Genomic DNA, 122,744 nt, shown 5'->3' with positions numbered 1-122,744 from the left:
GAAACTGACGAATCCTAAAATCGGCAGGTCAGATGACAGGCTCAAGTCCCAAGAAACATAGGTCAGATGATGATGAGCCGGATGTAGGGTCCAAAGCAAGGAAGAGCCTTGCCAGAGCATCTGTGTATATACTGGATGCAGGTCACACCTCCAAGGAAGCTTCCCCTATATCAGAGTAAGGGTTTGACTTGAGTAAGAGAGTGACTTGAGTAAGGGTGTGATTAAAGATATACCCCAAACTAATCCTGCCTCATTAACATATAAAGATTAGGATTTACAACACATAAAATGGAGGATAACTACATCAGGTCACAAAATGGAGAACAACCACACAATACTGGGAATCATGGCCTAGCCAAGTTGACACACACAGTGACTACAGCCTTCGGTATGGATTACAAAAATCCTCACAAGTGGACCAAATAAACAGCATCATGGTAAATGGAGAAAATGTTGAAGTTGTCAAGAATTTCATTTTACTTGGATCCACAATCAACACCCAAGGAAGCAGCAGTCAAGAAATCAAATGATGTATTGCATCGGGCAAATCTGCTGCAAAAGACCTCTTTAAAGTGTTAAAAAAGCAAAGATGTCCCCTTGAGGACTAAGGTGGACCTGACCTAAGTCATGGTATTTTCAATCACCTCATATGCATGCAGAAGCTGGACAATGACTAAAGAAGATTGAGGGAGAATTGATGCCTGTGAAGTATGTATTGGGGAAGAATATTGAATATACCATGGACTGCGAAAACAAATTTGTCTTGAAAGAAGTATATCCAGAATGCTCCTTAGAAGGGGGTAATGCAGACGTCGTCTTACTACTTTGGGCACGTTATCAGGAGGGACCAGTTCCTGGAGAAGGAAGCACATCCTACTTGGTAGAGGGTCAGCCAAAAAGGGGAAGACCTTCAAAGGAGATGGATTGACATAGCGGCCGCAACAATGGGCTTAAACATAGGAACGATAGTGATGGCGCAGGACCGGGCCATACGTCGTTCTGTTGTACACGGGTCGCTAGGAGTCAGAGCCGACTGCTGGACACCTAACAACGCATGCGCGGCTCGGGCTGGGCGCAGAACGCTGGGCCCCTGGGCGTAATTCAGCGTTCTTCCTTTCTTTACTCTAGTGGACGCGTAGCTGAGCCCGTGCGCAGGCGCGCTGTGGAAGGAAGCGGCCTCCCCCGCCGAATCTTGCATCTGCGTAGTTGGTGTTATTGTGACTCTACGGCCGTGGCCCCGGATGTTGTGGCTGCCGGCAGGGGATGGCTGAGCCTGAGGGGGTGGCCGCGGCCCCTGGCCCATCTTCCGGGCCGACTTTTAGGGGCCGCCGTGCTGTGTCAGGCTCCTGGGAGCGGGAGCGGGAGCAGCTGGTTGAGGCGGCGCAGCGGGCCCTGGTGGAGGTGTTGGGGCCTTACGAGCCTCTGCTGAACCGGGTGCAGGCAGCCTTGGTGTGGGAGCGGCCAGCTAGGAGCGCCCTGTGGTGCCTGGGGCTGAACGCGGCTTTCTGGTGAGAGAACTGGACGCTCGGAAACCCTCCGAGTCACGAATTCATCAGGTTTTTCTAGGGCTCTCTCTCTCGCTTTTTTTTTTTAGCTGCGCTGGCTTTTTTCTGTATCTGCCTGATTTTGCATCACCTCCTTCCACCGTAACCCGCCCCCGGGCTTCGGCACCCCAATTCTCCCCTGGACCTACCAGCTGCCTCCTCTCTTTCGCACATCTGGCAGGAGGTTCTGGTACCATCTTGAGCCGCTGGCAGTGCACGAGGGCGCCTCTTCAGTGAGGGAAAGCTGTGCCCCTGTAACACCCTGGGCTCCCTTCTCATCTCTGCTCAAGTGGGTTTGAAGAGTGTCTCCAGAGGGGTTGGTAAAGACGTGAGGAATGAGGTCTTGGAAAAATACCCGTTGGTGGGATAATAAAGCAAACTCGGGCGATCTGAATTAGCATGTTAGGTATTATCTCGCCCAGTCAAGAAAGTCTGTGAAGTCTGAGTGTCAGTCAGAGCCTCCAAAGCTGTAACTTGAAAGGAAAGTATAAGCTTTTTACAGAATAGTTGTGAAATAGTGATTGTGAGCTTTCACCCGTTTCAAAGCCATTTAAGATTGCAGTTCCTCCCTGTTCCGAGGAATTAGACATCCTTAGCTACGGTTTATAGGCAAGGAAATTAAGGATGGCTAATTGTGCGTTTTCCTGAGCTGGACAAGTGGCACTATAAATATGCTTGGACAATGTGTATGTGTGAAATGGAACTGCTGTTCCTCTCACTTGCTTGTGATCACCTGGAAGTGGACTTAGGTCTTCATTGGATCTGCCAAGCATAGTTCGAATTTGTTCATAACTGAGGAAGTATTATTGATCAAACTCAAAGGGAACTGATTGTAGGAGAGCCTCTACCTCGCTATCTTGGATAATCCTGAGACGCAATGAAGTATGTGTTTTTAGGTTTTGGTTTTTGGCTAAAATTGGCTTTTCTCTTAAAAGTCTTGCTTTTAAAACCAAAACAGTTGTTACCCTTTGCCTGAAAAGATTTTCAGTGATCTGGAGCAGAAGAAATAATTCTAAGTTCATTGACAGAAAGACAAAATGTTCCACTATGAAGTTAATCCTCTCCCAATTTGAAGGCGTCCCAGGTTAAGGGTGTCACAGAAATCTCTGGTGTTTGCCATTTTCAGGGTTTTTAGCAAATTTGACGATAAACTTTGCCTACTGCATTCTTCCCTTATTTTCTGGTAGTGCTTCTTCCTTGACTCCCAGGTGTCTCGTTCCCTCCCGTTGCTCTCTGTCAAAAACCTTTCACTGTAGCACCTCATTCAGGAGCATTTTCCAAAATGACCTTCTCGTCCTTTCCTGCCACGTCCCATCACAACCCCTAACCCCAGCCCATCTAGTCAAAACTTAGTTTCCCACAGTGAATTTGGTACTCCTAGGAAGAAAACAAGTTGGTCCTCATTAAACAAGTTGCATGAAAGTGTGGCTAGTTAATGTATAAAGACTTTATCAGGGTTTAAATGAATTTAAAACCAAGGATTTGTTAATACAAATAAATTGGTAGCATGAGTGTTGTTGCTTCACAAATGCCTGTTGCCTGAGAGAGGTTTCTGAAGCAGAATGTGGAGTTGAGGTCTGTAAGGAGCTGCTCTGACTGGGAAGCATCTTTAAAAGTTACAGCTACCTTTAATTTGCTGGCACCTGACAGTGTTTACTTAAGTTTACTACTATACTATGTTTAGAATCTCACTCAGGACCCCTTTTTGTACTCTGGGTCTTTTAAAACATTGTTGTGATTGGTCTTTATCTCTGGTATTTCCTGGTAGCTTGCCTGCTGTGTATCCAGAACACCCTCTTGTTACGTTCTGATCACACTCTAAGTAGGTGGAGAGAGAGAGAGCAAAATGAGGGTGTAACTCTTGAGACTGAGAAGAACAGTTGGGTATGCCATAGGAAGGAAACCATTTATGGAGAGAACTCATAACTGAGGAGGGTACAGAATGGCTGAGAGAGTGGTAAGGCTGCAGAGATTAGGGTAGTCTGGCATTGGAGTTCACAGAATTGTTTGTTTTGGGAAAAGAAATTCCTTGGAAGGTAGTTTGAGGTTTAAAATGAAAGTTAGAGTTCACATTCCAGTAGTGTCATATTGAATGAATACGTATGTTGACATTTCACTTAGGAATGCTGAAGAGTTAAATGCTCAGACTTAAATGCTTGGGAAGGAGAGGAGGATCAAGTCAGAAATCAAATCTGAAATATTTTGTTTTTCTTTCATTTTTTGTTTTGAATAATGTACAACATTAACTGGGGTATTTTATACATTTTGAGGTTAGAAGACTATATAAAACCAAAAAATCAAACCCGTTGCTGTCGCGTCGGTTTTGATTCATAGCAACCCTATAGGACAGAGTAGAACTGCCCCATAGGGTTTCCAAGGAGCAGCTGGTGGATTTGAACTGCCGACCTTTTGATTCGGAGCTGAGCTTTCAACCACTGCACCACCAGGGCTCCAGAGCACTAGATAGGAGTACCAAAAAAAATCTTCAGAATTCAGGTAACTTTCAATGTTCTATACTTGTGAATGTGCCTTCTTAACATCTTAAAAAAAGGAAATGATAAAAAATGGAGATAGATGTAGATACCTTGCCACTATAATATTTCAAGGCTTTCACTTTTTTTTCAGATTCCAGAGAAGGCATGATGACCAAAGCAGAGATCTTCCAGCTTAGATTGCTTCTGATTACTGAACTGTTACTATGTCAAGGATAACAACAGAGATGTCAGGTCTTCCCTTCCAATAGCTTGTATTTTCATTAGCCTCAACCTCATCTGTAAATGAGTGATTTGGGAGAATATCTGAGTCAACAAGAGTGTATTCTGACAGGATTAGAAAATAACTGGTTCCATTAACTTTTTGGTTTGTCTCATAATGTGGGAGACAAGGGGAGGGTGAAGGAACCCTGGAAATGGGTGTGAGCTCCAAGCCCACCCCATTCTATCAAGTGTATACCCTGCTGAGATCCTTTCCAGTTTTTAACATTCTATGATTCTAGGTGACCTCTGAATTGGGAATATTGATTCAGAGCAATCCACAAGCTGATTTCTCTGTTGGGCCTGCTTTTATAGTCAGTAGTCTGAGTCAGGAAACCCTGGTGGTGTAGTGATTAAGTGCTACAGCTGCTAACCAAAAGGTCAGCAGTTTGAATCCATCAGCCCCTGGTTGGAAACCCTATGGGGCAGTTCTGCTCTGTCCTATAGGGTCGCTAAGAGTTGTCGACTCAGCGACAGTGGGTTTGGTTTCTTTGGTTAGTCTGAGTTAGAAGCTCTGGTGGCACAGTGGTTAAGAGCTACTGCTGCTATCCAAAAGGTCAGCAGTTTGAATCCATCAGCTGCTGCTTGGAACCCCTATGGGGCAGTTCTGCTCTGTCCTGTAGGGTTGCTATGTGTCAGAATCGACTCAATGGCAATGGGTTTAGTCTGAGTTAACCATGTTAAAATTCTAGAGGCTATTATCAGATCTGTGTTTTCACTAATGAAAAAAAAAAAGGTGTTTATCTCCCTCACCAAAAAATAAATAAAAACTGGAAAAGTGATTAAGCATACACAGCAGTTCTGATTCAAAGGTTAGAATTTAAGTAAAAAAAAAAAAAAAAAGCAATAGGTAATGAGGAGGGCCCATGTAAGTAGAGGCATTTGTTCTTTTTTTTTTTTTTTAAAAAACTCTACATATCAAATTTCAGATTAAATCTATTGAGAAAATATTTCTGATAATAGTCTTTGGAGGTTTCTTTTTGTTGCTTTTGGTAGCCAGGAAAACTCCCAAGTATGAATTTGCCTCTTTCGCCTTCAGTTTTTAGCAGTCCTAATTGTAAGATTGGGTGCTTTCTTAATTTCTCACGGTAGGTCATTAGCAACTAGCTGGTTTTGTTTCTGGTTTTGTACAAGCAACAACTATGGCAACGTGATGCAGGTTGGGTTAATTTTATCCTTCTAATTTACCAGTGGCTGGCTCATTAACAAGAAGCTCCGATGGCACAGTGGTTAAAGTGCTTGGCTGCTAACCAAAAGATTGGCGGTTCGAACTCACCAGCCGCTCACTGGGGGGAAGCTGTGGCAGTCTACTTTCATAAAGATTACAGCCTTGGAAACCCAATGGGGTGGTTCTCCTCTGCCCTGTAGGATCACCATAAGTCAGAATTGACTCGATGGCAGTGGGTTTTTAGGTTTGGCTCATTTACCAGACAGTTCTGTACAATAACGGGCTTTCTGTCCCTATAGGATAGAATTCTTGTTCTGAAGCGTCACAGAGACAAACTTACTCTGTAATAACAAAGGAATCAGACATAGTATCTTCTTTGATTAAAAATAGACATGTGGTCATTACTTTGTTCATGATTATGGCAAACTCTAATTTACATGTACAAATAGGATTGATGATACAGTTATCTTTAAAATGGTTATAGTTGGTCCTGAAATTTTTTATGATCTTTCTGGATACTAGATTGATATTGCAAGGGAAATCTTATTTACACTGATAAGTTAATTGCATTTTAGCCCCTGACAAAGGGGACGGACAGTTTACAAAATGAAAATATACAAAATAATCAATCAGTGGATATATAAAATTTCACTCTCACTAGTAATAAACAAAAATCAAATGTAAATGGCAGTGAGTTACAAATTTCTGCTTATTAAATTTTAAAAACAATAATATGTAGTTCTGGGAGAGATGGGAAAATTGAATTTTTCTCTACTGCCGATAGGATCATAAATTGGGCAGCCTTTCTGGAGAGCAGTTTGGCAACATACATTAAGATACTTAAATAGTTAATACCTACCCAGGGGTTGAAGGGAATGTGGAGTGATTACTAATAAGTATGGATCTCTTTTTGAAGTGGTGAAAATGTTTTAAAATTAAGTAGTGGTGATGGTTGCACAAGTCTGTAAATATACTGAAGATGACTGATTTAGATATTTTTAAAGGGTTAGTTTTATGCTATGTGCATTATATCTGAACAAAGCTTAAAAAATAAAGTCAATAACTCTTTGGCCCTGTAATTCCATTTACAGCAGGTAATCATAGGAAAGGACAGAGATGTATGCTCAGTGATGTGTATTTAAGCTTTGCTTTATTAAATTTTTTTTTTTTTAGTACATGAAGAATTGCAAACATTTTAAAAGTCCAATTAGGGAAAGGTTTAAAATATTAATTGTATATATGTATGGTGCAATCATTTTAAAATTTTTTGATGTTTTTCTGGTCTATGTATTAAGTGAAGAAGGAGGTTTCTAAACCATATACTTCCATGGTGCCTATTACAGTATGTGAATTAAAAAAAAAAATACCCCGTTCATTTTTTGGTTTATGTGTATGGATGATGGGTCATTTTTAAAACTTATTATAGAAGTTTAAAACGTGCACATAAGTAGACAGAGAAATATGTGCCATCATGTATCTGGCTTTAAAAAATTCCAACTCATGCCGAATTTTGTTTCTTCTAAACCCCAACTCTTTTTCCACCTCCTCCTTTATTATTTTATGGCAAATTCTGGATGTACAATCATTTAATCTGTAAATATTTCAATATATTATTTCTGAAAAATGCTTTGTAAAAATACATCACTGCCATTTTCACATGTAAAAAATTAATGATCCCAGTCAGTGTTCAAATTTCCAATTTTCTCAAATACTATGTTTTTAGTTTATTTGGGTCAGGATCCAACTGAAGTCCGCATTTTGCAACTGATGGCTCTGCTTTTTAAACATCTGTTTTGCTCTGCAGGTTCCCTTTCCATCTTTTCCCCCCTCGCAATTTATTTGTTGAAGAAACCAGTTTGTCCTGTGAAGTTTCCCACAGACTGGATTTTGCTGATTGCATCCCGTGGTTTAACATGTTCCCCTATACTCTGTTTCCTGTAAATTGGTAGTTGGGTCTAGAGGCTTGGTCAGAGTCAGGTTAAAAAGAATTTTTTTTTTTTGCAAGACTATTTCATAAATTAAAAAAAGAAAAAGAACCGTTGTTGTGGAGTCAATTCTTATTCATGGTGACCCCATTTGTTTCAGAGTAAAATCGCACGTATGGTTTTCAGTGGCTCTGACCTTTTGGAAGTAGATTGCCAGGCTTTTCTTTCAAGGTGCCTCTGGGTGGATTTGAACTGCCAACCTTGCATCTGAGTGCTGAACCCTTTGCACCACTTAGGAACTTCATTTCATAGATAGTTGTATACTGATGTCATTTCAATTTTCATCTTTAATTGCTATTCACATTTTCTAAACTTTCTCTAATAAACATGCTTACCTTTAGAAATCAGAAGGAAAAAAAAAAGATTATTAAGAGAAAAAAGTAGATCCTGAGCTTACTATGGGTAGGAGGAGTACTGGGCTCTGACAGTGCCCAAATTTAATAATTCACGTGTACATAAGCAGAGTTGACTGTGCTTGTAAAGTTGTTTTTGCTCAGTTGGAAAATTCTCTTGCTGATTATGGTTGCTGAAAAAGGTTTTGCACGTTGTCTTATCAGACTTCTACATTGTTACATCTGCTTGTGTGTTTCTTGGCTTGGATGAGTAGATATTGCAGGAGTAAACTAATCTAGAGGAATCCTCCCTTATTTTTCTTCTATTCTTTACTTATACTAATCTCTAAAGTACTTTATCTTCAGTTATGTCTTATCCTTGCACATAGTTGCAGCAGAGTTTTGTTTTGTTTTTTTACAGGTGGGCTTCCAGATTACTTCCATAAAATGACAAGTATGGTGTGACTTTCGTGTATCCAGAACACACCAATTGAAATCCCTTTTTTATTTAGGAATTTAGTATTGAGAGCTGGAAGGAAAAGAGGAGGACACATTTATCTGTCTTCTTTTATATTTGATAAATTCCTGAGGGAACATTAGTATTAATTGCTTAGTTACCTTGGAGGTGTCAACTCTAGTGCTTTGAGGTGATCTTGCCATTAATTAAGTTTTTATCTATTTGGAAGAAGCTGTTTTCCTAAGAAATGCTATTTTGTACCATATACAGAAAAACTTCTTCCTTTGACGCTCCTGTAACAGCTTGTTCAAGAAAAGGATACTAAACAGTACTCACTTATATCTGAGCCTAAAATTGATTTATGTGCCAGGATAATCTTGCTCTAGAAAATGCTCAGTTTTAGCCTTCGTGACTTAGAAAATACATCCTTCTTAAAACTTTACTGGCTCAGCTTCATCTGTAAGATGAAATCCCAATACTGAGTCTCCTAAAAAGCCCTTCCTGAACTGACTCCTGCTGCTCTCCCCATCTGCACTCCCTGCTTCTGTTCTTTATGTTTCAGTTCTATCGAACTGCAGGTAGTTCCTTAAATATATCAAGGTAACTTCCTTTTCTTCCTGTCTGAATGTCCTCTCCTTCTTCTCCTCACCCTTTTGTCCTGTGTTCTTACCATTATCTTTCAAATCCCAGTTCAGGTGTCCTTTTCTTTGTTATTACCACCTTCTCATATTGTAAATACACACACACATAAATAAATACATTTGAGAGTAAGGTTCTTGTCTTATGCTTTTCTGAAACTGGGCCACCTACCACAAGGCCTCTGCATATAATAGCTGTTCAGTAAATATTTGTTGAATTGAGCTGAGGCATAGTTTTTGAGCACTGAGAGTTTTAGTCCAGGTCTTGGAGGAACAGTATTTTTATTGCCGCTATTTTTGGAAGACCACCCTTTCTGCGGAGATCCTAATACGCTTTCCCTCCCTCAGGTTTATATTTGTGCTAGTAATCATGCTTTGGGAAGGGGAGATTGCAGACCGTCTGGATCACCTCCCTAGAGAGCCCTTTCAGGTACTCTGGAGAAAACCGCAGTTGCACCTCTTGCTGCGGCTGGGACATGGATGGAAGCAGCAGCTCCAGGGAGCAAGATACTCCAGAGCCGTTATCCTCGGCCTTGTTAAATTTGCTTGTTTGTATGGACGAAGAACTGGCTTTAGAGAGAAGATTAATGGCCTGGGGGAGCTCCAGAGGTTTACTTCTGTTATGCTGCTTTCATTCTTTAATCTCATATATAATTACAGTTTCCTTAAGTGGTGGCGTGGAAAAATTGGAATATGGATGTCACTGGTGACTGCATTTCTGAGTTCTTGTTTCCCCCCATCCCTCATCCTTTGTCTTGTTTACAAAATGTTATTTTAAAAATTTGTACAATTAACATGAATTCAGAGTCCCTCTGCTAAACCCTGTGCGTGTGTATGTATTCATATATACACACAGATACTAAATATTCTTTTAATGTAGTAGGGATTATACTTAGTGTTGTTGTTCAGTGATTACATCAAATCATCAGATTAAGTGTTGAGTTGAGAAGCGGTCATTCCAGAGTTATCATTTATAATCAACCCTCCATCATCCTTACCCTCTTTTGAGCAGTTCTAAAAGGATCTCTAGTTGAGCTGAACGCGCTCTAATGTAGCTGTGTCAGTTTGTTGCCATACACTAAGGTCTAATTTTGTAGAAGGATGTTTGCTTTCATCATAACAACTTATCAAGGATGAGTTTCTCCAAAATCATAGAATCACAGGCTTTAAAGTTGGAAGAGTTTAAGAGGTTACTTAGTTTAGTCCTCTGCCTTTACAAAAGCAGATTCTTCTCTCTGCCCCACAGGTAAAATAGCTGAGGTCTGGAAAGGTTAAGGCATTTCCCCAAGGTGATATAACTAGTGTCAGAACCAAAAAACTAGAACTCCAGTCTGTCTTACACAGGGCCTGTAGTACATGTATGGTCTTTTTTGAAATTAGCTTAATTACATAATAATTTTTCTTCTCTTTCCGTTCTCTGTAGGTTCTTTGCACTGACATCTCTTCGTCTTGTGTTTTTGCTTGCATTCAGCTTGATGATTATTGTGTGTATAGATCAATGGAAGAACAAAATCTGGCCTGAAATAACAGGTGAGCTTGGTAGCATTTAGAATGATCTGAAATGGCCTTGTTTGTAATTTTTACTTTGAGTTTTGGGGGCTTTCGAGGGGATGTGTGGAGGTGGGGAACATCTTTTGATGTCTCAATTATTTGCTTTTGTAGACACTTGAAGGCCTTGCAGTTTCTTAGAGCTGGATTCCACACTTCCCATTATTACTCAGCTCAAGAAATCTGCATGTACCAGCTCCATTATTCTTACCTCTGAATTGACCTAGGCATAAGGACCTCAAACTTGTTTGATTTTTATAACTCTCTTCGTTGAATTATATATACTTTTATAAAGTATTACATCTACTGAGACAGTACCAGTTTACCTCTTAAGAATTTTTAAAAATTGCCTGTGTGCAAAGCATTAAGCTAAATGTTATGACTTATATAAAGTACTCTAAGATATGGTTCTTTTTCTCAAAGATAATACATTGTTTCTGGGTGATAATACCTAAACATATGAAAAGTCGAATGACAGTCACAGAACAATACCAGAGATGTCACAGTGCAGTATGTGATCAGTATATTTGTCATGTATCTGGGGCTCTACCACAAGCATTGCAGGTGGAGAGAAAAGTGTGAGTTTTCCTAGAGGGGCCTGTAGCTTGATTAGGCTAAGGAACCAGAAGCTGCAGAGCCTCGTCTGTGAGCAGAGAACTGATCATTTTGACTCAAGTGAAGAGTTCATTAAAGGGAGTGCTAGGAAATAAAACTGAAAATATGTTGGAATTAGATTTTTATAAGGCTTTAAAGTTAGGGTAAGAAGTACAGACTTTATATTATAGGTAATGGGTGGTCACTGAAGATTTTTTAAAAATTAGAGCCAGATGCTGAGATGATAATTTAAGGATTAACATCGCATCATTTTGTGGGACCACATGGAGGAGCAAAAAGGGGAAGGAGGAAGTCCTGTCAGGAGACTATGGCAGTGTATATGTGAGAAATAGAGAAATTTCCTGAAAATAAATGATAGCTGGTTTGAAAAGCTGTGAGAAAGGAAGATATAACAAGACTGATGAATAGTTGGATGTGGGGTTAGAAGAATAACGAATAAAAGCTGACTTTCAGATTTCCAAGCTAGGATAGTGGGAGAATGGCATTACAATTAGCAAGTATAGGCAAAGTCAGACAGGGGAGTTGATTCGGGTAGAGATGAAAGAGGAAAATTGATGTAGGTTTTATACATGTTAATTTTGAAGTGTTGGTAGGATATTGAAACCAGAGTTTACAGCTTTTAAATGGATTCCTATCCTTTTTTGCACAGGGATTTCAAGGAATCATATAGTCTGCCAGCCTGTCTTGTGGCTGGTAAATGTCAAAAGACTTCACATCATTCAGGGTAGATAACGGGTCTCTTTAAAAGAGCAGGCAGATTCCTGGGGTTCAAGTAGTTACCTTGGTAGCCCGGTACACATTGACATGTATGAGCAGCCCAGATGTACTCAAGAGGTGGGATGAACCATTTTCCTTCTTGTACACTTTGGCTTTCAGCTGAAATGATTAGAAGGAGGAGAGTGGTCCATTCAGATACCTCCCTAGAGAAATGAGCAGGCATAAGCCATCATTCCCTTGTCTACAGCTCCCTAACTCTTGCAGTATAATGCGGTGTCTCCTCTGTATTGGCTACTACTGTTTTCTTTTCCCCAAACCTATTAAAACTTGAGTCGTCAGACCAACAGCCTAACATTTTCATGTTTAGTTTTCCCTACCAACTAATGCTGGTGTTTGTTTTAATATTGTAGTGCCAAGACCCGACGCGTTAGACAATGAGAGGTATGGAACACTAATTAAATCCCTTTTTGTTGCTTAAATGGTTCTTTTGTTGTAATATGTTGGTTACGTTGTTAACCCCATGTTCTGGACACACAGTGTAAGCTGTGAACTTTAGGCCTCGCCTATTCCACATAATCATTTCAACAAATCCTAAAGTTCAGGCATCTGTATGTTGAGATGGCTGTTGTCCTTTGATCTTTACGAGAGAAGTTTCTGAAGAAGAAGCCTCATAACTTGACATGCCAGGGCAGTGTGAAAACTTAGAGGCAACTAACTTCATTTGTTTCCTGGCTTTAATACCAGGTCATTTAGTGTTTTCTGTGACCTCCGGCTATTTAAAGTTCCTGGTCAGAAAACACATTGGTTCCTGGCATTAGCAAGCCAAAGACTCCTCTGTGTCTTACAGCTCCCGCATTCATTTCTCAGCTCATTCACCCTGTATATTTAATTCAAGAAATTTTTCTCTGCTCTGGTTGATTTTGGTTTTGTTTTATTTATTTTCTCTCTGAGGGGCACACCCACCGCTGCCTCCTCCCCCTCAGCAGCAGTGGTGTCCGACTGTGCTTTACTTTTATCCCTGGATTGTAATCACAGTGAATTACAATGGTCCCAGTACAGGGAAGAAGATGTTTCTAAGCACAAAGGGCCTCAGTGCTGGTGGCAGGTTTACACATGTGGATTAGGGTGCTTGCTCATTGGGTGGAGTTGTCAGAACAAGTTTGCCCTTCTAGTCCCTAAATTCAAGTTTCAACCTGGTGAGCCAAGAAGAAAGTCATGCTTCACCTCCAAAGGACCTGGAACGCCCCAGTCCCCTATTTAAACCCAGAAGCATTAGCTGCCTACGCAGCAAGATGGGGGGCCCTCAGCACCCTCCTTTCACAGCTCCCCCTTCTCTCTCCCGTAGCTGGGGCTTTGTGCACCCTCGGTTGCTCAGCGTGCCCGAGCTCTGCCACCATGTAGCTGAAGTCTGGGTTAGTGGGACCATTTTCATAAGGAATCTTTTGCTTTTCAAAAAGCAAAACCCAGGCAAGGTAAGACTCTTCCCTTTTTCACTTTCATCTCTAGCCTCTCAGTTTAGTTCATGCTAGACTGAAACAGCTCCTTTATTACATATCCTCATTCTAGAAAGAAAAGGCTGCAGTCTTTATAGAGACAAAAGGAAGTGGTAGGAGGGGGCTTCTGACCAGCCACTAGGACTAAGGCAAGGGCTTGATGACTCATTGTTTGGTGTGCTTGCCACTCGATGTGGCCATCTTCCTGCCCCAAGATGGAAAAAAAAGCCTGCTTGTGTGCATTGTGTCATATTGAACATGTGGTAGGTTGCTGGTTTATTTTTATTTTTACTTTGCCTTTAACAAAAACCAGCACCTGCTTTTGGAGAGAATTTTTGGCTAAGTCCTATTCAAACCAATTTCTCGGCATGAAAGGTGAAGCCTTATGTGGTTAGCCACATAAAAGGAGTTTGAATAGAAATGGACCTTCTTCTTTCCCCTGAAACAGAATCAACATTGGATGTGAAGTGGCTACATCTGTCATTCTGACATGTCCACACTTGACTTGTAAATCATAAAGAATCATTTCCATCAGATCTCCACCTATCCCCCATCCCCACCCCAGATCTGTCTCATGTGGCAGAAACTTAATACTATTTCCTGACTCCCCCAGTTCTGCTTGCTGAGCTGTGGGATTCTGACCTCACTGGCCATCTTGGGCCGCTACATCCCTGGGCTCCTGTTGTCCTACTTAATGCGTAAGTACGGCGTATACTCCGCCTAAGACCTGTACCCTCCCCATGGCCTTTCCAGCCACAGCTAGCTCTGGGGCTAGGGAGAGGGCTTTGAGATTTTGGTTCTCCAGGAAATGACCTTTTTATAATATTTGTATGACCTGTTTAATGGCATGAAATATCTTTCTTCTTACCTGGCCCAGGCTTCACATGTACAAAGTCCTTTTCTTACCAAGTTGGTAATGAGGGTCCACTAGCATATGCTGTACTGGCAACTAAAAAGGACTGACAGTCCCTATCTGAGGAGGGAATTTTTAGAGTCAGCGTATTATATAACAACAGAACGTAACTCTTAGGGGATCCTCTGCTAGGTTCTGTTTTCCTCTGGAGCACTCTCTTCCCCCCCGAAGCACATTTTTATAAGTTTAGTTACTTCCTGTTGGCATATGCACTGCTAAGCTGGGGCTGGAAGAACTGAGTAGCAGCGATGTATCAGGACCTCACATGATTCCTTGTGTAGTTTCTGAGGCATTTTTACCATTTGGCTTCATTAATGGGTCAGTGACACCCATTTGCAGCTGACTATACTGCCTGGGTTTGTTCTCGGCCTGTCAGCAGCTTATCCTGCCTGCCTCTGCATCGCAGAGCCCCGTACTAGGGCCTCTGGGTGGCTGCAGAAGTCCCTGCCCTCACAAACCCCCCAGCATAGCAGGGAAGACTGGGGAAGCAGAATTAAGCAGAGAGCTTACAACCAAGTGTCCAAGTCCTAAGGAGACACAACAAAGGGACAGTTAGGATTGCTTCATGCAACCCCTTCTCCATTTTGCCACTATTTCCACCTCCTCTCAGTTGTCACTGTCATGATGTGGCCTCTTGCTGTGTATCACCGACTATGGGATCGAGTGTATGTGCGGCTAAAGCCAGCTCTGCAGCGGCTGGACTTCAGTGTCCGTGGCTACATGATGTCCAGGCAGAGAGAAAGACAATGTAAGTGCCATGGGAAGGCTGACTTCCACTTGGGTAAGTTGGGGAAGAGAAGGAGAAGGTGTATGTCTAACATAGTGGGTAGGTCCTCGAAAGTAGAAGTGGGGTGGGAGTGGGGGGGTTGTAGGTGAAAGTGATACTCTATTCCAGGGAAACCTATGTAGGTGTACCAATTTTTCCTGTTTGGAATTCTACTCTTTGACTTGAAGCAAATATGAGAAAAGTTGTCCAAGTCAAATAAAAGGCAGATAGTAAAGACTCCCTAGTGCCAGCTGCTATGTCTGAAGCACTTTCCATGCGCCCAGCACTGAACTGGCTGCTCTACATAGTCTTATTTAACGTTTACAGAAGCGTGAGAAGTGGGTGGTGTTATCTGCTTTTTACAGTTGAGGAAATTGAGGCTTACATAGTAAATGGCAGAGTTTCTAAGCCTGGCCTCTTCTCACTACTGAAAACTGCTTTCCGAAGGTGATTAGAAACTGCTAGCTCAGAGAGCAGAATTGTCCTTGGCTGAGAGCAATCCAGCACATGAAGGGCAGTGGTGCGAACTTTTTCCTCTCTTCTGTGGTCTTATCAGGTTGGGTGTTTCATTAAGCCCTGGCCTTCAGAGAGATCTGCATGTGGTCACCAAGACCCAGCTTCCCCTGGGTCAGCCAGCTGAATAGTATCAGCCCTCCAAAGCCTGATTTAACCAAGGTGGGGCATCTCCCTGTGCCCTCCCTGTGATAGTGTGTACTTACACATTGACATTGGGGCTGCCTTTAGCAGATCCTGAGAGTTGTTGGCAAGCCTGGTAGTTGATCATTTGACCAGAACAAAATGTGTGGGGGTTGGTGGAGGGAGGGATGTTAGAAGAGAGATCTTTCTCTCCTATGTTATCACCCCATTTTGGCACTTAGGCTCAGCAATCCCAGCCACCCTCAGGCATTGTTGTTATGTAGGCTTAGGCCATATTGAGAGTGGTTCTTCCTTTTATGTCCTAGTTTTTTGATGTTCACAGGGAGCCCCCCCCCCCACCCCCGAAAGGTGTCACTGTCTTCTGCTCTTTCCACATAGTGCGCCGCAGAGCTCTACACCCGGAACATGCCATGGACAACCACAGTGACAGCGAGGAGGAACTTGCTGCCTTCTGTCCTCAGGTATCTTGGGTCGGGGAGCTGCTTTACCGGCCAGCTTTCTTTAGCTCCCTGTGAACCATCTGGCACTTACATTTTGGTAGAACCAGGTTTCAAGCTCATGATAGGCTCTCCAAGCCTCTAGACAGACACCCTTTGGCTCTAAGAGCAGTAACAGGGAGAGAAGCTAGTGTTAAATTGGAACTTTGTACCTAGATCTTAATCTGAGCGCGGTGACCATCAGATTCTTTCCCATGCCTCCTTTTAACCCCAACATAATGGTAGAACCTTTGGAGCTGGTATGATCATCTTGTAAAAAACCCAGGTCAACCTTAGGTCTGGACAGTGTGTGGATCCTCCTGGCCACCTGAGGAAAGTATTCTCTGGACCATTTATTTGCTTGAAAAAGTGGCTAGTTGATTCCCAAGACTGCTTTCCTTCCTGTGCTCCAGGAAGGATGAATAAGGGTGTTTCCTTAGGGGAGCAGCTTAAAAGGGGTCAAGATTTTTTTTTTTTCTTATTGTGCTTTAGATAAAGGTTTTCACAACAAATTAGTTTCTCATTCAACAATTAATACATATATTGTTTTGTGATATTGGTTACCAACCCCATGACATTTCAACACTCCTCAACTGTGGGTTCCCCATTACCAGCTCTCCTGTCCTCTCCTGCCTTCTCTTCCTTGCCCCTGGGCTAGTGTGCCCATTTAGTCTCATCGTTTTACAGGCCTGTCTAATCTTTGGCTGAAGGGTGAACTTCAGGAGTGACTTCAATACTGAGTTAAAAGGGTGTTCGGGGACCATACTCTTGGGGTTTCTCCAATCTCTGTCAGACCAGTAAGTCTGGTCTTGTGAGTTAGAATTTTGTTCTACACTTTTTTCCAGCTCTGTCCGAGCCCCTGTATTGTGATCCCTGTCAGAGAAGTCGGTGGCAGTAGCTGGGCACCATCTAGTTGGGCTGGACTCAGTCTGGTGGAGGTTGTGGTAGTTGTGGTCCATAAGGCCTTTGGACCAGTCTTCCAAAGGGGTCAAGGTTTTGACTGAAGTCCCCATGCCCACCTGGTTACACTGATGGTCTGGGGGCAGCCTTTAGGACCAGCTGTATTAGTAAAGCTGTACCTGGGGACTGCACCTGGTTCCGAATGACATCATCTCCTCAGGCTTGTCGGTCTTCTCTTTTCCTAAGCTGGATGATTCTACTGTTGCCAGGGAATTGGCCATCACAGACTCTGAGCACTCGGATGCAGAGGTCTCCTGTACAGACAACGGCACATTCAATCTTTCCAGGGGCCAGACACCTCTAACAGAAGGCTCTGAAGGTGAGGGACCTTGGACCTGAGTTGATAATGGATCTGGCTGTTGCCTCTCTGCGTCCCCAGGCTGGTGAACGGGATACTGGTGCCCCTGCTTGTCCTGTTTTCTGAGCTGTGGATCAGGTGGCGGAGTAGCCTTAGTGGAGCGACTACAGCCAGGGTGGCACTGCTGTTTTCCTTGAAGCCCTCAGTCCTTAATAGCCTGGTGTTCTCACCTCACAGGTAGCATAGTGGAGGAAGGGAGGGGAGTTCTCTGGCCAGTAAAGATCACAGCCATCTGTAAATGGAGGGGAAAAGCTGACCAGTCCTACAGGGTTTGCTTCACCCAGAGAAATCTGTAGTGGGGAAAACATGGTTATGTGGGGCTGAGTCTTTGTTCGGCTGGGGCACAGCTGCCCTGTCTCAGACATTTCTATATTCTCCCAGACCTAGATGGTCACAGTGATCCAGAGGAATCCTTTGCCAGAGACCTTCCAGACTTCCCTTCCATTAACGTGGATCATCCTGGCCTTGATGACGAAGACGACACCAGCATTGGGATGCCCAGCTTGATGTACCGTTCCCCACCAGGGGCCGAGGAGCCCCAGGCCCCTCCTGCCAGTCACGATGAGGCTGCACTGCCGGGGCTTCTGCTCGGGGCCCTGCCTGCAGGATCCAACCTCACCAGCAACCTTGCCAGCCTGGTGTCCCAGGGCATGATCCAGCTGGCCCTGTCAGGGGCCTCCCAGCCAGGCCCCTCAGGCCCTGCTCCCCGAAGAGCAACAAGAGGCTTCCTCCGGGCCCCCAGTTCAGACCTGGACACAGATGCTGAGGGGGATGACTTTGAACTTCTTGACCAGTCGGAGCTGAATCAGCTGGACCCTGCCAGTTCCAGGAGCCACTGAGGCAGAAACTCCTTTTGGGGGGGCACTGTGGTTTAGGTGTTTTTCCTCACCCCGTCCCATTTTAGGTGAAGGGGCAAGGGAAGAACCCAGGTCCCGTCCCCTGAATTATATTTGTACGCTGAGTGGCCTGGCTGATGCTCAGAGGCCTGCTTAGAGAGGATACTCCCCTGCTACCAGCTGGACACTGTGTGAGCTCGGTCACTGACCTGAGAGTGTGGTCCCCAAGGGAGGCCTTTCTCCAACAGGGTAGTACTTCTGGGGAACAAAGTAGTCAGGGGTATTGGTTCCCCTTTGAGGGGTGCTACTGTTTCCTTCCAGGTATGGGTGCTTGGGGGCCCTCACTGAGAGAAGAGCCCATTCCTTCCTTCCTTCCGTTCATCACCTTCCTAGAGCCTCCAAAGTCAGGCAGCAGCTGGAAGAGTTACATTGTCATTCTCTTCTGTGAAATCATGATTTGGTTTGGGTTTTTTCCTAAGCAAGCTTGTCCTTTGGTTCTGCACAGGAGGCCTGCCACTCCCCCGCCTCTTCAGCCCATCCTCATTTCTGGAGGCCTGACCTCCAGTCCTCCAGAATAATGCTTGTGAAACTTAAATGTGAACACGATGGGGGGACGGGCCTCTTCTGCATCCCCTTGGGCCGTGGGGGTCAGTAGGCCAGGAGGGTCAAGGAGTGCTTCTTCACCTTCTGGTCTCATGGAAGCCCCTGGAGCTGCCTGCTTGTCTTTGGTGCTGTTAACCCCTGGCTCCATCTGACCATCAGCCTGAGCAATGAGCAAAGCAATACCATACCCATTTCTCTGTTCCTGCTCCTTCCCCTGCTCCTCCTGTGGAGAAGTAATAACTCCGTGGAGGACGACAGAGTAGCACTTTACAAATGGCCCAGTGGCATTCATACCAGGAGCCACCAGTTCTCTTGCACCAGCTGTTCTTACTCTACTGCTTTTATTTTCAGCTGCTTCCTGTCTTGGCAGGGCCTCCTTTAAGGATGAGCCCAGTTGGCAAAAATGTGTCTATAATCAGCAGAGACCCCTCCAAGGGGCGTCTGTCCTGCTGCTCCTAGTAAAATCATGTGAGACAAAACCCAGAAAAGCTAATTCTAAGTCTGTGCCAGCCCACAGCCTTCTGGCTCCCAATCAGAGCTCAAGCCAAACTCTTCTTTCCTCTTTCCTGCTGCATTAACCCTTTGCCAATCCTCAGGGACCATTCCCCCAGCACCCCCATACCTGGGTGAGGGATGTTGGACAGAGCCCATTTTCATGTGCTGCAAGTGGGGGTGTGCAAACATGTTTGCTCTTGGTTGCTGGAAGGGTACAGAGGCCAGAAAATGAAAATAGTTAACAGAACGGAGAAGTAGGTGCCTGTTACGCAGTTGCTTGCCTTTGTGTGAAGGGTAGGGGTAACGGCACCCCCTGGTTTAGGGTTCTTAAACATACTTGGGGCACCTCTCAGAGCCCAGATGTCTTACAGGTGGGCTCTGATGTGGAAAAAATGGGAGGTGTGAGAAAGGAATGGGATTTTGTGTGCATGAGTGTGTGTAGCTTCGGGCCTTGGGAATTGTGAAGAGGAGGGGAGGAAAGCAAGGAGAACAAAATCTGTGGGAGCTGTTTCTCATACCTGGGGGATCCTGCTCTGAATCTCCTTAGTCCTCCACTGTGAATTGGGGACAGGTGGGCAGGCGGGCGGGCGAGTGCTGGGGAATAAATCTTGTATGAGAACCAGGCTTTAAGAGACTTAGTATTGAATGGTGTCCTACCCTTGAGAAGTCTTGTATTAATCTGAGATCTGGTTAATTTGAAGAGGTGACAGCCTCAGAAGAGAGAAGCACGTGCCCGTCCCTGTTTTTCCTGTGAGACTTAACAGTCACCATAGTATGAGGCCACTTCGCTTCCCCCGGAGAGCGCAGCATGAGAGGAACCTAGGCTGCAGTTCCCTCATTTCTAATTCTTAATAATACTGTCTCCTAAACGTGAGAAGTACATTTTAGGCGCTAGTGAGATTTTAGGTAGCATAAGGCTTTAAAAAGCACCGCGCTCCTCCTCCACTGGATTAAGCTGCAGGGACAGCTGCTCTTCGGCCTTCAGCTGACCTCAGAAACTAGAAATACTTATTTCAGGCTCTGTCCCACTGGCCACTGTGGGCAGGAGTGGAAAGCACCTGGCAGGTGCTGTCGTGAGCTTGACCAGACCCACAGGAAGCTTCTCTACAGTCTTTGCGGCTTAGGAATAGCCCCCTCCAAGCGAACCGAACCTTGGTGTTCGAACCACAGCGTGTGTTGAGCACCCCCTGTGGGTGAAGCTCCGTAACGGGCACGGACTGTGTAACGCTCTTCCTCTGGCGCTGACGCTATTAAAGTTTTCACAACCACCCCCTTATTGTTTCTGTTTTACAAATAATGAAACTGACGAAAACGGCACTGGACACGTCGCTGTGAGTAATCAGCCCTGTGACCTTAAGCAAGCTGCTTGTCCACTGCGGGAGTAGATCCCTTAAGTTTCCGTTCAAACACTGGGCCTAGCTCAAGGACACGAGTACGCGACTCAACCGGGGCTCGAAACTTCAGGCCGCTCTTCACCGCAGCCTTCCTGCCGGCGGGGAAGAAGGCAGAAGGTCGAAGCCGTGCAGCCCACCCGGCCCGCAGCCGCCCGGAGGCTGGAGGTCGGGCCCCAACCCCCGAGCTCCGGGCTGAGAGGAACGTGCGTCTCTGCAGCTTCCGGGAAAGGGCTTCCCCTCCAGCCAATCACCGCTCGCGTCCCCCGCCCCGGAAGAAGCCGTTGCCCCGAGCGACTACCACGTCCGGCTTCTAGGGTTTGGCGGCGGGAGAGGCCATGAGCAAGGGCAGGACTGAAGCTGCGGCGGGAGGTAACGGGGGTGCCAGCACGGAGAAAACTTGGGAGGGGAGCGGTGAGGAGGTTCTATCGAATGACTCCCTGTCCCGCCTCCTCCCTCTCCATAGCCCCCGTGCTCCTCCTGAAATACCTGCAAGAGCAGAACCGTCCCTACAGCGCCCAGGACGTGTTCGGGAACCTGCAGCGGGAACACGGACTTGGCAAGGCGGTGAGGGACCCCCGCCCCCGGGACCCCTCGAATCAGGCTGGAGCCCTGCCCTTTGGAGCTGCCACGAGCTTGCCGGCTTGTCGGGCGCTTCCGATCATTTGGTGAAATCCCCCCCACTCGGGCCCAAAGGCACTTCTCTGATTGTCCCGCCCCCTCCCCTCTGCCAGACTGTGGTGAAGGCGCTGGAACAGTTGGCCCAACAAGGCAAGATCAAAGAGAAGACGTATGGCAAGCAGAAGATATATTTTGCAGATCAGGTGAGGAAAACCTGCGCAGGTTATCACCCATGTGAGAACCCGACATTGGTTGAATCGACTCTTAGTATTACCTCTTCTTGGGAGCACAGAGGCATCCTCGATGCCTCTTCTGTCCCGAGTCTTCCTATTGAAAGCCACAATTTAGGTTTCACCACTTTGGGGAGAAGGTTCCTTAACTCCTTCAGCCCTGCGAGTGATTTTTTGGAGAGTACCAGATATTGCAAATCTTGCCTTCCCAGACGTGGGTTCCCATCTTTGCACCTCACATCAGCCCCACTTGTCTCTGGCAGGACCAGTTTGACATGGTGAGTGATGCTGACCTCCAAGGCCTGGATGCCAAGATCGTTGCCCTCACTGCTAAGGTGCAGAGCCTGCAGCAGAGCTGCCGCCACATGGAGGCTGGTAGGACTGGAGCCCTGGAAAGTACCCCTAACAGCAGGTCGTCCTGAGCTCAGGAGTTACTGAGTGTATGCTTTGTTGACTGCAGTTAATCTTGTTGCTGCTCAGATCCCTTTGCTGGGCTGCCTTAGGCAATACATTGAAATCAAATAGGCAAGACATGCATTTGGGTTCTGTACCAGGCCTGTCAGTGTCCTGTTCCCACATTTCCCTTTACTCCTGCACTTTCGCTGGCTATTGCTACATCTGCTCAACCACACACCCCACTACCACTTGTAGATGGAAGGGGAAAGGAAAAGAGAATAAACAGGTAATTCCGTAAGCCCTATGTAACCTTATTTTCCCGAGCATCTCCAGAACGTAGATTCCAGAGTAAGGCAGAGGCCTGGTCTCCCACCTCAGGGAGCGCTCACTGGGAAGGCCAGAGCCCCTCCCATGGGGGTAGCTGTAACCCCAGGGAGGTGTGGTTTCAGAGCTGAAAGAGTTAACTAGTGCCATGACCACATCGGAGATGCAGAAAGAAATCCAAGAGTTAAAGAAGGAATGTGCTGGCTACACAGAGAGACTGAAGAACATTAAGGCGGCCACCAACCATGTAACTCCAGAAGAGAAAGAGCAGGTGAGCTGGCCAGAGCAGTAGGGGTGGAAGGCTGGAGGGCTGCTTGTGCAGATCCCACGTGAAGACGAGGGTTGACCCCCAGCTGGGGCTTAGAGGAACCTATGCCTTCTGTCTAGGTTTACAGAGAGAGGCAGAAGTACTGTAAGGAGTGGAGGAAGCGGAAGCGGATGGTAAGTGTGCTGGAGTGCCAAGGCAGGCGGGAAGAGCTTTTGGAAAACAGCAGTTACTGGGGAAATTGCTGCTTACTACCATGCATCTGCCAGGCAGTTCCCAGTACTGGCCATCTGAAAGGGCTTGTTTTCTTTTCTTGTCAGGCAACAGAGCTGTGTGATGCAATCCTTGAAGGATACCCCAAGAGCAAGAAGCAGTTCTTCGTAAGTGGGACTCTCCCCCTCCCCTGCTCTCTTTGGTTTTCGCCCAGAGAGGTCACATTCGCTTGTCTCCCTGCCCACAGGAGGAAGTTGGGATAGAGACAGATGAGGATCACAACGTCAAGCTCCCAGACCCCTGAGAGGCCCTCTGGCAGGACTAGGGGATGGGAACAGAGGTCCTGGACTGGCTGCCTTGTTGAGGTTGGCTTTTTTGTTGCAGTTCCTGCTGCTTTCTGCCTCTGAGCAGAGCAGCGGGAGAGGGGCATAAACCAAAGTACCGAGTGGAGGGACAGAGGGCTGTATTCCTGAGTGATGATCACATTCATTTCATTGAACACTTGCAATTCTCTCGAGCTTAGATCTGGAGCAATGCTGAAGGAAAGCATTTGGCAATATTTATTGTTATATAGTTTGATATAAAAATATTTAATTTCCTCTGGATAGTCAAATCTCCCAGACATCAGAGCTGAAGAGGCAGGGTGGGTACTTAGGGATGGGGGTCTGGAGAGGCTACTATACACCAGCATTTGAGGAGCTTATGCCTCACCCAGGACTTTCCTGGGCTTGTGCACCCCAGGAGGCCTTTAGAGTTTATTCTGAATGCCATCACTCCACCCCCAAGTCCTGGGAGAAATGCAGGCAGTGCTGAGAGAAAGTGGAGACCCAGACAAACTTCATGAGCAGCTGGGAATGGTCTTGAGGCCCAGCTAATCTTCCAAAATTGTAACTTTAGCAAAATTGCATTGTGGTTTAGCAAAAATTAAAAATGTAAATACGTTGTGTTGTGTCACACTTGCGTTTGCTATAAAGTGCTACCGCCTGTGGGAACAGGGAGAGGCTGCTTCCCGCTACGGCCCAGAACAGGGGAAGAAGGGAGAGAAGATGGGGTATGAGGTGAGGGCAGGACCCTGGTAGCCCTGCGCTGGGGTGGCTGGAAAAGCCCTGGTGACCTTGGACTGGTCAAGCAGCCCTAGCCTCGGTATGAGGCTGCCTTTTGCCCTTCATGGCTATGGAAGTTTTTTCTCTTCCTCTTTTTCTCCCATCCAACTACTTTTGCTAAAATGGCCCAGCTTGGGCTAAATGCTACCCAAGAGACCCAAAACAGAGGTAAACAGTAGTCCAAATAGATGTAGCTCATAAGCAGAAATCTGAGACTTGGAGAAAGGGTTGAGAGGCCAGGGGCTCTTTGGGGTACCTAGAGCAGACCCCCATCCTAAGGACTTCTGTGAGGTGGGGGGGTCAAAGGGAGGGGGAGACTAGGTAGATTTGAGTTTTACAGTCAATATAATAAATTAATCAGAAGCTTTCACAACACAAAAACCCCAGCCCACTGAGGGTGAGGTGGGGGTGAAAGAACCAAACACCAAGTAGAAACCAGCTGACTGGTGTGAGGCGTCGCAGTCCAATCTCGTAGGCTTACCAGCTCCATGGCCAAGTAGGAGACTCAGGGGCCTCTTGTTGGCTGTTCTGAAGGCTTCCAAGAGCCAGTCAGTAAAGCTGGTTTTTCAGCTGGTGCAGGACGCCAATCACGATCTCTCGTAAGGTCTGGGCGGGACAGCAGAGGAAGAGACAGACCCTCAGGCAGAGGGCAAAGAGCGGTCTTGGGTAGTACCCATCTCAACCAGGTGTTCTCTTGAGAGTGCATTAAAAGGAGCTCTGAGAAGTTTACTGTGAAATGCCCCCAGAACAGGATGGAGAAAATGACAGGGACAGATATGTGATAAAGCAAATACAGTAAAATGTTAATAGTAGGATTTAGATGGTGGGTATATGAGCATTCATTGTAAAATTCCCTCAATGTTGCAGTATGTTTAAAATGTTTCACAATAAAAATGTTGGGAAACGATCAAAGAAAGCAAGAAGATCAACTGCAAGTTCAAGCCTCAGAAAAAAGCAACCAGACCTGAAAAGCAGAAGACCTAGAATACTGTTGATACAACTTCCCATTACAAATAATGGCAACAACAATAATTAATAATAATAAGCCTCTGGATACATTGTTTTAGTGGACCTGGGAATCCACATTTCCAAAAAACTAAAGTAATTCTGCTGCAGGTGCTCGGGCTTACACACTGAAGAGCTGACGGATGGCTAACGAGGCAGCAATAATGGGGGCTATACAAAGGCCAAGTGAGAGCTGGGCCTTGCACTGCACTAAGTGCATGCTGAAATCATACCTGCCAAATAAAACCAAAACAGGAAGATCTGGGCTAGGCAACAAAAAAAGAGAAGACAAAGAGTGCTGAAAGATCCAGAAACACCCTCAGGAAATCTAAAAGCTGCTACCATGCTTTTCTGAACAAATGATGGCTTGGGCCACTCTACCTAAAGGTAGGGAGACAACCCCAGGACCTCCACCTCTGTGACCATCACTGCCCCATACCTGAGGCTTACAGTGCTCCTCAATCCAACTGAAGACACAGGCTGACAGCTCCTGAAAGCTGGCCACAGAGATGGAGGCATTGAAGGACTGGAACAGGGAGTCCATGATGCCTTGAAATACGTTGAACTTGACCTGGTCAGAGACCTGGTCCTCCCCCTCATGGGGGTTGTCCTGATGCGCCTTCACAATCTGCTCATAGTTCCTGAAAGTGAGCAGGCCAGGGATGAGGTGCTGCAGCAGCTCAACCAGTGCAGCAAGAATGGTGGGTTACCCCATGTACCTCCCCAGGAGCCCCGGAAGGCTTTCGGGTGTATTCAACACCAGCTAGATACTGGGTTAGAAACGGTGACCCTCTCTCCTCAACCTTCATATATCCAACAGGCATTTTGTGAGTGTCTGCTACGTGTATGGGACAGCTGGGGACAGGGACCTGCCTCTAAGTGACAGGGCTACCTCAGGGAGCCAGAGTATTATCTATATTGTAGTTCTTGATGTGGCCTTTGGACAAAGGGAGGGTGTGAAGTGAAGTCTCACTCAAAGTCCCCTCAGAAGCTCTGGTTCCTCTGGTTCAACGCCCCCTTACACTTTCATGATCTTCAAGGCCGTGACATCCTTGCGTAGCGTGGACACCTCCTCCTCCTGCTTTTTCTTCTCTTTGTGCAGAAACTGGATGTAGTCAATGGCTGGGAGTGGGAAGAGGGGGTGGGCACAGAAGTCTCAGCCCGGGGGACAACACTGGTTTTGTTTCCTCTTCCCCCCAGCCATTCCATTCCATCCACCACACCAGGGCCGAGCTGAGTAGGTAGAAGGCACCAGCTTCTCTACGCTCCCTGATACTCCCACCCCCTCCAGTGCTCTCCAGCGCCATACTCTTTTGTAGAACGATGGCTTTGCTGAGCTTTTGGGAGCCAATGGAGAAGTCCTGTTGCTGGCAGGTGGGGACAATGGTCTGAAGGTCGTCATAGCCCCTCTGTGGAGAGAACAGGAAACAGAGATTCCTTAATCCTCAGAGGTTAAGGCAAACTGGCACAAAGCTAAGCTTCCCTAACACCAAGTTCCATGCTCACAAGCTCAAAGGGGTGGGAAAGGGGAGGCTGGGAGGAGGAAGGTGTTCAAGTTCAGGGACTGGATCAGCTGACCCCAAGTCGGCCTGGGACTGTCTGATAGGGCCCGGGCAGAACAAATCTGCAATCTGTACGGCCCTCCTGCCCCGGGCTGCATGCACTGCAGGCCTCCCCACTCACCTTAATGGCATCTCTCCTCTTTTGCTCAGCCTGAGTGTGTGCTCGCCGCCGCCGGTCCTTGTAGGACTCCTTGTAGGACTCCTGGTGGTAATCACTGTCCTCGTCATCTATGCTCAGAGTTGGGGGCAAGGAGAGGTCATCCTGGGGCCCGGCAGGACCCAGCTACCCCACATTTACCCAGTTGGGAAGGAGAGGAACCTGGTGCCCAGAGATGGCAGATGTGCAGAAGAACCTAATATCCTAGATAAGGTGAAAGATGGTGAAACTCTATGTCTGGCAGTAGGGCTCCAGTACCCGCACATGGATGGTAGGGGCTTCCCTGTCTAGGAAAGATACTAAAATGATGGCATATTTTAGTTCCCCCAAGTAGGGGGATGGTGCTGCCTACCTGTGTTGGGGACTGAAGAGGCACTGGTAGAACCGATGCTATTAGCTCTGGATACTACACTCCCCTTGCGGGTGCCTTCTACAAAAAGCCCTGGAAAAGAGAGGTCCCAATCACTAAGGGGTTAGGGTGGGGAACACTTCCAAACCCTCAGATATCCTTGGGCACAATAGCTTCTTGATCCTTAAATGCTGACCTCTACCCTTCAACCCCAGGCCACTCACTTCCCACCATACCACCCTGCAATGTTGCTGTTCCTAACGTGTACTCTGCTCCATAGGCCTGCAGTGACACCCTGGCTCTTAACAGGGCATCTGGACAAGATGAGAGTGAGAAAATGACCCCAAAACAAATCAAACCCACTGCCATTGAGTCGATTCCAACCCAGAGCGACCCTATAGAATTTCCTAGGCTGTAAACTTCTAGGAAGCAGACTGCCAGATCTTTCTTCCGTGCAGCCACTGGTGGTTTTGAACCACTGACCCTTCCATTAGCAGTCTATTGCTTCAACCACTAAGCCACCAGGGCTCCTTAGAGAGTGACCAGCTGTCACTATTTCCATCACTTCCCTGCCCCAGAGCAAAGGGAACTGGGTGTCACTCTTCGTTGCTTCCTGCCCCTGTCCTTCTGCTCCTCCCTCGCTGTTTCAAGCCAGCACTGTGGACTGTGCTCAGGTGTGGCTGGCAAGGTCTATAGGGCTGAAAGGAGAGTGTCACTTTGAGCTGAGACGGGTGGGGGATGGAGGTGGGGAGGCACTCACCTGGATCCAGGCTGTTGTCGCTGTAGGCATACTCCACCTGAGACACCAAGCAAGGAAGAAGCCCATCAGACCCCTGCCCCTGGGGGAAGGCGGTCCAATTCACTGTGTGAGCGCGCACACACACACACACCTGGGGCGTAGGGTCAGCGGAGTGATCCCCGCCAAGAGCCGACATGAGATAAGCCGTGGGAGCCGCCCCTCTCCTCACCCCATCCCCAGACTCCCCCTTCTCTCACACTGGCGCACACACACCTCATTTGTTTCCCCACCTTAGCAAGCGCGGGGCGCGAGCTGTCTTCTCTGTAGCCCCGGGTCCCGGAGCAGGGGGGAGACTTGGGGAAGAGGAGGGAATCCCCTCGTCTTCCGAACCCCCTACGTGCACGAGCCCGACCCGCCCTCCCCTCGCCGGCGTTCGCGCCCACGGGGCTTGCCTTGACCCAGGGGTCTTCGGGAGAGGCTACCGGCTCCGTCATCTTGAACCCACCGAACCGGAAACCAGCCAGTGGGCGGACCCCCTGCCGCGAGGAAGAGGGCGGTGCCCCTCACGTGAGCCAAACCCACCAATCCGCAGTCAAGAGGCAGAGGGCGGGGGCCAAGTACCGCGCACGCGCAACCCCAGGGTTTTAAAATACAGCCAGCCCAGTGCGCCAAGCCCGGAGCTTGGACTAAAAGCTAGTTTGGGGGCGTCTTCCTCGTCCGTCCGCTCTCTCCCTTGGGTTAGGAGCACTGGAATGGCGGCGACATAAAACACACCCTGTGAAATGGGGTCCTCTCCAAAGAGTCGGAATAGTGTCGCACAGTTGTGCGCACACGCGCTACGCGGCCCAGCCGGCTCCTAGGGAGCGTTTCTCCTGCTGTCCCACAGGCACCTGACAGCCCGGACTCCGGGACCGCAGGCCTGGCCGATCTAGAACTGGCAGAGCTTCCCCGCGGCAGACCCCACCAGGCTGCAAGCTCTGTGAGGGCAGAGATCCCGTCTGGCTTGTTTAGGGATGATCTCCCAACACCCAGGCCAGTCTGGCAGTATACTTGTTCCTTGCAAAGACCCTGTGAGCCAATTTATCCTACTTTACAGGTAAGGAAACTAAGGTCCCTAGATAAGTCTGTGACTTATCCAAAAGCACACGGCTAGTCAGTGGTAGGCCAGGGCTGACCTCAGTTTGGCTAGCTCCAAAGCCCATGCTCTTAACCACTGCACTCTCCGGCTTCCAGCTCATGCCTGAGCCCCACACTTGCAACTCAAGGGTTCCAGAGATACCCACAGGCATCGGAGCAGGAAGCAGACACAACACATTCACCTGGAAACATTCATCTTTAATTCTGTTAAAAGTTCCAGTGATTGCCCTGGCCCATCAGCTGTGGGTATCACAAGACACACCTGGGCCAGAGTGGGGATGGAACGGCATAGGGGCCTGCTCTTCCATAAGCCACATCCTCAGTGCTGGCCACATACGAGCAGGCTGGGTAGGCCCAGCCCTGCCCAGCTCAGCTTCCAGCCCCCTAGGTCCGAGCCAGGGCAAGCATTGAGGCCCTCACTCCTCTCACCACTGGGTCTCTTGTCAGCTCCAGGGGCCAATCTGACCCCACAGAGAACTCATGGTCACTCATGGGCCTGATGGCATCTTGGGAATGCGCTTTTGCAAGAGGTTCCAGGCTTTCTCCACCTTTGAACAGGTCAGAATGTTGGAAGGAGGTAAAGAGGACACGGTCAGGCAGGCACCCACTTGGAGACTCCCTCCCTACAACATAGCCATTCCCTGGGCACCAACCAGGCGCTGGGTAACCTGTGGCTCCCACAGTGTGCTCAGCACCACGTGGCTCTGGTCCACAAGCTGCTGCCCACTCATCTGGCTCTGCAGCCGGCTTTGTGCCGCAGCTTCACTCAGGCCATCGCGCTCCACGATGCGCCGGACAGCCTGGGCACAGACAAGGCATTGGTCAGGAAGGATGCCAAGCTCAGCAGCCAGCTCAGTGCAGGATGCAGTCTGCAGTTAGGGTGGGGTGGGGGTGGGGTCCAGATACCTCAGTCTCAGGGATGATAACGGTCCACACCTCATGGACCATGTTCTGCCAGCCGGCTTCAAGCAGCATGGCGGCATCAATCACGCACACATGCTTTCCTGCAGGAAGACCCCAGTCGCTGCCAGCAGCACCCTGGCACCTGCTACCAGTCAAAGAGCCCAGGAGACATAGTCCCACAGAAACATGGATGTCTAGTGTGGGCTGGGGAAGCCCCCAGAATCTGCCTAACTGTCCCCCTTGGCTGCTCTCATCATCCTTGCTACTCACCCTCAGTCACGGCCAGGTCCATCTCCTCTTGGGCCATCTTTGCGATAATTGGCCACATAATGTCTGTGAGTATCTTCAGCTGCTTCTGGGGTGAGAGACAGAGAGCAGGCAGAGGTTACCTTCCCTCAGAAATGAAGCCAGCTGGAGGGAGGTGGTTGCTGGGAGCAGATAAGTAGAAATCAGTATTCTGGGCCAGACCAGAGAGAACCACTGGATCCCAATCCCTGGGTCTAGCAGCAGCTGAGGAGCTCCTAGACAGGTATTTGTTTACCTTGTTCCCAAACACCCGGCTGCCTAGGATCTTCCTGTTGATGATGCCATCTTTATGGAGAATATCTGGACGACAAAGATAGAGACCTGAGTAAGGAGGCCAGGCCATCTTCTCATTCCAGGCCACCTCCAGCCTTCCTCAGTTATTACCTGGTCCGAAGGCTTCCACCACCGGCTGGTAGGCAGGGCCACCCGGGGCATAGGCCCGATGGCCCAGGTGATCACTGTCGATGATATATGCCCCCAGGCCCTTCAGCCGATGAGCTACTGAGCTCTTCCCGGAGCCACTAATGCCTGTCAACCCAATCACATAGAGATTTGGGGGAAGCTCTGGCCTCTCCTAGGGGTAGACAAGAGAGAAGGAACTCACAGTTACCAGGGCCCTCTGGCTCATGCTTAGGGGAAACCCTCAGTCTCCATCCTCCAGCATGTCCAGCCCACTTAAGTAGGGTGAAGGGGCCTACATATGGTGGCCGCAGCAGGTTTCCAAGCATTTGGTGGCGGAAGCTGGAGGAGCTGACTTTATCCTCTTCATTTTCCATGTGTTTTGGGTCCTTCAACAGCTGGATCTGGTACAAGGCAAGCTCCTCTAGGTCCTGAGGTAAAGGGGAAGAGGTGCAGAGAGGGAAGGAGGGGTGAGATGAAGAAGGGCAAACCCTGACACCCAACCTGCCCCTTATCCTCCCCCATACACTACGCCCCGGGCTCCTCCTCCAATTCATAAGGCATTCTGGGGCCAGTTCTCCCCTGCCTCTTCCCATCACCCAGAGCCTTCTCTTCCGTTTTCTGAGGCCACAGTATTTCCAACAGCCTCCCATAATGGCTGTCCCCATCCCCATCCACTCCCTCTGCCAGTCTCCCTCAGGGGTTACATTCTCAAGGCGGAAGCGGTTGACGGCCATCCCCCCACGGTAGGTCTCCTCGCTGACCACCAGGAACTCCAGGGAGGGGTCAGAGCCAGCGGGCCCATAGGGGTCCAGCAGGGGGATGAGATCAAAAGTCAAGGAGGGCTTGATGTCCACCAGGAACTCACTCAGATGTTCCACACGTACTTCATAGGGTTGGAGCAGCTCAGGGAGCAACTTGCCTGGAGAAGAAGCCGGAAAAACAGTGAGATCTTTTCACTGGGGAAAAGAGTGTGGGACAAATTGGGAAAGAGTACCCCTTGGCACTGTATCTCTACAGGGAGTGGTGGGAAGAAAGAGCTAAGCTGGGAAGTGGTCTGTGGGCAAGCGGCTGCAAGGGACGAGGCAGGCAAGCACAACAGTTGCTGGAAGGACCAGCCTGTACCCACAGAATAAGCCACCAGAAAACTACTCCAGAGAAACAGCAGTGCAAGTGGGCACCAGAGTCAGATGGAGAATTACGAGATCCAACACCATCCCTAAGGCCCTCTTATTGCCTCTAGCACTACTACCTACAACATCTATTTATCCCAAGGTGCCAAACTTTAAGGTTCCTTTCCTGAAGCCCTTATCAAAATGTAGATTCCCTGGCTCCACACTGGGGGAATCATGATAAAGTGGTGATTGGCCCACAAATTAAGAAAGCTGCATTTATTCATTTAACAAAATTTCCTTAGCACCAACTGAGTGCCAGGCACTTCACATTTGGAAGAGGTGTGAATTAATGGATGGTCCCACCCTTCCTCAATCTTGGCATAAGAAGAAGGGGCAAAAAGATCTGGGGTCCTCCACTGCCTTAATCCAGGGTCTCTCTCACTCACTCTTCAACAAGTCTTTGTCTGCTACTCCTACCACAAGTCGCTCCTGGGCCAGGATGCATGAGACGCTGAGGAGCACCTTGTGGGCATTGTGCAAGCGGTCAAACGTGCCACCCACGGCTCCACGGTGGTAGCCACGCACCGGCTGCTTTGGAGACCTGGCCACAGGGGAGGCTGGCTTGATGGTAGAGGATGAGGGGGCATCCTGGGGCTCCACGGATAGCTCCGTAGACCCATACTCGGGGTACAGCAGCACCGAAGCCAGTTGCGGACAACAGCTGTAAAGGCTGGTGGCATAGCGCTCTAGCTGTTGCTTGACTGGGTTGTACTGGCCGCCATCCAGCGTCTGGAAGTCAGTCAGTACCACTTCTGGCGGGCGGGCCAGGTTCTGGACTGAGCTGAACTGGGGAGGCAGAAAGGCACTCTTGGCTCGGATATTGGACAGCAGGACTCGGACGTCCAGGTGCCTGTGGACATCGGCGCCTGCGTAGAGGTGCGTGATGAGATCGAGGACCTCAAACGTGGCCTGCACAGGGCTGGACTCAGGCTGAACAGGGCCTTCCAGGCTCAGGCCAGGCTGCAGATGGACATAGAGCGTGTGATTCACCAGCTGGGCTGCCGAGGTTAGGATGGGCACCAGGCGAGGGGTCAGGGAGCTCAGAGGCGTCGTCAGCACTAGAAGTCCCGATCGGAACACAGCCATGCTGCCCCAGCCTGCGAGAGTTAGGGAGACGAGACGAGGGTGACTGAGGGGAATGAGGCTGAGGCCGAGGCCTGCACGGACCTTGGACTACGAGGAGGGGACCTGAGTCAGGCACAGGGACTCGGTGCTGACTTCAGGAACCTAGGCGAGGGGGAGAGGGCTTGGCAGACCGCGCCTCGGGGCTACTCTCTGAGTCAGTTTCCTCATCTCTCAGACAGAGCGGTGAATTCGCTGAACTGAATCGAAATGCTGAGAGTGGAAAACCGGGGATGAGCCCCTGAGTCATAGGGCTGGGGATCCAGGAATCCTGTGCCCTCTTGCTAAGCTGCACCCGGGTCTTCAAGGGATCGGGTGAGGGAGGTAAAGGGGGTTGCTCAGATTCGGCCCCTACTCACTGAAGGCTCCGGACCCTGGCTCCGCCTGTAGGGCTGCGGAACCTACCCTAACAGCTACCCGGGACCGCTGGCTTGGGAAACGCGACTCCGAGCTACGGAAGCCGAGAAAGCTCAAGCCTCTCAACCTTGGTACGGAGCGAGATTCTCGCGTGCTTTCACGTGAGGTGGGGTGCGTCCGCCGACGGGGCGGGGCTGAGCCCCCCGGAGTAGCCAAAAAAAAAAAAACCCAAACCTACTGTCTTCGAGTCGTAGGGAATAGGTCAATCTTTGGTTTCGAGGTCCAAGCCACTCGGAGGGCAAGGCGAGTTTGAAGACCCATTGACGGATGGCCTTCGGGTCACCCAGGAGGCAACTGCAAAGCCAAAACTAACAGCCGGCTTAATAAATTCCGAGGACGAAGGTGGATGTCTTAGGGTTGCGCCTGACCCGGGGCTTGGCGTCACCGAAGCCCGCCCGGTGCCCTCCCAGTCCGAGGATCCTCGTGTGGAAGGCCACAGAACAGTTGTGCAAGCCCCCATTTCACAGATGGATAAACAGGCCTTGTATTTTCAAGGAACATAAAGGGGTGGTAATGACAGAGGCCAGGTCTCCCGACTCCCGTGGCCTGCTCTGCGCACCACCCAGATACAGTAATGTGCCCGTTTGCGGGAGAGTTAAGGGGGAGAGGTCTGCATGTGAGCTCAGTAGAGCTTCCAGAGGACAGTCTCAGTGGGCATGAGAAAGGACCTGAAAGGCCAAAACCGTGTCAAGTGGTGACGGATTTACCTTAAGGCTACCAAATGCTGGAACGGCTAGTGGTAGTCCTCTCGGAGGGGAGGGCTAGCCAGGTTGCCATCAAGAAACATTTCAGGTAAATTGCCCAGAAATATCAGAAGAAAGGGAAACCAACCTCCAAGACTCTAATAAAATGCTGTGTTTATTATCCTGAACTAAATAAATACTCACTTTTATACTTAATTTTCTGTTTGTTTTTTGTATTATTTTTCCTAAAGAGGCCCTGAAAGGTGTATAAACCTCTGGCCCCACAAAACCTGGCTCTGCCCTTGGAGTCAAGGATCAAAGAGATGTAGAGCCACAAAGGACTTAATGGGGCAGGCTTCTTGCAGGAGAGTTCTTAAGCTGGGTTTTAAACAGAGGACCGAATTTGAAGAAGCAAGCAGCAAGGGCAGTCAGGGAGTGACATCTCATATGCCCACACACAGTCACATTTATTCGTAAATGTGTATTTAGTGCCCCCTATGTAGGCACAAAACTGAGAGACCACTGAACAAACCGATGTCCTTGCCCTCCTGTAGTTTACATTCCTGTGTGTCGAGGGGTAGGGGATTAGGTTACAGTCAATAAATAAACCATATCAGTGGAGATAAGTGCTATGAAAAGGAATAAAGCAGGGTAAGGCGACTATCCTGGAGAGGAGGGAATTCTATTTTAGATACAACGGTCCAGGAAAATAGCAAAGACCCTGAGGAAGAGTTAGAATCAGAGACCTGGGGAAAAGTGAACCAGACAGAGGGAACAGCAAGTGCCAAGGCTCTGAGGCAGGAAGCCAGTGGGTTAGATCAGATGACCAATATGGGAAGTAGTGGGAAATGAGGTTGGAGAGGAAGCAGAGGTCAGGTCAAAGGTCTTGGAGACCATGAGAAGACCTTAGATTTAACTGAGATGGAAAGCTACAAGAAATGCTTTGAGCAGAGGCATGAAATGATCAGACTTTCATTCTTAAAAAAATCATTCTGGCCATCTGTGGATATTTTACTCTTGGTGGGCAAGGATGGAATCAGGGAAACCAGTTAGGAGGCTACTGCAATAATCCAAAGAGAGATGATAGTGTATGTTTTCTGAATATGCTTTGAAGTTTGAAGTAGAGTCGGCAGTATTTGCTGACGGATTAAATGAGGGGTGTGTGTGTGAGAGAGAGAGAGAGAGGAGTCAAGGAGGACAGCAAGCTTTTTGGACTCATGAATTGCTGTTTGGACACATTAAGTTTATTAGACATCAAGTGGAAATGATGAGTAGGCAGTTGAAGACACGAGCCTTGAGTTTGTGGGTAAAAATGGGGTTGGAGATATGTAGTTTTTTTTTTTCAGATGGGAGCTCGTTAGCATATACATGGCACGGCATGAGGTTATTAAGGGAAGAGAGAGGGTTCACTTCACCTTGACGATCCCCTGCCCCCCCTCCAGGGGTGACCTTGTAGGCTTGAACATACACACACACACACACACACACACACACACACACACACTGACACTGAGGTGCAAAGGAGCAGCCTAGGGAAGAGAAGCTAGGCTCTGAGAACAGGTCCCATGTCTCAGAGGCTCATATTGCCTTGGCTCCCTTCCCTTAATGTGGCCTTCCTGAGTGCAGCAGGGGCAGCAGATCCATCTGGGCCAGCAGGGTGAGGAGGCAGGCAAGGGCAGGGTGGCTGTGAGGCCCCTACCTGCCCTTTCCCTAAGAGCTGAGGTGGCAGACGGTGCAACAGACCCAGAGAAGACCCTTATGTGGAGGCAGAGGGAGGTCAGAATGCAGTGCCTCCTTTCTTCAATGTCCAACACACAGCTCCAAGAACCCCAGTCTGTTCCTCTCTAGGCCCGATTCCCAAGCTTTGTGCAGCCATTCCCCCCTCACCCTTTCCTTCCTTTCAGACCACAACCCCCCAAAGCCTGTTCCTTATCTCAGTACCATCCCCTAGTAGGGAGCCTTGCCCCTATCCTTTGCTTGCAACCTCATAACTTAGCCTCTGTTTTCCACCCCTTCTTTGGTATCAGACCTCCCAGGAAGGCAGAAGGAGGCTGTCTCCACAACCTTGCAACCCAATTCAGTGACTTCTGTCACCCTGGCCCCCTCCACTGGGCCCAGAAAGGTGGACAGACCATTGATCAGATTAGCCAGGTCTGCAGCCACAGCCCAACTCTGAAGTGGGAGGCAGCTTGGGGCTAGTGGGGGTCTCTCCTGCTGAGTTTTGTCTGGAGGTAGGGTGGGGGAAGAGGAAGTGGGGCCGTCTCTCTTGGATTCATTTAGCCCTGTTCTTCACACATCTGGCTTTGGAATGGGAATATAATAACACTAGAATACCAGTAGTGCTACTACTACTACTATCTCTGTACAGGCACTTTCAGGCATCTCGATTAATCCTTACCACATGGTGGTGCAATGGCTAAAGCATTTGGCTGCTAACCAAAATCTCAGTGGTTGGAATCCACCAGTTCTGAGGGAGAAAAGACCTGGCGATCTGCTCCCATAAAGCTTACAGCCTAGGAAACCCTATGGGGCAGTTCCACTTTGTCCTAAAGGGTCCTATGAATCAACTTGAGGCACACAACAACAACACATCAAACCCACCCAGAGGACACCTTGGAAGACAGGTCTGGGAATCTGCTGCTGAAGGATCAGTCTTAAAAACCCTGTGGGGTGCAGTTCTACTCTGACACATACGGTGTTTCCATGAGTCAGAATAGACTTGACGGCAATTAACAACAACCCATATGATAGGTATTATTATACCCATTTCACAGTAAGAAAACAGGCTCAGAGAACATAGGAATCTCGACTCAGGTCCATGGCTAATGGGACACAAGGATACAACCTGACTCCTCCCATCTGGGTTCGTCTTATTCTTAATGCTGCAGATGCCCTTTGGGTATCCAGGTGTCAGCTTGTGTCCCATCTATGTCGTGGACTTGTGGCGTAAACCTAGGATAGCTCCTTCGGCTCTCTGGCCCCCGGTTTGCGTGTAGGTAGCGTAAGACTAACTTGACCTGTCCTGATCACCCACTCGCCGCCCGCGCCGTCGGAAGCCCCGAGCCAGCCACTGGTTGCGCAAGTGCAGTGCAGCCGGGGCCCTCACCATTGCCCCCACCCCGGACCGCACAGCCCCAGGGGACTCAAAGGAAGGCTCTGCAGAATGAGGACGAATCCTTTATTGCTGGGCAGCAGCAGGGGCGCTAAGCTTACAGCCCCCCAGATCTGCGGCCCCGGGCTTCGCTGGGGCGCCGTCGGGGCGCTCCGCAGACTTGTCCTCGAACACCGCGCGGCGCATGGCGGCCACGTAACTGCAGCCGCTGGGGTCGTCGAAGCGCAAGCGCACCAGGGGCAGGAAATGCTCGGTGCTAAAGTAGCGCAGTGCGGGCTGCGGGGCGCGCAGTGCCTTGAGGAAGACCTGTGGTGGCACGAGAAGGTGCGCTGGCGCAGGCGGGGCCGGCACCAGCGGCCACCCCCGCTCCCGGAGCCCCGCCCGGCGCCTACCTCTGTCACCTCCTCTGGGTCCTGCGCCGCCTCGCGGAAGACCCGCTCGCAGTGGCGCTGGTAGCAGAAGAAGTGGTCGCGGGTCTTGGTGTCCGCGCTGTCTAGCGCCCCGCCCAGGCCGCCCTCCAGCTTCTCCTGGAAGGCGGTGTGCACCGGGCCACACTCGATGAGGCTCACGCTGCGGGCCGAGAGCGGTGGGTGGGCGCGGGTGCGACGCTGGCCAAATCCCGAGCCCCGAGCCCCGAGCCCCGAGCCCCGAGCAGCGCGGTGGGCTGGGAATGGGGACGGGAGAGGTCTGCAGGCGGGCGGCGGGCGCTCAGGACTACCCGAGCATTTGTACAAGCGGTTTCCTGCCCGAAAAGCGCTCCCACGTCCACTTGCGGGTGTAAGAGACTCTGACATCAGAATTCGAAAGAGCCACTTACAGCTGTGTGACCTTGGGCCAATCACCTACCTCCTCTGGGCCTAAGCTTCCCAAGAACAATACCTCATCAGCAAAGTGGGCACCAGAAATGAACTAACGCATGCCATGTGCCCAGCACAGTGACTGGCATACCACAAATATGAGTGGGGCAAGGAGGGGCCAGGGAGAATGGCTCCAACAGATGGGGTGCCGGGGCTCCCACGGTTGGGGTTGAGGAGGGGGTGGTGACTTACTGGACCCCGAAGGATGGCAGCAGAACCGCCAGACTCTCGCATAAACCTTCGAGTGCAAACTTGCTGGCACAGTAAACGGCGTTGAAGGGCAGCCCTTGGAGGCGAGATGAGGTTGTTGAGGCGTGTCCTGGTGCGGATACGCGCGACGGCTGCAGCAGCACCCCACTTGTCTCCCTAGGCTTCGCGCGCTTCTGTTTCCGCCACATGCTTCGCCGGCAGAGCTGGCTACAGGTACTTGAACCCTGTCTTAGGCTCTGCCTCTTTCGCGCCCCTGGCCCAGCCCTGGGCCACTCACCCATCAAACCTCCCATGCTCCCGGTCACCAACACACGCCCAGAGCGGCGCTGCTTCATGTCGGGCAGGAAGGCCTGCAGCGTCCGCACTGTCCCCGCCACGTTCACGTCCAACACGGAGCTCATGGCGCCGGTCACGTGTGCCTCCAGCGGCCCGACCAGGCCCCGGCCCGCGTTACACACTGTGGGGATAGAGACCCGGCCCACCCTCTTCACCCACATCCCTCAGCCCTCGCCAAGCCCCTCGGGTTCCCTAGTCTTCGGGGCATCCAGGTATGGACAGAGGGCCGGGAAGGCTCCAGCACGTGTTGCGGGAAGGCTCACCCAGCACGTCCACACGGCCCTCGGTCACTCGTGCCCGAGCAGCGGCCACAGAATCTGAGTCCCTCACGTCCAACTGCAGTATCTCCAGGGAGCCAGAAGGGCATCTGCGGGCCTGGGCTGCTTCCCATAGCGGGCCCTGAGCCTTCAAGTCCCTCATCGTGGCATACACTGGAAGTTCGGGAGAGGTAGAGGATCTGAATTCCCTGCTTGCTCCTCCCTCAGCCTGCTGGGACCATAGGCTGCTGCCTTCTCTGCATCCCCATCTCCTCATATACCTTTGAAACTCTGGGATGGGTCGGACGCCAGCCGCAGGGCCAGGTGGAGGCCGATGCCCGAGGAGCAGCCGGTGATGAGCACCACAGTCCGATCCATGGGAAGATGATTGTGGAGACACCCAATGCCACAGGCTCCAGCCTAAGAGCTGGATATCACCTGCTCCACCCGGCCCCCGCCTGCCGGCACTCCCATCCCTTGTTGTGTCTATTCTGCAATCTCAAGGCTGAGCGGCCAGCGGGTCTCTGGCCAGCTCCCCACCCTGCTCTGGGTCAAGGCAGAGATGAGGCGCCTGCTTGGAACACCCACCTGACCTGCCTTTGTGGCTAGTCAGAGGGAGAAGGGGTTTTCCCTTTGCAAGCTGGTATGGGCCCCATCTGAACACTACGTAGTACCCAGGGCTGAGGGTCCCCTAGGCATGCCTGTGTCATACCAGGACAAGCGTAGTTTCCAGAGTTTGCCATGGGGTGGGGTTGGGGGGGGCAAAAGTAAATGCTTTGGAAGGGGATGCTCAATCCAAAGGTCAGGGGTTAGTATTAAAACTGGGGAAGTTGAGGCTAGTGATGGTGGTAGGCAGACCGGCCCCACACCTGGGTCCATGCTGAAGCTGAGTCCTCCCAGGCATCATGGTAATGACCCACTCATTCTGACAGACAGGCCAGGGCTGATTCATCAGTTTATTGATTTCATAGAAAACTGTACTTTGACCCCAAATTTAGAATGATGGTGGAAGGTGGCTCACCTCCCTTTAGACTCCCCCATACCTGACCCTACCAGCAGGCCTTGGGCTCCTTCTCTTAGGCCTGGGAACCTCTGGTGACGCTTGTCCAGCTCCAGGCCCCAGGAACCTGCTCTGGCCTGGAGTTTGGGGAGGACATGACCCAAGGGTGGTTAACCTGTCACAAGGAGCCAGCCACCCACCGGGGGTAATATTTGAGAAACAGCCTCTTAGCCAAGTCCACAGTGTCACCTTTTGGTTGGGTGGGATACCTCCGCGTGTTAAGGACGAAGGCCTGCTCCAGCTGGAAGACATTCTCGTCAAACTGACGCTGTTGGAAGGGGACATCCTGGACCAGGCTCTCAACCAACGCCCCCACAAAGAGCTGCCAGCGGGGGGTATAGTAGTCAGACACCAGTCCTGCCAGCTGCTTGTTGGCATAGTCTAGGATGTTACCCACTGGTCCCCAAAGGGTCAGCTGGTAGCGGCTGTTCTGCTCAAAGAAATGGGCCTCGGCCTCACTGACCGCTGCCACCCTGGCCTGCTCCAGCCAGCTGCCCAGCAGGAAGCGGCTGTCACTAGCCAGCACCTCGTCTAGTGCTGGCAGAAGCTCGTAGGCCAGGACACCTCCAGCCCTCAACAAGTGAACCAGCTCCTTGTTGAGGTAGGCGGTCCTCACCTCTCCGTAGTAAAAGCTGACCAGCTCCTGGGCTGCCTGGCGAGTCACGTCCAGCAGATCATAGCGGAAGGCCGGGCTGGCAGCCAGGGCTGGAGTAGTTGCTAGCAGCAGCCGCCAGGCCTCAAATACATCTGATCGGTTGTACCAGACAGTGGTATTCATCTGTAGAGATGGCCGCTTGACCAGCGGGCTGCGATTGTGCCCACTGCAGGACTCGCCGGAGCAGTTGTAGACACTCCTGAGCAGGAGCCTCCATGCTGTCTCTGCATCCTGGTGGATGCCCCCATACCGCCGGGCAGCAAAGCTGGCCACCCAGGCCCCCAAATCTGGTACTGGGTCCTTCCGCCAGCCCAGCTCAGCCATCAGGGCATAAACCACTTCGTTCTGGCCAATGCCCTCAGGGGCCATGCCTGTGCCCACCATGGTGGAGTTGGGGAAGAGGCGAGCGGCTGCAGGGCCTTGGTTCACAGTCTCCAGGGTCCCGAACAGGCCATGGTTGCCCCCGAAGTTATGCAGCATGCACCAGATGAAGGGCTGGCCCTGGAAGGAGGCCGTGCGGATGTACACAGGCTGGGTCTCAGCAAACAGGTCGAGAACCAGGAGGTGGCCACGAGGAACAGCCCCCAGCACAGCCCCCACCTGGGCAGGCCCCCAGAACTGGGGCTGGTGCTGGAAGAGCCAGCCTTGGAGCAGCCACACAGCGTCAGGGTCCACTGTGGGGGGAAGGGGGACCAGAGAAGAGGGGTGATGAGAGGAGAGAGGGCTGGGGAACATTCCCCCCATTCTTCAGATAAGATAAATAGTTCTTTCTACCACAAGGCACTCTGTGGGGTTTAGAATTTAACTTTACCCAAAGAATTTGGTCTTTGTCCTCAGTTTCTAAGAGATAATCTCTTTTAAAAATCTTGCAGTTTGTGTGTCTTCAATAAGGACTCCAGACTACACCTAACTAACAGGATAGATGAGGGAATGAGGTGACTCTACGGTTAGGGCTGGCCATACCAGAAAGACCTGATGACCACCTAGTGATATCGGGGAGAGGGGTTGGAATTTGCATTACGTAATGAGACTTCCAGATAAAAGCTCTGGACTTGGAAGCTCCATGGTTTCCTGGTTGATGAAAGCCACCTGGGAGGGTAGTGCATCACTTTCTGACACATGGAAGATCTGAGTTGGGAACCCTCCCAGACCTCGCCCTATGCGTCTCTTCACTTGTATCCATTTTTGCTGTAATAAAACTGTAAACTCTAAGTACAGCACTTTCCGTAAATTCTGTGAGTTGTTCCAGGGAATTATCAAACCCAAAGGACTAGTGGGAGCCAGCAGGTCAGAAGTGAGGGAGCCCAGGGCTGCCTCCCGAGCTTGCTCCTGGCATCCTGAAAGGGGAGTGGGGAAAATCCTGAATTTGTAGTCAGTAGGTCAGAAGCCGAATTTGTGGCTGGCACCTGCCTATCAGTCTCAAGTACCGTGTCCTTTTAACTTGTGAGAGCTGACCTTGCTCTGAGTGGCAGGGGTCAGAGAAAGAAGTGATATGTGGGTGGCTAGTGTCAGAACTGAACAGAGATATAAAAAGTAGGGATTTGTTCTATCTACTCACACTCTCTCCCCCTGCCCCCCAACAGGGCATTCCATCACACATATCCTCTCCTCCCCCCTGCTGGGAGCTCCAGAATTTTGTTGTTCTTGGGTGCTGTCGAATTGATTTTGACTCCTAGCGACCCCAAGTGACAGAGTAGAATTGCCCTATAGGGTTTTCTAGGCTGTAATCTTTACAGGAGCAGATTGCCGGGTCTTTCTCCAGTGGAGACACTGGGTAGGTTTGAACCTCCAACTTTCAGTTAGCAATTTAGTGCTTAAGTATTGCACCACCAGGCCTCTTTTGATAGCGTTTATCAAACTTTATGCAGCATCAGAGTTACCCAGAGGTCTTGATAAAACACGGATTCCTGGGCTCTAGCACCAGACACTCTGATTCTGCAAGTCTAGCAAGTGCCTAAGAATTTGCATATCTGACCTGCTGGTCGTGGATAAGGTCGCTCCAGGGAGCCTGAGCTAATCTGCTCCCTGCCTGGCTGACACAGAGACCTTTCCAGGAAGCCACTCCTGACCTGACCACCTCTGTCCCTTGGATGTAAGTGGCAGGAAGGAGCACTGGGTTCCCATTACCTACTAGTTTTGAGCACACCCTCTAACCTCTGGCCTGCATTATCTACCTCAGCACCCAGGTCGACACCAAATAAAATATTTTCGATAGCCAACACTTAGTGTTTACTCTGGGCCAGGCATCATTTTACCTACAAGGTAGCCCCATTTTAGAGATGAAGCAACTGACATACTGAGAAGGTAGGTGGTAACTCAGTGCCAGGCTCTGTGCCCGGGTGATTTGGCTCTAGAGTTCGCACTCTTCAGCCACCATGTGCTTAAATGAGACGATGTGTGTGTACAAGTGCTTTGAAAACTGTAAAGTGCTGGGTGTCACAGTGAGGTCTTTTTATTCCCAGTCCCTCCTCTCATCCCCACTGACCTTTGCCACCCCATCTCCCTGATGATCCCATGAGTTTCCTTTCCCCCCGTCCCCAGCGCCATACCTGTGATCATGGCCTCATAGACAGCAGCAGTGGCCGCGGCGAGGTAGGAGGGCTCTGAGGAGGGGGGCTGCATCTCGTTGAAAGTGTCAGCCCCGTAGATGTGGTCCGTGCCAAACTCTGTGGTCAGCTCCCGCAGGAAGAGGCTCCCAATGATGGGGAACATTGGGTCCCCTGGAGCCAGGAGGAAGGAGCAGGAGTAGGAGCAGTTGAAGTGTCCCCAGCTGCCCATCTGGGTGACATTGACCTGAGGGAACACCCTAGTGGGGGGTGACAGCCCAGACATTTACTGAAGGCTGACATGTGCTCATCTTGGCCCATAACCCCCTCGCCAGCCTCACTGACTTACTGACCTACAGTTCCTGGACCACATCTTGGTCTCAGGCCTCTAAGCCTTTGCACATGCTGTGTACTGTGCCTGGAGGCCTCTCCTCCCCACTCTCTGTTTATCTACCTGCTTATTCCTCGTCAACAAGTAAGTTGCACCTATTTGTGTATGTGGCCTAAATAAGCAACACTCATGTTTCAAGACCTGGCTCAACCCTGCTCTGCTCTGGGTCTTTCTGACCCCTCTTCCCCGGGAGGAATGGCCCTGACAGAGGAGATGTCAAGGGTGGGCCCACATCTATGCATACCCTGATCACTGTATTGTCACCCTCTGCCAATGTGTCCCATCGGGGGCAGGGATTCGGTGCACCTTAGTCACTACTTCCTCAGGGCCCAGCACAGAGCTTGGTCTAGCAGCCCTAGTGCAACAAAACATCCACTTAATGGATGAATGAGGCTCTTGCAGCCCAGCGGGGGAGGCAAAGGGTAGCAAGTGAGGCCACAAGCTGTGCTAAGTGCTCTGAGAGTGGTGGGAACAAGGTGCTTGGGGGCCTGAAGGAAGTGGTGACCAACACTGGGGTGCTGGGAAGGCTTCCTGAAGGAGGGGAGGCCTCCGTTGGGCCTCGAAGAATTTTCCCAGCCAGAGGTAGGATGGGTGGGTAGTAGAGAGAGAGGAGGGACAGAGGCCACCAGAGTACCTCCCTACTGCTAATAAGAGCTGCCAGGTGAATGTATTGTTGTTCAGTGCCGCCTAGCTGTTGCTCGTCGTGGCCCCATGTGACAGAGCAGAACTACTCCATAGGGTTTTCTAGGTTGTAATCTTTACGGGAACAGATTGCCAGATCTTTCTCCTGAGGAGCTGCTGGACGGGTTGAAACCTCCAACTTTTCAGTTAGCAGCTGAGCACTTAACTGTTGAACGCCAGGATGCCTTAGGCGAATGTACGTGTATATAATTTCAAGCCCTTGCAGCAAAGTAGGTAAGGATCCCCATTTTATATGTGTGAAAACTGAGGCACAGTCACGTAGTCTGTCCAAGATCACACAGCTAGCCAGTAGCAGGGCCAGGAATTAAACCTAGGCCTAATTCCAGAGCTTACATTTTTCTATAAATTATGTACCTCAGGGCAAAAATTTCCCTCTCTGAGCTGGGTGGGGGTGAGAGGGACCTTACCTGGTGACAGCCTTGGGGACGTGCCCTGCGAATGCAGGCAGCACCGGGATCATGCCGAATGAGCGCATCCGGTCCAGGATTCGATGCTGGGAGGGTGGGAGGGAGCGCTGGTGAGGGGCACTGCTGGTCTGACAGCTGGGGGCCCCTCTAGCACCCAGCGCCACAGAGCAGCCATGGTCCAGTTAAGAACCCTGAGGCCGGGCAGACTCATGACTGTCCTGTTCCCTCTTCTGCCCTTTCCCTTCCCCGTCCTTTTACCTGTAGGTAAAGCTGCTTGAGGTGCCAGGAGCGGGGCAGGGGCCCACCCCAGCTGTGCAGGTTGCCCATGCGACCCCAGGCCAGGAAGGCGGGACCAGTGAAGTACTCGTCGATCTCTGACTGAGTCAGGCCCAAAGCCAGGTACACCTGAGGAGAGATGAAACGCAAACATAGCAATACGTTCATCCCTACTCACCAAGTCATTCATTCATTCAACAAATGTTCACTCATCTATTCTCTGCTGGGTACTAGGGCTACAAAGACACATAGAAAGTAAGCCCTGACTACAAGGAGCTTGCAATCCAGGAGACCTGTGAACAGGTGAGTTCACTAATGTGTCACACTCGTCATGTAAGTGAGGTGGTGAGACACATTGGGGCTTTCCCCAAACCGGAGAGGGAGTATCAGAAGGCTTTGTAGAGTAAGATTGTCCAGATAGATGGGTGATAATGGCTCTTTGGGGAGCTTAAACAGTCCCCCGCACAGCCAGAGCCCAGGGAGGACTTTAGGGCCAAGGTCACAGAGGCTGCCAAGTGGCCAGCCTGGGCCCAGCCTGAAGGTAAAGGAGAGCTACTGAGTGAGGCTTTACAGCAGAAGGTCACTACCAGACCTGCACTTCAGAAACAACAGTCTGATAAAAATTGGCATGCCAGCAGCCCTGTCCTGAGGCTGCTGAGGGAATCCAGGGACAGGGGAAAGAGCCTGAACTGAGGCAGTGAATAAGGATGGCCAGGATGAGGCAGATCAAGAGCTGGTAATGCTGTAGGATCCATAGGGTCAGATGACTAACTGGATGTGGGGTGTAGGGAGGCAGAGGAACCTCAGCTTCATAAACTCTATATATTAGGGGACTGGGGTCTAGCACACAGTAAGTGCTCAATACATATTTGTCTCAGGAGCGGAAGCCTGTATCCAGAGGGCTGGAGCCATCGTGTACCGCACAAATGCTTCTTGAGCCCTTATTCTGTGTAACTGACACTATGTTGGCCCAGGGCAGGTGGGGATATATGGGGTGGCCCCTGTAGCCGGCAAGCTGGTGCAGTGGGCAGGAGACCGGAGGGGCCAAGTGGGCACACACCCGCTGCCAGATGGCCTCTTGGCCGCTCCAAGCCAGCGCCAGGTTGATGCCGTTCAGCGCCATCCAGTCGATCTCCCGCTCCCAGCGGGCCCAGTCCCACCACACGAAGGAGTAGCTTTGTGTGCACACGTTCTGGTAATAGCGGTACCTGCGGGCAGGGGCATGAGATGGGGTGTGTCCCTGAGGCCAGATAGGATGCCCTCCACCCTGAGGGTGCAGAGTCCTGGAAAAGCCCAGAGGGAGGCCCTGGAATGAGCCCTGACCAATGTCTAGCCTAGTGAGGTGAGATTCCAAATATGGCCCCTCCTCTGCTTTTTTTTTTTTCTGCTTTACTCTGGGATCCACCCCAGGTGGAACTACTCCTACCTGAGATTCTGAGGTACCTGCCCTCCTGCCCCAGCGCTCCTTCAGGGCCCTCTAGCATCATAGATGTTTATGTGAGCCTCTTCTATTTTCATTCGACTCTTCCAGAGCCCCTACTCTGTGCCATGCACTGTGATAAATGCTATATGGCCAAGGTGGTCCCTGTCTGGAAGGGGGCTTCCTCCCACACAGTCTAATGGGGAGAGGGATCACCTCCACACAGTGTGGCAAGTGCTAGAACAGAAGCCTGTGAGGGTGGGCGTGGTTCCTCAGTAAATGTCTTCACCGGGAGGGTGCTGGAAGGAAGGGAATAAAATGTGCTGATCACCAATTATGCACCACAAATTCTACCCCCATTGTCCCGCAACTCCTCACAGCCCACACTGCATGGTGGATTTCATTATTTCCGTTTCTCAGATGAGCCAACTGAGGTTCCAAGAGGCCAAGTGACTTGCTCAAGGACACACAGCTTGCAGGAGGGAAAGCTGAGAGTTGAAGCCAGTTCTTGTACTCCAAAACCCAGCGTTTCCTTGCCAGTCTTACTCGTTTCTGTAGCGACCAGCCTAGTGCTGATGCGGGGCGGGACTTCGGCTACTGGCTGGGGGCCCCGGGGCCGGCAGCGGGAGGCAGCTGCACCAGGGGAGCACCTAGGCTGCGGAGCGGTCCGGGAGACCGGGGCCGGGACCCGGTACCTGTTGGGCGTGGCCTCGGTCAGCTCCTCCGGCACGGCAGGCAGCGGCCGCGGTAGGCCCAGCTGGGAGCCGGACCAGGCCACGTGGCAGCCGCAGAAGTCGCGCAGGTAGCGGTGCAGCCCCGCCGCGGCGGCCACGCCGGTGGAGCCGGCCACCCGCACACGCGCCCCGGCGCCGCCGCCGCTCAGGCGGTAGGTGTCCAGGCCGGACTCGGCCGCCAGGGAGCGCTCCACCGACACCGAGAAGTCAGCCGCCGGCCCGGGCCCCAGCAGCCGAGCCAGGAGGGCCTGCACGGCCGCCGCCTCCCGGGCCTCGTCCCCGGCCGAGCCCCCCGCCCCGGCCAGGAGCAGGAAGCCCAGAGCCGCAACCACTGTCACCGCCTCCATGGCCTGGCGGTCTCAGCCTGTCGCGGGTCGGGTCGGAGACCAGCTCGGGGCTCGGGACCAGGGGGCGGGGCGGCCCTTGTCCAATCAGCTGCAGGCTTCAGGCCACGTGGCCCTGAAAGGTCAGCCGCGGGGAGACCGGCTTCCGGGTCCCAGGCTGCGCGCCCAGTGTGTCTTCTGACCGCAGGAGGCCGGAGAGCATGTGACCCCAGTTACAATCAAACCACAGCCGGGTGGGACCCACTGTCCTTCGCAAAACGCCTTCCGGTATAACGCGCTTTCACATGCAAATCGCTTTCCATCTACGCAACCATCCAATAAATATTTATTTGGAGTTTATTTTGTACCAGGTCCTGCCATAGCTACCGGGCAACTGATAAACGGGATACAAAGTCCCCACTATCCCTATCTGGGGCAGACCTAGAAACCAAATACTTTTTATAAAATTCTGCTCTATACTTGTGATACTGTGAAGAAGTACAAAGGTACCAGCCTGAGGCTTCCAAAATGAAGTGATATTTAAGCTGAAACTTAAAGGATGATTAGTCCTAAGGATGATTAGGCTAGGAGAGGAAGGAGGAGAAAAGGATTCCAGGCAGAGAAAATGCATATATGAACCCCTGGAAGGTAAAGAGCTTAGCGGATTTGAGGAACTAAAAGGTCACAAGGCTGGAGGGATGGGTGGTGAGCCTCGGCTGAGTGGGCAGGGCCTGGTGGACCATGTTAAGGTCTGTCCCTCTCATCCTTAAAGGAAGCAGTAGCAGGTCATTTTACAGATTGGGAAACTAAGGAAGGGACTTGGACAAGATCAATAACCACTGGGACTAGAACCTGGGACTCCTAACTCCCAGATCAGAGTTCTGGCAACTTTCAGGCTGCCCATGTGAGCAGAGGGGCTGAGGGGGCTGTGTGAGGGGTCTAGGTGGAGCAGTCTGTAGAAAGACTGCCCTTCCTAAAAGGATTCTGAGTCCTTCTGGAGGCAAGTGTAGATTTTTCCAGATTGCCAGATCTAACACAGAAGCTTGGGGATAGGGAAGGAGTGACAAGGGGGTTGTCTAGTCCAGAGAATCCAGAGGCTGGACTGAAAGAGAATATGGGAGTCCACTGAGCTTGCCCTGGTCCTCCTCCACCTGCCTGCAGCTAAGGACCCCAGCTGCAGTGCCCCCTACCTTGGTCCCAGCTCACCAAGCAGTTCTTGCTGGAGGTGTGGGCCCTGCTCCCACCCTGTTCCCAGAATCTGGAGGTTCTGTCTCTCCCAGGGAGTAATTTCAAAGCCGCCCAGGGAGATGTGCCCTTATGGGGCTATAGCTTGCAGCTGTGGGCCCCCAGGCCCCAGCACCACCGCAGTCCGCCTCCAGGTGAGATTGGTCAGTTTCTCCTCCACCTAGGCCATCAGTTTTACCAGGATTTCTGATCTCAGGGAACACACGGGTAGGGGGATTAGGTTGTGGGTCTACCTTCAGGCTCAGAGTGCCTCTCTGTGGGTCTGAATTCATCTGGAGTGGTGAGAGGGGGGTTGCTGGCAGGGGTAGCAGGTTGGGGACGCCAGTGGGGGTAGGGGAGAAAAAGGGTACACCGGGGCAGGAGCTAAACCCATTTGTCATCTTCCCCATCAGGCTGGGCACTCTTTGAGGACAGTAAGGGGCTGGATGAAGAAATCAAAGCGCATCTCTAGCAAATGTCAAACATTTGCTAAAAAAAAAGAGCGGGGAAGATATATTTGTGTTGAGTTGGAATGTTCTGCAGGCTGTATTAAATTTAAAAAATAGGTCAAACTAGTGAGTGAAATATACTTCTGCTTGTGTTTTTTTTTTTTTTTAAACCTATGTAAACAGTGGTTGCCTGTACGGATTCTGGGGTGGGAGGAAGAGTAACTTTTGTAATAGGGTCTTTTGTACTGTTTGATCCTTTTACCATGTGTATACAACTTACTGTTCTCAATTACTGTGTGTGAAACAAGTTGGCTGGGCTCTCTGCTCCCCATCTCGTCTATTGCTCCTGGCCAGCCTCTCTGCCTATGCACCCCAGAACACCCCCAGAATTGCTTGGGGCCAACCTAGCTAGGACCTCTCACAGCCCAGCTAGGACCTCAACCCTCCCTTTCCTGTGAGGCAGAGTGGTTCTTCCCTGTCTGGCCACCAGGGAGCAGCCCACACCTAGACGTGGCTTGGGGAGGTAGAGGAGCTGGGGAGGTAGGCAGGTCACTCCTGGACCTGAGGGGATGAGGATTGCTGCAGGCTATAAGCTTCAATGGCCCCTCCACCCAGGAACAGAAAGAGGCACAGTCCCACACAGGGCCTCCAGTGAAGAAGAGAACAGAGGGTGGGGTCTTGAAAGTGGTGATGGAATTGCCCCCTATCTCTATGAAGGGTGGCACTCCCCCAGCTGAGCATCCTCTCTCACAATGATTCCAGGACCTCAAGATGAGGGGCGTTCCTCATGACAGAGGCACAGACAAACTCAGATGTCGAGATGCAGGATTCCACAAGAAGGGGATAACGGTAGAGGCAAACCCCAAACCAAACCCATTGCTGCTGAGTCAATTCCGACTCATAGCGACCCCTTAGGACAGAGAAGAACTGTCCCATAGGGTTTCGGAGGGTATAAATCTTTACGGAAGCAGATGCCACTTCTCCTCCAGAGTGGCTGGTGAGTTCAAATTGCTGACCTTTCTGTTAGCAGCCAAGTGCTTAACCACTGCGCCGCCAGGGATCCTAAGGGTAGAGGCAGGTCCCTGAAAAACAGGAGCAATGGATCAGTTAAATTATAGCCAAAAAACCCTAGGGAGCAGTTCTACTCTGCAATGCATGTGACTGCCCAGTCGGAGTCAACTCTGCCACACCCAGTTTGGTTTCCGGTAGCTCTATGTTTAACATTTTAAGGAACTGCCGGATTGCTTTCCAAAGCAGCTGCATCATTTTACATTCCCACCAGCAGTGAATGGGGCTCCAGTTTCCCCACATTCTCACCAACTATAACTGTCTTTCAGATTATATCCACTTCAGTCAGTGTGAAGTGGTAGCTCATTGTAATTTTGATCTGCACTTCCCTAATGACTGATAGTAAGCATCTTTTCATGTGCTTACTGGCTATTCATATATCTTCTTTGGAAAAATATCTATTCAAATTCTTTGCCGATTTTAAAACTGAGTTGTCTTTTTATTATTGAGTTATAAGAGCTCTTTATATATTCTAGATGTCGTTGTTAGGTGCTGTCGAGTCGGTTCTGAATCTTAGCGCCCCTACACACAACAGAATGAAACACTGCCCGGTCCTGCGCCATCCTCACAATCCTTGCTATATCTGAGTCCACAGTTGCAGCCACTGTGTCAATCATCTTGTTTAGGGTCTTCCTCTTTTTCACTGACCCTTTACTTTACCAAGCATGATGTCCCTTCTCCAGGGACCAGTCCCTCCTGATAACATGTCCAAAGTATGTGAGACGAAGTCTTGCCATCCTCCGTTCTAAGGAGCATTCTGGCTGTACTTCTTCCAAGGCAGATTTGTTTGTTCTTCTGGCAGTCCATGGTAATTCCAATATTCTTCACCAACACCATAGTTCAAATGCATCAATTCTTCTTTGGTCTTCTTTATTCATTCAAGCTGGACGATGAATATGCATATTCTAGATATAAATCTTTTATTAGACACATGATTTGCAAATATTTTCTCCCAGTATGTAAGTTGTTTTTTCACTTTTTTTTGGTGGTAAAAATACACAACACATTTTTTACATGTACAATTCAGTGACACCTATTACATTAATCGTGTTGTCTTTTTACTTTCTTGATGCTGTCCCTTGAAGTACAAAAATTTTTAATTTTGATGAAGTCCAACTTTTATATTCTCTTTTATGGCTTGTGCTTTTGGTGTTATATCTAAGAAATCATTGTCTAACCTGAGGTCATGAAGATTTACTCCTGACTTCCTCTAAGAGTTTTAGCTCTTTCATTTAGGTCTATGATCCACTTTTTCTTTTAATATAGTGTGAGGTAGGGGTCTGAATTCATTCTTTTCTATGTGGATACCCAGTTGTACCAGCACCATTTGTTGAAAAGACTGTTACCCCATTGAACTATCTTGGCCCCTTTGTTGAAAACTGATTAACAAAAAATGTTAGTGTTTATTTCTGGACTCACAGTCCTATTCCATTCGAGTCAATCACAGAGCAGAGGCTACAAGTGCTCATTGACTGGCATTTCCACTCTAAACTTTCTGAGGATCCTAGGGGTGGAGGCATCCTAGTGCAGGAGGCACTGTGGGAGGGTGGGGGGGGGCGGAGGTCTGAGGGTTTGAGGCTAGTGGGGATGAGAAACATGAAACGCACAGGGTACCCTGGCCCTCCTGGGCCCTCCCGGAGGAGCAATTGCTAGCCTGCCTGTCACATTCCTGCACAGCCCACCCAGGAGGGCCCAGGAGGGAGGAATAAAGAGGGAGGGCACTGAGAAAGAATGTGTGGCTTACACAGTGAAGTTAGGAGGGGAGATGGTGCCCTCCCTGAACTATCAGCTGGCTCTCCAGACTCCTGCCTACCTCAGCATCTCACATTCTCCAGCTGCCCTGAGGAATCCACGCTGAGCCTCCACTCTACACCAAAGCCAAAGGCATTAGGGCTCAAAATAGCCTGGCCACGAGCCCTGGAGGGGGTGGTGGGCAGATGGCCTGGTCCTCCCTTCCCCCACCCCCACCCCCACCCCACGGGTAGCATCTGCAAAGCTGCCTTGGCTCATGGGAGTGGGAAGGCACCTGCGAAACTTGAGATAAGGTGAGAATTTCACAAACTAACTGCCTAGCCAGGGCCACCACAGCTGTGGCCTTTGATCAGAATGAAAAGCAGGAAAGTTGGAGAAGGGAGGTGGAGGGTGTGGGGTACCCGCTGGGCTCTAGGGACACCAGTGCCCTCACCACTTCTGCACTGACCCCAAGTTGTGGGAGCAATTCCTGGGCAGGGCAGGTTGGCACTGACGGTTTGACGTCGAGGGCTGTGGGCACAAAGACAGGCAGCCTTCCCAGTGGAGTCAAACACACTTTATTCAGCACAGGAATGTCTGTACAGAAGGACCTTGAGCAGGGTTCCCTGACGAAGAATCTGCTTCAAACCCCGCTGTAAACAGGGAAAGATCATCAAGTAAACCACAGGGGTAAGAGAGGATGGGGCTCTGCATAAGGTCTGAGTCAGGTCACAGCACAGGGACATCACCTCAGCACTGAGCACGGGAAGCGAGGCCGGCTCAGCCTGCGTTTAAGAGCCAAGTGAGCAGGGAGGGAAGAACCTCGGCCTGGAAACTCTGGGAACTGTCACTGAAGGCGGTGGGGATCAATTTAGTCAGAGCAGCCCAGGGCTGCTGCACTAACACATGATTAAAGGGCCTAAGCTCAACACCCCAGTATGGGGGTGGCAGGGGAGGGACCCCTTGCAGGTGCTTACCACCGGCCCCTGGGGCAGGGTGGCCTGGCTAGCCGTCTCCAACCAGCAGCTGTCAATGATGCTGACCTGCCCTGCCCAGGACACCAGTCTCGCAACAGAGGGGGACTGGTGGGCAGAGCAGGCTGCAGAGAGATCACCCTGATGACAGCAGCCCTGTACTCTTAAGACATCATGATTGGGGGTGAGGAGGGTCTCAGGGTCTCCATCAGGAAAAGAGTATCAATCTGAACCCTCCCTCTAGAAAGCACACGTGTGAGCTGGGCCTGTTCAAAGCCTGGGGTAGCAAGAGAAAAAAAGCAGCCAACCAAAGGGAGGGAGCACTGTGTGCTAAGCAGCCATCCAGGACCTGTTCTGGGCCACTCTCAGAGAAAGCTGGGAGGGAGGAGGAGAGAGTATGAGTGTGAGGAGGGGGGAGGAAGGTGGTGCTGAATATCTTGGGACTTTGGGGGTGGCAGGGAGAAGTCACCATGATGGCCCGGCTGGGTCCAGCTGAATGCCTGATTAACAAGCACTCTGACGCAAAGAATTCACATGAGTGTGAACACACAAAATGGGGTACCACTAGGGGACGGAGAAGGGTCTCTCTGGCTGGCTGAAGGCTGGGGAGACAGAGCTGGTGCCCAGTGGGTGGCTGAGTGCCAGCCAAAGCCCAGCTTCTCTCTAGAAACTCACTACACACAAAGCTAGGGGTGGCGCAGGGAGACCCAGGTAGAGCGGGTTCTAAGTGACTCACAGCCGGCTGGGAGAGGGTGTCAGGGATGACACACATGCTCTGGTGCCCAGGGATCCCACCAGCAGGCAACAGGAGCACCACTAATCGCCGTGGGGAGGCAGGGAGTGTGGTGGCAGGGAGGGCGGCCTGGGGCACCCCAGCCCCATGAGGGGCTCACTCCTCAAACCTCCCTTCCCGAATGTGCTCGAAGGAGAAGGGCAGGAACTTGAAACCGGTCCCGCTGTAGAATTTATTCTGGAACTCGACCCTGGGGAGAGGGAAGAGGAAAGTCATTTCACAGAAACCTTCTGGGACTTCACAACAGGGCCAGAAAGATGCCCCGCCTCACCCTAAGCCTCCCTTCAGCCCACTTCGCATGGCACACAGACTCAGGTTTTTTAAGCCGAGGACCTGGCCCCAGCATGAGTTGCACGTATGAATAAATTGGTCTGTCCTCAGGTCCTGCTCTTGCTTTGTCCTGCTGAGCAGGGTGTGTTTATGCAATACACTCCAGAGCCGGCCATGTGCAAAAAAGCTAAATTGGCTTAAATCTCTAATAATAACGAAGAATATTCATCCCTTTGCTCTGATTTTTTTCTAGAATTTCCTAGGAATATACTCCTAATCTGCAGCTGACCTAGAAACCTTCCCCAAGCTCCCCTTTCTGGCCAGTGGCTCACAGAGCAGACCTCTGAGGGCCGCCCTGGAGTGTTGGCCCACCGTGAGAGACCCTGGGAAAACTGGCCAAACACCATTGTGTTTTTGTTGTTTCTTTTCTGGAAGGCGGGGAGAGGAGGAGGGGCTGCAAGTGACTGGTGGACTCGATTTAGTGGAGGAAATTCCTACGAAGGGGGCGGGGCGGGGGGGTGAGCTAGGAAGGGAAGTCTTCTCAAAGCAATGGAAAAAAATACTCTCCAACCACAAAAACATCTGAGAGAAAGAATTCTTCTCTTGGGGACTAAAAGGAAAAATAGAACCTTAACTCCCTTCCCAGGCAGTTCAGCATCCATGCCTGGAGTCTCCTTGGGGCCTTTGGGACGCTGAGGGGCAGGGAGAAGCCCTCACTCCCATGAGCAGAGCGAGAGCGAAGCTGCTTGGCTGGGCTTCCCTTGCACATGCACCTTGGAGGGCCGCCAGCAACCAAAACGCCACCAAATATGGGCAGAAAAATGCGTGATTCAGGGGATGAAAAAGCCAAGGAAAGCTGCTCTGAAGAATAGTTTCCACTTGTGCTGTGTGACCTGGGGGTACCATAACCCCCGAAGAACAGTCAGGGCGGAGCTATGACAGGCTTCAGGTAATGGGCCATGTACGGCAAAAGCTTTCAGGAGCTGTCAGCTCTTCAGTCTCCTTGTCCCCTTCGGCCCTCAGCAGGGGCTTCCACAGTTCAAGCCCAGAAGAGAGGAGTTAAAGGTGGTGGGAAGTGGCCTGGGGCCCATGGATCATGAGGCCTGTCCACCAGTGGTACCAAGAGGTCCTCAGCTGCCCCTTCAGTCCCATGCTGCTGGCTGAGTACACTGGGTGGCAGAGCTGCCAGTTCCACCCCGGGGGGGAGCAGCAGAATTTGTGTGGGAGCAAGGACAGGCTGCTTTCTCCCCACCCCACATTCCGCCAGGGCTGGGCCAAGGTCCCAAAGCTTCTCAGGCCCTGGAAGGTTTCCATTAGTGCTTGGGCCGACCTCACCCACGGAAAACAGGGTCCAGGACAAGGGAGTGGGACAGGGCATGTGTGAGGGAGCTTCGAAATAAAGCTATTCATAGTATTCCTGGCAAGAGCAATTCAAAACTGTGACCTGATTCCTTCCCCCTCCCCTCTGCCCCACCTTGAGGTCCTAACACCCCTAAGAAGTCCTTCTATCTGTTCCAGCTACCGAGACCACTCTGGGGAGTAGGGTGGGGGACAGGGGCAGTTTTCTATTGGGTCTAAATTCTTCACGTTGAGTACACTGTGTTCCTATATGGCATGGGTATTTCTGAACAATCAAATATAGATTTTCATGTCTCCTTTTCATTCAACAATATAGACCTAGACACTGGACAAGCCACCTTAGGGTCTCAGCCCATGACCTAGGGGTAAATCCTAGCCATGGTGAGTCATGATTCCCCCACCCCCATCCCAATGAGGTATCCAGAACCCTGACCATCTGGGTGACCCATCACACAAACAATTCTAAATCCAACCTGGCTGAGTGGAAGCTCTTTTTTCAGATGCCCATGGCATCACCACGCTTCTTATGGCACCCCTCTGTGTGCCTCATGCACACAGCAGGGTCCCAGTAGAGAAGGGAGACATGTGCCTCCCATGAGGGCATTCTGCCCACAGGACTGTGGAAGGTGATAAGCAGGTCTCCTGACACCCACCTGATAACACCTCACCCACCAGCTGCTGCTCAAGGTCAGAGTCTCAGTGGGTCTATCTCGGGGTCACTCTGACCTCACTTTCCTTCCCAGATGCCCTCAACCTCCAAGTACAAAGCTGGAAAGCCATTTCCCTGTCATCTTCCCCACCTTCTCCTTCCCCCAGCCAGGGAAGTGTGTGCTTCCTAATAGAGTACAAACACGAAGTTCTCTGCCAGGGCGGAGTAGGGCCTGCTGGCCACCAGGGAGTTCTGCCTTCCTCAGGGGCATGCTACATTGGTCTGCTCAGGGGGCCTCCGGGGCTCTGTCACACACCTCTATGCATCAGCAGTTGTGAAGGGAGCCTCAGGAAGTCAGATGAGTTTCTCTGTCACCCATCCAGCTCTAGCACTTGGCAAATGTCGTTCAGTGACCCAGAGGGACTAATTGGGGACCACAGAGTGACCGCTCCTGGCACATAATATACCCACGTAATAGGAAACTTCATTTCCTTGAGTGGGTGATAGAGGAAGGAGTTCTGGGGCCTCTTCCCCTTCCTGGTGGGGTTGTGATGGAGAAGAGGCACTTTTGGATAGAGGAGTCTGTGCTGAGTGGCTTTTCTGGCCCTTTCTGCCTCTCTCTGAGCAGTTCAGAGCCTGGAACACACATCTGTCAGGTGGCCCAAATGGCAGGGTGATGATGTCAGCCTGGGACTATGTTTCAGGGGCTCTCACTTTTTCTGGGGCAGCCACTCCCTTCACGCTCCCACGCTGTCGTGCTGTGGCACCACTGCATTCCCTATAGCAAACTGGCCCCTAATTCTGTCCCTTTAACCACAGGGCTGTGAGTGTGCCCGTGTACACACCTGCACGCATCTACATCTGCTAGATAACCAGGGACCGGGCTCCTTTGAAGGCAGGCTACAGGATGACGGTCTTTCTGTGTTAAATCCGTTTGGTGCCTATAGCTCTAACTACAAACTGTCATCTCTGCCTCATGCCCCTTATAATAGAGCAAGCCTGTCTAATATATGGTAGCCAAGAAAGCCAAGCACACTTCACGTGGTAGGTGGGAGGAAAAGAAAGACACAACTCAGTAGAAGACAGAATTAGCCGATTAGCACATTAACCTATAGTTTCAAATATTTCATCCACCTACTTATGACTCTTCTGTATGAATCTCAGATTAGTGGTTTATATTTGCTGTCAAATCAAATAATTTTCTTCTTGTTCCCACTGAAGAGACCCAGGACACATGTAACGGGGCAGCCCTTGCATCAGAACCAGGAAATCCCAGCTCCACGCCAGGGCTAGTGAGAGGTAGGGAGATGCCCAGGCTGGATGCCAGGAAAAATAGCAGCAATATTTCCTGCAGCCATTTTCAGCAGGACAGCTGTTGCCACCCCTCACAAGATGGCCACGGCTCAGAACTCCTCCTGCAGTCCTGGCTCTAGTCAGAAGACCCAAGAATCCGGGAAGCACACCCACACTTGGCCAGGAGGGGGTGCACAAGCACCAATTTCATTCACTGCTTTTTCAGGGCTGGGGTAGAGTCGCCTCAACATACCACAGGTGGCCACCCTCTAACGACTGGATTCTAGAAGTTTCACAAGGAGGGCTTCGCATTTTTTCCCCTTAGAAGAAAAAAAAAACTCACTACTTATACTATCAGGAAAAAAAACAGTACAGCATGTATGGCAAGCCTGTTCCCTGCAAATCCAAGGGACACTGAGCACTACCACGTGCCTCCGCACGGGCTCTCCCCTTCTCTCCACGCTGGCTAGAAGCAGTTTCTTCCTAGGGGGCCACAGCCAGGTACCCTCTCTCCAGGGCATTCCAACACCCGTTTATGATGTGCCCACGCAGCATGGCAGACACTTGGTACGTGCATTATTTAATATTTAATCAGAAACACTTTATCACATGGATATTATCCTCTTTTTTCAAACAAGAGAGTGAGGCTGAGAGGTAAGTGCTTTGCTCGGCTGGTTCTGTGCCGGCAGAGCTAGATTCTGAGCCAGGGAGCCAGGTGGGTCCAACCCTGAAGCCTGCTCTCCCGTCACTCATCTCTCCCTCGGCCCGTGAGGACTCATGAAGACATCTTCACTCGAAGTCCACAGGTGAGCCTGAAGGAAAAGTAATCCTTCTGGCAAGAAAACATGACATCCAAAACTGCCTCAGCTCACTCGGGACTTGTACAATGGGGCAAGCCCTAAACTCTGGAGATTAGGCCCAGGCCCAGGTGACTTCCCTTGTGTCCTCATGTCCCTTGCTCACGGATCTGCCTGACAGTTCTTGTCCAGAGAGGAAGTAACCCTCTTGGGCTGGAAGCAAAATGGGGAGGTAACTTGTTCCCTCAGCCCAGGGGCTCAGAGACAGAGAAGTGAGCAGGAGAGGAAGGAAGCCAAGAAGGCAAGAAAAAGTGAGTCACCACAGGCTGGTTACTCAGACGTTCCCTCACACCAAGTGGCTGAGGAAGTGTGCTGGGGAGAGAGGACCTGATAAGCTGAGAAGAGCATAGCACGCCAGCAGGCTGAAGCACGCACCACTCCTAAACTCGCTGGCTCTACATTAAACAAAAGAACTGGTGGGGAGGAAGGGGGCGAGGAGGGGGAAAGCCAGGACAGAGAAAGCAGTGTTGGGTGTCCACGGCGCAGGCAGCAGGGCTGGTTCTTCTAAAGGAGCTTTTCAGGGAAGAGTAAGTCCCAGAGGTTCTCGCCCTTACTTGTCTCACTTTTCCCCTCTGTAATTTAGAATAACAAACAGCTGAGTTTTTGAGGTGGCTCAGCTGTAACCCAACCAGGAGAAAAATCAAAGATAAGGGGAAGACAACTTTTGCCCAGTGGGGATGAGTTTTCCCAGAGTGAGACTCTGGATTTTCCTTCAGATTTGGGCAACTAATAGAAGGAGATATTCAAAATCCTCTACTGGCCTTCAGATGATTCATCCCACAAAGATCACCTAGTCCAGGGCTTCCTAAGGTGAGACCAGTGAGTTTACCATCTCCCAAGCTTGCAAGAGTGTGTGTATTTCCCTGGGAAGAGGGTCCAGAGCTTCCAGAGACCCCAAAAAGAGGAAGACTCACAACACAGAAGAGAAAATGGAGACCCAAAGAATGACCTGTTTGAGGCAGGGGTGCCAGATAAAATACAGGTGGCCCAGTTTTTAGTGTTAAGTATGTCCCATACAACATTTGGGACATATTTTGTACTTGAAAAAGTATTCATTGTTTATCTGAAATTAAAATTTAACTGGGCATCTTGTATTTTTATTTGGTAAATCTGGCAACCCTAGTCTGAAGTCACAGAGTCACCCAGCTCTCTCACCCCCTGGGACTGGGCTGTCTCCACGCAAGGCCATTGAGAGCTACCGAAAAACACACTGCTGTTGAGTCAATTCCAGCTCATAGTGACCCTACAGGACAGAGCAGAACTGCCTCATAGGGTAACCAAGGCTATAAATTTTTTTCATTTCTTTATTGTGCTTTAGGTGAACGTTTACAACTCAAGTTAATTTCTCATACAAAAATTTATATACACATTGTTATGTGACCCTAGCTGCAATCCCTATAATGTGACAGCACACCCCCCAAGGCTGTAAATCTTTTTGGAAGCAGGCTGCCACATCTCTCTCCTGCAAAGTGACTGGTGGGTTTGAACCACTAACCTTAAGGTTAGCAGCCAAGTGCTTAACCACTGCACCACCAGGGCTCCTTTTAAGGGCTACAATGTTAAATACAACAAACACACACACAAAACCTGCCCTTCTGAAGAAGCTGCTTTAGTGTACTGAGCTATACACTACAGAACCAGGAATTCCCTCACCACACAACAGAGCTTCCAGGGGTCCTTGCCAAAAGACCACTGGCACAAGGCAGAACGAAGACGGCATAGCTGGCGGGCAGTGTGTTCTAGCACTTTTATGGACTCAGAATTTATTTTTAGAGCTGCTTTCATTACTCTGAAGACAGGAGAAAGTTACACACCAGGGCAAAAAGAAAAACCAAAAAACAAACCCCCAAATAAATGAAAATGCCCAAACCTCAGAAGGCTCTTTTAAAACACAATTAATAGCTCTGAGAATTCTCAAGGCAGGGAGAGGTAACCTGACAACACCGGCCAGAGACCTCTCCCTGGAGGCTGTGAGGAGCCGAGCTCACTTCCAAAGGGAGCCGTGCTTTTCTGATGTTCACTACTAAGGGGGTCCTCGGTGGCAGTGATGAGAAAGCAAGCACTTCCTGCCTGGTTGGACACCCCTCCCTTCCCAGTGAAGAGACTGGGATCCTGAACAGGAGAGAAGCCACCCTCTCAGTGTAGCTAAGGACACACCCCTGGCCCTGCCCCCGCAGCTCACCAGTGTAACCGTAGTGCGTGGAGGAAGGCTGAAAGGCCCTCCATGATCAGGAGGATGGCCACAGTCAGGGTGGCAAAGGCGGTGAAGATAAAGAACAGCGCCAAACCTCCTGCCAAGCTCTTCACGCTCAGGCCGATGTGGATCACCATGGTCCAAAGCACCTCAGACAGCTCTGGGGAACAAGGAGACACACAATATCAGCTTGGCAAGAGGCGGCTGTGGGCCTTGTGTTTGGCTCTGCGCCTTGTGTTTGGCTCTGCCATGCCTCATTTGCAAGGTTTTCTGTACCTTGGCTTCCTGCACCCTTAGTGGGACCACTATGGGTAGCTAACCTGGCGAAAGTGCTGACCCCTCATCTGAGACACCATGCTTCCTGGATTCAAGAGCTTGAAGAATTCCAGAACTTTTATGTAATTCCACTCTATTTGATCCTGGAGAAGGGGATGCCCATGGTTCTCGGTCTGGGAGAACTGTACTCACGTGCATGAGCAAGGCTGAGGGCCCAGAGTCGCAGGTAGGAGGCAGTGTTGGAGATGCAGCCCAGGCAGTATTCGATGGTGTGGATGGCCTGGTGGACCATGGTGTCCCCAAAGTCAAACTGTTGTGGGAGGAAATCAGAGAGAAGATAAGAGGAGAGGCGGGGAATGTGCTAGAAGCCTCAGCACACTGAGCCTGAGCCTGAGCGCTGCCGTTAGTAGCTGCCTGAGCAAAGGTGGGCCACCGCCCTTCTCCTGGCCCAGAGGCCAGGGGCACCGGTGCTGAACTCAACACCCACTGTACAACTCAGGTGACTTCAGCCTTCCTCAGAATCCTGCCTGCATTAGTCCCCAACCTGGACACCCCCACTTCCCTCAGTATACTTCATTTTAATGAACTATATCTTGATTAGATTTTCTCAGCACGTTTGTTTCTTCTCCCTGTTAGGCTGTGGACTGCCTGCTGAGGTAGAGCACTCAGCAGAGAAAATGACTGTCTGGACCTGGTACCACAAGGACTTGCTGGCGGACCCTGCTCTAGCTGATTCCCACCTTATGGGTGCTGGCGAGGAAGCACCCCTGCACTGAACAGTCCATCGAAAGCGGGAAGGGACTGACCCAGACTGCGCCTCAGGAGACAGACGTCAGGTTAGAAAGTGCCTGGAGGAACCCTAAACCTCTACGGCCACTTTTTATTTTTACAGGCTTTTGAGAGCAACATCATCTCCTTTTTCTTTATGACTTCTGAAAGGATTGGACAAGGAAATTTTTGCAAAAGTTTCACAATTTCCTACATGGATATTTCATTAAGGTCAAATACAGCATCTCCTGATTCTGTTTTCCTCACCCTCCCTTTATTCCTTTATTTTCCTTTCAACACCAACAGTTATTTCCAGAGAAAAGGGGTAGGGCAGGAATAAGCTCTCGGGAGTTCGCTTTTAAGACAGCTCCAAGCAGAGTCAGGGGTGAATACTAGCCTGAATGGAAAGCAACTCGGCAGCTATAGAAGCACCAGGTGCTTCTCCAGGGGTGTCACGGTCCAGATCCCGGGTGGAACAATCAATTGCCCACTGAAGAACAGCAGGTGGCTCCATTCCTTGGGGCTCCTTCCCACAGAGCTAGATCAGAATCCTGGAAGCTTGTGCACACAGGGTGGGCACAGCTGGCCTCCCTATCCTCCTGAACCCTCCTTCTCAGTCAGGACCTCAAAGGGCCAAGGGCAGAGTCTATTTTCCACCACAGTTTCTTTCAAGACTCACGTGACTCTCAAAAAAAATGCCTTGGGAAATCCAAAAGGGCAGGACATGAGAAAGGGCCTGCACCGCTGAGGCCACGACAGCCTGGGCTGTAGGGGTGTGGCCGGGGAGAGAGGCGCCAGCTCCAATGCACCATCTCTGGGTGAACACCTCATTTTCCCTCGCCTCTATCCACACACAGCGTACTTCTGACTCTTCTCCTGGAATAGACTCTTCAAATCTCCTAGTTACACTGAAAAACCTCAATCCCAACAGTGCTGTTAAGAATCTTTTCCCACCACTGCTAGCTGCCACCTCGAAGTCTCTACTCAAGGAAGGAAAAGTCCCCAGCTCTAGGGAGTGAAGCCTTTACGGTGAAGAGCTCAGTGAAAACTGGCTGTTCAACTGATCCTACCAGGCTCTTCCAGCATTTTACTCTACCTCAAGCTTCTCCCATTAAAAAAGAGGAAATGAGAGGAGGGAAGAAGCTTCCCTTTGAGGCATTACCTTCACTTTCTTCTCTCCCTCATTCCCAACTTAACCTTTGTAACTCTGAGCAAGCTGTCTCATCTACACAATGGGGAGAATAACGGTACCTACCTCCGAGGTGAGAATTAAATGAGAAATACAGCCAGGCACAGAGAAGGGGTCTGCCACTCACTATGTGCCCAATCTATGGCAGCTATGACTCTGACCTTGAATCTCTGTGAACTCCGTGTCTACACTCTCTACCTTGGCTTCCTCACCAGCCATCCACTCCTTACCCTCCTGTACCCTGGCTTCTACCCTCTCTGCTCCACAAACCAGCCCATCTGAGCAAGGTCACCTTTACCTCCCTGTCGTTAACTAACAGACAGTCTACAGTCCTCACTGAGCCTCAGCAGTATCTGTCACCGTTGTCTCTTCCTTCCTCTTGAGGTGCACGCCTCCCCCCTGGTTTTCCTCCTGATTCTCTGGATGTTCCTTCCCAGTGTCTGTCATGGTTTGTCTTCCTTAAATGCTGGTGTCTCCTGGAGCTCCAGCCTCAGCCCTTACATCTTTCCTGGGAGATCACCACTCAGGTTCCAACGGCCACTGCTAGGAGTGACTCTCAAATAGACATGTTGAGCCCACTCTGCGTTGCCTATTTCTAACTGGCCGTGCTACATCTCCTCCTGGGCACACCACAGGCGCTTCAAACTCAACACCACCCAAACTAACCTAGTTAATTGCTCTCCTCTGACCCCACCAAGACCTGCTTCTATTCCATGTCCCATCTCTAACAAAGACGTACTGCCACTGCCCCCCGGCACCTAAGCCTGGAAGTCAATCTTGAATCTTCACACACTCTCACCCCCTACACCCATTAAGGCACTAGAACCTCTAGCTTTTACCTCCTTAATACCTCACACTGTTCCCTTCCTTTGCAACCCCCCCTGCAAATGCCTTCATTCTCTTCAGGCTCCCCAGTTCTTTCCTCAATCACATAGACTAACTGGTTTCCATGTCTTGAGACTGTACCCCTTCCCCAATCCAATATACCCTACAACACAGCCACTAGGAGTATTTTGGCAATGTACATGTGGCCGGGTCACTTCCAGCTTCACCACCTTCTGATGGCTCCTTGCAGCTCCAACACCTTGCTATTGCTTACATCTGCTAACCAATAGTCTCACCTTTCACTGTCCCCCAACTCCTGACTCTGTGCTCCAGCCAATCTGAATACTTGTTTATCCCCCAAATGTAATGGACTCACAGGCCTCTGTGCCTTTATAGTAATTATATATACCAGTCGGTCAGTATACATACTGGTGGGTCTGCCTCCCATCTCCCCTCCACACACTCCTGCTTGACCAGACTAAGCTTAGGAACATCCTTCTTTTGGGAGGGAGTCCTTTTCCGGTCTCCTCTTCACCAGCCCGCCCCAGGGTTTGTCAGGCACCCTCCCCTGTGCTCCGGCAGCACCCTGGACACACCTCTAGCACAGCACCTGTCACCGGGCTGTCTCTTCAATTTGTCTGGGAGGTCACTGAAGGGTAGGATTGTTTTTTGTTTTTTTTCTTTCTCTCAGTTTCTGCAGCACCAAACATAGTGCTTTGCACATGGAGGGTGGATGAGTGAATGGATGGGTGGGAGGAGTGAATGAACGGATGGTGGGATGAATGAATACGTGCATGGGATGAATGAGAAGAAACTGATGGCAGGGAGAGGCGCTGCTGACCTTTGCTGAGTGGTTACAGCCTGCAAAGATTTCGCAGACAATACACTGGCCTGGTTTGCAGTTGGCCTGCGTGCCCCCCATAGAGAGGGACTGCTGCTTCCACCGGGCTGGAGCAACACCCTGTACGAAGCAAACAAGTTTTCACAGCCAGGGAAAAACTGGGAAGTTCTACGAGAAGTAGGCTGAACTTTAAAAAAAAAACCTGTTTTGTTTGAAATCTTTAGATAGCTGCCACAGTTATCTAAATTTGGCTGCAGAGAACTAGACTGTGTGTGCCTGAAAAAGATAAAATGTTATGACTACTTACGAAGCCAAGAGAAGCTGAACCCTCAGAAACTGGGCAGACTGAATTACAGTCCATCTTGTTTGCATGTTCAGCTTCCCTGGGAAGTAGCTACAAATGAGGACGCTAGCACACAACAACCCCGTTCTGACCATGACCATGGCATGGGTGCTCCACTAGAAAGACATTTACAAAGCAGCACAATGGAGGTGGTGTTACCAGGAGGGAGCTGGAGTCCTCGCTGACACAAGGACACTCCTACCAGCCCTTTCAGGTGGCTCAGCCAGTGATTGTGCGCAGCTGAGGAACACAGGGCCTCCTCAGTGCTAGCAGAGGAACCTCTCCAGCCCTGATTTCACACAGAACAGAAAGGTTTTCCCATTCCCATCCTACTGCCCCCTTAGACCAGGAGAGCCAGGAGGGGAAGGTTGCAGTTCTCGGGTCTAGATATTTTAGAGAAATTTGGGGGGAAGATGTAAACAGTGCAGCAAGGCCTTAAAAAAACTCAAATCCAAAACCTGTGTATTGCTAAATGAATTACTGCTAGGCTAGAAGGTCATCTGTTCCAGATGTGGCCCGAATATTTTGGCCAACTTTTTTCCTCTCTCTACTATACTCTCTCTGTGTGGCTGGTAATATGAGCTCCTGTTATGCAGATGGATTGTTTTTTCTGGGGTGCATCTGAAAGGCAAAGCCTTCTTTTGAAAGCTGTCTACCTTCCACGCCTGGGCCACATGGAGGTACAGCTGACCCCGAGCAAGGGTCTGAGCATCAAGCTGCTGAGGGCAGCAGGAAGAGACTGGCTGCATCTCAGACTGGGAGGAAGGGTGAGCTTTGCTCATAAACACTCAGAGGAGTAGGAGGAAACACAGCTACTCCCAGTAGCAGAGCAACCACAACATCACAGGAGAGGATGGCCAAGGCCAATGGGACTTAACCCCCAAAGCGAGTCACTTCAAGAATGCCAATGCAGACATTACTTGTGGCTCCTTTCAAAGCCATTCTCAGAGGTATTAGATCAGCAGAGTCAATGACACAAGGACAGAGGTGACCGACATGAGATGCAGTTAATGGAGATGAGCTTTTTCAGAGCACAGGCTCACACACTGGTTACAAGTGGCCAGTGAGATGCAGGATACACAGTGTCACGTAGGGCCCCACAGTGCAACAGGGTCAGCAAAGTGATCACAAGGATGGGAAGAGAAGCCCAGATAAACATGAAGGCAGAGCTGGCTTTCGTCTTACCACTTCGTCCTCGGTAGGCTTGAAAACACAAATTTACACTTAGTGGGAAGCCACACCACACACAAAATTACAAGTCATGAGCAAAAGGCTGTTATTGCTTCATGGGAAGGACTGTTAATGCAACATGGGGTTAACATGTTGGAGAAAGAACTCCTCAGCATACACAGACAGCGAGATCCGCAGCGACATAAAGCATTAAGATATATATTTGTAAAAGGCCCCCGACCCTTGCAATTTCTTTGTTAAAAAGTCATCTACATAATGAAAGTGGTCAGACAGATTGAAAGGTCCAGTCACCTGGGTCTCAACTCTTATCTGCTTTAAAAAGAACATAACAAATGGATGAGATTCAAAAGTTCTATTCAAAGGTTTTGTGCTGCCAGTGGTCAGGTAAGGAGACTGGATTTTAAAAAACCGAGCTTGGAGGTGGTATATTAAGAAAAGTATAGCCTGGCTTTACTATTTTTCACTCTTGCTGTAAAAAGTAGGCAAATAGCTTACTTAAAAAAAAAAAGCTTAAGTAAAATATATGCAACAAGAGTGAACCACTGGGCTAGGACTTCAAAAGCACCAGGGATTATAGCTGTATAATTAGAACGGTTCTTGAGAGGGGCAAGGGATGAAGCAGCTCTCATAAATGGTCTGTTTATGGTAATAAGAACTGGGATGATGGGGCCTCCACTGCCCGAGTCCTGGGGAGAGCTGGTCGTTGAGGTCTGCGTGCAGAGTACTACACGTGACATGGAACTGAAGAAGCAACAACAGAACAAAACTGCTGTGGGTTCTAGAGGCAGCCCTGGAGTTTAGAGCAGTGGCCCAATGGAAAAAGCCGTGGTGCCCCAAGAGGTCAAGAAGGCAGGCTGATTATTAGTGTCAGAGTTTTTATTTTTCAAGGAGAAGACTGGAGTGAGGCCTCTGAGGTATTCAAGACTAGGGCTGGCTGAGGTGGAAGGAGAGAAGGCCCACACCACTGGATCTTACCTCTTCCGCGTCCTCTGAATGGGTGGAGAGCTGGTCATGCTGAATAATCTCAGCATCCTCCTCTGTCGGTCCGTTGCCCACCCTGATCCCACCAAAGTTGAGAGTTCCCTACACAGATGAACAGAAAGAGTAGAATTTGCCTGGGCTTTAACGTGACATTCTGTGAAGTGGGGGAAGGGCGATGGTTAGTAAATACAGTGCTCAGGAAAGCATAAATTCTAATAACAGCAACAAAAACTACTCGTCAAAACAGCTAAGTAAAAACCAATCACTGTTCCCACCCCAACAACCACCGTCCCAGCCCCAGCCCCAACCTATGTTTACCACCTCCTCCTGCTTCAGGGGAAATACACAGTTCCGTCTGCTGTACAGAGACAACAGCCTCGCCTCAGTTAACGCTAACTGAGAATCCTGCTTGAATGAAAACTCAATACGAACAGACTCTCATAAGTGTAGCTCTATCTATAGAGCCTGCACCAGCCCAAGTCCTTCTGGAACCAAAGATTAGACTTTGCAAGAGGGAGGTGTGCCAAATGACATGGTGATTCTACCCTGGTCTGATAAGATTTCAATAGGAGCCCAAGAGTTCCAGCAACCTCTCCCAGGAATACAATGGGTTTCTGCCCAGGAACGAAGGACTTCACTGGTCAGGGAAGGAAAAAAAAGCTCAATGTATGTTAGCTTGCAGCTAGAGGAATACTAAAAAGAACAAGAAAAAAAGACGCTCTTTTCTTTAAATGGAAGATTCTGGAATGTTAGAACAACTCTTAATAGGCATGTGGGCAGACCCTGAATTCACTGTTTGCTCCTTTCCATCGCACAGGTAGTTTTCAGTAGGTGTCCATAAGCAGAGCTTTAAAGTAAACTTGATTTGGAATAGCTTGAATTTACTGAGGCAAAAGGACTCTTTGGGCACAAAAAACAGGTAAATTTGGGATTAAGTCTAACAGGCACCAATTAGAGTCAATCTGCCATGAGTGAAAGAGCTGAAGGCACAGCCCTCAGAACCACCTCATACAGTTTCTGTATGTGCCAGGGAGGCACACAAGGGAAGAGCTCGAGCAATGCTCTCCTGCAAAACAGCCTTCCCGGCAGCTGCAAGAACAACGTTTGTGAGCAGGTTTGGTCAGCTTCCCTGAGGTGCCAGTTCTCGGCGTCACCTGGTGTGCACCATTTACCAAAACTTACCAAACAGCTCAGATCTCAGCGTTGGGCAAATTCTCCCACTTCATCTACAGTTGTTCTCAAATGTTGCTGGAGAACTGGGCGCATCAGAATCACCTTGAAAACTGTGTTTTGGAGATTCTCAAATACTGCCCCTAGAAGCTGTAAATTTAGTAGGTCTGGGATGGGGCCCAGGAAACTTGTATTTAAAAAAATATTTTCCCAGGTATAAACTGTATAATCACTAGGGAGGGTCTAGCAGAATTTAAAATGCAGGCAGCCTGTGGCGCAGCAATCCCATTGCCAGGAACATTATACTTGGAAGACTTTACAGTGACGTGTGTTCCCTGTATCACTATCTGCAACAGCAAAGAGGTAGGAACAACCAACACATTCATCAACAAGACAGTGATTACATAATTTTGGTACATTCACCAGGATGTTCTATGGAATGTTATGCAGCCGTAAAAAAGAACAGTGTAGCTTTGTATGTATCAGAATGAAAAGATCCTCAAGATATACTAAATTGTAAAAGCTAATAAATCAAGGGGCAGAAGAGCACTACAGTTTAAAACACAATTTCTAATATTTATATGTATATGTGTGCATCTGTGTACGTGAACACACATATACACATAAATACACATTTATATCAACAGATGACAAACAGATAAACACTGTTATGTGCAGAAAATATTTTGAAGGTTAAAAACAAAACAGCTGCTAATAAGACTCTTGAGGAAAAGAGTTGGTGGGGCACGGGAGGCTTTTAGTAACCAAATACACCTTTGCTTTAATTTTATTTTTAATGTCAAGTTGGAACTGCTGGCCACAGAATTATGTGTTATTTTTATTTCTTCTTCCACTTATCTGTTTTAACACGCTAAACGGAAAAAAAAAAAAAAGTTCCCAAGGTGACTCTGATGTGTGGCTGGATTTGAGAACCACTGAAGCCTCAGACGTCTCCAGGTCACACGCATGTTACACCCAACAACCCTGAAAAGGTACAGACTGCCAAGTACAGCTAAGTGGCACTGGTGACTGGAGGAACTCCAGTGCATCCTGGGCTGGGCTATAGGGTAGAGGCGGCAGGCTCAGGCTTTAAGTCTCCTAAAGCAGAAAGCCATTTCCAAAGCTTTCCCCACCCAGCAGATAACGTGAGGAGCAGACCGGTGAAACCTCCCAGCCTGACACTAACAAGTGTTTCTTCTGAACACAAAGAATGAGCGGTACGGGAAGGGGGATGCGAGACAACCAGCAGATTAAATAAATAAATAAATAAACTTTGATATACACTGCTAACAGACAATCAAGAGGTCACAGAACAGAAGAAAAGCAGATCAGTGTTCAAATCCTCAGCCCTCTGGAGCTGAGAATCCAGGGCCCTTGTTATGGAATGACCATCCTTATACCTTCAGGCTGCTCTCCAGAAAGAGATGTGGGCTAAGGAGACCCTGTGAAGGTGTGGGCTTCCAGCCTGGGGACTTTCAACTTGGAGATTATCACAGAAGAGGACGCCGACTTAAAAGCATCCACGCTTTCTTAGAAGCACACCTTATATATACTTGGGCTCGGAGGAAGAAGAGTATGTAGACAGAACATCAAAGAATAAGTAGTAAGTGCTTTATGGTTTTTTTTTTTTTTTCCTTGTAGGGAAGGAGAGAGTAAGTCCCTACGTAAAAATAATTTTAAGCAGCAACATTAAATATCTTCTGACCTGAGATATTGGCCCTTTTATACTAGTTCTAGGAGAATGATTGCAAGTAGTTTTCCAAGTTTAAAATGATCAGAAACACCTAATGAAGGAGATGTTTACCTATTTAAATATTTCATTTTCTTTAAAAGAGCATGATACTGCTGGAACACAGAAGTACATAAGTAATCACTACTGCTGAAATTTTTTAAATTTTATAGATTCATTACCTAGAATATACTGGGCTATGGATATTAGCACAGGATAAGGTTTTGGTTAAGAGTTTTTTTTTTTTTTTTAAGGACAAACATTCAAAAGCTTAACGTACAAAGTGCTGTTACTTGAGTCATGAGGTAGTAGTGAAAGAGGGAAAGCTCAAGACAAAAGATGCTTTAGTTGTTACACCAGACGTGCAGTACACACAACGAGACACATGGAAGAGTGGAGGTATCCTCGGAATAGCTGAGGACATGAGGGCTTCCGAGGCTCTCCCAGAATACTTGCCACAACTAAGCTTCCTCTGGCAAGAGGTCAAAGTATCAATCTGAAGTAGGACCTTAAAGTGCAGGGAAAGCAATGCAAGAATCACAGAGATGTTCTCACTTCCATGCTGAAGAATCGTCCAATACATCATCACAAACACAGACGTGAAAGAGGATGGGTCCAACATCTGCCGTCTCGGATTAAGATAATGGGACTCCGAGAGGATAAAACAGCCACTTTGTCTTCAGGAACATGGCTGTACTTACATATCTGAATAGAAACTTAGCAGACCAGTGGTAAAGGCAGCATCTGAATCTATGCTTAAGAGGTGGAAATCTCTTCTGTCATCGTCTCAGTGAGTAACGAGGGCATACTTCCCGAGAGCACACATGTCCCATGTGCTCACACAGTTAAAAAGAATGCTGCTGCACTGTTTGCCACCTCTTTAAACATAATGTGATGATCTGTTCCTTGGAATTTCACTCACTGTTGCAGCCGCTGCTGCCTCTAGTCCCTGTTGGCTCGGGGTTGGGCTGACTGGGGCCTCCACAGGTTGCCCTTCCTGATAGTGAATGGAAGAAAAGAGGATGGGAGAAGAAAACAAAAGACAGAGGGAGCGAAGGGGGGAGACGAATGGAGGGTACATGGAAGGATGAAAATGGTCAGAAAAGGGAGAAGGACGGTCTTGTAACTCAGCTGCTCTCCAATAGGGGTAATAAGCTAACAGCTGTATGAGAGTCATGCAATAAGATCTTCTAGGTGTTCCCAGACAGTGCAATAACTAAGCCTTATTGGATAGCCAGAAACCACACACAACACTGAACATTTGGCAACTTAACTCTGTATGTGTGGAGAGAACTCATACGCACACATACATTAAGTAAACACATATGCATATGCTTCTTCTGAAAAAGAAAAAAAAAAAATTTATGTGCTTTAAACCAAGCCTTTTTCCTGGATGTTTTGGTTGGTGAAAGTATCATGGTCTCATTTTAAAAGAAAATGTTTCATCATCAGCCCTGTGGTTGCCCAGGCAAACCACATGAGTAGGTTCACCTGCCTGCAGCTCCTGAGGCCTGGCTTTGGCTGATGCTGCACCCAGACAGGCACAGGCCTGGGTTTTGCTGAGCACAGCATGACACCCAGGAAGGGTAAAAACTTGTGACTTGTTGTCTCTACCCCAACTACTCAAAGCTGAATCCAGGTGTCTGCGCAGCAAATACATGTTTCTCTGACCTCAACGGGACCAGTGCTCACACTTGGGTATGCAGTGCAAACACATTTTAGGAGTATAAGGGTATACAGATTTGCGTACACTTAAGAGCCTCCGATGGGTAGATCAATTTAATTATCTTGATCTTAAAAAAAAAAAAGTTTAGTAGTTTTCAGCAACAAAAATACACCCACCAGATGCTTCCTCCTCAAATACTGACGGCGAAGGACCAGTGGTTTGAACAGCAGCATCCACGGTACACACAGTAGTGCAACTACAACCAGGAAACACTGAATTCCTTTCTGTAAAGAAGGATAAGACACATCACATAAAAGTTCATTAATTCATTAGTCCCAGGCAGAGCAGGAGAAAAATGTAGAGCAGAACTCAAATTCACATCGAAAGACCAGACTTTAATGGTCTGACAGAGACTGGAGGAACTCCTGAAACTATTGCCCATGGACGCTGTTAACCCAGAACTGAAACCATTCTCGAAGCTCACTCTACAGACAAAAATCAGACAGGACTATAAAACAAAAAATAATATACATGAGGAGTGTGCTTCTTAGTTCAATCAGATACATAAGACCAAATGGGCGGCTCCTGTCCAAAAGCAGGATGAGAGGGCAGGAAGGGACAGGAACTGCTCGAATGGACACAGGGAACCTGGGAGGGAAAGGAGGAGTGTGCTGTCACATTATGAGGATTGCAACTAATGTCACAAAACAGTATGTGTACGTGTGAGAACTGAGCTGGAAGCTTTCACCTAACGCACAATTAAAAAAAAAAAAAAAAAAAGTCCATTAGTCAAATATATGGTTTCCAGCTCCAGCACAATTTCCCCCAAAACAGGTACCGTTTTTTCTTATTAACCCATGAATAACATTATCTAGTTGCTCAAAATAATTAGCAGATGTTCTGGCAAAGCCCAGGAACTGACTGATAGGAGGGGAGTTATAATTCTCACCTTTCTGGGATACAGAAATCACAGAGGACCCTCCCAAGCTAAGGTGGATAGGCTAAGTTTAGATTTGGGAAGCACAGGCTGAAAACCAAACACTCCAGAAAGAGTTTTTTCCTCAGCTTTTTCGGGGTCAGGGACACACATGACTTCTGGAACTCGGCTAACCACCTAATTAGGACAGCCCACCTCTGGGCTGACGCACCTGCCCAGAGTATAGCATCGCATTGCCAGTGTCGGAGTAGGAGAAGAGAAACATGTTTATGAAATGGATCAGGAGGCTCGGTGCCTTCTCCGAGGTGTGAGCATCATAGGCCGTCCACTTGTAAAAGATGAGGATCACCAAGTAGCCAAACAAGGAGGTCATGAAAATTATTTCAGGAATAAAGCCAAAGTAGATATTCAGGGGCTTCTTGAAATAGCTGAGAGAGAGAGAAAAAATGCTAAGCTTGAACAGATACAGGACCACTCCTAACGTGAACGGTGTACTAAAGTTTTCTATCCAATGCTTCCCCAAGTCTGTCTTCATGCCTTTAAGACGCAGCAGTCAAAAGCACTGGAGCCAACAGACACTGTCAGATTAACTATCGCTGCCAAATTTTGGGACCTTGAACCGTCCCTGTACCACCCTCACCGGGAGAAAGGAACTGGAAAGACTCGTACCTTCTTACACACAGTTCATAATTTTATGTGAGTCACACGTCGAAGAAAAATAACGCACTCATTTTGATGAAAATTGCTCAAAATTTTTTCAAAGATCTTCACTGCAATTGTTAATTATTAAGAGGCTAATATTAAGCCTCACTGAAGAACACAAGGTTTTATAAAATAACTTCTACAACGTGAAACAGGGTTCTGAATTAGTAATCACTCCCCAAAGATGTTATGATTTCTTTAGTTAAAAGCTTATCTACACCAAGTATTCCTAAGAGAGAAACAGCAACTCACACATGGTTGAAAAGGCTCAGGGTGACTCCAAACATCATATGGAAAATACCAAGGATAACAGACATCTTCATCTTGAAGGAATTCAGGAAGGTCAGTTTATTGGTAGCAATGTTCCAAATCTGTCACAACACAAGAAAACAAAAAGGTACTGCAAAGGGGTCTGAAGTAGAAAAACGTTATTCATCCACTTAAAAAGTAGTTGATTTTTTTTATTATGGAAAATGCCAAGCATAAACTTCATTAGGAAGAATGGTGTAACAAACTCTCATATACCCATCATCCAGTTTCAATAATTATTACTGAGTTATCAACTCATGGCCAATTTTGTTTCATCATACCCCCACCCACTTCCCATCTCCATATTATTTCTTTTTTTAATAATTTTTATTGTGCTTTAAGTGAAAGTTTACAAATCAAGTCAGGCTCTCACATATAAATTTATATACACCTTACTACATACTCCGACTTACTCTCCCCCTAATGAGTCAGCCGGCTCCCTCCTTCCAGTCTCTCCTTTCGTGACCGTTTTGCCAGTTTCTAACCCCCTCTACCTCCATATTATTTTGAAGCAAAGTCCAAATATCATTTTACCTGTAAATACTTCAGTATGGATCTCTAAAAGGTAAGGGCTCATTTTAAAAACATGGCTCAACACTGTTATCACACACCCAAAAATATTAACAATATTCTTTAACATCATGAATATAATCAATATTTAAAATTCTCTGATCGTCTCCAAAGTTTTTAAAAACTAATTTATCTATTTGAACGAGGATCCAGATTAAGTCCATACGTTGTGAATGCTGATACAGCTCTTAGCCTCTGTAGGTTCCTCTTCCATCTCTCCTTTTTATTCCTTACAAAATATTTGAGCAAATTGGGTGGCTCATTTACCCTGTAGATTTCCCCATAGTCTGTGTTTTGCTGACTGCACCACAGTGGTGCAGTCGTTCATCTATTTTTAAGTATCAGTTGCCGTAAGCTCTTGTCACCTAAGGCCTGCACGCCTGTGATATTTTCCTGACAGCTCTCTCTTCCTCCACTTGGCCACCAGATTAGTTTCCCTAAATCATGACTCTGACCCACACACTTCCCTGGGCCAAAACCTCCCTTGAAGGCCCACTGTCATTTCTAGGTTAAAGTGCAAACTCTGCAGCCTGATAAGCCAGACCCTCCACAACCTAGCCAAGTATCTTTTCTTTCTGAACTGCCTCTCCATGAAGAACTCATCCTGACTGACAACTTGTGACTGCTCCTCTCCAGCCCCAGTCTCTCCTGAAATTCAGTTCTGCAACTCCACTGCCCAATGGACATTCACACCTGCATGTCCATAGACACCTCAAACTCAACAGCTACCCTGGAGGCATCAAATGAGAAGTCTGTAAAAAAAAACGAAACAACAAACTTGTAACTAGAGAAACCTACATGAATGTAAGGTAATATTACTATGATCAAACTCCAAGCTACTCGAGGGTAGGAGCCATGTCTGAAAACTTTTCCCCAGCAGGCCTTATGGACAACAGGGATTTAATAAACATTGTTAAATGAACATGTAAAATGTTATCAAAACTCTCTGAGACTCAATTTTCTTATCTGTGTGACAGAATTGTTTCAGAATTAAATCAGATACGTCAAGGGCTCAGCACAGTGCCTGGCTCTGTGTAAGCATTTTAGTAACGTTAGCTACTGTAATATTTAAAATAACTTTGTACATTCCCATCTCTATATTTTTGTACACGCTTTGCATCAACTACTGTAACAATCTAAAAAAAAATTCTAAACGTCAGATTAAATCCCATTTTCTACAAGAAGCCTTAATCTTCCCAGCCCACAGTAATCTGGTTTTCCTTTGGATTTTTATGATCCCTACTGTCTAATGGTTATTTTAAAAATTTTCCCTTTTCTTTTTTAGTACATAATACAAAAGATTTGATCATACCTTATTTGCCTAAGTATTTGAAAAAAATTATATTCTGGGATAAGTATTCATAAATATGTAAAGATAAGAACAGAAATATGATATTCATAGGAAAAACTTATTTCTGCTTTATTAAAACATCTGGCTAAAAATAAAATCCAAACTAAGAAATGAATTATATACTGGGAAGGAGTCTTGAAAATAAGTCTTCCCAGGGTCAATATTATTAGCTGTCTCAGAAATAAGTAGTGCAGGAAGGAATGTTTGGTTCCCCAAGGAGCTTTCATGTATTCTGGACAAATCCACCAAGGTTTTCCGAAAACATGTCAACCTAAAACCAAGTACCTATCTTCATGTTAATTCACTCACTTCAGGGTCAGAGTTAACAAATTTGGGGTTACAGATGTAGGAGAGAAGTGCTCTTACCGGATCGATGCCAAAAGGGTATGGTCCACCAAAAACTCCAGGGACGGCTGGGTCCAGCTGGAGAACAGGGTTCCCCCGAAGTGTCTCCTCCCTACCATGTTAGGAGGAAAGTCAAATTCATTTTTTATTAAGAAAGGGAAGCCACTGGGGTCCAAAAATTGATCCCAAAAGAAACAACTACAGCTATCTTGTCTCTTCAATAAAAGCAGAGAGACTAGCAGCCAAGAACGAGAAGCTACCAGAGGTGAGAAAAACAAAACATTAAACACACATACACAACCAAGTAGGAAATTCTGGGAATCTGCTTTTCATTTAAAAAAAAAAAAAAAAGTGCTTAAATCATAGTCTCAGTTCCCTGATAAAAAAAAAAACTGCTGATCAAATCACAAAGCACCTCACAAGGTGGAGCGTAAATAAAGTGACTCTGAATTCTCTCGAAACAGAGATACTGTCAAACCCCTTTTGAAGAAGTGTTAGTTCACCACTCGTCTTAAAAATCAGAGCTGAACATGAAATGAATAAGCTTTGACTTTTAGTTTCTTCTGCAACTTACGTCCAATTAGATATGAACATCGGCCGGACGCTCCAGGACGATCCGAAGATATTAAGAGACTTGGAAAAGCAGTCATTGTAGATGAGGCCAGTATAGATGGAGAAAACACCCATCAACAGAATAATGTATCGGCCACTGAACACAGTGCTAAACATCTGGGAACCAGAAGGAAGAAGTCAACAAGGATGGACTTGCAGCGGCTTATGTGTGACAGTTTTATTTACAATACACCAGTCCTCTCCTCTCAGACCACTTTACGCCATACGGGTCAGAGAGCTTGAAGTAAAGATCAAAACACAGTGCTAACCAGAAACTGACTTTCACAGCACAAGGCCTCTTTAATGTTAAGATGAACACAGCTTTGCTATTCCCTTTGATAAATTCACGGGTAAAAGACTTTCAGACGACAATTTTCATAATGACTGCTTAAGCAATTTTAAGCCCAGTGCAGATTTAACAAACATTACCTCATTCTCGTTCTTCTGGGAGAGGATCCGGCTCTCCCTTAACACCATCCACACAGCAAAAAGGGTCATCAAAACGCCATGGCCAAAGTCTCCAAACATCACAGCAAATAGGAAAGGGAAAGTGATGATGGTATATGGAGCTATAACACAACCAAAGAAGGAAAAAGAGAAAGTACAGAAAACTGCAACAACTCCCCAGTTATCACATCCTCTCCATTCCTAAGATCGATGTAAAGTGACTTATTCCCAAGCTGCCATGCTGGTGGACTGTCAGGGATAACCTTCCATGGTAGGATCCACACAGCTCACAAAGCACCTCTCATGGAACCTGAGTTGCTGCTAAAATTTTAAACAAGGAAAAGCACAAGGTATGAACCCTTTGTCTCTAGCTAGCCCTGGCAACCGCTTGGTTTGTTCTTTGATTCCCTTTTTCTAACCTCTGGGATGCTACGCCTGGAGCAGGCCAGTTTTCTTCCCAGTTGGACAAAGCTACCAGGAAGTGGGAGAAGCCCCAGAACCCACAGCAAGGCAGGTCCTGCAGAAAACGAATCCTATTATCTCTTTCCAACCTAGAAACCAGGAAGAAGGCATTGTCATATATCAGACATCTTAGAAAAGACATTTTGCTTAAAGCAGCCCTTACAAATGGTTTGCTAGAGAAAGGGCAAGTGTTCTACCGCTGTGAGGGTACCTGAAAGAGTCCAATCCAATGAGCTCATTTCCCACCTCTTCCTATAGGGTCGCTATGAGTCGGAATCAACTCGACGGCACTGGTGTTAAGTGAGTACCGCCCTTATGTCAAAATGGGTACCCCTTTATGGAATTACATTAAGTCCTGACATCATCTTTAGCTTTAAGCCAATTGTCCAACAGTGTTTAAAGCAAGGCATTAAAAATAAAACAGAAAAGATTTGAGCTTTTTTACCTGGATTTATCTCTCGGTAAGTTCCAATTCCATAAGCATCTACAATGTTCTGAAAGCCATACGTGAACTTGTTGGTTTTGTTATAGGTTGGGGGAGTCTGGTTTGTCTGCATCCTGTTCAAAATGGAAGGCACGGTGGAACCGCTGTGTTCCTGGGAAACATGAAGCACATGTATCAACATTAGGTCATCCTTCTAATTGTGGTGGTGGTTACACAGGTAAACATGTTTATCAAGACTCATTAAAGTGTACACATAAAATATGTCCTTTTCTTTTATGTAAATTATCTCAAAATGAACTAAAAAATAAAATTGTTGGTTATCTTCCCCAGCCTTTGGGGAAACTAGGACTAGGTATAAAATGTATAATGGAAGATTTAAATTCTCAAGAAGACCACCCTTACTGTGAAAAAAATTTAACTCTAGAATATGTAACCAAAGAAAAGGTAGAATCTCCTTCCCTGGAGACACCCTCATCTACTTTTCTTGAAGTATTACCCTTCTCTCGTCTTTCTACGGAGAAAACAAAGTATATTCTCTGTCTCTCCTTCTTCACTACCCTCTCTTAACTCCTAATCTCTTGTAGTCTGGCTGAGTATGTTCATTCAAAGTGCCTGGCTCAACACCAAAAGGAGGCCAGGTGGTACCATGGTTAAGCGCTTGGCTGCTAACCAAAAGGTTGGCAGTTCAAACGTACCAGCAGGTCTGTGGGAGAAAGATGTGGTAGTCTGCTTCTGTGAAGATTTACAGCCACGGAAAACCTATGAGGCAGTACTACTCTGTCTTACAGGGCTGCTATGAGTCGGAATTGACTCTAAGGCAACAGGTGGGTGGGCTCACCACCAGAACTAAAGGTCTTCTCTCTCCTGTGCAGGCCCCTGACACTAGATATCGTCCTCTTCTTTGGTGAAAGTTTTAATTCTTTGGGCGTTCCCCTCTGGTTCATTAACCAGTCCTTTTCTCTCTTTGCTGGCTCTTCCTTCTCTACCAGGTCTCCAAGGGTCTATCTTCAGTTTCCTTATTTTCTCCCTCTCAGAGGTCTCATTCCCTTCCACTCTCGTGACTCCCATTTCTCTCATTCTGTGCTATTGAGATCCTGCCCCACTGCCCGCTAGGCATTTCCATGTGAATTTCCATCCAGCGCCCCAATGTGATTGAAACTAAACTTTCCCTTATCAATAAGCTTCTCTTGCTGAACTTTTATTTCCATTAATGGAATCATTACTTCCCCAGCCACTCAGCTTTGATGCCTCAGAAAAAAACTTTAAATTCTTTCTCCTGCACCTTGCTAGGAACTAAGTATACCTGTTGATTCTGCCTTCAGAATGTCTCACAAATCCACTGTTTTTTTTTTCCCCCCATTATCAAATCCTACCCTAAGGGTCTTTATGACTTACTACTCCATTTCTACAACAACCTCGTAACTTAACCCTCACCTATGGACTCTCTCTCCATTCCCTAGTCCAGCCTAGACACTATCAACAGATTATTCTTTTACAGCTCTCTCTAGATCATGTCCTTTAACTGCCTGATAACTTTCTATGCCTATCTCCCCTGGAGTAAAATTCAAATCCTCTTATCTGTTATTTAAAAGCCCTTCACAAGTAGTTTAAAAAATCTGCCTATCCAGGTTTACCTCCCACTCTTTCAGCTAACCCATTATAATTCCTGCTCTTGCCCAACCACCCACCATTACACTGAACTTCCTGCCTTTGACCATAATATTTTTTTTTTTTTTAGTCATTACTGATCAATATCCTATCCATTCTTCAAAGTCCTGATCAAATGCCACCTTCTTCCTGAAGTCTTTTCTGATCACCCTAGCTGGGAAAGTTAGCACCCTCCCTCCACACACATACACCACTCTTAGCACAGATTGTCTTGTATTGTATGCATGTCAGCGTCTCCTAACAGGCTGTAAGATGCTTGACTGCATGTTTTTTACATCTGTCTATCCCTTCCAGCCCCTAGGTCAGTGCCTCAGACAGTCACTCTAAATAACTACTAAAGAGGTCTGTCTGGGTTCTATACAGAAGTAGTCCAGGGAGTGAATCAGGAAATTTATGTTCTGATCATGCGCTATCTTGAAGAATCATGGGTATATGACCAAGTTATTTAATTTCTGAACTGCAGCTTCCACATTTGTAAAATAAGGATAATACTCTAGGGCTTTGTACAAAATGTATTGTCAGGATACAGGTGGATATGTTAAAGAACTCTGAAAGTGAAACTGCCACAAAGATGAAACTGATTAATGTTACTGTCGATGAGAACCTTTTTTCCTGGCCACAAAGAGCCCTGCCAGCTGTGAGGGACTCACCGTGCCCCTTCTAAGTGCAAACTGGATGGAGTCCAGGTCTGTGACAGGGCACCACACCTCCGCAATCAGGCACTTCTGGGTTACATCTATGTTGCACAGGTTCAGAGTGTGGTAGATGGCCTTCATCTTCCGCACCTTGATGAACCAGACTCGGATGTTCTTAGCAGCTGCCTGCAGAACCCTCTGGCGGTGATCCTCTGTTTGATTCAGAACCTTTACGGAGACAAAGGAACAAGGGAGGGACCCCTCCAACACCAGTCTTTGGTCTCAGGACACGCACGGCAAAGAGGCACAGCCAGTGAGGGACCCCTCCAACACCAGTCTTAGGTCTTAGGACATGCACGGCAAAGAGGCACAGACAGGGACGGACCCCTCCAACACCAGTCTTAGGTCTCAGGACATGCACGGCAAAGAGGCACAGCCTTCTGGGTATCTGTTTTTTTTTTTTTCTTCTTCTTCTTCTGGCTAGAATGGCTTCTTTTTTGCCAAATCACAAGGAGTTAGGTTTCTAGTTACTAATACTGATTTTCATTTATCTTCAAGCTGAAGAGAAACTGGCAGAATGGTTTTTAGCTTTTCTTTCTATATTTAATCTTACCACCAACCCAGAGGGAACAGCAAAACAAATGTAGGTCATTGGCTTTTACTTGGATAATTAAAGAGCTAGTGAGTTTCCATAGGGAGCCTGTAACTCAGACTCAAAGAATGAGCACCACAATCCCAGGAGCTGACAAAGGCAACAAATCCTGAACCTAAGCCAGCATCAGGGGATGGTGGGAAAAGAGGCAGACACTGTCTACCTAGGCCTTACTGGGGGACATGTAAAAGAAGAAACTGGGACTAGGAGGATCCAGGGCCTTTAGAGGGAGTCTAGACTGCCACCTACCACTGCCATCATGGAGGCAGCAGACAGGCTTTACCCCTCTTAAGATTTCTTGGGGAAAAACAAGTTTCAATTTTTGATCTTTGGAAACTAGTATATATTCCTCAGAGGAATCATATTATCAAGGCTAGGGCTGAGAAAGGGGCAAGGACATCTTACCTTCTATGTCATGTTTACTGCCAACTATTTAAGGTTTCAATAGCAGAAGGGGAGGCTAAGAGTCCTCCTTCCAATTAGAAGAACTGGACAAGCAACCCACCAATCACATTTCTGCATGAGAGTCTATCTCTCTGAAGGGAAAAAGCTCCATATTTGCCCATTTTAAGCATACCTCTCCACTTGAAGCACTTGTCAGTAAAGAACAAAGTAGTAACCACTCATGACACACAGGTGAAGTGCTTGTATCACCTAAGAATAAAGGAGCAAAGCTACCCTCTCTCTCTACGTTGGTATTTCACAATTAGTATTAAAACTTCTTTAGGAAAGATGTTAGATAAATTTGCAAGCAATGTTCTATTTGCTTTTCTCTTTCCCCATCCCCTCCCCTCACATCCTACTCCTCAGCATACTCTTTTAAAGTTTTGTTTACAAAGCTGGATTTTTAAATATCAAATTCTGGTCATTTACCCTATGTCACATGCACTTTAAATCTACCCATAAATCTGGAGATGATAAGACAGCTCTAGAACCCAGAATGTTCTAACATGGCCTATCACCCACCAGGAGATCTTAAAAAACTCAAAGGAGTCAGCAATAGGTCAAGTAAGTGGGTCATGTACAATGGGGCTCAAAGGGAGAACTGAAATAGGAGTTACATAAGTGGAAATGTTGCCACTGCTAGAAGGAATTGCCTTGGGGATTAAATATATTTTTAAATGTTTCAAGGAGGCAGTCATACATTCATTCTTTCAACAGGGAACAAAGTCCCAACCTGCTGCCCTTTTCCTTCCATGTGTATATAAACCAAGACTCCTCCATCAAAACCCTGTGATAACCACTGTGCATGTATGCTGCACACACTGAGATTTGCTAAAAATGTAATGCGTTCTCTTTCTGGGTACAAGAGCCATAGCGGGACTCTTTGGCTAAACTGTGTAGTTAAGATCTAAGATGACCAGAAGCATATACACCAAGCTGTTAACAGCGGCTGCCTCTGGGGTCAGTGTGTGTGCGTAACAGAGCAGAACTTACTTTATATGTGATTCTGTATTATTGGTCTTCCTTAACTAAGCATACTTATTATTTTTATTGTAAAACTTACCTCAGACTCATGAGATGGAGGGGAATTAATACTCTACGTAACAACAGTTTCAGACGTATAGCATTCCTGTCTCGTTTGAAGATGACTCATGCTATTTTTAACAGTCACTCCCTGAGACTTTTCCCCAGCTTCCAGGGGGACATGTTACTCATGGACATTTCTTGTTTTGGTAGCCTGGGCTGCCTGATAAACTAACTACTAGTGTTTCAAGGAAGGAAAATGGCTTGCTATTATTTTATTTCACAAAAACAAACTCCCTCTAGCCCTGTGTGTACCATTTGGAGATCATCAATCCGGGTATTAACTCCAGAAGCCATTTCTTTCCTCTCCTGTGGCGTCTCAGGACAGGGATAGAGTGAGGCTCGGAACCTGGAATGTGCAGACACAGCCTGAGGAATACTGAAGTTTCTTTCTTTCTTCTTTTTTAAAATAATATTTTATTGTGTTTTAGGTGAAAGTTTACACAGCAAATTATGTTCTCATTTAACAATTTTTACACAAATTGTCCCATACCATTGGTTACATCTTTTACAATGTGTCAGCATTCTTGTTATTTCCATTGTTTGTTCTGTTTCCACTGAGGCAGACTGAGGTTTCTTAACCATCCAATTCAAACAATCTCTAGAAGTAATCCTAACTTACTCAAACAACCAAAAGAGGAATAGTTTAGACTGAAAAGATAATCAACAAAAATTGTTTATATTAAGAGGCTAAAAACAGACTTTGAACTACTTTCACATTCTCTGGAGCTATTAAATTCCCTTGATATTAAAAACAAAACAAAAAAAGTAAAGCAAATTATATTATAAATTATTGGAAAAAAGTGGCATGGAAACAGATCTTATGGCCAGAATTTCAGAAAAATTTAAGAACACAGAGTCCATAACACTCTGCTGGGCGTGTAGATCTACCATAACAGGGCATCTATAAACCATGAATCTTATTATTTCTCACAGGAAAAGGAAATTGTAGTTTTGATAATATTTTTTAAAAATGAACTTAGACCATTTCTAATTGTTTTAAATAGCCCTAACATTATTAAAAGATACAGTCATCGTGTGAATGTGAACTAAAAAGGATTATGTTTCACTATTTTTTATTCTAAAATTTAACAGTTCAGTGGCATGACTGTATCCTCTTGGGCAGAAGCAGGTGTCTCTTACCCTTCACAGATTTTCTTGACTCTGTTCTTCAACTGATCGCCTTGGAAGAAAATGATAAACACGGACTTGTGCACGTAGTCACCCTGGGCCCCAAAACCAAAAATCAAGAGTTCAGACATCTAAATTCAGATGAAAACCTCTTAAATAACTTACTTTTTGATGATTAAGGAACAATGGGAATCCTTCCATGATATGGAAACTCTATACTTCAACCAAAACCCCATTCCATATCTTAAGCTTCACTACAAGAACGTTTGTCCTGTAACCTCTAATTCACAAAATTATTTTTCAACTCAACCAGGAGCTTGACACAGAAGCTAAGAGGCTGTTCCTCTTAGTACTATTTACCAATTCAACTTTAAATCTTATATTGCCTGAATGACAGAAAAAAAAAAATAGAGAAGAGGAAAGAGAAGGAAGCCATTTCTGTCTGTTCACCTGCTTAGAAATTCCCAGATAAAAGGGGCTGAATAACTACCAGGAACTACAGATGCTGATGCAAAATCTCACGATTCGTGCTAATTTTGACTGTATGGAACAGGGAGGAAGGCAAGCCATTCCAATACCAAGTTTACACCTGGAGTCTGAGCAAGGATTAGAAGGTAAGGTCAGAAAAATAATATATGCTGTGTTAACCAGGATTGTCTCTGGATTCTGTATTCTCTGATACACCTATAGAACATGTATTGCTTTTATAATAAGACAAAGAATGCAGCTTTAGAAGGAAAACAAGGGGACGAGGAGTGAAGAAAATAAGATGTGTAAGAGCTAAGGAAGGCTCAGGAGTCTTAAATCCCTAAATTCTCTAGGGAAAAGCCAGAGAACATTCTCTACACAGCTGCTCTGTTGTAGATATCTAGACGTCCTTTCCTGATGTGTTGATAAAAACATCTTTCTCTTGCCCAGAGGCAACCTGGCTGAATATTCTGAGAACAGTTCCACATTAGGTGTGACTACAGATTACAACGTTTTCACAACCCAGGAAGAGCCTTCAGTAAGACTATAAAACTGCTCCTCCAAGTTAGTGGACTCACTGGAACTTCAGCATCAGCACACTGCTCCTCAGCATAGAGCAGAAAAGCCACGTAACTGGATCATTTTTAGCCGCATAACCCTCCCGATTTGAGGAGTATCATAATACTTTCTCTCTTAAGTAGATCAAAGAATACTAATCTAAGAAATCCAAGAGATAATTTAGAACAGAAAAATCACCTCCAGATTTCTAAATAATACTAATACAAAAGTGAAGTAAAACTTCTGGAGTACATTTAGTGATCTCTGCTTGTAATCCTCCAAATCAGAACTTAACCATACTTACTTAGGTTTATGTTTTAAACTCTGCCCCATTATGTCAAATCCAAGATGTTACGCTGTTTCTACTTTCCAAAGCACTGGGTGAGGAAGAACAATCATCCTATCTTGCACAATACATATATTTAAACCAAATTTCTAATTCTCCCAACAAACAAGTAGACAAAAAAGCCCCACCAACTAAAATTTCATCAACTTATAAAGATTGCAGTTTAGGAAATCTCTCTTTCTCTCTTTTACTGATAGATATTACCAAACTTGAAACCAGATGTCTTGCTTTAAGTTAATTTTCATAAAAGGCTAATTTTCTTTGGGTCCCAGATCAATAACAAAAAATAAAGCTAAAGTTTAAAATAATTGGAAAAAAAAAAAGTATTTCCAATCAAAATAATATCTACACAGACGAAGCTTGGAAATGTATGTGCATACGTCATGTATACATTGGATGTGTACATATGACGGAAGTTAGAGGAAAGGAGCAGTCCTTCAAATTCTCAGATCAATCTAAATCTAAGGGCTACTCTGTAGGAGGGTCAGATCAGGTGGCACCAATGCTGAGTTACTGCTCTGGGCTCCCTTTACCAGACCTACTCCACCTGATGCAATTTCCTTATCTTACAGTCACAGGATCCTCCAGGGGGTTCTCGATTTCAGCCTGTCGCAGGAACACATTCCCCCGGCACACTCGCCACAGCATGCGCTCAAAAGTAGGGATGCGCTCCCGGTTAATCACACCAGCCACGAAGCTGTGGGAAGAAGAGCCAGATTGGGAACTCTGTTCCACATCACGGGATAGGTGGCTTTAAGAAGACAAAGAGCAGTGAAAGGAAAGAGGCAATGACTATACACATGAGACTATGTATCATGATGTCAAAAGGACTACCAAAGTCTTATTCCTCATCGCACTCCTGGAGCCAGTAGAGGGTGGACAGAATGACTGAGGAATTGAATCCAAACTGACTTAGGATACTTCTCAACAGGCTCAGAGGACAGCGCGTCATTTCAGCAAGGGAATCGCCAGCCTCTTTCGAACAACGAAGATGAACATGACCCCACTGGGTAGGGAAGGGCTGAAGTGGTACTTACCCAAGTCTTAAAGGTGTGCCTCTTCCCATCTCACTTGGCTCCAAGAGGGATGAGGACTCTTCCAACAGGTCTGGATCCGCCATCTGCTGATGATGCAATTCAGCCTGAATTCACAAATCAATTAATATCTAATGAAAATAGTTAGTGGCATGCAGGGAACGAGGAACCAGGAGATAAGTTCAGAAAATAAAGATGGGGGGAAAAAAAAAACACTGAAAGAGGAGACACGCCCACAAAAAGAAGAATAGGGGTCAGAAAACAAGGAAAAGAAACAACAGTCAAAGAAAACATAATTGTCCCAGTAAAGCATCTGGGCAAATGGTTAGAGAAATGATGAACAAAGAAAAAAACATTAAAACGTGGTGACATGTATAAATCTGTTACTTGATGGAAGCCATTTCTCTCTTTCCTATGTTTCCCTGGATGAGCTATGAAAGTGTCAAGAATTTCTTTTGCAAGTGAATAGGAAGCTAAAGTGTCTCTCCCTTTTGGGTAAAAACAAGGCAGCTCTGCGGATATTTTCAACATTTAATTTCCAGGGAGCTACAAACTGGAAATTGCCCCATGTGGGAATGTGAAAGATGGAGACTCTCTTTCCAGGGAAGAAAGCAAGGCACCATCACTGTCTTGAACACAGTTTGGTGTGGAGAAAGACGGAAGGGGCATCTCTAGACATCTAGGCTTTCCATGTACTTAAAGATTCAGAATAGGAGAGCTTTCAGCATGGCTACTTTATTTAAATACTCCAATCCATGTGATTTAAAGAGTGTTTTTTTTTCCCAAAAGGATAAGAAGCACAACAGCCCGGGAGGCCTGAGCCTCCACTCTATCCATAAGGGAAAAAAAAGTAAAAACGTATCTCAATGTCCTATTTGCAGGCTAAGAATGTAGGAATATCAAAAAGCCCATTAGGTTTTATAGTTTAAGGATTCTTGTGAACATAGCCAAAGCCAACAATCTAAATCAAGTAAGGTAAAGAAAAGGCAACAGATAATAAAGCAATATAGAGCTCAAAAGAGCTCATGGACTGGTTTAATTGGTTTGGTTTAAAATGATTTCCACCATGACAATTTATACAATGAAATGAAGGAGGATAGGGACCTTCCCATCTGTAGGTCTACATTTCCTAGCCTCTCTCTAGCCAACTTACCCTACCACCCTTTTCCTTTACTCTCATCAGAAGGAAGAAACTGCCCTTAAAAATAAAGTCCAGTTGACATCTCTACTGCCTGATCTACCCACCTTTAATATCCATACACTACTCATGCAACATAAGACTAGAAATAAGAACAATCCTCCTTTTCAAAAGCAAAACAAAAGTCAGGTAATTTTTCTCTATCATTTTCATTCCAAATTTCAAGTTGATTTCACTCCTGTCTACCCCACTAACAAAACATGCCACATTGGAACTTCACGTGAGAAAGTCCTAAGACCATAAGGTAACACAAGACTGACTAAGTATAAGCCAGATGGTAAGTCTGAAGGCTTAAAAAAATGAAAGCAACTGCTTTGGGAAATAAGTTACTGAAGCAGAATAAAAAACAGAAAAAAAGGACAGGCAGGCACTGGGTATGCAGAAAGGCACAGAAAGACTGTCCTGAGATTGGAAATGCTTATTGTAAGATAATGGGAGGCACAGGTTACCACTTGCTGCCAAATGGAAGATTAAGGGGTTCTTTTTGTTTCTGCTTGAAATCAAATCAGCTGACTGAAAGCCACAGGCAACTTATTTTGAGGATCCAGATGACTACGACATTTCAACTTGTTCTTGCAATGTCTCTTGGCAAAAACCAGCAAAACTGATTACTACTTAGAGGACTCTCCCCTACTTCCCTGCATGATTCACAGGACCTGGCTTAAGAAAATCCTAAAGATCTGACTCAATACAAACACGTGTGCTCCCAAAGGGCCAACTAATAGAACAGGAAATAGTGTTCAGCAACTAGACTGACCCAAAGACCGTATCTGGGACTCTCTAGGAAAAAAAAAACAAAAAACGCAGCAGAATTAAAATTAAATAGCAACTTGCAATAACATTCTAATTACTAACTTCACTACTTCACACTTAAGAAACCTAAATCTTAGAAAGAATTTTTTTAAATAATTGTGCCTGATGGAAAACTATGATGACCAGATCCCCTGAGGACCTTCAAAGCAATATCTAAAACCATGGGTGGAGTATTTAAATCTAATCTTGAAAATCTCGGTTCTTGATTACAACACTGCAAATGTTTGCAAAATTACCTGCTACGCCCTTTGGTTTACCTCTTTCCCCAATCAGAATACTGAAAACCATGCCTTGAAAAGGGAAGAAGCAGAACCTCCAGCAGCTCCGTCTCTATAGCATTTATGTATAACGCAGCACATCCAGTTGAAGCTGCATCAATTACCAAGAACAAACACTTTTAATTTCACCTACATTGAGAAAGGAATGACATTTCATCATTTAAGGTATTCACCAAGCCCCATCACCACACTCCATAGTCGATGACAAACGATAAAGAAAAAGAAAGAAAACAGATGGATGGAAAACTCAGAAGGAAAGGAAAGGAAAGCAAGGATCTGCATGCCATTAACCATTACTTTTCCAGTCTTCTTTACGTTCGCATATGTCATGGTGCTTATGCTAAAGCTGCAGAGAAATCTCTCCAGCTCTTACAGTTCTTCATAAGCAAGAAGACTGAGAAAAGGGTCATCACTAACAAGTCATTTTAAATGCTCTGGATAAGAAATGGCTAAGTCCAATTTGTAATCATCTTAAATCATAAGAATATTCAGTGTATGTTTACTCTCCCCCTTTTACACACCCTGCGAATCATAACCCCTATGCCTAAAGGTGGAAAGAAACATTTTCTCATTTGGCATTCTCCGCTAATTCATTATTATGAATCATTGACTGTGTTCACCAAATTAAAAAAAAAAGAGGTTTAAAATTGGTAGTGTTTTAGGCCATTTGCAAACATTACAATTTCAGGCATAGAAGAAAATCTCATGAAAAACCCCAGCTGGGTGATTTGGAGTTTCCTTATCTTCTGCATTACTGAGAGCGTGCACTCGCATGCACAGATGCTCTTACCCTGCAAGGTCTTGTCTTTTGTCACAGCCAAGACACCTGAGACTGCTGTTCAGCAGCATCGGGGCAAGGTCTGATGAAAGGGAGCTGGCCAAGACTACGAGCTACCTAAGAGCAGACAAAGCACTGACTGTGCACTTGGAGGCAGAAAGCAGAGTGGTTCCTACCAGAGGACTTCCTGTACTGTACTGAAGATGCCAGGAACCAACGTGGGGCTGAGGATGAAAGCAAAGGAAGAACTTCACATGGCTAAGGCCTCCTGCTCACAAGTACTTCCGGAGATTTTTTTTTTTTTTTTTAAGTATGTTTTGTATAAATAGGAGGGGAAAACAACCCATCACGGACGGACACACAGGCCATGAAGACTGAGAGCCTGGCTTCTCGTGATGGCATGTTCAGACTTATTAATCACAAAATAAAGTTCTTAAAGCCGTAACTGAATGATTTGAAAAATTTTATGTCATCTTTCTCAGTAGTTCCCTTTATTTCTAGTATTTTTTTAATTATAAAATTAATAGTTTAAATTATTTCCCTTATTAAGGGAGTCTATTTGTCAATCTTTATTCAGAATTTCTCCCAGAATTAGTGAGTTTAGGAATCTCACTCCAACCCTTAAACTCAGGATGTTATGAAAGACATTTTCACATATCTCAGCAGTGAACTAAAGGTTACATCAAGGGGGGAAAAATAAGGGGTAAGAGAATTAAGACTCAAATGATGCTTAAAGCAGCTGGGCTTTGACCTCGAGGCTAGGTTTACGTGGGATCTGTGGGCAACAGCTCGGACACATTTAGAAAACCATGCGTCTATGACCATATGGAGGCATTGTGTTCTGGGATATTTCCTGATATGACTAAGTGATACATTCCATGAACAGAGGGACCATGTCTTAACTCATCTTGTACCTCACAAAGAGTGGGTGCTCATTAAATGCTCAGTGAAAATAAACATACTGTTTACCAAACCCAAATCCATTGCCATTGAGTCAATACCAACTCAGCGACACTACAGGACAGAGTAGAACCCCAAAGGGTTTCCAAGGAGCCGCTAGTGGATTCAAACTGCTGACCTTTTGGTTCACAGCCGAGCTCTTAACCACTGTGCTACCAGGGCTCCACATAGTGTTAGGCAGTGGGAAAACTGGAATTCAAGACTATTTGTTCACTAAAACCATATGGCATAAGTGGCCGTGCCTGTTGCAAAAGACCTTAAAGACTTGGAAAGAGTTCATTACACTGTCCCACAGCCTCGAATGCAATGATACTGGGGACTACTCAAAGAAGTTACCACCAGTCTCAAAATTCTCCACTCAGTGAGCCAGCTGAATATTCACACAAAACCTCAATTGATAACCAGATTCCGATTCTTGGGAGGACCAGGCAATTAAATTCATATGAGCTTTTCCTCAGCCCAGAAGATCTTTTTAATTAGCGCGGTTTCTCTAAGTCAAATCCTTAGTTACTGTGGAATATGTCACATCTTCAGCAGACTTGCTCTAGCCCCAACCCCCCCCCAAAAAAATCCATTGCTATCGAGTCAATTCCAACCCTATAGGACAGAGCAGAACTGTCCCACAGGGTTTCCAAGGAGCAGATGGTGGATTTGAACTGCTGGCCTTTTGGTCAGCAGCTGAACTCTTAACCACTGTGCCACCAGGGTTTCCCTGCTGTAGCCCAGTGATTCTCAACCTACAGCATGCCTCAAAATCGACTTGTTAAAACACAGATTCCTGGGCCCCGCACTCAAGCTTCTGGTTCTGGGGTTGGGCCTGGGAATTTGCATTTCTAATAACTTCCCAGATGAGCCTGATGCTGCTGGTTGGAGAACTCCCACTCCAGCCTGAAAAACTAGTGAAACTTAGTCTCTCCTCAAAAGACAAAAATCTAAAGTAAAACTGGAAACATATCAGATGCTAACTAAAATGCCAAGCTTTCTGTTCAACAAAGGAAATAAAGAACTTTATGGGAGGGCACACTGAAATCTCTCAAGCGTCTAATCTGGTGGCCATCATAAAAAAACACAGGCTGAAAGCTACAATCTTTCCCAGGTTTAATTAGGAGAGGGTAGCCTTCTGAAAACCTTGCTCCCAAGCCTTCCATGGGGTTAATTGGCAACTTACTGATCCACATTTTTAAATCAGGAATGTAATCTTTTTCCCCTATAAGGTAACGTAGCTGGGTTTATGTGAGAATCCAGGAGTTTCAAACAGGCATCCTAACGATACTTCCATACAACACAATGAAAAACTCTTGAAAATACCCTTTAAAATTTGCTCAATGGCTGATAAGCAAGCATAGAGAATAAAATTAAAATTTGATGACAAGAAGTCTGGAGATTAAAATTTGTTATAATTTCAAGTAACCAGACTTATTTTGTTTCTTCAACTTTAACCTTAAGCAAATACTTACCTTAAAATATACATGTAAAACTCTCAATTAACTATGTTTATACAATTACATTAGGATTCCTTTCACCATCTTGAGACAAAAAACTGCAGAAAATGTAAAAATACAAAAACCATGGTTGGCTATGCACTGCATGAAAAATGGAACATAATCTGACATTTCTTCAACTAAAGCAGGGTGCAAAAATGGTATTGCTTTTAAACTAACAAATCAAAATAATTACTGGAATAAAAATATGGCCCACTTGTACAGGTGGAATATCAGCGGCTCAAATACTAAAAGAAACAATAGTCTGACCTCATCAAAAAACTGTTGAGTTTTTCGAAGTATAAATTTTAATTCAGTCAATTCCAGAAAGTTTCTCTTCAGAGCTTCCTGATTGGTGTTGATTTCCTTCAGTTCATTTTCAATCTTCTCAAAATTGGCCTAGAGGAAAAAAAAAAATCAAATTATTAACTCAAACTAAGCTCAATATGCTTGCTCTGAAAGACATTTAATGAATTCCTACTATAGAACTCTTGCAATCCTGACAGTTGAAAGATATCTCACAGCTACACACCAGATACTGTGATTTTACCAGGGAAATTTTATTTATGAAGATTTTTTGCTTAAAATAGTTTTTCTTTGTCTATAGATTCTAGTATATACTCGGTAAATTTCTCAGGGGATTTCAACTGGATAATTATGGAAAAGCCCATTGGCTGTTCATTTAGCGTCTATAAGATTAATAAGATAGACAAATGGACATTAATCCAATAAGGTTTCAATAAACCATGAACTTATTTAGTGGCAAACGACACTGTTGGAGATACCTTTTGATACTATTAAAAATGGAATTCACTTCAATCCCACCCATAAGAAACTTACAACGAAAGACAAGGGTGACAAGGCCAGCAAGAACTACTCTATCTACTCGGGAAAGTGATGCCTATACATAACTAGAAAGAAATTTATCTGGTTCTCTAGGAAAAACTGCTTACCTCTAAGTCAATCATATCCCGGGGGAAGGGCACTTCTGGGTTTTCGCCAGTGTCCATAATTGGGATATTAGCTTTTCTTATCTCTTTCTCAACAAATCCTAAAATGACAATCAAAATGTGACTGCATGCTGCACATGCCTGGAGCTGCCATTATTTGAGGAAGAGCGTCAGAAAAATATTTTTACATAAAAGCAGAGCTTGTTCTCCATAGTCCTCTTTCTACTATCTCATGCTCTCTAAAGCAGTTACCCCAAAGAGGGTGGTCATCCCACAACTTCCTTCTTTGCGTCTTCTGGTCATAAAACTGGCCCTTATTCACTTTGTCTGCCCACCCGGTACAACTGCTTCCTAAAAATATGATAGTTCTGGCTACAGATACTGTTGGCAACGCAGAACTAAAGAAGAAGAATGCAAATCAACAGGATATTTGACACTTCATATCAAACAGGTTTCGTTAAATTTGGAAACAATCGGGTCAGTTTTAAGTAAAATGAAAAACAAAATACAGAACAAGGCTTTCTTCTCCAAAACACCAGAAAAGTGTTTCAGGTGACAACTATTGACTTTTTTCTGAGGGGAGGGAGGCGAGGTGCAGACGTATCTACCAGCTAACCAAAAGATGGCACAGTATAGTGGCAAGATCATGGGTTTTGGAGCCAGAGAGAACAACCTGAGTTCATATACTGATTCCATCACAACTGCTTATGTTCTTGGGCAAGTCCCTCCACCTCTCTCATCTCTGGTGTCCTCATTTACTAAATGAGGAAACACCCAGTTTGAAGGAATATTACAGAGAATGAATGAAATAAGGTATATGAACACACTAGCCTTCAAAAGACCCTTAATAAATACTAGTTTCCCCCTCATAAATAGCTTAAACTAAAAGACGGCTGAGCTAACATCTAAAATTGATGGTGGTCCAGGTCCTACTTCTCAGAATTCTTTAAAACAGTCCTACTATAAAGCCCTCCCCATGAAAAAAATCACCACAGTATTTCAGCTTGCAGCCTTGTCATCTCAAACAAGGTTTTCACTAGGCACTTCGTAGCCCAAAAACCACAAACTCTACTTGTATACGAGAAACTCATCCTAACGGTATGATCACAAGATTTTCCCTCCTTTCTTATTTCTTACAGTACTTTCTTCATTTATTTAGAGGACTAGCGTCTCTCATCTAAGACAAATGACACATTACAGGAATATCATACAAGACTGAAATATACATACGAAGCTTTCGATCCATTTCTTCACATCTTCTAACTTCATTCACAAATTTCCGCTGGAAAACATTCACATCTGGATTTAACTGGAAAATAAGAACACAATGCCAAACATTCAAATACTGCATGTATTCCCTCTGTTTTGCAAACAACATATCCTGCAAAGTGAAAACCTATTTTCGTGTCCATGTAGGACACAACACTAATCAAATTGCCTACTGATCCATAGGGGCCAGTCACACCAACTAAAAATAAAAACCACTGCTGCAACAATTATTGGAAAGGAGGCAAACTAGGCAATGCATGGTGGTACATAATGTTTTTTCCCAGGCTAAAAGTCCCAGTGACCCAACCCCCCAAAACCGCTTAAAATTTTGGCAATGGATGTAACAGAAACTCTGTCTGGTTTTCTTTCTCTTCTTCTTCTCAAGCAGAAGAAAGAGAAGACAAACTTGTTCTTCTGTCCCAGGGTCTTCACCTTCAGGGTGACATTCGTTCACACACAAGTAATTTTCAAAGCCATGTGACAGACATTGAGAAATATAAACAAGAATAAAACAAGTTCCACACATTAAGAAGCTTGCAATCTAGTAGAGAAGAAAAATAAACATAACCAGTAAAACAGCATGTCATAAATTTCACAAAAGTAATGCAAATAAAGAACTACGGTTACTTGTTCAACATTTATGGAGCATCGAAATATGTGCCAGGCACTGTAGTAGGCATTGGGGCAAATGCAAAGATATGTCCTAGCTTTCAGGAACTATCAGTTACACAGGAGAGACAGATACAAACCAATAGTTACAATCTGTTGCGATAAATGCTACTAAAAGTAAGCAGAAGATTTTGAAAGCTGTTGGCAGTTTCTTATAAAGTTAAGCCTACTCCTCCCTACGCCATGACTGAGCATTCCACTACTAGGTATTTTACTTACCCCACACCTAGGTAGTGGGAGATTTTAATATCTTTTTGACTACTGATTGATCAAGTTGATCAAATATTAATAAGGACACAAAAATGTGAACAACACAATTAACAAGCCTAATCTAACACATACATGACACACACACATACATAAATAACCCAGCATCTCATTCTTTCTTCAAGAACTCATTTCTAAAAACTGACCACAAAACAGGTCATATAACGCAAGTTTCAACGGGTAAAGATCTGATACTATAACCACCCATGTTCTCCGATTACACTGCAATTAAGTTAGAAATCAACATAAAAAAATAACAAACAACAATTGGTAATTTTAAAAAGTTCTAAATCATGGTTCAAAGAAGAGATCATAATGAAAAAATTTAATATTTAGAATGGAATAATAATGCAAATAATATTGACCATATTGAATTTTATGGAACCCTGTAATCCTGGAACACAACAATGGTTAAAGAAATCCCCCTACACTTTGAATTCCAGAAAACAGCTTACTGCAAAGAATCCTTCTTCCATATGACTTAGATAGGACCCACGGTTGACGTCTCGTTTACTTACGACACTGCCAGATAGCCTCCAAATTCCCATTCTTTGCCTCATAAATGATTAGCTGAACTGCTTGAACATAATGCTTGTTAACCACACTTTGGATTCACCACACTTTAAGATTCTCTCCTTCCCTGTGTCTACAAACTTTGGCCCACCTTCTGCCTGAGCCAACAGTCCCCTCCTTAAGAACCCCTCCCGAAAAGATTAGTCCAAAGGACTAATGGACCACATCTACCACAGCCTCCACCAGACTGAATCCAGTACAACGAGATGGTGCCCGGCTACCACCAATGACTGCTCTGACAAGTATCACAATAGAGGGTCCCAGGCAGAGCTGGAAAAAAATGTAGAACAAAATTCCGACTCAGTAAGGAAGACCAGACTTGCTGGCCTGACAGAGACTGCAGAAATCCAGAGAGTATGGCCCCCAGATACCCTTTCAGCTCAGTAATGAGGCCACTCCTGAGATTCACCCTTCAGTCAAAGATTCAACAGTCCCATGTAACAAAACAAGACTAAAGAGGGCACCAGCCCTGGGGCAAGGACTGGAAGGTAAGAGTGAGCAGGACAGCTGGTAACAGGGAACCCAGGGTTGAGAAGAGAGTGCTGACATGTCATGAGGTTGTTAACCAATGTCATACAACAATGTGTGTATTCTTTGATGAGAAACCAGTTTGTTCTGTAAACCGTCATCTAAAGTTCAATTAAAAAAAAAAAAAAAAGAACCCCTCCAGGAAAATTGGCTGCTCTTAGAGTAATAATAGAAAAGACTAAAAATTAATGTTATGTGTCCAATTCTATATTAATATGAAAGAGCAAAGGGGCTAGAACAGCCAGACAATTCTGATGAACAAAGTGAGGGAACTCTTACCCTATAAGACACCAAACCTTATCATTAAGCTATGGCAACTAAGTTACTATTGTATTAGTACAAATCAAAAACACCAAACCCATTGCCATCAAGTGGGAACTGGGATAAACAAATAGGCTAATGGACCAGAAAGGAGAATCTGTAACAGACCCCTATACATTTACAGGTAGTCCCTGACTCATGACAGCGTTACGTTCTGACGCTGCCATCATAAGTCAGTTTTGACGTAAACTGAATGCTTCATTTTTTTTTTAGTTTTCATTATTATTGCCTTTTATTATCAGTACCTTTATAAATCCAGAAGTATTTTGAACTGTAAATCCTAAAACTGAATATCTGAGACTGAACATGCTGCACATACTAATAAGAAGTACCAACCAACAAAGGATGATCGTTAGCGCAGTTGGTCGTAACTCTAATACGTCATAAGTTGGAGCCAACTTGTACAAATTCAATGTTTTACAGAGATGGGATTATAAATTATGAAGAAAGAATACATGTATTCAAAAAGTTGTTTTGGGACAACTGGTTATTCATATGGGGAATAAATAAATTACATCACTTGTTACAAAAATAAATCCCAGGCAGATTTAAATTTAAGTGTGAAAAATAATTTTTTTTAATTTTGTAAGCAAATGTAGAAAAATATATTTATAATCTTGAGGAAGCGATTTCATTTTTTTTAATTGTACTTTAGATGAAGGTTTACAGAGCAAACTAGTTTCTCATTATAGTATACTTTTTTTTATGACACTGGTTAACAACCCCACAACAGTTCAACATTCTCCCTTCTTGAACTTGGGTTCCCTATTACCAGCTTTCCTGTTCCCTCCTGCCTCCTAGTCCTTGTCCCTGGGCTGGTGTGCCCCTTTAGTCTCTTTTTGTTTTATGGGCCTGTCTAATCTTTGGCTGAAGGGTGAACCTCGGGAGTGACTTCATTACTGAGTTAAAAGGGTGTCTGGGGGCCACGCTCTTGGGGTTTCTCCAGTCTCTGTCAGGCCAGTAAGTCTGGCCTTTTTTTATGAGTTAGAATTTTGCTCTACATTTTTTTCCAGCTCTGTCCAGAACCCTCTATTGTGATCCCTGTCAGAGCAGTCAGTGGTGGTAGCCGGGTACCATCCAGTTGTATTGGACTTAGTCTGGTGGAGGCTGTGGTAGATGTGGTCCATTAGTCCTTTGGACTAATCTTTCCCTTGTATCTTTAGTTTTCTTCATTCTCCCTTGCTCCTGAAGGGGCGAGCCCAGTGGGGCATCTTAGATAGCCACTCGCAGACTTTTAAGACCCCAGATGCTACTCATCAAAGTAGAATGTAGAAAATTTTCTTTATAAACTATTATGCCGATTAAGCTAGATGTTCCCTGAGACCATGGTTCCCACAGCCCTCAGCCAGCAATTCCGTCCCTCAGGGAGTTTGGATGTGCCTATGGAGCTTTTGTGACCTTGCCTTTTACAAGTCGTGCTGGCTTCCCCAGTATTGTGGACTGTCCTACCCTTCACCAAAATTACCACTTACCTATTGTCTATTTAGTGTTTTTCCATCTCTACCCCTCACCTCCCTCATAACCATCAAAGATTGTTTCTTTTTGTGTGTAAACCTTTTCATGAGTTTTTACAGTAGTGGTCTCATATGATATTTGTCCTTTTGTGATTGACTTATTTCACTCAGCATAATACCCTCCAGATTCATCCATGTAATGAGATGCTTCGAAGATTCATCATTGTTCTTTACCATTGCATAATACTCCATTGTGTGTATGTACCACAGTTAGTTTATCCATTCAGCTATTGATGGGCATCTAGGTTGTTTCCATCTTTTTGCTATTGTGAGCAATGCTGCAATGAACACGGGTGTGCATATGTCTATTCGTGTGACAACTCTTATTTCTCTAGGATATATTCCAAGGAATGGGACTGCTGGATCATATGGAATTTCTATTTCTGGCTTTCTAAGGAAGCGCCATATTGTTTCCAAAATGGTTGTATCATTTTGCATTCCCACCAGCAGTGCTAAGAGTTCCGATCTCCCTGCAGCCTCTTCAACATTTGTTATTTCCCATTTTTTTTGACTGGTGCCAATAATGCCAGGGTAAGATGCTATCTCATTGTGGTTTTGATTTGCATTTCCCTAATGGCTAGAGATCCTGAGCATTTCCTCATGTGTCTGTTGGTCACTTGAATGTCCTCTTTGGTGAAGTGTCTCTTCATTTCCTCTCCCCATTTTTTAATTGGATTATTTGCCTTTTTGTCGTAGAGGTGTTGGATTTTCTCGCAGATTTAGAGATTAGACCTTTGTCTGATTTGTAATAGCCAAAAATTTTTTCTCAATCTGTAGGTTCTCTTTTCTTTTGGTAAAGTCTTTCGATGTGCATAAGTGCTTAAGTTTTAGACGATCCCACTTATCTAGCTTGTCTTCTGGAGTTTATGTTTTGTTGGTTATGGTTTATATCCTGTTAATGCTGTTAGGACTTCTGGCGTTGATCCTATTTTTTCTTCTATGAACTCTATAGTTTTTGGCTTTATATTCAGACCTTTGATCCATTTTGAATTAGTTTTTGTGAGGTATGGGTCTTGTTTTATTTTTTTGCAGATGGACATCCAGTTTTGCCCACATCATCTGTTAAAAAGACTGTCTTTTCCCCATTTGATGGACTTTGGGCCCTTGTCGAAGATCAGGTGACCGTAGGTGGATGGATTTACATCTGGGTTCTCAATTCTGTTCCATTGATCAATATATCTGTCGTTGTACCAGTACCAGGCTGTTTCGACTACTGTAGCTGGATAGTAGGTTCTGAAGTCAGGTAGTGAGAGTCCTCCTGCTTTACTCTTCTTCTTCAACAGTCCTTTACTTATCCAGGGCTTCTTCCCTTCCCATTTAAAGTTAATGATTAGTTTTTCCATCTCTTTAAAGAATGTTGTTGGTATGTGAATTGGGACTGCATTGTATTTGTAAATTGCTTTGAGTAAAATTGTCATTTTCACAATGTCGAGTCTACCTCTCTGTGAGCATGCTGTGTTTTCCCATTTATGTAGATCTCTTTTGGTTTCTTGCAGTAGCGTTTTGTAGTTTTCTTTGTATAGGTCTTTTACACCCCTGGTTAGATTTATTCTATGTATTTTACTTTTTTAGGGGCTATTACAAATGATATTTTCCTGATTTCCTTTTCATTGTTCTCTTTACTGGTGTATAGGAATCCAACTGATTTTTATATGTTTATTTTGTAATCTGCTACTCTGCTGAATCTTTCTATTAGCTCCAATAGTTGTCTCACGGAGTCTTTTGGGTTTTCTATGTACAGTATCATATAGGGACGGTTTAACTTCTTCATTACCAATCTGGATGCCCTTTATTTCTTTTTCTTGCCTTATTGCTCTAGCTAGGACTTCTAGCACAATCTTAAATAGCAGTGGTGATAAAGAGCATCTAGGAAGGATTTCTTATATAAGACACAAAAAGCACAGCCATTAAGGAAAAGATGGATACATTTACCTACATTAAAATTTAAAATGGTATATATGTCCACTGGCCAAATACGGAACAATTTAAACATCAAAAAGAATGGCGACAATAAAAGATTATAACGTACTTAATAAAAATATCCATGGATTCCCCATGAGTCTCAGGAAAACGAAAATAGGATGGGGGAGGGAAAAATTCTTTATTAAAGAAAAACGATAACTAATAAATGTAGAAAGAATAATAGAATTGGAAAATCATTTTTGCAAGCACTTGCCTACTGAATAATTAATTGATATAGGCAACGCTCAGTTGAATGATGTCAAAACTACTGGATAAAAAGCTACTGGGAAATGAGATATTCACACAGTCTCAAAGTATCACTCCACGTTACTTATTAATTGCAAAGGGGAAAGATACCTTTACAATGGAGAAATCTAGCAAACAACACCTTAATCAAGTGATCAAACTTATTATCACCAATAACAGGACAAATGGCATCATGTGCCTTCAGCTGTAACACATCGAAAAGGACACTATCACGTATGCAGTCTTCTTGCCAAAAATGTTCGACCTAAATTCAATTACGATGAATTTATCAGACAAATCCAAATTGGGTGACCTGCAAAACAACTGACCTGAACTCCTCAAAATATCAATGTCGTTCGTGAAAGACTAAACAAACAAAAGCTGTATTTTTGCAGAACATGAGAAGTGGGCTGGATTTCTCCTTGGCTACTCCACAAGACTCCTTTCGTTGGTTCTTCACTGATAATTCCACTTTGCCTTTCTCATGCCTTCCCTCAGCCTCCCTTTCCTGCCCCCCTCAAAAAAAAGAAAAAAAACCAACCAACCAAACAGCTATAACGGGCATTACTGGAACAACTGGAAAAATCAGAATGTGACTATATATTAGATAACTGTATTAAATAACGTTAAATTTCTTTCCTATGAAGAAAAATCTCTGTTCTTAGGTGATACATGCTGAAGTATGAAATATTTAGGGATGAAATGTCACAGTGGCTATAAATTACTAACGATGCAGTAAAAAAAATTATATCAAAAGGGGCAAAATGTTAACAATTGGTGACTCTATAAAGGACATCTGGGCTTGAAATTTTTCAAAATATAAATTTTGGAAAAAAGGAAAATATTGGTAAGCAAAAAAATACACAATAAAATTTATGAATGTCAAGATATATCATAATCCAAGAGAAAAAGCAAGTCACAGCCTGGAAGAAGTTATCAGTAAAGGATTAGAAAAAGATTAGCTTCTAGAATACATTAAGAACTTTTACAAATCACACAAGTCAACAAGCAAAAGACAAGCAACCCAGTAGACAAACAGGCAGATGACATGGACAGGCATTTAATAGAAGGGGAAGCCCGTATGTCCAATAAACAGACAAAATGCCAAATTTCACTAATAATCAAGGAGAGGCAAATTAAAACAGTAAGATACCATTTCACACTCATTAGATTGGCAAAATTCTTTAAGTCTCAGCATGGAAGTGTTGACACACTGCAGAACAACAGGAACCGTCAAACACTGACGGGAGCCTAAACCGGTATGTTCCTTGTTAAGTATACTTTGACAACATCTAACAAAGTTAAAGATGCACACAGTGCCAGTTATATCGTTAGAACACAGCAGGTCCGTGAGATCAAAACTATTTCATAATAACGCCAAGAGATCATTTGCCTTGTTCACTCTCATTCTCTCATGAAGTGTACAGTGGAGTTTTCTAGAGGCTTACGACATATAATATCACAAAAGATTGATTACAGAAGCAGATATGAGAATCTGTCAGCTATTACTTCAAAGAGACATTGAAGACATTTGTAAAAATGTAAAGATAATACCACTCTTCTCTTTATTTTTTTGTTTTGGAAAACATATCTATTTTTCATAAAAATGTTATTTATAACATGTAGTGGGTTTACTACTGTAATTTAAAAACGATTTAACAAATAAATGTTTTGAACATTTCTTGGTTTTAATTTTTAATACAGTAAATATCGACAGCTACAGCTCACATAAACAGAAGATCTTTAGGGGCCTCAATAATTTTTCAAAGTGTAAAAAGGTCCTGAGACCAAAAAGTTTGGCAACTACTACCTTAGAGAAAATACCACCTAAGTATACCAGGAGACATATACAAGAATCTTCACTGCAACACCGTAATAGCAAAGAACTGGAATCAACCTAAATGTTCATTAGCAGGAAAAACTGATGGATAAACTATGTATATTCTTACAATAACTACATAGCAATTAAAATGAATGAATTAGAACTACCTGTATCAACATGGTCAAATCTCAGAAACAATGTTGAATTTTAAAAAAATCCAGTGGTAAAGGATACATACAGTATCCCATGTATAACGTTTTAAAACATATAAAACTACACTATGTATTATTATTTAGTGATATATACATATGTAGCAAAAGTAAAGCAAAGCAAAACATGGAAATGATAAAGGCAAAAATCATCGTAGAGGTTATCTCAGGGGAGGAATGGCATGGAGGAAGGATACATAGGTAGCTTCAATTTTATGTGGAATATTTATTTCTTAAGTAGGGAGTAAGAATACAGGTGTTCATTATATTATTCCTATACTTTTTTTTGTATGACTCAAATACATCCTAAGTAAAAAGAAAGAAGTCTAGATATAATACATGTTAAGAAGAGAGACACCACAGGACCAGATGAAAGACTGCAAAGTTAGGGGTGACTTAGGTTTGAAGCCTAGAAAATGAAAAATATTGATGTATTAGCTCATGTTAAGTCAGGATGAGGAAACAGGTTGTTAAAAGGTAGAGTGTTGGGATTTAGACATACTGAGCTTGAGAGAATCACCAGGTGACAATAATCTCAGAGAGCTGTAAATAGAGGAATGGAGCTTGGGAGGTCAAAGCCAGAGATGCAGTTTGGGGAGTCAGTGAATAAAGAGGGAAGATTTCAGAGTAGATGAAATCACCAAAAAGATGATAAAGGAAGATGTGGGTGTAGAGGAACTTATCCAAAGAGAGAGCATGGGAAACACCCACACCTATGTGGGGAAAATAAGAGTCTAGTGGAAAACAAAATGAGTCCTCAGAAAGATAAGAAAACAAATCAGAGTCAGGGATGAGAACATTTGAAGAGAGGTGGTATAAAATGGTTCAAAGAGGAGGAGGAATAAGGCCATATCACTGAATTATTGTTTGTGCAATTTCAGTTCAAAGACTGAGAACTTCCTGAAAGTTTACCAATGCAGAAGCCTATATTGATTAATCTCACCTCTCTGGCCACTCCTCTTTTCATTCATCCATTCATTCCAACAAATATTGATTACCTTATATGTACTAGGCACTAATGATACAATATAAGCAAAAACAGACCCATCCCCCTCTTCATAGTGGAGAAGACTTTAATCGACGACTCACACTGATGAATGTACAATTACAGCTACAACGACAGCGATGAAAAAGAGGTACATGGGGCTTTGAGAATGCATAATAGGGGGATCTGACCGACGATGGGTTACTGAATTGCAAACTCCCCTTTCTTTCAGCATGTACATTGTGCCTTCTTGATCAGATTGTAAGCCCCATAGGACATAATATTTTAGACTATTCATTTTCTTCTGATACCTTCTCCAAGTGTCCGGTATAATGCTCCAAAATAATGAATATTCAGTACGCACTTATTTATATACTATACTATCTGTAGCTATTACTTACATACTAATATATCTGTGGCTAGATGCCTCAGGTTTTGCAATAAACGCATCTTATTTTATGGAAGAGCTAAGCCAATTTTTTTTTTTTTTTTTTAATATCCTGCTATGGGAAGTGTTAAGGAGCCCAAAGGCAAGATGAAAGCCTTGAACAGGTTAGTTTGATGTCCTCTACTGCATCCCAAGCAATTACCTTGAGAATGCAGAGGATTGTTATCAAAGGGGGAGCTAGCAAAAGCATGGAAGGAGTGACACATTCTCACCAGTAGAAAGATGACTCAAAGTGTATGCTCTACCAATAGTAAGCCAGTGCTATAATGTTATTTTTACAAATAAACAGAACATCCACCTGTATACCAATGATCATTACAGCACTATTCACAATAGCCAAATGGTGGAAACAACCTACATGTCCATCACAAATGAATGGACAAACGAAATGTGGTATATTCATATAATTGAATGTTACTCAGCCATTAAGAGAAATGAAGTCCTGATATATGCCACAACATGAATGAACCTTGAAAACATTATGCTGAGGGAAATAAGTCAGTCACAAAACGAAAAATACTATATGATCTCACTTAAATGAAACAAGCAAATACATAGAAACCAAAGATTATTTGTGGTTCCCAGGGGTGGGAGCGAGGGAGAAGGAGTTATTGCTTAGGGACTAAGTTTCTATTAATGGTGGTGGAATAATTTGGAAAGGGACAGTGATAATGGTTGCACTACATGATGAATGTAACCAATATCATTAAATTATACAGGTAAAATTTTTTAAATGTACTTTTTACCACAATCAAAATTCAAAAAAACAAAACATTCATCATAAGGCAATTAACCATGACGAGAAAAATGAGTTCAGCAGTAATCAAGAAGCAGTTCTACAACTACTTACATCACGAAACTGAACCTTTCCAAGTTCTCCTAATTCACTGACGCAACAATAAGCAGCTTCTGACTGTAGAAAAAGCTGGGCCAGCGTCATCTCCTCACTCCGGAAAAGTTCCCCCATGGTGGCAGAAAGTACCAGTCAACAGAGCGCCTAGATTTCTCTCCACCTAAGGCAAAAAGAAAATTACATGACCTTGGAAATTTCCAAGTGGGCCAAAAGCAAACAACACCCCAGCAAAGTTCTTCTGTTTTGCATTTTCATTTCTTCCACCCCACGCTGACAGGTCTTTAACAACTGTTTTGATATCCTGCTTAGAAAGACGGAAAGGAGAAATTGCATAGGCAGTTACTAAATCCCGTTCCACAGAGTGCAAGATGAAAAGTCACTTCTTTTGCAGTCAACATCAGGATCAAGTGACAATGTTTCGGGACAACTCAATACATGAGAACGTATCCAGATTAAAGACAGGAACTGGGAATCCCAAACAGCTCTTTAAATACCCTGGACATTCACGATGCCCTATCTTTTTTTGCTCGTGCAGGAAACAAACGTAAGATACCTTGATGACGCCGACCTTGATGACTCTGTTGTCTCTGCTGTAACTAGTTTTCCACCCTTTACTGGCAATGCCCTTCTCTAACAGCCAAAGCCCCAGCATTACTCTAAAGCTAAGGCTACACTAAAGGGTTTAATCTTCCAAACGCCTCAGGAAACACAGTTTTGCCCCCTAAGGAATTCAAATGTATAACCACTATCAAAAAAAAAAAAAAAGAGATGAAAACCAACTTCATATTAAGTTCAGTTTCAAATTAAGCATAACAGGAATACATTGGTAATGACAAAGCAGTTTTACCAAGACACAGAGAATAAGCTTTCCACCCCTGCAGCTTTCTGTTTCTTATCCCCACCTTCAAGATTAATTGTACTCCTCCATCTGTCAAGTCTGTCCTGCTTCAGCCAATAAAGATTTCCTTTAAGGACTGCCTTACTGTTGCTGGGTAAAAAAGAAAATGGGCGCTATCAGTGGTCCTGAAACGGCAATTATTTCTTCTCAGCCTAGGCAAGGCACAGTCTGTACAGTACCTAAACTCAGCATAACGTACGGTATTTTAGTGTCATGAGGGCATTCACATTCAGAACTGATCAAGTGAGACTGGCATCAAAGGAAGATGCACTCTTCTGGAAAGCTGGGAGATATTTTCAGGAATTTGAGTGACAAGACCTTTGTGCATTTGATGTTGAAGGTGGCAAGACAACACACTCAAATATAAGCATGAACTTGTCAAGAGATTATGTAGCTTGACTTCAAGACTGTCTATACTTGGATCATCCAAAACAGCTGTCACTAGCCCCACCCAAAAAACAAAACCAAAAAAAAAAAAAAAAAAAGGACAGATTCCACAGTCTTTAATCACATAAAATTATGCCTGACCAGCAATAGCCTCCAATGAGGTCCCTCCTTCCCTCTGTTCTTTAATGATTACAGGTCTCCCCAGGACATCTCTATCCCAAGGAGCCAATCAAATACTAAATAGGCCAATGCGGTTCTGGGGTCACAAAACAAAATGGTAAGCAACGCCAATTCTACATAATGAGTCCAAACACAGCAGCCCCCGCACCCTGCCTCAGGGATCTCATTACTGTCACCCAGTCCTCCCCTCCGAACACGGTATTCACCTGCTCCATTTCCTGCCTACCCAGTGAGAAAGCAGGAATCTTGGAGCCCTGACACACCTACCTCCTGGGGTGGGGAATAAAAGCGGGGCAATCCCCAAATTGAGAGAGCCTTAAGAAGTCCTCTAAATTCAGTTCCTTCGCCTACCCCTTAAATGGGGGAAGGCATTCAGGTCCTCCAAAGGGAAGTGAACCTTCGGTTTCTCCGCTCACAGGAGAGGTGCCCAAAGAGGGGCTGAACGCCATTTCCTCTCACAGACCCAAATTTCCTGCTAATTCCTTTGACAAGCAGGGAGGTCATGAGAAGGAGTTCCTCCGCCCCTCGGAGGCCGCTCAGCCTGCGCTGTACCTGCAGCCCCCGCTCACCTCCCGCTGCCGGCCCCACCGCCTCCACAGCAGCCGCAGCAGACGAAGCCCGGAGACTCCGCGGCTCGGGGCAGCTGAGCCTCGACGCGCGTGCGTCCGCAAAGCCCCGCCCCCGCGCCGCCCCCGCCCCCCGCCCCCACGATGACCTCATCGCATCCGGCCAATGGGGTGCGGCCTCGCCCCGGCTGCCGCAATGCGGCGTCGCGGAGGCGGGGGCGGGCGAGAGTCTGCGCGCTGACGCCATATTGTTCTTGCTGCTGCGACTAAGGGTTTGGGAAGGGTAGTGAGTGGCGCTCGCCGTGGGGGTGCTGGGGTCTCCGGTTCCCGAGCCCTTCGGAACTGCTTTCCCTCACCCTTGTCTTCGAGGCAGGACTATCTGCTCTCGTTTCCGTATCTGAACAATTAATTCACAGCTTTATCTCCTCGAGGAAAATAGTATGAAGAAAAGGGATAAATCCCACACAGACACACACGCACCGGTTATTTCCTTGTTTTACAGATGACAAGACTTGAGACCCAAAGTGGATAGTGACTTGCTTAAGGAGTTAGAGATTGTAGTAGAGCCTTAACCAGGGTCTCGTTTACTTAAGTATGGAAAACCCTCCTAAAAAGAGTACTTGATTCATTCCCTCCAGCAACTGGTCAGGGTTTATTTTTCTGCAGTTAACAGTGGGGAAAAAAAAAACATAAAACCGTATGTTGTGAAAGTGAATTTTCATCTTGTTTGGTGGATTCCTGTGGGGTCATTTGACCACTTAGGGGTTTTCGTTCCTCAAATTAAAAAAGAGATTTTTTTTTTTTTTAACGAAAAGTGATGACTGGGTATTCTCAAAAACACCTTCCTCAAATATTGGTAATGATTCTCTTGCTTCTCTTTGAAGGAGGAGTAGGAATCCCAGGTCCTTCCTAATAACCAGAACTCTATCTGGAAAATCTTGGAAAACCGGTTATTCAGTCTCCGTGGGTGGTGGAACCCTATTGAGATTCAAGTGTGAATTAAAAATTCGAGTGTAATGGGGGAAATATTTCAGATAAGAGCCTGGTGCTGATAATTTTGTCTATGTGACAGAAATATCAATCCTGCTGTGGCAGCCTAAGAAATAATGAAGGGTGAAAACGGACGTTTTGTTTTAATTTTCTATCTCTTTTTTTTTTTATTGTGAGTGAAGATATAACTTGACTTCATTATGATTTTCCTGAGCAGTTGGGAGACCCAGGCCCCCCTTTTCCCTGTGTTTTTAAAAGTTCTTTAGCTCTCCCAACTTTCTGGGGAAGGCGGATAGGGACCCACATTCGAAAGCTTGCAAAGTTTTAGAAAACTATTACACAATTCCTGTCATTTCCTTCCTTTGAGACTTAAAAAAAAAATTAACCTCAGAGTCTGCTGCTTCCTAACCACAAAATTTTCATACTCCATTGAGATAGCCTTTCCTCTGAACTCAACTTGATTCCCTTGAACTCTCGTTTTTCATGGCCTTCTTGAGCTCCTTTTCTTTCGAAGCTCTTTTTCTGTCACCTTCTCTCTCCTGCCCTCAGTCTTTCCCCCTTGTTTATTTCATTTCCCTCAGTGCTTTCCTGCTTGACAGTCTTATCTATTGCCAGGCTTAAATGTTTGTGTGGGACTCAACATCTATTTTTCCATCCACCTCTCTTCTCCAAGGCTCAAAGATGGAATTTAAACTGCCTGCTAAATAATGCCATTCAGAAAACAAATGCTTGTTGAGGGCCCCATATGTGCCAGACATGGTGCTAGGTGCTAAAATCAAACCAAACCAAACCTGTTGCTGTCGAGCCCATTCTACTCATAGTGACCTTACAGCACAGAGTAGAACTGCCCCATAGAGTTTCCAAGGAACGCCTGGTGGATTGGTGCTAGGGATAGGAAAATAAAATGGACATGCTTCCTATCCTAGAAGAGTTCATAGTTAAGTGAGAAATGCTGAGGTTGTTAGGTGCCTCCGCGTTGGTTCTGACTCAGAGAGACCCTATGTACAACAGAACAAAACACTGCCCAGTCCTGCACCATTCTCATAATCATTGCTGTGTTTGCAGCCACTGTGTCAGTCTATGTCATTGAGGGTCTTCTTTTTCTTCACTAACTTTACCAAGCATGATATCCTTCTCCAGGGACTGGTCTCCTTTGACAACATGTCCAAAACACATGAGACAAAGTCTTGCCATCCACACTTCTAAGGAACATTCTGGCTGTACTTCTTCCAAGTCAGATTTGTCCATTCTTCTAGCAGTCCATGACATATTCAATATTCTTCGCCAACACCGCAAGTCAAATTCATCAATTCTTCTTCGGTCTTCCTTATTCACTGTCCAGCTTTCACATGCATATGAGGTGATTGAAAACACTGTGGCTTGGGCCAGGCACACCATAGTCCTCAAAGTGACATCTTTTTCTTTAACGCTTTAAAGTGGTCTTTTGCAGCATATTTGCCCAATGCAATAAGTTTGATTTCTTTACTGCTACTTCCATGGGCATTGATTGTGGATCCAAGCAAAATGAAGCCCTTGACAACTTTAATATTTATTCCGTTTATCATGATGTTGTTCATTGGTCTCGTTGTGATGATTTTTTTGTTTTCTTTATGTTGAAGTGTAATCCATACGGAAGGCTTTAGTCTTTGATCTTCATCAGTAACTGCTTTGAGTCCTCTTCACTTTCAGCAAGAAAAGTGTCATCTACATATCGCAGGGTTTTGTTTTTTTTTTTAATTTTTATTGTGCTTTAAGTGAAAGTTTACAAATCAAGTCAGTCTCTCACACAAAAACTTATACACACCTTGCTACATACTCCCAATTGCCCTCCCCCTAATGAGACAGCCCGCTCCTTCCCTCCACTCTCTCTTTTCATGTCCATTTTGCCAGCTTCTAATCCCTTCCACCCTCTCATCTCCCCTCCAGGCAGGAGATGGCAACATAGTCTTAAGTGTCCACCTGATCCAAGAAGCTCACTCCTCACCAGCATCCCTCTAGATCCCATTGTCCAGTCCAATCCCTGTCTGAAGAGTTGGCTTTGGGAATGGTTCCTGTCCTGGGCCAACAGAAGGTCTGGGGACCATGACCACCGGGGTCCTTCCAGTCTCAGTCAGACCATTAAGCCTGGTCTTTTTACGAGAATTTGGGGCCTGCATCCCACTTTATCCCACTGCTCTCCTGCTCCCTCAGGGGTTCTCTGTTGTGTTCCCTGTCAGGGTAGTCATTGGTTGTAGCCAGGCACCATCTAGTTCTTCTCGTCTCAGGCTGATGTAGTTTCTGGTTTATGTGGCCCTTTCTGTCTCTTGGGCTCATAACTACCTTGTGTCTTTGGTGTTCTTCATTCTCCTTTGGTCCGGGTAGGTTGAGACCAATTGATGCATCTTAGATGGCCGCTTGCTAGTGTTTAAGACCCCAGACGCTGCTCTCCAAAGTGGGATGCAGAATGTTTTCTTAATAGATTTATTATGCCAATTGACTTAGATGTCCCCTGAAACCATGGTCCCCAAACCCCTGCTCCTGCTACGCTGGCCCTCAAAACATTCAGTTTATTCAGGAAACTTCTTTGCTTTTGGTTTAGTCGAGTTGTGCTGACTTTTCCTGTATTATGTGTTGTCGTTCCCCTCACCTAAAGTAGCTTCTTATCTGCTCTCTAATTAGTGAATACCCCTCTCCCACCCTCCCTCCTTCACCCCTCTCGTAACCATAAAAAAATATTTTCATATCTGTTTAAACTATTTCTCAAGTTCTTATAATAGTGACCTTATATGATATTTGTCCTTTTGCAACTGACTAATTTCACTCAGCATAATGCCTTCCAGATTCCTCCATGTTATGAAATGTTTTACAGATTCATCACATATCGCAGGTTGTTAATGAGGTTTCCCCCAATTTTGATGCTGTGTTCTTCTTCACATAGTCTACCTTCTTGGATTATCGCTCAGCGTATAGATTGAATAAGTATGGAAAGGATACAACCCTGATGCACACTTTTCCTGATTTTAAACCACTAGCATCCCCTTGTTCTGTTCAAATGACTGCCTCTTGGTCTATGTGCAGGTTCCACATGAGCACAATTAAGTGTTCTGGAATTCCCATTCTTCACAATGTTATCCATAATTTGTTATAACCCACACAGTCAGATGCATTTGCACAGTCAATAAGACACAGGTAAACATCTTTCTGGTATTCTCTGCTTTCAGCCAAGATCCATCTGGCATCAGCAATGATTATCCCTCATTTCATATACACTTTTGAATCTGGCTTGAATTTCTGGCAGTTCCCTGTCGATGTACTGCTGCAATCGTTTTTGAATGATCTTCAACAAAATTTCACTTGCATGTCATATTAATGATATTTTTAGATAATTTCTGCATTCTTTGGATCACCTTTCTTTGGAATGTGCACGAATATGGATCTCTTCCAGTCAATTGGCCAAGTAGCTGTCTTCCAAATTTCTTGGCATAGACAAGTGAGTGCTTCCAGCATTTCATCTATTTGTTGAAACATCTCAATTGGTATTCCATCAATTCCTGGAGCCTTGTTTTCACCAATGCTTTCAGTGCAGCTTGAACTTCTTCCTTCAGTACCACTGGCTCTTGACCATAAGCTACCTCCTGAAATGGTTGAATGTCGATCGATTCTTATTTGGTATAGTGACTCTGTGTAATCCTTCCATCTTCTTTTGATGCTTCCTACCTTGTTCAGTATTGCTCTTGAACATAGAGTAGCTAAAGTGAATGGAAGAAGTGAACAGAAGATTTCAAAGGGCAGCTTGAGAAGACACAGTAAAGTATGATTATGTGCAAAAACCTGGAGTTAAAAAACCAAAAGGGGAGAACACGCTTGGCGTTTCTCAAGCTGAAAGAACTGAGGAAAAAATTCAAGCATCGAGTTGCAATATTGAACGATTCTATGGGCAAAATATTGAACAACACAGGAAGCATCAAATGAAGAAGGAATATACAGTGAGAAATAAAGTTCCAATAATTACAAGAGGGGGATGAGTGCAAAAGTTAATACTTACTATGAGCCAGGCACTTTTGTAAGGACTTTGTAAATATGAACTCATTTAGTCCTCACAGCAGCCCTAAGAGGCAGATACTAATATTATCCCCATTTAACAGATGATGAAATTGAGGCACAATAATTTGTGGTCACTCAGCTAGTAAATGGCACAGCAGGATTCAAACCCAGCCAGTTTGGCTCCATTTGAATCCCTCCATTTATGCTAACCCAGTGCCAGTGCCCCCATTTATCCTATCTGATATCAAACGTAAGAGGAATAAATCTTGGCTCTAACAGTTATAAGGTGCGTGAACTTGGGCAGGTTAGTTCGCCTCCATGAGCTTCATTTTTCTCATTGGACTCTCGTAATACTTTACCGGTATCTCCTTCACGGAATGCAGTTCTTTCCACCTGGCTTATTATTTTCCTATTACAAATTGTTAACTCCTTTTTTTCCCCCTCTTGCATTTCGCCTGTTTATTCAATAATATGTACCATTTGTTGCATGATTGGGTAGAGGATCCTAAAATAAATGGGGCCTATCTTAATTATCTAGCGCTGCTATAACAGAAATATCACAAGTGGTGGCTTTAACAAACAGAAATTTGTTTTCTCACAGTTCAAAAGGCTAGAAGTCCAAATTAAGAGCACCGGCTCTAGGGCAAACCTTTCTCAGATCTGGAGGAAGGTCCTTGTCTTTTCTGAGCTTCTGCTCCCGGGCAATCTTCAAGTGGCTTGGGATCTCTGTTCCACCATTTCTGCTTCTTTCTCTTGCTTGTTTAATCTCTTTTATATCTCAAAAGAGATTGATTTAAGAGGCACCCTACACTAATCCTGACTCATTAACATAACAAAGACAACCCATTCCCAAATGGGATTATAACCATAGCATAGAGGTTAGGATGTACAACGCATATTTTTGGGCAACACAGTTCAATCCATAACAGGGCCCCCTAAGGGAAATCTACCGTGAACAAAAGAACACAGGTATAATAAAGAATGGAATCAAACCCTGATTCTTTTCTCTATCTCCCTTTCATTTTATAGTCTTCTTTATCGAGAAAAGAGCTTGTGACAGATGCTTATATTCTTGTAACAGAGATATGAGGGGTATTTTGGAAAAGGCTCATCGAAGACAGAATAAGAAAATGCGTGTGTAGATGTTACCGGGTGGAAACCCTAGGTTCGTGCTCAGCATGATTCATATTGGCCAATAAAGAAGAGACCAAGGTGGGAGAACAGGAAAGGCACCTTTATTTCCTTGTACAAGGAAATGGAGTCATTCATAGCTGCTGCTGCCAGGACTGCTTGCCAAGGGTGGGTGGGTGAGTTACTTTTAAAGGGGCTTACAAGTAGGTAGGTCACACAAGTTATGTCAGCAACAGTCTTAATCATACGATGCACGTGCAATGGGGTTTATATAAAACCTCCAAGCAAAAGCGGTATTCAAATGCAAAGCGGGGGAGGGGAGCGGTGGGGGAGAAAAGAAAATGCTTTTTTCAGTACAATACTGTAGAGAAGGAAACCAGGTAAAGAACACAGCACTGCGGGGCCTCTGTCTCACTCCTTCCGTTTCTTTTTCGACATTGGTCATTTAAGACCAACGTCCATTTTGAACTATAGCCTGGCTCAGAATTGTTTGGCATATTTTCATGGAGGAGCAAATATTGGACCTAGGCCTTTCATTGTGGCTACTGACCTCTTGTTGTTTTATAACTATTTACTAAATATTAAAAAAAAAAAAAAAAAAAAGAGTGGCTTTTATGCCCAGTTCATGTGAATATTTCTCCCTAAAAGTTTCTGTTTTTTTTTTTTCAGATTGTCTTCATACCTCAGGGCCCAGTTGATGTGTCTTTATGAGTCTTTGTGAGTCCACTTCCAGATGGGTCACGTACTTTATGCTCAAGGACTGGGAACAATGGCTCCAATATTATCTCCTAAATCATTCTTTTCTTTTGATTGGAGATAGAGATATTAATACCAGGACTTAGCCAAGCCCTTAGATGGCAGCCATGGTAGACTCTTTAAACTCACGGTGCTGGTTTCCCACCAGATACCACCTGGTTCTTCACCAGGATTTTAAGTAAGAGCGATGTCAATAGCACTGCCATAGTGAGCAAACACAATGTACATCAGCATTTTAGCCTGAGGCCTCCTTTTGCCCTTTTAGGTGTGTAAGACTATTGAAGATAAGTTCTATTATGCCTAATACTATCAGGATGCAGACTAAGAATGTTACTATCCCTCAGTAGTGATCTAGCCCATGTACTTATTCCTGATGGTAACCAACCAAATAAATCTAGTGTTTGTAAGGGTGCTACTAAGACAGGGAACAGAGGGCCCCCCAAATCTGCAAACAAAGTAACAAGAAATATGCCAGGGCACAGAAACAAAGCCATTCTCCAGAACGATGGAGCAAGATATCAGAAAATAGCCCTCAAACTTCTTTAAAGTTGTCTTTTAGAAACAGCCGGAGAAAACCAGCCGCAAGGACATGTGCAGAACATCTACCTGTGACCGCTGTGTGACCTTCCACCAGGGGCAGTGAGGGGCTGCAGCAGCAGCCAAGAGACTGGGCAGGCACAACCCCCCCAAAATAAGTTCTGTTACCAATCCCAAAGGCCTCCGGGACAGGAGCCATCTTGGAAAGCTGCTGCAAGTGCACCATAGTTAACATATCCCTGCCTGTGCCTATGAATAAACAGAATTTTATCCTGTCCAGGAACTTTTAAAAATCCAGGCCCGTCTTTTGTTCTGTGAGACAGAGGTATGCGTTGCTTAGGCCCTCCTTGTCTCCACTTGCAAGCCTCATCAATAAAGCCTTGATCGGGTGGAAAACTCTGCTTGCCTTACCTGCTCATTCTTGACCAGTGAGAGGCAAGAACTTTATTCTGGTAACACTACAGTGTGTAACTAAGTAGTTTGCTGTCTAATTCTATGTATATTCTGTTCTGCTTCTTCTGTAGTATTTATCCAAATGCAACAAGAGGTATTTGCTACAGCACAGACTACACTTTCTTGGACTAATAAAAAAATCTTAAGGCTATTTTGTTATCTCATGTCACCTTGGCTAATGAGATCAGAGATTTCTGCTGTTCTTATCTCATTAGCAACTTCATCTGTTATTTGTCCCATAATGACTGATAAACTTCTTAAAAATTTCTCCAATTCAACCATACCATAACTAGGAATTAAAGCTACCAACCATACCCTTAGCGTTAGACCAATGGGTTTCTTTTTGACTCTCATTTTACAGTGTGTAATTAACCCTATGGGGCAGTTCTACTCTGTCCTATAGGGTCGCTATGAGTCGGAATCGACTCGATGGCAACAGGTTTGGGTCTTTGTTTTTTTTTCAATATTTACTAGTATTATTACTACGAATATCTAAAGGTAATCTTAACATTCTCGAAGTGCGTTGCCCATGTATTTACCAGGAGTCTAAACAAGAGCTTGTCTGCATAAACTCACTGTCATTTGGAAAGTGATCACTTAAAACCAGTATAGTTGGATCCACCACAAACAAAGTTTGTCTACAGGAAACAGAAGGTATAGAAAAATTCACATGTGACAATGAGATTTTCATTAGAGAACACATGATTAACAAGATGATATAGGATGGACCTCTCCTGTTGGAGGTCTTTAGTTAATCTGTTTAAAACATACTGACTGTTCTTCTGGAGGGCAAGCTGTCCCTCCTTTGTCTACATATAACAGTCACTTTCTCAGAAGCAGAAGTGTCACAAAACTGTTTTTCTGAGAGAAAAATGTCTACGAGTTACAATATCTAAACCCACTAGTTAAATAATTTAGGAGAAAGGAAAATGGTTTCTTATATCTAGAAATTGGGACCTTAAAACATTGGCAATATTCCCACATAAAACCAGTAGTTTCCTTTTGTTTACTCAGTCTTATGTAGTTAATTTCTGTTCCACATGATTCTGGATCAGTCATAGTTTGTGAACCCGTCAGCTTCTGCACAGGAGTTCTGGAAATTTTATTCAATATAGTCACAGTCTTTTTTGCAAGCTCAATATAGTCCATCTTTTTGTTGAGATATTTTGGTCAAACGTTTTCAGCAAATCAGCAAAGAAGACGTTAACTGCAGATGACAAAACTTAATATGGCCATGATTAACTTATAAAAATAACACTCTTATAGTGATGTACCTGATAGAAGTTAATTGTAAGCATAACATAAAGGCCAAATAAAATCAGTTAAAGAAAAAAAGTAAGGTAAAAATATTTCTAAATATAACAATTAACCGTATTTTTAAAGAGCTTCAGATATAATACATAATAATCTTGAGGCATAGTACCATACAGCCAGGATATACCAAGAATATACCATGATTATCAAGTCTCTAAATACCTGATTATTAAAAAAAAAAAAAAACTTCATAGGTAAATGATGTGAATTTCCCAATCAAACCATTGGCTTTGATAAAGTTTTGACCAAGTCAGCAATTAAGAAATAATAAGAAAATTATGACATAATATTATGCATTTGCTGTCTAACATTAGGCAAAAACACAAAAGGAAATACTAACATAAATTTTAACTCCCAGAGAATCAGATATTTCTCTTGATTTTGACATGTTCCATGTAATTTATTGAACAAAATTTTTTAGTACTTTTCCTTTATAAAAGTTTTTTGTGCCTTTCCATGAAGTTCAGAGTTGTCAGGAGTTTCTTATAGGTCACTATGAAACAATACTTAAGTTATTTAACCAAAGATCTTAAAGTAAAAACCTTAGCTTTTTTTTTTCTTTTTTTCCTAAAGCCATGTAGCTTGGTTTTCAACTCAGGAATCTTATTCTAATGAGAGAATGAACCTTTGTCTTCTATGCAGATTACAAGAAGATTAAATCAACCCTTCAACTCAGAAATAGAAGAAAATTTTGTTATTTTAACAACAAGAAACCCGATTCTTTGTTTTATATTTTAACATTAAAATTCCTAAAATCTCATAAATTAAACCGTTAAACTTTAGTCAGATAGGTAAAACCTTTTTTTTTTTAATTGTACTTTAGATGAAGGTTTACAGAACCAACTGGTTTCACATTGAACAGTTAGTACACGTATTGTTTTATGACATTGGTTAACAACCCCACAACATGTCAACACTCTCTCTTCTCAACCTTGGGTTCCCTACTACCAGCTTTCCTGTTCCCTCTTGGCTCCTAGTCCTTGCCCCTGGGGTGGTGTGCCCCTTTAGTCTCGTTTTGTTTTATGGGCCTGTCCAATCTTTGGCTGAAGGGTGAACCTCAGTAGTGACATCATTACTGAGCTATCAGGGTTCCTGGAGGCCATACCCTTGGGGTTTCTCCAGTCTCTGTCAGGCCAGTAAGTCTGGTCTTTTTTTGTGAGTTTGAATTTTGTTCTACATTTTCTCCATCTCTGTCTGGGACCTTCTATTGTGATCCCCATCAGGGCAGTCACTGGTAGTACCCAGGCACCATCTAGTTGTACTGGACTCAGTCTGGTGGAGGCCATGGTCGTTGTGGTCCATTAGTCCTTTGGACTAATCTTTCCCTTGTGTCTTTAGTTTTCTTCATTCTCCCTTGCTCCTGAAGGGGTGAGACCAGGGGGGTATTTTAGATGGCTGCTCACAGGGTTTTACGGCCCCAGTCACTACTCACCGATGTCGAATGTAGAAGATTTTCTCTATAAACTATGGTATGCCCAAGATGACAGAGTAGTCAGATGCTTCCAGAGATCCCTCTTACAACAAAGACCCGAAAAAAACAAGTGAAACGATTATATTTATGACAAGCTAGGAGCCCTGAACATCAAAGGCAAAGTTAGAAAAAGGACTGAGCGGCAGGGGGAGGAAGAGATGGCTCAGAAGCAGAGAGGAGTTCCTGGACCTGAATCACTGGGAACTCTAAGGTACCATTCCTGGGAGCGACTGCAGAGGGCTGATGGTAGCTTTTGGCTGTAATTTCCACAGGGAGAAACAGCCAGCCGCACAGCCTACTAACACCTCTGGAGCCAGAGAAGAACAGCGCTCTTGGCAAAAGCTAAGTACTTGTGTATATTTTACCACGCCCCCAGCCCCCAGACCCCAAGCCAGCTTCAGTGGCTGTCCATTTCCCTGGGCCTGAGATAGGGCCTGATGAGCACTCTGAGCCATTCTCCTGGCCTTGGAGAAGGAATAAATTCACAAGTGGGGAAAAGATAATCTGCCAGCACCACCAACCTGGAGAGCTCAAGACAGAAGCAGCTCCTGTCCAGGCATAAAGGGTCCATGGGCTTTGAATACCTTTCCCCCCTGCATGGACCTGTGTGGGCCTATTTCAGGAGAATAGGCCCTCGTTGGCAGACTGCAACTGTTTCAGCTGTGCGGTGGAGAGGTGGGTGTTTGATGTTTGACACTGCTTTGCCTATTAAACAGGGTCCTCATGTACCCACATCAGGGGGCTAAGGACTGGTGGCTCCAGTCACATCACCCAGCCACGTGCAATAGGGTCAAAGGATAACTGGTACCTCCCAGTCCTTACAATCAAAATCCCATGGCCTGTCTGCAGAACCCACCCACCTGAGCATTCCGGGGAACAGGGACGCACTTTCCTCACAGGCACTTGGGAGGCAGTTGTCAGCCCCCTGCCTTGTTCAGAGCATGATCCCCTGCTGCAACCAGATATCTGTACCTACACCAATCACCCCTGCCCCTCTAAGACTGTAGGACAGAGCCTGTACCACACACTTGATGACCAACTACCTGGACATCTGAGCTGAATCCATACAAGAAAAGTGAACAAACTCATAAGCTAATATACCTGATAACAGCTCTAGCCATCTGGTGACAGAGCTTCAAAGGCAAAAATAATCAAGCTAGCTCACTCAAGCAGCCTATTTTGGCATATCAAAACAAAACAAAGTAAGAAGCTAGAATACAGTAATCAAACATAAAATAAACTAATACAATAACTTATAGATGGCTCAGAGACGACAGTCAGTATCAAATCACATAAAGAAGCAGGCCATGATCACTTCAACAAGCTCTCAAAACAAAGAATCAAGGGATCTTCTGGATGAAGGTGTTTTCCTGGAATTACCAGATGCAGAATACAAAAGATTAATATACAGAACTCTTCAAGGAATCAGGAACAAGATCAGTAGGGAGATCAGGCAATACGCAAAACAGCCAAGAAACACAGATAAAGCAGTTGAAGAAATTAAAAAGGTTATTCAAGAACATAATGAAAAACTTAGTAAGCTGCAAGAATCCATAGAGAGCAATTGGAAATTCAGAAGATTAATGATAAAATTACAGAATTAGACAAAAGAAAGTCAGAGGAGCAGAATTGTGGAACTGGAAGGCAGAATTTGTGAGATTGAAGATAAAACACTTGGCACCAATATATTTGAAGAAAAAGCAGATAAAAAGAATTAAAAAAAATGAAGCAATGCTAAGAATCATGTGGGACTCTATCAAGAGAAATAACCTACAAGTGATTGGAGTACCAGAACAGGAAGGGATAACAGAAAATACAAAGAGAATTGTTGAAGATTTGTTGGCAGAAAACTTCCCTGATATTGTGAAAGATAAGAAGATATCTATTCAAGATGCTCATCAAACTCCACATGAGGCAGACCTTAAAAGGAAGTCACCAAGACATATTATAATCAAACTCACCAAAACCAAAGATTAAGAGAGAATTTTAAGAGCAGCTAGGGATAAACGAAAAGTCTCCTACAAAGGAGAGACAATAAGAATAAGCTCGAACTACTTTGCAGAAACCCATGCAGGCAAGAAGGCAATGGAACAACTTATATAAAGCATTGAAGGATAAAAACTGCCATCCATGAATCATAGATCCAGCAAAAATGTCTCTCAAATATGAAGGCAAAATTAGGACATTTCCAGATAAACAGAAGTTTAGGGAATTCGTAAAAACCAAACTAAAACTACAAGAAATACTAAAGGGAGTTCTCTGGTTAGAAAATCAATAATATCAGATATCAACCCAAGACTAGAACACAGGACAGAGCAGCCAGATGTCAACTCAGATAGGGAAATCACAAAAATAAATCAAGATAAAAAAGATGCTAAAAACAGGGAAACAGATGTCATTATGTAAAAGAAGACAACATTAAAACAATAAAGAGGGACTAAGAAATGTAGTCATAGATCTTTCATATGGAGAGGAAGACAAGGTGATGTAAAGAAATGAAAGTTAGGTTTAAACTTAGAAAAACAGGGGTAAACATTAAGGTAACCACAAAAGAGATTAACAATCCTACTCATGAAATAAAATACCAGAAAAAAATAGAGACTCAGCAGAAAGAAAATCAACAACAATCAGAGGAAAAGACAATATATTAAGATAAACCACTCAGCACAAAAAATTAAGTGGGAAAAAGAAACTGTCAACAACACACAAAAAAAGACATCAAAACGACTAAACTCATATCTATTCATAATTATGCTGAATGTAAATGGACTAAATGCACTAATAAAGAGACAGAGAGTGGCTGAATGGATAAAAAAAACTATCTGTCTATATGCGGCGTACAAGAGACACACCTTAGACTTAGAGACACAACCAAACTAAAACTCAAAGGATGGAAAAAATATATCAAGCACACAACAATCCAAAAAAAGCAAGAGTGGCAATATTAATTTCTGGCAATGTAGACTTTAAAGTTAAATCCACCACAAAGGATAAGAAGGGACACTATGTAATGATTAAAGGGACAATATACCAGGAGGATATAACCATATTAAATATTTATGCACCCAATGACAGGGCTGCAAAATACATAAAACAAACTCTATCAGCATTGAAAAGTGAGATAGACAGCTCTACAATTATTGTAGGAGACTTCAACAAGTCACTTTCAGTGAAGGGCAGAACATCACGAAAGAAGCTCGATAAAGACATGGAAGATCTAAATGCCACAATCAACCAACTTGACCTCATAGACATATACAGAATACTCCACCCAACAGCAGCGAAATACACTTTCTTTTCGAGTGCACGTGGAACAGTCTCTAGAATAGACCACATATTAGGTCATAAAGCAAGCCTTAGCAGAATCCAAAACTATGATATGCCAGTTGAGTTAGATGTTCCCTGAGACCATGGACTGCCCTCAACCCAGCAATTCCATCCCTGAGGGAGTTTGGATGTTTCTATTGAGCTTCCATGACCTTGCCTTGTACAAGTTATGCTGGCTTCCCCAGTATTGTGTACTATCTTACCCTTCACCAAAGTTACCACTTATCTATTGTCTATTTAGTGTTTTTCCATCCCCACCTTCCCCCTCCCTCGTAACCATCAAGGATTGTTTCTTTTTGTGTGTAAACCTTTTCATGAGTTTTTACAGTAGTGATCTCATACAAGATTTGTCCTTTTGCGACTGACTTATTTCGCTCAGCATGATGTCCTCCAGATTCATCCATGTTATGAGATGCTTTGCAGATTCATCATTGTTCTGTCCCTGCATAATACTCCATTGTGTGTATGTACCATAGTTTGTTTATCCATTCATCTGTTGATGAGCATCTAAGTCTTTCCATCTTTTTGCTATTTGTGAACAATGCTGTAATGAACATGGGTGTGCACACGTCTATTCATGTGATGACTCTTATTTCTCTAGGATATATTCCTAGGAGTGGGATTGCTGGATCATACGGTATTTCTAGCTTACAGATAAAACTTTTGACCATATCAAATAAATTTCTTTTTAATAAACTTTTTAGATGTTGTCTTTGTTACATACTTCTTATAGTGCATGCCTTTAAATGGCAAAAATGAACTCACTCATTAGCAGACCCAAATACACACACACACATACATATATATATATCCTTTCTCTTGTGGCATGAAAAGCAAAAGTATATAAGCTTAAATTATGACAAATATCTATTAAATCAGTTTAACATCAGTAAGTTACCTAAAAGGTCTTAGAAATTATTTTAAGCTTGGATACCATAAAATGTAACTGTTGTTGAAAGAATATCTGTTTAAACATTCTAAGTTTTCATTCAACTTTTACTATTTCCCATATTTTCCCAATCTAGTTTTAGTCTTTAAAGATTTTATCAACTAGCTTTGGAAATCACAAAGTCTCTACTCAACTGACCAATTCGTTGATATGTGTATAATCTTAAAGTGTCTAGCCAGGGTTGTTTTCCCGGGCCATTTCAGTTGTGTCTTGTGATTTCTTTCTTTTTTTTTTGCTTCTTAAAGTTTCTCTACAACAGAGAGCTTGTTCACAGTTCTTTTATGATTGGGATCCACCCAATTTCTGATAACTATAGTAAAGCAGTAATTTTTCTTATCTTCTTTTTGTCTTAAAAGGGTCTCCACCTAGTTGGAAAGCTTCTTTCAAAAAGCTTCGCTGGAGCTATATGACCTTGGAGACCAGGGGCTGGGGAACCCTGATGTTGTCGCACCCTCTCTATTGTTGACTCATGGTAGAAGACAAGATTAGGCCATTCTGATTCATTTACATAAGATCTAGGCATTTTGAAAGGCTATCTACCCAGTAAACACCAAAACTCTTTAGCATTTTTGTGAATGAATTCATCAATTCTTGGCTAGACTAGGGGAGGGGGGGTCATCCCAATTTACTTACATATGTTTAAATTCTGGAAACCCTGGTGGCGGTGGCGTAGTGGTTAAGTGCTATGGCTGCTAAGCAAAAAATCAACAGTTCAAATCCACCAGGTGCTCCTTGGAAACTCTATGGGTTAGTTCTATTTCTGTCCTATAGGGTTGCTATGAGTCAGAATGGACTTGACAGCAACAGGTTTGCTTTTTTGTGTGTGTGTTTAAATTGATTTTGGCATTTTGAAAGGCAAAAGATAATTAATTTCTTTCTCTTTTGTTATTCTCTTAGAAACCAGTTTTATCTATCCAGTAAATACCAAAGCCCTTTAGCAATTTTTTTCTAGGCTTGCCTTCTTTTTCATACTCTGGAACTGTTAGCTTTATTTTAAGACTAAATTATCCTTTTTCTTTAAATAAAACATTTCATATAATGTCTTGTTACTTAGAAAGGCTTTGCTTTTATGATTGACTTAAACATAAAGTTTTTCAATAGAGCTACTAAAATCTAAATCACAAGACATACACAAGACACAGTTTTTCTTGAATGACAAAAGAATTGACATTCTAAGACAGCTTTGCAGAAAACAGCAATTCTTAGCCATAGCCTCCAACCTGATACAAGTCAGAAACTTGGACACAACGCTCTAGACCAGAAGCTAGCTCTCAGAGCAAGAGGAGACGGAAAGACCACATAAACTTACTGAACAATTCCACACAAAACAAGGATATGGGGATTCTAGTTTCTTAAAGTGTATATAGCAATTTTTGGTAAGATCGACTCAATTCAATGGAAATAACAGGTTTTAGATAAAACTTATTAACTTGCCAGAGCATTGGATGGAGGAACGTTATTTTGATTCTTTATTGAGAAACTACCATAAAACAGGTATGGAGCTACCACTTCTCCCTGTGAATTTTATAAAACAGGTCAGGTGCTGCCACTTCTCCCTGCAAATTTGGCAAAACAGAGCACTATTTTCCAAGTTTTCTCTAAGCCAAAAAAAGAAACCTAAGGAGGAACGTCGTGGGTTTGGACAGTGTTTCGATTAGGCCAATGTGTACCTTCATTGCACAAGAGTTTGCTTCTGGGTGGCAGGCAGCCTAGTGCTCTAGCCTGTCTTGTAACCGCCTTATCCTGTCACAGGAGTCTTTAATGCTCGTGATGAGCCCCAGTGACCAGCCTAATGGCTTTTACTGGTCCACCTGTACCTGAAATTTTGCAACTTATAGTGACTCAGAGCTCTTTGGAAATAAAATTGCCTCTTTAATGTTTCAAATGCCCAAATCTGGACCTAAACTGCAGTTCACCAAGAGTTACTAGATATTATTCTTAATAAACGATCAAGCAAAAATCTAAGAGAGATTCTCCTTAATCGAACGACCAGTTTTTCAAACAAATATGCTGAACAAAACTTGAGAAAATATGAGAAAAAGAACAAAAAGAATAAGCAAATGCTCGTTTTCCGAAAGCACTCACCCCATCAGTATCGAAGGGACGTGGAGTGCTTGGGTCCAGAAGATAGGACCTCTCTTTTTGCCAGCTTCTGCTCCACAGTCCAGGTTTCCTCAATGTCAACTGAATTTGTGGTTTTAGAATCCCTGCAGCAGCTACACCATTAACTCTTGTAGGGTGAAAACACCACACAGTTTAGTAAAGCAAAAGAAAGATTTTATTCATCATATATTTAAAGAGACAAAAGTAAGAAAGGGCCAAGCATACTGCCAGAGCCATGTCTGTCTGAGCCTCTACTCCCAGTTCTTAAGGATGCATTTTAGCGGACCGCATTCCAGGATCCCTTGAATGTTTTCCATTCTCTGGATACACACACTTACACACTCACACACTCACACAATTCTAATCCGGTGCACCAATTTAACAGGTACCTGAGCCTTC

General features: G+C 45.5%; 7 protein-coding genes across 21 annotated transcripts; 2 read left to right on the top strand and 5 right to left on the bottom strand.

Moving 5' to 3' along the window:
- The first annotated feature begins 1,140 nt into the window (after positions 1-1,140).
- Positions 1,141-19,893, top strand: RETREG3 (reticulophagy regulator family member 3). Its single transcript, XM_049859589.1, has 9 exons — positions 1,141-1,508; positions 10,301-10,407; positions 12,168-12,198; positions 13,103-13,229; positions 13,864-13,948; positions 14,774-14,911; positions 15,965-16,047; positions 17,209-17,341; positions 17,762-19,893. Exons 1-9 carry the CDS (start codon positions 1,264-1,266, stop codon positions 18,217-18,219), a joined length of 1,407 nt encoding a protein of 468 aa, XP_049715546.1. The 5' UTR covers positions 1,141-1,263; the 3' UTR covers positions 18,220-19,893.
- Positions 19,894-20,945: 1,052 nt separating this feature from the next.
- PSMC3IP (PSMC3 interacting protein) lies at positions 20,946-23,199 on the top strand. The gene is made up of 8 exons (XM_049859593.1): positions 20,946-21,077; positions 21,172-21,272; positions 21,440-21,529; positions 21,820-21,931; positions 22,402-22,547; positions 22,664-22,717; positions 22,862-22,921; positions 23,002-23,199. Exons 1-8 carry the CDS (start codon positions 21,044-21,046, stop codon positions 23,056-23,058), a joined length of 654 nt encoding a protein of 217 aa, XP_049715550.1. The 5' UTR covers positions 20,946-21,043; the 3' UTR covers positions 23,059-23,199.
- A 97-nt stretch (positions 23,200-23,296) lies between these two features.
- Positions 23,297-28,253, bottom strand: MLX (MAX dimerization protein MLX). 2 transcript variants are annotated; one of them, XM_049859590.1, is made up of 8 exons: positions 27,960-28,253; positions 27,691-27,727; positions 26,934-27,023; positions 26,546-26,652; positions 26,172-26,271; positions 25,885-25,984; positions 25,302-25,503; positions 23,297-24,463 (listed from the first exon to the last, which is right to left on the bottom strand). In XM_049859590.1, the coding sequence occupies exons 1-8, from the start codon at positions 28,161-28,163 to the stop codon at positions 24,407-24,409; spliced, it is 897 nt and encodes a 298-aa protein (XP_049715547.1). In that variant the 5' UTR covers positions 28,164-28,253; the 3' UTR covers positions 23,297-24,406. The 2 variants fall into 2 exon arrangements, with proteins under 2 accessions (XP_049715547.1, XP_049715548.1); XM_049859591.1 differs by having other exon boundaries at positions 28,122-28,248.
- Positions 28,254-29,002: 749 nt separating this feature from the next.
- COASY (Coenzyme A synthase) lies at positions 29,003-33,162 on the bottom strand. Of its 7 annotated transcripts, XM_049859588.1 has the most exons (10): positions 33,071-33,157; positions 31,976-32,686; positions 31,122-31,336; positions 30,714-30,845; positions 30,400-30,589; positions 30,251-30,315; positions 29,980-30,064; positions 29,713-29,810; positions 29,460-29,606; positions 29,006-29,354 (listed from the first exon to the last, which is right to left on the bottom strand). In XM_049859588.1, the coding sequence occupies exons 2-10, from the start codon at positions 32,673-32,675 to the stop codon at positions 29,295-29,297; spliced, it is 1,692 nt and encodes a 563-aa protein (XP_049715545.1). In that variant the 5' UTR covers positions 32,676-32,686; positions 33,071-33,157; the 3' UTR covers positions 29,006-29,294. The 7 variants fall into 7 exon arrangements, with proteins under 7 accessions (XP_049715538.1, XP_049715544.1, XP_049715540.1 ...); XM_049859581.1 differs by having other exon boundaries at positions 29,003-29,354; positions 30,714-31,336; positions 33,117-33,162; XM_049859587.1 differs by having other exon boundaries at positions 29,003-29,354; positions 30,714-31,336.
- Positions 33,163-36,298: 3,136 nt separating this feature from the next.
- HSD17B1 (hydroxysteroid 17-beta dehydrogenase 1) lies at positions 36,299-39,274 on the bottom strand. 3 transcript variants are annotated; one of them, XM_049860747.1, is made up of 6 exons: positions 38,865-39,269; positions 38,590-38,757; positions 38,268-38,447; positions 37,973-38,066; positions 37,316-37,493; positions 36,302-37,229 (listed from the first exon to the last, which is right to left on the bottom strand). In XM_049860747.1, the coding sequence occupies exons 1-6, from the start codon at positions 38,959-38,961 to the stop codon at positions 36,990-36,992; spliced, it is 957 nt and encodes a 318-aa protein (XP_049716704.1). In that variant the 5' UTR covers positions 38,962-39,269; the 3' UTR covers positions 36,302-36,989. The 3 variants fall into 3 exon arrangements, with proteins under 3 accessions (XP_049716705.1, XP_049716704.1, XP_049716702.1); XM_049860748.1 differs by lacking the exon at positions 38,268-38,447 and having other exon boundaries at positions 36,299-37,229; positions 38,865-39,271; XM_049860745.1 differs by having other exon boundaries at positions 37,973-38,447; positions 38,865-39,274.
- Positions 39,275-39,394: 120 nt separating this feature from the next.
- Positions 39,395-47,184, bottom strand: NAGLU (N-acetyl-alpha-glucosaminidase). Of its 3 annotated transcripts, XM_049860744.1 has the most exons (8): positions 46,736-47,184; positions 45,681-45,828; positions 44,603-44,749; positions 44,345-44,430; positions 42,848-43,104; positions 40,260-40,972; positions 39,833-39,965; positions 39,395-39,720 (listed from the first exon to the last, which is right to left on the bottom strand). In XM_049860744.1, exons 1-8 carry the CDS (start codon positions 47,119-47,121, stop codon positions 39,611-39,613), a joined length of 1,980 nt encoding a protein of 659 aa, XP_049716701.1. In that variant the 5' UTR covers positions 47,122-47,184; the 3' UTR covers positions 39,395-39,610. The 3 variants fall into 3 exon arrangements, with proteins under 3 accessions (XP_049716701.1, XP_049716699.1, XP_049716700.1); XM_049860742.1 differs by having other exon boundaries at positions 39,833-40,972; XM_049860743.1 differs by having other exon boundaries at positions 39,629-40,972.
- A 4,949-nt stretch (positions 47,185-52,133) lies between these two features.
- On the bottom strand, positions 52,134-105,381 carry ATP6V0A1 (ATPase H+ transporting V0 subunit a1). Of its 4 annotated transcripts, XM_049859527.1 has the most exons (22): positions 105,295-105,381; positions 103,258-103,420; positions 92,825-92,903; positions 91,598-91,695; positions 90,915-91,043; positions 85,140-85,243; positions 84,673-84,799; positions 82,743-82,825; positions 81,855-81,948; positions 79,436-79,648; positions 77,118-77,268; positions 76,193-76,332; positions 75,726-75,880; positions 75,173-75,263; positions 72,829-72,947; positions 72,086-72,302; positions 71,114-71,221; positions 70,194-70,268; positions 66,367-66,474; positions 60,427-60,544; positions 59,947-60,118; positions 52,134-53,526 (listed from the first exon to the last, which is right to left on the bottom strand). In XM_049859527.1, exons 2-22 carry the CDS (start codon positions 103,372-103,374, stop codon positions 53,433-53,435), a joined length of 2,592 nt encoding a protein of 863 aa, XP_049715484.1. In that variant the 5' UTR covers positions 103,375-103,420; positions 105,295-105,381; the 3' UTR covers positions 52,134-53,432. The 4 variants fall into 4 exon arrangements, with proteins under 4 accessions (XP_049715484.1, XP_049715481.1, XP_049715483.1 ...); XM_049859524.1 differs by lacking the exon at positions 70,194-70,268; XM_049859526.1 differs by lacking the exon at positions 70,194-70,268 and having other exon boundaries at positions 85,140-85,222.
- Positions 105,382-122,744: the final 17,363 nt, after the last annotated feature.

The sequence above is a fragment of the Elephas maximus genome, chromosome 19 (genome assembly GCF_024166365.1).
Source record: "Elephas maximus indicus isolate mEleMax1 chromosome 19, mEleMax1 primary haplotype, whole genome shotgun sequence".
Lineage (NCBI taxonomy): Eukaryota > Metazoa > Chordata > Mammalia > Proboscidea > Elephantidae > Elephas > Elephas maximus.
This window is presented reverse-complemented; position numbering and strand designations above follow the sequence as displayed.

Bases quoted from the DNA above. Each gene is read 5' to 3' on its own strand.
- RETREG3 (XM_049859589.1), top strand. From the start codon at position 1,264: ATGGCTGAGCCTGAGGGGGTGGCCGCGGCCCCTGGCCCATCTTCCGGG. The intron at 13,949-14,773 runs GTAAGTACGGCG...ACCTCCTCTCAG, and splicing joins CCTGTTGTCCTACTTAATGC to TTGTCACTGTCATGATGTGG. The intron at 16,048-17,208 runs GTATCTTGGGTC...TCTTTTCCTAAG, and splicing joins TTGCTGCCTTCTGTCCTCAG to CTGGATGATTCTACTGTTGC.
- HSD17B1 (XM_049860745.1), bottom strand. From the start codon at position 38,961: ATGGATCGGACTGTGGTGCTCATCACCGGCTGCTCCTCGGGCATCGGC. The intron at 38,448-38,589 runs GTGAGCCTTCCC...CTATCCCCACAG, and splicing joins GGGCCGTGTGGACGTGCTGG to TGTGTAACGCGGGCCGGGGC. The intron at 37,230-37,315 runs GTAGGCGCCGGG...GTGCCACCACAG, and splicing joins ACCCAGAGGAGGTGACAGAG to GTCTTCCTCAAGGCACTGCG.
- PSMC3IP (XM_049859593.1), top strand. From the start codon at position 21,044: ATGAGCAAGGGCAGGACTGAAGCTGCGGCGGGAG. The intron at 21,078-21,171 runs GTAACGGGGGTG...CCCTCTCCATAG, and splicing joins GACTGAAGCTGCGGCGGGAG to CCCCCGTGCTCCTCCTGAAA. The intron at 22,548-22,663 runs GTGAGCTGGCCA...CCTTCTGTCTAG, and splicing joins CTCCAGAAGAGAAAGAGCAG to GTTTACAGAGAGAGGCAGAA.
- COASY (XM_049859581.1), bottom strand. From the start codon at position 32,675: ATGGCTGTGTTCCGATCGGGACTTCTAGTGCTGACGACGCCTCTGAGC. The intron at 29,607-29,712 runs GTATCTGGACCC...GTCTGTGCCCAG, and splicing joins TTATCATCCCTGAGACTGAG to GCTGTCCGGCGCATCGTGGA. The intron at 29,355-29,459 runs GTTGGTGCCCAG...ACCTGTTCAAAG, and splicing joins CACAGGTTACCCAGCGCCTG to GTGGAGAAAGCCTGGAACCT.
- ATP6V0A1 (XM_049859527.1), bottom strand. From the start codon at position 103,374: ATGGGGGAACTTTTCCGGAGTGAGGAGATGACGCTGGCCCAGCTTTTT. The intron at 92,904-103,257 runs GTAAGTAGTTGT...CTTATTTTCCAG, and splicing joins GAAAGGTTCAGTTTCGTGAT to TTAAATCCAGATGTGAATGT. The intron at 60,119-60,426 runs GTGAGTACAGTT...CTTGTTCCCCAG, and splicing joins CCTCAGCCTTGCTCATGCAC to AGCTGTCTGAGGTGCTTTGG.
- NAGLU (XM_049860742.1), bottom strand. From the start codon at position 47,121: ATGGAGGCGGTGACAGTGGTTGCGGCTCTGGGCTTCCTGCTCCTGGCC. The intron at 40,973-42,847 runs GTATGGCGCTGG...TTCCCCCCACAG, and splicing joins CTATGAGGCCATGATCACAG to TGGACCCTGACGCTGTGTGG. The intron at 39,721-39,832 runs GTGACACTGTGG...CCCAAACTCCAG, and splicing joins GTATCCCACCCAACCAAAAG to GCCAGAGCAGGTTCCTGGGG.
- MLX (XM_049859590.1), bottom strand. From the start codon at position 28,163: ATGACGGAGCCGGTAGCCTCTCCCGAAGACCCCTGGGTCAAGGCAAGC. The intron at 27,728-27,959 runs GTGGGGAAACAA...TTGGTGTCTCAG, and splicing joins CGCGCCCCGCGCTTGCTAAG to GTGGAGTATGCCTACAGCGA. The intron at 25,504-25,884 runs GTAAGGGGGCGT...GCTCACTTTCAG, and splicing joins GCCTTGAAGATCATGAAAGT to GAACTATGAGCAGATTGTGA.